The sequence below is a fragment of the Hippopotamus amphibius genome, chromosome 11 (assembly GCF_030028045.1).
Source record: "Hippopotamus amphibius kiboko isolate mHipAmp2 chromosome 11, mHipAmp2.hap2, whole genome shotgun sequence".
In the NCBI taxonomy this organism is placed as follows: Eukaryota; Metazoa; Chordata; class Mammalia; order Artiodactyla; family Hippopotamidae; genus Hippopotamus; species Hippopotamus amphibius.
The window spans coordinates 2,562,834-2,705,972 of record NC_080196.1 but is presented as its reverse complement, the minus strand read 5'-3'; the positions used below and the strand labels follow the sequence as shown (position 1 = coordinate 2,705,972).

The following is a 143,139-nucleotide window of genomic DNA, read 5'->3' as shown; positions in this document are numbered from 1 at the left end:
ATAAATTTTAAAAATAAAAGCTGACCTTTGCAAAGAAAGTGACAACAACCCCGGGCAAGAAGAAGAAACTGCCGAGGGAAGGGCCGGGTTGGTTGGGACCTGCATGGATAACCACAGGGAGCTGGTGGGTACAGACAGCAGCCTGGAGCCCACGCCCGGCCCCCAGGCCCTCTGACCAAGCAGCCTTCTCCCTCCGGGGAGGCGTGGGCCGCCTCAGATAATCACGGCCTTGGCAAGCAGAGGACCAAAGGCAGGGATGTGAGGGAGGGAGGCCCGCCTGTAGGCCCAGCCCAGCAGTCGTGACGCACGGTGCTCCGTGCGGCCCCTCCCTCCCCTGGCAGCCCCTTCCCTCCCCGCCGACCCAGCACCCTCACTTCAGTTCATTCCCAGGGGCTCTTCTCCTCCCTCTGCACCTGCACACCCTCTGCCCTGCAGCAGCCCTAGGGCGACTGCAGGACACGGAGGCCACGGAGGCCTGGGGGAAATTCTGCCCACTTGCAACACATCAAGCTTGACCTAGAGGCCGAGCTCTGTCTGGGTACACGTCCCCAGCTCACTGTGTCCACTAGACCCAGGACAGGCCCTGGCGGGTCCCCTGCATTCCTCCAGAGATCAATTCCCCAGAACGCAATTCACCAAATGACCAAAGTCCCTAGAGGGCTGATTCGTCCAAAGCCAGTCTGCAGAGCTGTTGATGAGAATTATGGTCGAGGGCCCAGCGGCCAGGCCAGGGAGTCACCGGGGGTGAGCGGGCACCGAGCCCGTTTTCCAGGCTCCCCATCTGCGTTCTAGCCGAGGAGACGCTGCAGTAACACTCTCGGCCCCCTGTTCTTGGCAGACACACCGGGGGAGGTGCAGCTGCCGTGGAGCTGGAGGAAAGGCTTATCAGCTGCAGCGGGGGGCTGCCCAGCCGCCTGCCGCCTGTCTGGTCCCCTTCGCGGGAGGTCTCACCCCTACGTGGCTACCACCCTCTAGCCTCTTCTCCATTTCAGAGTCTCAACAAATACACAGGCTGGAGACCAGCCTGTACATAACTCGGATAATAATCCTGAGAGATGCCTTTACTTGCACTGGAATATAGTCCGTAGATTTTCTCACGGCCTGCTTGGAACACTGCCCCTTTCCCTCAGAAGCTAGGAGGGACTTGTCCCCCGGGCCATCACATCCAGGCTTGACAGGGATGGAGCTGGGGCCTCCTGCCGTCTGAGCTGCACTGAGGCCGGTTCACCCGACTCAGATCCAGGGGTGAGGACCAGCTCCCGTTGTCTGCACACCACCCACCCAGTCCCCCCAGGCTTCTGCCAAGACTTCAGACCTGCCGAACCGACCTCTTTCAAGGCCGGTCATTCATCATTCGGCATGTCGCCCGACTTTTTCCCATTTAACCCAGCACCACGCTTTGTAAACTGGAGGGTGGATCCCGTGTGAGACTCTCCTGGGCTGTCTGACTTCCCTCCTGAGCCCCTCGGCCGCTGCCGCCCAGGCACGTCCCCACTCAGCGCCTGGAAGCTGTGACCCCACACGGGACCTCACAGATTTCCCTGGCTCTGAGGCGGGAGATAGATGGGCCCCCAGCTGAGAAGCTGGGGTCTGTCCCCTGTAGACAGATGCTCCAAGATGAAGATAAGAGCAGGAGGGAGGAGAAACTGAGCCCTGCCCTGATAAAAGATGGAGACCACATACTCCTCACTCTCGAGGTCAAGGAGACCTTCCCCACCACACACACGCAGAAAGCCTCCTCGGGGGTCCAAAAGGGAGGGGGTGCCACCCCGTAGTAGGTGATGTCAACCTACGCACAGGCCTCCTCGCTGGAATCCATCCTGGCTGAGAGATGCGTGCGCACAGGTGGCAGGAGCCAGAGATAAACCAAATACTCAGAACCAGATGAAGAAGGATGATTGGCCAGAGGAAACCGGGAAGAAACGCCGCACGTAAGTGATTCAGACCCCCAGCTGAGCCTGCTCGTGTGCATCTATCCACACGTACTCTTATCCACATGTACTCTTATCCACATGTACTCTTTTTCCTCCTAAGGAAAACACGTGACTTGTTTCACTACTTTCCGTCTCTTTTGTGGAGATTCATTTCTACAGAGCCGATGGGCCAGGGCCTTGTCCCTGGCCACTGTGCCTGGTGGTCTGGTGGCCAGGATTCAGGGCTCTCACCGCTGTGGCCTGACATCAGTCTGTGGCCGGGAAACCGAAACCCTGCCTCAAGCCACTGCAGGCCGAGGCCACTGAGATCAGCCCCGCAGCGCCTTACACCTCAGAGAAGGGCAAGCTGACTCTATATCTAAAAGCTGTTTCACTAAAATACCTTGTCTGATCTCTCCTCCAAACGTCCTTCAGCAGGAAGAGAATGAAGCTGGCAATGACCCAGCGTCAGGTAAGCATCCAGCAGCGTGAGGGGGACAGAGGGCAGGCTGCCTGGGTCAAGGTTTGTCATTCCTCAGTTTTCCCATCAAAGTCCTTTCCTCAAAACCTCTCCAGGTGGGCAGAAGCCGCTTTCATGTTTTCCGGAGAGCCTTGGAAGGAACAAGAGAATCTGCGTGGCAGTCTTCTGTCTGGGTCACCCTTGCCCCTTGAAAGCCTGTTCAACTCTGTGCTTTGAGATGAAAGTGTCTCAAAAGACCTGCAGTTTTCCTGACCCATTTGCGCCTCTGAGAGGCTTGTGGGGTCAGGGGGAGGTGCAGAGCAAAGGGCAACGACAGAGCTGACATTGGCATTGAAAACTAGACCAAACTTTGCTCCCAGCACGAGGATGGAAGCCAGGCTTTTGTCGAACTTCTTTGTCAGCAGCTGGGACTCGGGGTGAGCCCCAACTTTGGGCATAGATGCCCATCTAGGGATGCCTGTAAAACCTCAAAACAGGGATGGATATAAGTCTCATTTCCCCTGACCACAGCAGCCTTGGGGCAATCAAGGACTCGGATGACAGCCCACTAGGCTTTGGCCCCCAAAGCTCCCCAGACCCCCCAGTTATCCTCCTCCCCTCTCCTTATGGACCCCAGATGTTTCTCCTTTTAGCTACTTTTGCTAAAAAAATATCTTTGCTTTTCATTTTTCAGAGGTGTCACCATCATCCCTGTGCCCCACTGGGTGCAGCTGTTCCGAAGGCTCGGGAAGGGTTTCCGTAAGTGATTTCAGGTCTTTCGGCCACTGAGTGTCTGGCTGGCCCCTAAGCAGCACCCGCATGGGCTGGGCCCCTGCATGGCTCACGCGTCCCTTTAAGCTTTCAGCTTGGACATAAGGAATCAAAACCGAGACGAGCCTCTAGAGCGTGGTCGCACCCTAGTACGTAAGCCCATCGTCCGAGGCTGTGCTGCCGACAAGCAGGTTGGGGTCCAGGAAGAGTTAGCGGTGAACGACTCTAATCTGGAGGAGGGTGTGATCCTCTGAAGCCAAGGGTGGTCTGAGGTCTGAGGGGACAGGGCTCAAGAAGGGGTGAAGGCGGGAAGGGGGGTTCTACTGGGTGGCCAGGTCTCAGAACGGAGCGTGTGACAGCACCCGCCCCCTTTATGTGCCCTAAGTGATCCAGCCTGCACATCACTACGGCCTCCAGCACGGCTCCAATCGATCAGATTTATAAACCTAGGTGCACTGTTGGTGCGACCGCCCGCGCCGCGCACGTGAAACCACTCCTCCGTAAGGAGGCCAGGTTTCTAATCACGCGCCCTTGTCCTCCTGCTCCCAAGGACTCACGAGTGAGGGTCCCAGCGGTCAGGACACTGCATTCGTCAGAATGCCTTTGATTGTGGGTGACAGAAACCCAACTGAGAATAGCGTAAGCTATTTCCTAGGAATGTAGTGATTCATTATCAATTACTTATTCAATAATTCAGAATTTATTGGACTGCACTAGAATGCCTCGTGGGATCCAGGGAAGGGTCGACCAGCACGCCGTGAGCCACACGGGGAAGACAAGTCAGCATCTGGATGTGCTTGGACCCTCACCTCCGTCCGTGTCTCCCTGCAGGAGCCCCCACGCTCCCTCCTGGCCTCGGAGCTTTCTCCACAGGGCAAGAGCGTGGGCCAGCTCCTGCGTCCCCCTCCAGGAGGAGCCTCTGTGTCCCGGGGCAACTCAAATATTCCAGCCAGGGGAGGACTCTCGGCGTGCCCACCTTGACTTGTGGTCAAGGGGATGGGGGCGTCCCACAGCGCCACGAGCCTGTGGGGTGCAGGGAGAGCACCCCACGAACATGGCAGCGGCCCAGAGAACCCGCGCTGGAGTGCAGGAGCAGCTGTTGCTGGAGGAAGGGAAGGCCCAGCCCCCGCTCGGAAGGCCCTTCGCCCGCCTGACTCCCGCCGTCCCTGGAGGACGCGCCCTCGGACCTCTCCCTTTCTGGACTGAGTGCTGCCTTTGGGCTCCCGGCACCAGCACGTACACCTGTGTCCAGTCTGTGTCTCTGATCAACTGCCCGAGCCCTCCCTGGACCGTGCTCTCCTGAAATACAACCTTGGCCGCATCTTCGCGTTTCTAACACCTAACCCAGGGCCTGGCACGCGACACGCTTTCCACAGAAGACGTGTTGACTAAGGCAGCAGAGAGACACTGACAAACAAGGGCTCGCCCAGCGGCGACGGGAGGGGGCCTCAGACCCCCAGGAGATGCTGAGGGCAGCACCGCGAGCGGGCTCCGGGCAGCGGCGGGCAGGCGCCGCCTCGTCAGGAGACAGCCGAGGCTTGTTCCCTGTACGTTGTTTACGGCAGAGGATTGGTACGTTTTTTTAAGATTTTCAGTAAAAATGGTGAAACTGGCACAACATTGTGACTCAATTATACCCCGATAAAAATGTTAATAAGTAAATAAAGAAATAAAGAAATAAGTAACGGGAGGGAGGGATGTCCCTGGTGGTCCAGTGGTTAAGAATCCGCCTTCCAGTGCAGGGGACGCGGGTTCGATCCCTGGTCAGGGAACTAAGATCCCCCACGCCTCCGGGCAACTGAGCCCGCGTGCCGCAACTACCGAGCCCGCACACTCTGGAGCCCACACGCCGCAGCGAGAGATCCCGCGTGCCGCTTCTAAGACCTGATGCAGCCAAATAGATAAATAATACATTTGTAAAAATAAAAAACAAAAGTCTCCTACTGTTATTAAGAAATAATAATAATACATGTTTTTTTAAGAGACATATAATCCAAATTAATGTATAAATGTGTATAAAATTACATTTTTGTGAGACGTTATTAAAGCTGTTATTCAAATTAAAAACTGGTGAAAAGGTAAGCATCTCGGGCTTCCCTGGTGGCGCAGTGGTTAAGAATCCGCCTGCCAATGCAGAGGGCACGGGTTCGATCCCAGCTCCAGGAAGATCCCACATGCTGCAGAGCAACGAAGCCCGTGTGCCACAAAAAAAAAAAAAAAAAAAGGTAAACATCTCTTTCCTTGACTTCTGTGAACGGTGCTTTCCTGATTTCTTTCTCTGCTTATTTTTTTTTATTTTATTTATTTATTTATTATTTTTTGGGGGGGCACACCAAGTTCAATCATCTGTTTTTATACGCATAGCCCCGTATTTCCTCCCTCCCTCGACGCCCCCCCACCCTCCCTCGAGTCCCCCCCATCCTCCCCCTCCCAGTCCTCTAAGGCATCTTCTCTCTGTTTATTTTTAATGAAGCCAGTGATGAGGCAGAGACGGCGCTGGGGTCAGGGCTACACAGGCGTTCCCGGCCTGCAAGGCCTTTGGGAGCAGGGGACCAGGGTCTCGGTCAGGCTGGGGGTCTGGAAGCTTCCAGGAGCTGCACCGTACAGGGCGAGAGGGAGTTGATTTGGGATTTTTGGTTGCGAGCCCAGAATCTGACTCTGGCCAACTCGAGCAAAACAAGACCCTATTAGAAGGAATCTGAAGACAGACTCAGGAAAGACAGGGCAGAGCAGGTCTGAGGACCCAGGGGTCCAGCCAGCAAGCTCTGACCATCAGTCAGGGCTTCAGAGCTGGGGGAGGAGTTCCTGGCATTTCCTGTCCTTCCCTGTGGCCTGTCTGTCACATTCCAAGTCCCGAGGTGAGGATCCGGGGGCTGCCTGAGTCCCACATGACCCCTGTGGCCAGGGAGGGCAGAGCCTGTCACGGGCAGATCCACACTCCTACACTTCAGGGCGGAGAGAAAATGTCCCCTAAAGAATAAGCAGGAAAAGATGCTGATAACAAAACTCGAGAGACCAGTAAGTAGGACAGAAATTAGCTACACGAGGCGGAAGGCAATTTTATGGAGATACAGTTGCTTGTTTATTGGAGCAAAAGGCCAAGGTTGGGGGTGAGAAGACTGAGAAAGTGGAGTAGCTGACCACGAAGGCCCTCCTGGGTAGGGGGTGAGCCACAGTCTGTGCCCCGTCCCGACAGCCTGGAGAGCCCCTGCACGCTTTGGGCAGGAGGTTGGAGGCTTGATGGGATTTGTGTTTTAAAAAGCTGGAGCTGGCTGGGAGGGGGCACCTGGTGGGAGGCAGACCTATTAGGAAACTCCTGTGGGACCCAGGAAAAGAGTGATGAGGAAATGAGGGCAGTGAGTCGGGGGTCATATCAGGGTTTCTGGCTTGGTGACTAAGTGTGCCTGTGTGTGCATATGCGTGTGTGGCAGGGCGGGGGGAGGGTTAAAATAAGGTAAGTTCAGTTTAGGACATGTTGAGTCTCAGGTTCTCATGAGGTTTCCTGGGATCTCAAAACCCCAAATCAACTCTCCCCCCAAATATAAATACACATCAGCAAAAACGACAACATAATCCTTTCATTCATTTATCCACAAAACATTCACCGACCGTCTACCAAGTGCAGGTGTTGGGAACGTAGCCCTTAGCCCCTTCTCTTTGGGACGCTGTCTGGGAGACTTGCACTAACAAGGAAAACAGCACAGTGAGATAAGGTGCCCGTCACCTGAGGGTAGTGGGACGATGGCAGGACGTTTCCTCACTTACTCTTTGCCCTAATGCCAGATGGAGGTAGAAGAAAGGTTAGAAACGATTTTATTTATTTTTAAAATTTTTATTGGAGTGTAGTTGACTTCCAACGTTGTGTGAGTTTCAGGTGCACAGCAAAGTGAACCAGCTCTGCATGTACATAGAACAGCTCTTAGATTCTTTTCCCATACAGGCCATTACAGAGTACAGAGACAATTTTAAATGACTCCTGCATTTTTCCTGGGATCCCAAACCTGCATATTTTCAACACTCTGAAAGTCTTCAGTTTTCGCACTGTAAAGACATAAAATTATCCAAAAATATTCTTCCTCCATACTTCATTTCAGTTAGTTTCAATAAGTGTACTTATATTCACACATGTGTATATGTCATATTGCTAAACACCCAGCAACTGAAGAGAGTCTGCAAAATAGCTACATAAACAGCACATTGGTGAAAACATAACCTGATAGAAAGCGAGGCTGTTCCAGGAAGCCCAGGCATTCCACGACAGCCAAGCACCCTGACCCAGAGCAGCCTGGGAGCACATCCTGGCAGGAAGTCTGGAAACTCCTGCGGGTCCCCACCTCCTCCCCCTCGCTCCTCTCCAGTCCTGGACCCAGGCGAGAGCATCTCAGGTCTTCATATTCACAAGCACCCTGCAGTCCTGTTTTCATAAAGCAACAGCAGAAACTCATCCTGGGCAATGTATTGTGACAACGTCTCCTACCATAAGGTGCTGTGAAGGGCAGTGGCACAGGTGGGCAGCCCTCCCAGTGCCCTGGATTCAGAGGGCTTCTTGCTCCTGGCCGATGGCCAGCGGCTCCCTAACAGGAGGCCCACAGCTGTCTAACTGGTGACCACTGGACACATCTTCTCGGTGTTTCTTGGTACCAGTTGTGATGGTTAATTGTATGTGTCAAAGTGGCTGGGCCATGGTGCCCAGATATGTGGTCAAACATTACTCTGGATGTTTCTGTGTAGGCGTTTTTCGGATGAAATTAACATTTAAAGCAGTAGACGTTGAGTAAAACAGGTTGCCCTCCATAATGTGGGTGGGCCTTGTCCGATCAAACAAAGGCCTGAACAGAACCCAGACGACCCTCCCCAAAATCAGAAGGAATCCTGCCCACAGACCACCTTCGGGTCAGACTGACACGCTTCCCGAGGCCTCCGGCTTCCAGCTGCCCTGCAGATGTGGGACACACAAAGCCTCTGTGGTCACGTGAGCCAATCCCGTAAACTCCCTCTCTCTGTACATATGCACGTCCTGTTGGTTCTGATTCTCTAGAGAACCCGACACTCTTGTCTTAACTCCGGCAGTGTCACTTCCTGGAGCGGAAGGAGTGGGGAAAGGAGCCAGGCAGCCACAGCCACCCCCCGCCCTGCCCCCAAGGCTCTCTGTGCCCCCCTCTCCCCTCAGTGCCCGCCTTAGCCCACCTCCGAGAGGCGGGGACTTCAACCATGTCACTCGACAGCGTGGCAGGAAGAGACCTATAAAAAGTTGCGATCCAGCCTGGACCGCCTGGAGGGACCCAGCCGCGTGCCTGCCCTTCCACTTTCATCAGCCCCGACTGAGCACCTGCTGCGACCCAGCTGGTGTTGGGGCAATGGACAGAGATTCATAAGGCACAGCTGCCCCCCCAGGGAGTCAGAAGTTCCTGTCCCTTTGCTCTTATTTTTCCTCGTAACTGGAAACATCACCCCAACATCAGAACCACAGCCACTTTTTAAATCCTTTCAGACACCACTTAAAGAGAAAGCTATAGAAGGAAAAGCCATAGACCACCAACTGGGGACCGAATTTGGCAGCCCCCAGCCTTCAGGTGACCATACCCAGGGGTGTAAAGGAATTTAAGTGCTGAAGAACCAGAGGCATGTGTTTTGGATAAATATGGCAGCATTTTTAGAGACGGCTGTGAAAGTCATCTGTCTGCTCCCTGAATTGCTGACCAGACTTTCAGGTTCCTGAAAGCGATGATGAACCCCTTACAGTGCAGATTTTTTTTAAAGATGCATAAGAATTTTTGGAGTTTAAAAAGATGATTTTTAATTTTGGTCAAGATAGAGCATTAGGAAGGGATTAAAGATAAATGCGGTGTAACACTTTTTGTTCCCCGAAGACCCTGTAGCACCGTGTAGCCGTATTTGCGCTGTGGCCAGCAGGCGGCAGCAGAGGGACTTCTGTAACTTCCTTCCACTGGCTTTGGAAGCAAGTCGCTGACCTCCGGTCTCTAGGTGACTGTGCTGCTTTTGCTCTTGGCATCAAATATGTCACACCACGTGGCATCTACTGATGTCAAAAATAAGTACACCACTTGCATAATGATTAAAATTGCAGTGTGCATAACTTCTAACCCACTTCTAGAAATATTTATGATAGAAATAAAAACAGGAATACGTAATAATAAAAAAAAATAAGTACCCCAGAGCGTAGAACTGATTTGAATTCATCATTCTTTTTTTTTTTTAATTTTATTTATTTATTTATTGGCTGCATTGGGTCTTCATTGCTGCACACGGGGTTTCTCTAGTTGCAGTGAGTGGGGGCTACTCTTCATTGCGGTGCACAGGCTCCTCATTGCAGTGGCTTCTCTTGTTGTGGAGCACAGGCCCTAAGCGTGTGGGCTTCGATAGTTGCGGCACATGGGCTCAGTAGTTGTGGCTCACAGGCTCTAGAACACAGGCTTAACAGTTGTGGTGCACGGACTTAGTTGTTCCGTGGCATGTGGAATCTTCCCAGGGCAGGGCTAGAACCCGTGTTCCCTGCATTGGCAGGTGGATTCTTTACCACTGCACCACCTAGGGTGTCCTGAATTCATCATTCTTAATGAAACACCTGGATAGGAGTTCTGAGGGCGGGAGGAGCAGGGGAATTTGTTAGATCCCAAATGTCCTTGGTCCACTTGTGTGGCATTTCCTTGGCATTTCCAAAAGGCAGTGATACCCCCATTTTAGAGCAGCTTGTTCTCTGAGTGTGCATTTTCACTGCCCCGTGGTGCCGGGCACCCTCAGGCCTGGATTTGGGCTCAGGGTACCCACCTCTCTCTTCTCGGACAGCATGTGTACAGCCAAGCACTCGTCCCCAACATCCGGACCTGTGTCCCGAGGAGCCTAAGAGAACAGTTCTGCTTCCTGCACCTGGAGGCAATGGGGTAACTCCCATTACAGATGCTGCAGAGATGATTTCTGGAGCTGGATGGATATTGGGTCAGACGTCACTAACTCCCTTCTGAGTCTAGGATCCGTCACTCATGCAAACACTCAGCAATTACAGCAAACCATGCTCCACACGCCTCTCTGGAGGCGTATCTCGGGGGCAGACCCCTTAGGGGAGGCTCAGTCCAGGTGCCAGCTACAGTCTGTACCGCTAGCCTTGGGCCAGAGTCGCTGCTTCAGGGGGACCTTTCTCTAGTCTCCAGCCCACACCCACACTTCCTCCAGGGCCTTGATCACGCCATGATGGTCTGTTTACTGGTGAGCTTATCTCACTGATGTCCGCCGCCTTCCCTTTCCTGGAAGCTACAAAGGGCTGTGCTCCGCGTCACAGCTCCAGGACTTTGCACCCAATAGGAGCTCAACAGTTGAGTGAATGAGCCCGTGAATGTGCATCTCGGCCCCATCCCTTTTCCAGGGTGAAGCCGTGTGCAGGTCGCGGTGTCCTGCTGCCCGGTTCTCAGTTCAGTTCAGTGAGCTGGTGCCAGGGTCTGCGGCTCTTCTTGGTTCTTACAGGAGAGCTTGGGAGCACTGGAGAGCCACGGGACCTGTTCTTTGAGGAAACATCCTTCCAGCAAATTTACACTTCTGACTTGCAAAAACAAGCTCCCTTGGACCTGTTCCATTGCACTGTGACTGCAGGGCCCCAAGCTGCCACCTGCACTCAGGAGGAGGTTCTTTGTGTCGCAAGAGGCACACAGCCCTCTTCATCTTTGGCCTAATTCTGTAACAGGGAAGAGCCAAATCTGACTCCATCTGGGATCTGTTTCTTTTACTTTAACCTTTGCTTCCTGTTGCTTTTGTTCACTGAAAGGATACTGTCTACACACAATGGCCTGCCTCGAGGAACCCTGCCTCTCTGCCTGAATCTTAAACCAAAGTGCCCTTGTTCAGGGAAGCATCCGGACCCTGTCCACCTGTGGATGGCTGCAAGAAAGAAGAAAGCAACACATCCCCTCTCCGAGGCTGGCCATTCTAGGGACCTTTGCAAAACTTATGGCCTTTTTACTTTACTTCCCCAACTCCTCCCTCTCTCTGTGCTGTGAAAGAAAGTGGCACCCAAACCCCAATAAGATGGTTGCTTTGAGACACTAGTCCGCCATCTTCTTGGCCTGCCGGCTTTTGCAATAAAGTCGCCTTCCTTGCCTCAACAACTCGTCTCCGATTTACTGGCCTGTCATGTGGCCAGCAGAGTGCACTTGGACTGGGTAACAATTCCGCCATGACGCTGCCCGCTCTGTCAGCTTCCAGAGTCCTGAAATGAGTGAGTTTGCCCCAGGGGACCCTTTGTGGCCTCAGAGGGCAGCAGGCCAGAGGGCATAAAACACCGCAGAGGGGACGTCCCTGGTGGCACAGCGGATAGGACTCCACACTCCCAATGCAGGGGGCCCAGGTTCAATCCCTGGTCAGGGAACGAGATCCCACATGCATGCCACAGCTAAGAGTTCTTATGCCACAACTAAAGATCACAAGTGCCGCAACTAAGACCCCACGCAGCCAAATAAATAAATAACACAGAGGGAAGGCGCCAGCCCAGGGTCAGGACTGACCTGACATGACCTTCCTTTGGTTCTTTCTTCACTTGTTGGCTTTAGTTTCCTCTTCAGTAGAAAGAGGAGGTTTGGACAGATACAGTCTCTAGAGTCCTGAAGATCTGTGCCAGGGACACAGGCCCAGAGAGCGGTATCTCAACCGCCAAAGGAAACAGAAAGTGATAGTTTTCACCTAGATTCTTCAACTTCGCCTCAGAATGTCACAGCTGAGTCTCTCTGGACCTGTGCTGCCCAGGGCCCAGCTGAATTACTTCTCAAATGATAATAACGGAGGAAGCTTGTCAGTTTCTTATTTTACATCATTGTGTCGGGTTCTCTCCAAAGGTTACGTGACATGAACACACAATAGGTGATTTTTCTGGGGCCCCATCTGAGTGGCAGATGTTACAGAGGTGCCACTTTGCTTTCCTCTGCTCCCCTTGCCACACTCAGCTCCACTACGAGGGATAAAAAGTTCAGTTCTTTGATGAAAAAGCTCCCCCAAAAGGCCATTGCTTATGCTGGTGACGGAAGTTAGAAAAAAAGGGATATAGGTACAGGAAAAGTAACAATTCTTTTAGCTGGAGGTTTTAGCTGACTACGGCACTGTGTGGCTCTGGTCTCTGATGGGAATGGACCCACTCATGTTCTGCTCGGAGATGTGGCAGTGTGGCCCAGGACACCGCCACAGTGACCTATGCAGCTCATGGAGAGAGGAGAAAAGGGAGAAGGGGGAAAGCTTTGCTGGTTCTATTTGGAGTTGTACTTCACTATATTTTACAGGAGAAATCAAAGTGTGTCACGGAGGTCAAAAGCTTTTTCTGTGAAGGACCAGATGGCAGGTGCTTTAGGCTTTGGGCTGAACTGTGCCCCCAACCAAATTCATTTGTGGAAACCCCCACCCCGTACCCGAGAATGTGACTATTTGGAGAAGGGGTCTTTATAGCAGTAATTAAGGTAAAATGAGGCCATTAGGGTGGGACCTAATCCAATATGGCTGATGTCCTCACAAGAAGAGACAGACACACAGACCAAGGGGCGACCACGTGAGCACACAGGAGCAGACGCCCATCTACAAGCAAGGAGGGAGGCCTCAGAGGATGCCAAGCCTGCTGCCACCTGGCCCGCAGACTTCGGCCTCCAGAACCGTGAGAGGAGGACTCTCTCGCCGAGCCCCCAGCCTGTGGTGCTTGTTACAGCGGCCCCAGCAGATTGAGCACAGTCTCCGCTGCAATTACTCCATTCTGCCTTTGTACAGAGACCACCACAGACACGAGGTAAACGGATGCATGGACCACTCCAGGAAAACGCTATTTACCAGAGTGGGCGGGAGCCAGATCTGACCAGGCCCCAGAGTCTGCCGACCCTGATCTAGCCTAATCCACAGGGTCCCTTCTCAATGTCATTAGTTGGGCAGCATGTAAAACTCCAGGTGAGGACGTCCCTGGTGGCGCAGTGGTTAAAGAATCTGCCTGCCACTTCAGGAGACACGGGTTCGAGCCCTGGTCCGGGAAGTTCCCACATGCTGTAGAGCAACACAAGCCCATGTGCCACAGCTACTGAGACTGTGCTCTAGAGCCCGTGAGCCACAACTATTGAGCCCATGTGCCACAACTACTGAGCCTGTGCTCTAGAGCCTGTGAGCCACTACTATTGAGCCCATGTGCCACAACTACCATAGCCCACACGCCTAGAGCCCGTGCTTCACAAGAGAAGCCACCGCAATGAGAAGCCCACACACCTCAACCAAGAGCAGCCCCCACTTGCCACAACTAAAGAAAGTGCAGCAACAAAGGCCCAACACAGCCAAAAATAAATAAATAAATTTATTATAAAAAAAATACATATAAACCCTTCTTAAGAAGCGTACACAGGACTTCCGTGGCTGTCCAGTGGTTAGGACTCTGCGCTTCCATTGCTAGGGGCACAGGTTCCATCCCCGGTCAGGGAACGAAGATCCCGCATGCAACACGGCTTGGTTAAAAAAAAACCCGCACACAGTGGAAAGGGACAGGGCATGGTTTGCCTGCCAGCACTGCAGGCTGCTGGTTTTCCCCACACGCTCCCATCCCTGCTCTCCCTGCACCAACCTGAGAGCCTGGCTCTGTCTCTGCTCTCCAGCCACAGTTTGATCCGACAGCTGGAACGCAGCCTCTCATTGCTGTGGTTCCATGGGTCCACCTTTGTAACGTTTCTCATTTGAGGGCCTGCTGTCTTAGTCTGCTCCGTCTGCTGTAGCCGAAACACCATCAGCTGGGGGGCTATGCCGTCACACAGTGGGGCTTTTCCACCCAGTTCTGGGGGCTGGGAAGTCCAGCCAAGGCCCAGCAGATCCAGCATCTGGTGAGGACCGGCCTGGCTCACAGGAGGCCATCTTCTCACTTGTGTCCTCACAGGGTGCAGGGCCAGGAGATAGCTCCCTGGAATCCCATTCAAGAAGATCCACCCCCCCTGACCTAATCATCTCCCACGGCCCCACCCCCTAACACCATCAGCTGAGAGGTTAGGAGCTACAGATGTGTTTTTTTTTAATTCCTTCATGACTCAGATTGCACAAGCCATGGCTCATTTTCACACACATAGGAAATGTTTTAATTACTATAGGGTTGGCCTCCATAGTAAGGGTGTTGTGGGAAACGTGTATAGTTTTTCCTTCTCATGTTTTATTTTGAAAACAGGTTGTCTAGAATATACAACCAAACCCACGGTGATGGTGTCATTTCAGTCCTGTTAGTTCATATTTTAAAGACTAATTTCTACACGTCTCCTCCTCTCTCCCTGCTTCCCCATCCCGTCCGAGACACACACACACACACACACACAGATGTTCCCTCTGGTCAGCTGCTCTGAGTTCTTATTTAATTATCAAAGTCATTGGCTGAGCAGTCAGTGTACCTGCACGAGTCCTGCTCCTGCTCCAATCCCGGCAGCCGTGTCCTCGGACGAGCCTCCTCCTCCCTCCTCTGGCTCTGAGCTTCTCATCTACAAAAGGACTGGGAACCTTCAGATTTCTTCTGTCACCACCATGATTTAACCTTCTTCAATGTGTACGTATGATGAACAGAGAACTTATTCAACACAGAAAAATAAGCATTTTGGAAAGGATAGCTCACAGCAACTCAGGCACGTGGGCCATTGTTAACTGTTCCGAACAGGCTGGTCAGTTCACGGTGGAAACCTAACATCAGAGTCCAAAGGCCCACGATGGGGGGCACTGCCCCTACATGATGCTTTGGACTTTCCTACCCAATTATTTATACTATGCGTCTGTCTCTAGAGATAATCTTATGGGTGAAAAGCGAAAAACAAAACTTCCCAAAGCACCTTCCACGCAACCCTAAAGCAACCACTAAGATAAAAAGTTACAGCTGTTAATGGCTAATAAGCCAATAAAAGGGATAAAATGTAATGAAAAGGAGATAAAATAAAATCAATAACCCCAGAAAGGCAGAAAAAAGAGGAAGAAAGAAACAAAAAAAAAAAATGGAAAAAAGGGAAGATGGTGGATTTATACCCAACCATATCAATAATCACACTAAGTGTATATGGTCTAAACACCCAATTGAAAGGCAGAGATTGTTGTATTGAATTAAGAAATAAAAAATGCTCAACTACATGCTGCCTTCAAGAAACCCACCGTAAGTAAAGAGACATAAATAAATTAAACATAAAAGGATGGACAAAGATATATCATGCTGACAGTAATCAAAAGAAAACTGAAGTGCCTATGTTAATATCAGACAAAGTAGGTTTCAGAGCAACAGATTTTATCAGAGATAAAAAGGTTATTCTATAATAATACAGGTGTCAAGATAACGATTAAAAGGCTATAACAATTCTACATGTTTACACATGTAAAAATGAAGTTTCAAAACATAGAAGCAATGGCTGATAGAACTACAAGGATTAAGAGAAAAACTCACAGCCACAGTGAGAGACGTCAGTACCCCTCTCCCAACAAGTGAGAACAAATAAACAGGAAAGCAATGTGGCTATAAAAGACCTGCACAATGCCATCAGCCCAGTCAACCTAATTGACTTCATGTAGAGAATGCTTCATGCAACAATCGTAAAATACACGTGTTTCAGTGCACACAAAACATTTGCCAGACAGACCATATTTTGGGCCGTAAAACAAGTCTCAACATATTTTAAAGGCACAAGTCATACAAAGTGCATTCTCTGAGCACAGTTAATAATCAAGAGTAGGGACTTCCCTGGTGGCACATTGGTTAAGAATCCACCTGCCAGTGCAGGGGACACGGGTTCTATTCCCGCTCCAGGAAGATCCCACATGCCGCTGAGCAACTAAGCCCATGCACCACAACTATTGAGCCTGTGTGCCACAACTACTGAAGCCCACTCGCCTAGAGCCCATGTTTCACAATAAGAGAAGCCACAGCAACGAGGAGCCCACGCATCGCAATGAAGAGTAGCCCCCGCTACCAGCAACTGGAGAAAGCCCACGTGCAGCAACGAAGACACAACACAGCCAATAAATAAATCAATCAATTTTTAAAAATCAATACTAGAAAGATCTCTGAAAAAAGAATCCTCAGGGATTTCCCTGGTGGCACAGTGGTTGAGAATCTGCCTGCCAATGTAGGGGACACAGGTTCGATCCCTGGTCTGGGAGGATCCCACATGCCATGGAGCAACTAAGCCCGTGTGCCACAACTATTGAGCCAATGTGCTGCAACTACTGAAGCCCACGTGCCTGGAGCCCGAGATCTGCAACAAGAGAAGCCATGGCAATGAGGAGCCTGCACACCACAAGGAAGAGTAGCCCCCATTTGCCGCAACTAGACAAAGCCCGTGTGCAGCAACAAAGACCCAACACAGACAATAAATAAATAAATAAATAAGAATCCTCAAATATTTGGAAACTAAATAATATACTTCTAAATAATCCATGGGTCAAAAATAAATCAAAAGGTGCAAACTATTTCATACAGAGTGGATGGACGGCAAGGTCCTACTGTGCAGCACAGGGAACTATAGTCACTGTCCTGGGATGAACCGTAATGGAAGAGAATGTGAAGCATATAAGAAGCATGTCTATGTGTGTAACCAAGTCACTGTGCTGCACACAGAAATTAACACAAAACCATAAATCAACTATACTTCAATTAAAAAATAATAAAAATTAAAAAATAAATCAGAAGGAAAGTGAGAAAGTTTTTTTTTACTTTATTTTTATTTAATGACTACATTGGGTCTTCGTTGTTGCGCGCGGGCTTTCTGTAGTTGCGGAGAGCAGGGGCTACTCTTCGTTGTGGTGCGCAGGCTTCTCATTGCTGTGCTTCTGTTGTTGCAGAGCATGGGCTCTAGGCACACAGGCTTCGGTAGTTGCAGCACGTGGGCTCAGTAGCTGTGACTCATGGGCTCTAAAGCACAGGCTCAGTAGTTGTGGCACTCAGGCTTAGTTGCTCCGAGGCATGTGGGATCTTCCTAGACCCAGGCTTGAACCCGTGCCCCCTGCATTGGCAGGCAGATTCTTAACCACTGCACCACCAGGGAAGCCCCGAGAAAGTATTTTTAACAGAATGAAAATGAAAACACAACCTATGAAAACCTGTGGGATGCAGACGCAGCAGTGGAGACCCTAGCTGGACTTTTCATCCCCTCGGCCCTGCTCAGACCGCACCTCCTCGTGGCTCTGGGCTCACCGGAAAGCTTAGAACCAGAGACACTGCTGAGATGCAGATGAGATCCAAGGCAGCCTGCTGAGGCCAGTGTGAGTGGGTCTGCTGCAGCCCAGCCCTGCAGCCCAGCCCGAGGCCAGCCAGCATCTTCCCAGCCTCCCTCAGAAGGAGGTGCGTACATCCCCAGGAAAATTTCTACAGGCCATGAGGCTCTCAGGGCTGTTTGCTAACAGATAAAATTCCTACAAGTTAACTTTCTCTGTTAACTTGCTTAGTTATCTGAATCCCACAGTACACAGAAAGCTGCTGAGGGTAGAGATGCTGCCTGGTTCACTTTGGTCCCTCTCAGACCCAGGCACAGAGGGTGCTCAGAACTGTGGATGAATTGAAGCATCTTAACTGCACTGAACTCCACCACTTGGAGGTCAAATGTGCATCCCACTCTATTCTAATTGTTATCTAATACGTGGTTCTGATATGCACCTTATGTTAATGTGTGAAGATGAATTTTTCATCCCACTTCACTCCCCTGTCCCTCTCCTAGTCTTCAGTTTTGTCTGAATAGCACCACCATATCTTCAAGCCAAACGCCCAGAAGTTATCCTTAGTTCCTATCCTTCCTTCATGCCCCACAGCCATCCACTCATCCTAAGGCCCTGTAGGCTCTCCCTCCAAAACACACGCCCAGCAGACATCCTGCTCTCCTTCCTCACTGCTCCAATTTGGTCCACATTCATCTCTCACCTGAACTAAACTGATCCCTGACTGCACTTTCCCCACTCCGTCCCTTCCCAAATCTGCCTCCAGATTGGCCTTTTCAAGACATCTTCCTACTTTAAAGTTTCCAATAATTTCTCTTTAATCTCGGGACAAAATCCAAACTCCGAACATAACCTGCAAGGTCCTAAATGATGTGGCCATTCCCTACTCTTCCTCCTCGGCTTTGTCCATCCCCTCCATCCCTTGCTAGACCAAAGCCTCAGCATCTTTCCTCTGTTCCCTGAAGTTCCAGGCTTCTTCCTGCCGCAGGGCATTGGTACCTGTTTCCTCTGCCGGGTACACTCTCCCTTCAGACATTCATGTGTGCAGAAATCTCTTGCATTCCTATACACTAACAACGGAAGAGCAGAAAGAGAAATTAAGGAAACTCTCCCATTCACCATTGCAAGAAAAAGAATAAAATACCTAGGAATAAACCTTCCTAAGGAGGCAAAAGACCTGTATGCAGAAAACTTTAAGACATTGATGAAAGAAATCAAAGACGACACAAACAGATGGAGGGACATACCATGTTCCTGGATTGGAAGAATCAACATCATGAAAATGACTGTACTACCCAAAGCAATTTACAGATTCAATGCAATCCCGATCAAATTACCAATGGCATTTTTCACAGAACTAGAGCAAGAAATCTGACGATTTGTATGGAAACGCAAAAGACCCCGAATAGCCAAAGCAATCTTGAGAAAGAAAAATGGAGTTGGTGGAATCAGGCTTCCTGACTTCAAACTATACTACAAGGCCATAGTGATCAAGACAGTATGGTACTGGCACAAAAATAGAAAGGAAGATCAATGGAATAGAATAGAGAACTCAGAAGTAAGCCCAAACACATATGGGCACCTTATCTTTGACAAAGGAGGCACGAGTATACAATGGAAAAAAGACAGCCTCTTCAATAAGTGGTGCTGGGAAAATTGGTCAGCTACATGTAAAAGAATGAAATTAGAACACTTCCTAACACCATACACAAAAATAAACTCCAAATGGATTAAAGACCTACATGTAAGGCCAGACACTATAAAACTCCTCGAGGAAAACATAGGCAGAACACTCTATGACATACATCAAAGCAAGATCCTTTTGGACCCACCTCCTAGAATCATGGAAATAAAATCGAGAATAAACAAATGGGACCTCATGAAACTTCAAAGCTTCTGCACAGCGAAAGAGACCATAAACAAGACTAAAAGGCAACCCTCAGAATGGGAGAAAATATTTGCAAACGAATCAACGGACAAAGGATTAACCTCCAAAATATACAAGCAGCTCATGAAGCTTAATACCAAAAAAGCAAATAACCCAATCCACAAATGGGCAGAAGACCTAAATAGACATTTCTCCAAAGAAGGCATACAGATGGCCAACAAACACATGAAAAGATGCTCAACATCACTCATCATCAGAGAAATGCAAGTCAAAGCCACAATGAGGTATCACCTCACACCAATCAGAATGGCCATCATCACAAAATCTGGAAACAACAAATGTTGGAGAGGGTGTGGAGAAAAGGGAACTCTCCTGCACTGTTGGTGGGAATGTAAGTGGGTACAGCCACTATGGAAAACAATTTGGAGGTTCCTTAAAAAACTACAAATAGAACTACCATATGATCCAGTCATCCCACTCCTGGGCATATACCCAAAGAAAACCATAATCCCAAAAGAAACTTGTACCATCATGTTTATTGCAGCACTATTTACAATAGCCAGGACATGGAAGCAACCTAAATGCCCATCAACAAATGAATGGATACAGAAGATGTGGCATATATACACAATGGAATATTACTCAGCTATAAAAAGGGATGAGATGGAGCTATATAATGAGGTGGATAGAACTACAATCTGTCATACAGAGTGAAGTAAGTCAGAAAGAGAAGGACAAATATTGTATGCTAACTCACATATACGGAATCTAAAAATGGTACTGATGAACTCAGAGACAAGAACAAGGATGCAGATACAGAGAATGGACTGGAGAACTCGAGGTATGGGAGGGGGCGGGGGGTGAAGGGGAAACTGAGACGAAGCGAGAGAGTAGCACAGACATATATATACTACCAACTGTAAAATAGATAGTCAGTGGGAAGTTGTTGTATAACAAAGGGAGTCCAACTCGAGGATGGAAGATGCCTTAGAGGACTGGGGCAGGGAGGGTGGGGGGGACTCAAGGGGGGGAGTCAAGGAAGGGAGGGAATACGGGGATATGTGTATAAAAACAGATGATTGAACTTGGTGTACCCCCAAAAAAATAAAAAAATAAAATAAAATAAGACATTCATGTGTGCAGTTTCTTGCCTCATCTGGGTTTCAGCTCAAAACTGACCTCCTCTGAGAAGTGCTTCTTGACAAACCTCCAGCCAGTACCTTGAAAAATCAGGACCCTGGTGTATTTTCTACACAATATTTAATACCTGAAATTACTTTATTCATCTGCCTATTATTTTTTGCCTTCCTCCACTAGAATATGAGCTGCACAGAAGCAAGACTCTGGTCGCCACCATCTCCTTGGTGTTTGGGACACACCTGGGAGGCGTAACCACTCACGAGCACCTCCCGAAGACTGACCTGGAATGAACTGCAATTTTCAATATCTGTAATTTATCAGAAAAAGTAAACATTTTCCTGAGGAAAATTTCAATAAAAAGGAACGTAGTTATCCATATTCCGTGTCATCATTTTTTAATGGGCTTGAGGTGTGCAATTAGTACTCAATATGAATTCAAGAAAGTGAAGCAGCAACAGAGAAGTTGATCCTAGCTTCTGAAAATTAATTAAGCCGAATACAAAGTTTAAGAAACCATCCTTAGAAATCTACAATTAAGCAAATTAACCCCACTACATTAGAAAGATTTATGGCCTTCAGTGTGCCTGCCGTCACTTTATTCAAGTTAGGAAGAAACATATTGCTTTAAATACCCAGCATTAGCGACAGAAAAGGTGAAACTGCCCATGGATCATCTCCTGTTTTATCTACTATTTCTCTTTGAGAATATACACTTCTAAGGAGTCCTTATTCCCTTGAATACATTAAACCGTAGAATCCCCTGAAAGACACATCGTTTTAGAGCCCTCACCATCTACTGTGTTCCCAACAAAGATCAATAATGATACTGCTGTGTGCACTCCAGAGCCGTGCCTACTGCGGACCTAAAGGCCTGCTCTCTGGGGGTGGTACGGGCTTTGGCTTATGGCGGGAGGCAGATGCAACGTCTCCCGAAGGTGGAGCATCTTTGCCCACCTGCAGCGTAGCCACGTCTCCATGTTCCCGGGGCCTCCCGGGGCCTCCCCGGCCCGCCCCAGGCCATCTCCACCTCTCCCAAGTCTGCCTGTATGAAGAGTTCCATGCTCTTCACTGAGCCAAACAACCAGGCACTTGGCATCATGAACAAAACACTTATTGTCTCACAATGTACCTGACCTTGGGGCCACCAGAGTGTTGCGAAACGAGCACAGGTGTGCACAGATGTGTCTTACCTCAGGGCACCTGGACGAAGGGACAAACAGTGGGGCTGATGTCAAACCAGCTCAGCCTGCCAAGCCAGGTTCTCGTTGGGCTGCATTTGCCCGGCTGAGGCAGCCTTTCTAATTCAAACACACATGCGCCACGTGGATTAATGCTGGGGGAAAATAAAAAGGTTCCTCAACTCTCCTAAGACCTGCAAAGCAAGAAGGTGGTGTCTCCTCTCAGACCAGTCTGACTCTTTTCACTAAAAAGAAATGGAAACTGCAGGATATCAGAGGTCAGAGACTGGCCCAAAGGGTTTTTATGGTCCCTTCCGTCCCACGTGAAGGCAGCTAATGCCCGCTGCTTCCAGCCCTCTGCCCGGTCTGGACGGCGCTCCGTATTTCATTGAGAGTTGATGACCGAGGCAGCTCTGTTTCCCAGCTGAAGTCTTCACTCTGGAGGGACATCCTCCCAAACAAGGAGGTCCTTGGAGCCTGTGACTTGCTCTGGGGCAGAAATTGTGTGTCCGAGTTAATAGTTATCACAACTCTCTTCACTCAATTGGTTTAATGAAGGACAATTATTTTCTAGTCTTACTTTTCTAGTAGAAAACGGGAAGCTCGTACTGTACATCAACTATACTTCAATAAGAAAAAAGTGGAAAAAAAAGAAAAGAAAATGGAAAGCTAACATACAATTTGTAAACCAAGAGAGGTTGTCCCCCCAGAAAAAAATTGCAGAAATTACCTATTCTCCTTACTTATTACAACAAATAGCTTATCTTCTGAGAAAGAGACTCAGAACTATTTGGAGAACCTTGGTTAAAAATAATCAACAACTGGGCATATACTCAGAAGAACTGAAAGTAGTGCACACCTAAGTTCAAACCACATTATTCACAATAGGCGAAAGGTGGAGGCAGTGTGCACCAGCAGATAGATGGGAAAACAAAATGTGCTCTACACACACACGTGGAGTATCGCTCAGCCTTTAGAGGAAGGAAGTTGCTGCAACGTGGCTGAACACTGAAGATGTCACGATAAGTGAAATGTTTCAGTTGCAAAAGACAAATACTGTATGAGTCTACTCATATGAGGTCCCTAAAGTAGTCAAATTCACAGAGACACAAAGTAGAGTAGTGGTTGGGAGAGGAAAGAATGGGGTTTGCTTAATGGATACAGAGTTTCATTTTTGCTACATGGAAAGAGTATGGTGGTTGGATGCACAACCCTGTGACTGTACTTGAAAAGAATGAATTGTATACTTAAAATGTTTAAGAAGGTTAACTTTAAGTTATGTGTATTTTGCCACAATTTAAAAAAACAATCAGCAATAATTACAATTCATTAATTTCATGTTTCCTTTGATAAATATCTCCACATATTAATGTCAGTTGGTCTTAAACCCTTAAACATATTTTCCTGAGAGTTTTCCATCAAACTGCTCTAATCTGTAATCCTTTTCCATTTATATTAAATTCATTTATCTAAACCCAATTTAACACAGAGTAGACTCACTTGGATTAAAACAATAAGGTGCTTGATTTTTTTGACACAATATTTGTATTTTCTGACTTTAAAAAAAGTATTGCTGGGACTTCCTAGGTGGCGCAGTGGTTAAGAATCCACCTGCCAATGCAGGGGACACGGGTTCGATCCCTGCTCCAGGAAGATCCCACATGCCATGGAGCAGCTAAGCCTGCATGCCACAACTACTGAAGCCTGCATACCTAGAGCCCGTGCTCTGCAGCAAGAGAAGTCACGGCAATGAGGAGCCTGCACACCACAACGAAGAGTAGCCCCCACTCGCTGCAACTAGAGAAAGCCCATGCGCAGCAGCAAAGACCCAACGTAGCCAATAAATAAATAAATAAATTTATTTTTAAAAAATTCTTAAAAAAGAAAAAAGTATTGCTTACCAGAAACTCTGTATGTGCTTTCACCATAATCCATGTCCTTGATTCTCTGATCATGCAGAGAAAACACTGTGGTTCAGAGTTTGAGCTTCCAGATCAGATCAGCCACTTACTAACTGGGAGGCTCTGGGCAAGCTATTTAGGCTCTCTGTGCTTCAATTTATTTATCTGTTAAATAATAAAAATAGGTGTACCAACCTCTATGGTAATGTAGGATAATACACATGGCACATTGCGGCTTTCCCATATTGCTGAACTTGAGTTACTGAACTTGAGAGTTATGGAGAGAACTCCTGTTGATGTTGTTACAGCAAAGATGGGTCCTAAGACCCTCCCTCCCCTGTGGCTTCCTGGAGCGGTTCTACTGGATTCTCACTCTCCCTTCTCTGCCTCAGCAGAAAGAGTGGAGACCTGCCTTCCACAGCTTCTCCCCATCAAACGCGTCACTCCGCGGGGACCCAGGGCTCTGCCTGAAAGCCTCAGCCTCACTCCAGCAGAGTCTTCTGCTGCTGCTGCTGCTGCCTGACATGCAATGAACGATCAAAAAATGTCTGCTGGGACTTCCCTGGGGTCCAGTGGTTAAGACTCCGTGCTCCCACTGCAGGGGCACGGGTTCAAGCCCTGGTCGGGGAACTAAGATCCCGCATGCCCCACAGAGCGGCAAAGAGAAAAAAAAAAAGGTCTGCTGAAGGAGGGAATCAATCAATCAATCAATCAATTTTCCAGCCTTGGTAAATGCTGCCAATAAGTTAATGGAAGCAGGTGACCGTGGCAGACGAAGGGCAGATCCTTCCTTTCAGGTCAATCATGTTAATAAACGCTTTGTCTCAGCTTCCTGTGATTGATGCCAACACTAATGCGTTAATTCCTGGTGGGCTGGGTACCTGTGGAGTCTCTGTAAAGTATAGAATGATATTTACGAGGGCTGCCTGTGATTTTAATTGGGCTGGAAATGCTGGGAGGTATGGAATGTGCACTATGTTTCTTTCCCACGAAATCCCACAGATGCTTAGGAGGAAAAGAGCTATTTGAGATGATAATCGTATTGTAATAGACAAGTATTACATTGGCTGGGTTGGCCTTGTGAATTTTCTACAATGAACCCACTGACTTCAATTTAATTCAAATTGTCCAGCAGGATCAAAGACACTGTTGAAGATGGGATCCAAAAGGAATCCATGGTCCCAATCTGATCAGCAGAGACCTATTGATAACAGCCTCGCTGAGAACCGCAGACGTGGCACCGTCAAGTGCGGCACCGCCAAGTGCAGCACCGCCCAGTGCACGACTGAGCAGGGAGGGCGGGGAGCCCAAGAGACAAGCTGGAGTCCCAAAGCAAGTGCGTCAGAAACAGGAAACCCAAGGGATCGAAGGCAAGAGACCAAACACACAATGCCATGTAAAATAAAGCCACGAGGAGTCCACAGCTTAAAGCAGCCATTGTAACCTTCCTCCATGGGGTAAGTGTGAGCGCTTCTGAAATGAAAATAAACTGTCAGCAGAGAAACTATAGGAAAGAGCCAAATGGAAATCTGAAGACTGAAAAATAGAATGTCTGAAAGAAAAAAGGCACTTGAGAGGCTCAAGAGCAGAACGGAGAAGACAGAAAAACATGCCCTGAACCTGAAGACGGACCCGTAGGAGTGATCTGATCTGAGGAACAGACGGAAGAAGGACGGAAGCTTAAACAGTCACAGGGACCCATGGGACAACACCCGTCACTGGAGTCCCTGAGAAGAGGAGAAAGATGTTGTGACAGTCAAAATATTTGAAGAAATAACGACTAAAAACTCCTCACATTTGGTGAAAGACATAAGTTTATAGATTCAAGAAGTTCGGTGAGCCCCAAACAAAATAAACTCAAAAAAACCAACCCATGCATATACACATCAAAATCAAAATGCTGAAAACCAAAGAAAAAGATAAAGTCTTGAAAGCAGACACAGCAAAGTGATACTTTATGTGTAGGGGACTAATAGTGAAATACCACAAATGCTAGAGAACATGAGGGACTCCTTGTTAGAATTCATCAAAGCAGCGGAGTCAAATCTTAAAGTGCTGAAAGAAATGCCAACTCAGAATTCTATATGCAGGGAAAATATCCTTCAGGGATGAAGGTAAAATAAGGGTATTGCAGGGGAAGGAAAACAAGAGAATTCATCGCTGGAATGTTTGCTCTAAGAGAAACCGCTAAAGGAAGTTGCTGCTGGAGGAAAATGTTCCCAGAGGGAAACCTGGAACTTCAGGAATGAAGGGAAAGCAATAGAAATGATAAACACCTGGCTAAGTGATATTTTGATCTTTTCAAGTTCTCTAAAATATGTATGAAGGATGAAAGCAACAATGTAACATTGTCTGGGAAGCTGTTGGTGTGTGTAAACACAGCACATGTGACACCGTGAGATGGGGGGGAGGGTGAAGAGATCCGTGTGACTGCAGCCTTCTCGGTTTGTCCCGAAGCTGTAAGACACTAACTCTAATTAGACTGTGAAGACTTCGTCATGTGCTTATAATCCCTAGAGCAACCACTGAAAATAACACAGAGGGATATAGCCAAAAAGCTAACTGGTATACTAAAATAGAAAACTGAAAAAATTCTCAAAAGAAGGCAGGAAGGGGGAACAGAAGAAGGAAAAGCGGAGGAAACAAACAGAAAAAATCACTAAATGGTGAGACTAATTCAACCATATCAGTAAACACAGTACATCACACCATCTCAGAAACACAGATAGTGAGACAGGATTTAAACCAAAACAACAACAGCAACAACAAAACCCTGTGTACTCTCTACAAGAGACCTACCCTACATATGATGGTACACACACATTAAAAGGATGGAAACAGATAAACGACATAAACCGCAATAAAAAGAAAGCTGTATTGTCCATACTAATATCAAATACATTAGACTTCACATCAAGGAAATTATTTATTGGAGATAAAAAGGGACAATACCTAAAGAGAGAAACGTGAATTCATCAAGAAGATGTACAATCATCAATTTTTAGTCACCTGATGACGGATCATGAAGCCAAAACCGATAGAACCGAATAGAGAAAGAGGCAAATTCACAGTTCTGCTTGAGGGCATCCACATTCCTGTCTCAGAGATTGACAGAACAAGTGGGCAGAAAGCAGTAAGTGACACGTAGAGAACATCCACCTGGCAGTGGTAGAATGCACGTTCTTTCTAAGGCACCTGGAAATTTCACTACAATAGACCACGGGCTGGGCCAAGAGTCACAATTGAGCAAATTTAAAGGAGCTGAACTCATACCAGGTATGTCCTTGGACCATAATGGACGTAAACTCCAAGGCCCCTGTTCTTCACTGGCTCCCAGAGCTGCCCCGCTGAGCACCAGTTGCCCGCAAAAGTGATGGCTCGACAATCCACCCTTTATCGGCTGCCTCTGCTCTCTGCCTTACTTCCCTACCCCACACTCGCGTTTCCTGCCACCAGTTCCCAAACAAACTCCTTTCTCGGGGTCTGCTTCTGGGAGAATCCAAGCTATGACCACTGCACAGGCAGTTCATTCTTATTATTCATGGACGTTAGACTCTCGAAAGGCAATGCCGTCAGTGAATACTGAGTTCGTGCATGCGGAGCCAGGGCTCCTGGGGAAAAAAACAGGGCCAGGTGCCTCTGAGCCTCTGGTCACAAAATTTTCATCAACTAATCAACACAGGACCTTGTTTGATGAGTAGTTTTGTTTAAAGACATCGTATTTAATATACATTGTTGATGCATTAGGATCAAACTCCTGCCAACAGCACTGTAGCTCACGCCTGAATGAAGCTCACCCGACACACGTGTTTTCCCCATAAGGCAGGTCACAGCCTTCCTGCGCCTGGGGACGCTGGACAGCACTTCAGCGCTAGACCTGGGGGCCCTTTAAACAGCAAAGTCACCACCACCACCACCACCAAAAATACAAAAATGTGGAAAACATTATACTAAGTAGGCCACAAAAAGGACATTTGAAAATAGCTAGCTAGCGGGAAGCTGCTGCCTAGCACAGGGAGATGAACTCCGTGCTTTGTGTTAACCTAGAGGGGTGGGATGGGGAATGTGGGAGGGAGGCTCAGGAGGGAGAGGACGTGGGGATATACGCATACATATAGCTGATTCATTTCTTTGTACAGCAGAAACTAACACCACATTGTAAAGCAATTATACTCCAATAAAGATGTATTAAAAATAAAAAAAGGACATTGGTTTATAGTGTGAGCTGGAATAAGAAGGCACAGGTCTCCCCGATCAGCCTCAGCTGGGAACACGCGTGTAGGGAAAATCAAGTCTGTACGTGTCTGCAAAGAACTGCAGAAGCCTGGGGGTACCGATTTTGAGGTTACAAATAAATTTTCACAAGTTAGGTGAATTCTCAAATATAGAATCTGAGGATAGTGAGGATTGACTGTGTCTTCTGAATCTTTTTTTTAACATCTTAAAGTGGTGATTTATGGACAGAACTTTAAACTTCTTTCTTATACGGAAAGGAGAGTCTGGGTCACTTTGATGGTCACCAAGGATGCCCTCTGTTCCACCAATCAGGAGTGATCTCTTTCAAAGCCCTGGAACCAATCTGTATGTTCTTTCCTATGCATTTGGACAGGTTGCAAGTTAAGCTTTGGTGTAAACAAGAAAAACTGGGATGATTCTGGGAAAAAAACAGCCATTTCCTGCACAATAATATCTATCAGTTCCACTCTTTCTCAGATGCGGATGCCTGAGGGATTTCTTTGCCTGTTGAAAAGTATTCCTTGAGCCCATGGCTGGCTTAACGTTTGCGCAAACACCTGCCATAACGTGGATAAAACAGCCTCCAGTGAATGAACACATCACACAGGTGATGAGAACTGAGAGAACAAAGGCAGGAGTGATGCAGTGAGTCAGATGTTTACTTCTGAAATGTCTTTCTTCTCTAAATTGTGACAACTGGGAATAAGAAAGAACACTCAAAAGCATATAAGATTCCAGAATATTATCATGAATATCTCTGAGGTGAACACAGACCGCTGTGTAGGAGGATAATACAACCCCTAACTAGGCGGGGGGGCGGGGAGGATTCATTTGGAAAAGCAAGCATAATAACAGCACAGGTTTAACTGACCTCAAGCAATGTCACAGCAGGAAACAGTTGTGATACAGAACACAGAACGTGGACTAATCATCCTTAATGCCTAATAGAAGACAATGTATTTCCTCCCAGAAATTTATAGAGTTAATAATACCATAGTTTCCTTGGTACCACTTTTTCCAGTTTGTTTTACTGCAGGAAGCTAACAATAGTCAAATTCTTTCTCCTTGAGCTACCACTCACTGGAAAAGAAATATTTCAAAGCACAAAAACCCTGATGTTAATTCCTTCCGACAACTTAATAAAAAGGTAGCAATTTACTCACAATGTATTATCAAACATGGAGAAATATGGCCTCAATAAGAACCGTGACCACACATTCACAGTGTATTTTGTGTCAAGCAGCGTGTCAGAAGGGCAATGGGGTTTCCTGTAAGGGTGGGAGTCTCCCCAGAGTGTCCCCTGGATGAGTAATGAGACGGCTCACCAGACACATAACATAGCGACAGACACTTTCAGAAAGAGAAGCCCACAGGAGATCACAGGGTCAGAGGAGACTTCCTAGATCAGATAGTATCTGGAGTGAGAGAACGTGGAAATATGCAGATTCAGAGAAACGGAGCAACCCAAGTTTACCGGAAACAAAAAGGTTTGAGCGTGGAGCTGGTGAGAGAGAAACTGGGCAGTAGGCTAGGGCCAAATTTTGAGGACCTTAGAGGTCAGGTTAAGACGTTTGGATCTGTTCGGAAGGCAAAGGGGTCCCACTGTGAGATTTCCAACCATGGGGGGAAGATTGGGGGAGAATGATGAGTATCTCGTCAGGTTTACAAGGTAGGGAGATGGGTCAGGAAGCAGGAAGAGGGGACGGCAGGTGCGGGGCTGAGGTCAGCAAAACCGGTCAGTGGCTGTTGTAGTGACCTGATCATCTAAGCAACAGTAACCCAGACATAATAAGTGTCTGAGGTAAGGCAGTGATAGAGGAAAAAGGGGGGAAAATGAAAAAACAAATATTTAGGAGACAGGATCCCAGGCCCTGGCGACCAACAGAAGTGATGAGTCAGTGAGACGGACTTTGCACGGTAAACTGAACAACGATGCCAGAAGGCCCCTCGTGACTGAGCATGACAGGTTTTTTACACTTTGTAAAAACAGCACCTGATGGCTTAAATATTGGAAATTAAAATAATACTAGGACTGCAGGAGAGTCACACATGGCAGATTCTACTCTGTGATCTAGAAAAGTAAACGTTTAGCCCCCACACTGAGCCTCTAAGACGCGTTAACAGCACGGGACAGCTCCCCCCGGGCACCTGCGCCACGAGGGGTGTCTGGTATTCTCCACGTGCAGAACAGGATCCACTGCCCTCCTAGGCAGACTCCTCCCCTGCAATCAACACTATCAGATCTAACCAGCTGGGACATTCCCCTCCCAAAGCCTTCATAAGCACCGGGGACCTCTCATATAACAGGATGGCTAGAGCTTCAGGTGAGGTCTTGGCTGCGCTTCTGCGTTTCTTCATCTTCTCTAGAAGCATTACACTCCAAGGATGCCGTGGGAGTATACACAGGAGCAAATGACCTCGGTAAGCACTGGACAGCCACACCCACGGTTCCCCTGCAGTGCATCTCCAGGGGCCTCAGCACAGCCTGCAACCTCCTGCCCAGGGATACAGGATGTTCGTGCTCAGGTGAAACATGGAACCAACTTACAACGCCTCCCTTTTGCTGAGAACTGGTCTTCACCCACAAGGCCATGGCAACCACATGTGAACCGCATGGCCTGGACTCCAGGGACAATTTAATAGACCAAAGGTGGACCCAAGATGAATTCTGCCAGGAACATCTGTCTACTCCACCACCTCCTCTCACTCAAGCGCTGGTGCAGAATGGGTCTTCAGTCAGTGACAGCTAGCAGAGATGCAACTTACTGGTCCAATAGAAAAAACCATTTTTGCCCCAGAGGTTAAGGTCTTACTGCTCTGCAGGACAACAACCCATTTTGTATGCAATCTATTCCAGCACTCTTTTTAGGTTTTTTGTTTTGTCTTGTTTTTCTTTTTCTAAGTTTTTAAGTTAATTAATTTTATTTATTGGCTGCGTTGGGTCTTCGTGTTGCTGCACAAGGGCTTTCTCTAATTGTGGTGCTTGGGCTTCTCATTGAGGTGGCTTCTCTTGTTGCGGAGCACAGGCTCGAGGCGCCTGGGCTCAGTAGTTGTGGCACACAGGCTCAGTAGTTATGGCTCGCAGGCTGTAGAGCGCAGGCTCAGTACTTGTGGCGCACGGGCTTAGCTGCTCTGAGGCATGTGGGATCTTCCCGGACCAGGGCTCAAACCCAGGTCCCCTGCATTGGCAGGCAGATTCTTAACCACTGTGCCACCAGGGAAGTCCTGCAGCACTCATTTTTACAACTGAGTCTATAAACCAGTCTTTCAAATTCTTCTTTACCATCCTGCTGGTTCCCTAATTAATGGGTTAGGTAAATTTTTGACATGTGCTCCTATATTTTTTAAATGCTACTTTGACAAAAACAGCTGATTTCCCATACCCCACTTTTCTGTGTAAAATATAGCAGGCATAAGCCTGAGAAGACCTCACTTGTCTTATGAAAAGTCTTACCGTCCAAATATGCTTACTAGTAAGGGATTTTTTTTTAAATTAATATTTCTATGCGTGGTGTTTCACCTTCTGGAGCCCAGTGAGCCTTCCAGCATCTGCAGTTTCTGCCAGTGCATTTCCATTACCTCGGAGGGTTCCTTCCGCCAGCCTGAGAGAGGGTCCAGGTCTTTGAGTGACTCAGCTCAGCCTACCAACCATCCCCTTGTAATATCTGAAAAAAGGTTTCAGAACAACTCCAAATTGTTCTTCCCGGCCTTCAGTCGCCCCCAGCTATGATGAAGCGCAAATAATAAAATTACTTGGGGCTTTGACCACTTGCAAGTCTCAGGTCTTCGGGGAGGTCACCTAGTTAATCTTTGCGGACCTCACATGACACATCAGCAAAACAGGGCAACAGCATTTTCCCCGCAGGGCTGCTCAGAGGATAACAGAGAGCCTGGCTCGCTCTGCCTGGTCCGCAGGTGTCTGCTCCCTTAATCTAAACGTCGGACTTGTTTCCTCCGGGGCCTGGGCGAGGCGAGAAAGGCCCTTCCAACTCCCAGGATTTCTTCCCCACAAAGTTTGCTAAATGCTTTGGCAGAACTCAAACACCCTCCGACGGTGACTGAGCTGAAAGGCTGGGTTTAAACTGTTCGACAGAGCACAGCTGATGCCCCCGAGCTACCGGGTCCGCGAGCCGCCCCGCTTGCGGGGCGAACACGTGCTCTTCCCAGGCCCGCGGCTGCCTCTCCGCCTCCGGCCTCCAAACGCGGCGCGCACTCGGGCTCCCTGCGGCCCAGCAGGGCCCTGGACCAGGGCCGCGCGCCTCCCGCCCCCGGCCCCGCCCCTGACCCGACCCAACCTATCACGTCCCGGCCTCTCCTCCCCGCGGGCCCCGCCCCCGACCCCGCTCCACCCTATCGCTCCCAGGCCCCGCCCCGCCCCGCCGCGCTAGGCCCCGCCCCCGGCCCCGCTCTGACCCGGGTGTCCCCGCCGGGCCCGGGAGCCAGGCCCCGCCCCGCAGCCCCGCCCAGGCCCGGGGAGGCTGGGACGCGATGGCCGGCCTGCTGGCGCGGCGCTGGGGCCCCGCCGTCCTCCGCAGGTGAGGGACGAGCCCGGCCCTAGGTGGCCCGCGGTGTCTGCGCGGGCGCGCTGCCCGTCCTCGCGCGTGGGCAGCCGCGGGGCGGGCGGCAGGCGCCCCTCGCGCGCTCGTCCCCCTGTGGGCCGGGGGGTCAGGGCGGCCGGGCCGGGCCTCCCCGCGCGCGTCCCCGTCGCTCCCGCCGCCGGGCTCGGGGGGCTGTGCCGGAGGTGGGGGTGGGGGTGGGGGTGGGGGGGGGTCGCGCCCCGCGGTCGGCTGGGGGGACCCGTCTGCTTGGCGGGGCGCGTCCCCGAGGGACGGCGGCGGGGCCGTGTGCAGACCGGGCCCGCGGGAAGACCCTGCCACGTGCTGGTGGCCTTCGGGGCGGGGAGTGATTTTCCCGATTCTGTATATAGTCAGCGGTCGTTTTCTGCAATTTTTAAAAAACCCTATTTTAAAAGACGTGTTTGCACCATCTTTTGTGAGAACGTGCACACGTCAGCCTTTATGGACATTTTAAGATTTCCCTTCGTTTTCTGCTTGAAACTTGCCAGGTGCCCCCTTCATGTAGGATGCAGTTTTGCCCTTTTGGGGGGAAAAAACTGATTCAGTTATTTACTATAAAACGTGTAGAAGGCTAATTTTACTGAACGACACATTCAAGCTTTGAACTTCCTGTTTGACAATTACATTTTTGCAGAGGCGGTGATACATGTTAGGTTTGGGCTTTGTCTGTAACTGTATTCTTTTGATCATCTTGGATGCCCTTAGCTTTATTACTCAGGGTGATGGTGACCATCCACTGTTTGTGACCTCACTGCTGTGCACTGACACTTTCCCCTCCCCTCTGCTTACTACCTGAGCTTAAAGAGTGAGTCACCTGGTAGCACTTGCTGTCTCTGCTCTGCACCTGGCTTGTTAGACATCTCTGGGAGAGGACTGCGTGTGTCTGCTCAGGGGCTTCACAGCCTAGCATCCAGGTCAGGTAGGTTTCCCCCAGGTATGCCCTCCATCTCCCTAAGAAAGTTGTGCTCTCTGCCTGGAATGCCAGCGGCTGCTTATTCCTCCTTCTGAACACCTCTTCTGTCTCATTCTCCCCGCCTTTCCCCTGTGTGTCCTGGGACACACGTTTGCTGAGCAAAGAGCAAGGAACTGGCCTGATAAGAGTTTATAGTTTGTTTATCAGTGACTGTGTGACCAAGCAAAGGGCTTGTGTACCCGAGGGGCAGAACACCAAATTCTGACAGCAGGAATTTGCAGCAGAGTAAGGATTTATGGCAGGGTGCCAGGCAAGGGAGTGGGAGGACAAGCCTCAGTTCCACTCTGACTTCATCTTTGAGTTACGAGTTGGGGGGGGGGGGGGGGTGGTTTTAAGGGGAAGAACAGAGAAGCTGAAGTTAATTATCCTCTCATGACATGTATTAGTCACTGCATGTCTCTGGTCAGGTGGTCCGTGGCTCGGGGGTCTGAGAGCGCATCCTGCTCTGGAGAAACAGCCCGCGTTTGTACGTTAACAGTGATGTCTGTAGTAGCAATGTTAGTACAAAGGCGATGTTATCCACGGCAGCAATTTGAGTCATCTGACTCTGATTAGTGCTCAGTTAGCTCAGGATTGAGGTCAGAGGGGACAAGGAAGGGAATAAAGTTTTGGACAGAGGGATGACTCAGACTCAGTAAGGAAACTCTGTTTTAGGGGGACTCAGTTTCAACTGCAAGAGGCTGTTTCTGGACCTTGGGACACAGATGACTGAATTCTTTGTGTGTACTTTATCCCCTTGGTCTCGGTATCCTTATTTTGTTTGGGGGAGGAGGGGTGGGACAGGCATTTTACGCTCAGAGATGGAGATTGTCTTTGTCAGTGTTTTATTTAGCACAGGCTCACTGCGGAAATTATAATTTCACGAGCCAGTAGCATACAGGATGATGCCTCTGAACAAGCCAGTAAGGAGTTCTGATTGCCATGCAAGAGCTGACGTTGAGCTGCCAGCCCCAAGATAAAAGTCCCTTGATGATGGAGCAGTTTGCTGGTGTGGCCGGGCGGGCTGATTCCTTGGTGGCCACTGCATGGCTTTCACCACTGCTGATAAAAGAGTCCCCTTTACCATGGCAGGAGCTAGTGCCCCAAGGTTTGGAGAGCTATTTGGATCGGCAGAGGGGAGCTCTGCCCAGACTGAAACTCTCACACGGTCCTCATAAAGTCTGGGTATTTATAGTCTGAATGTCCCGTCCCCGTAGTTGCTTCATCTGTTCTTATTGCTATGCCCCCAGCAGGGCCTCTCAGACCCTGAGCTCCAAGTGCTTACCCACAAGAAAGACCATGTCACCCTGACACAGCTCACCTCATTCTTATATCAGAACAACTTGACTTCTAAACACTTTTTTGGGTCTTTGCCATCATCAAGTGGAGTCAAGCAAGTTCACTTCACTTGTGCACACGTGGCTTTGCAAGCACCCGAGCCTGCCCAGCATTGCTGCCGCTGCCTCCTCACAGGCGTGTCATTTACTTCTGGCCTGTGGCAAGATTACACGGCTCCTCCTGGGCTTCTGGCTGCTTTTTCTGTGTTTACTTTGAATGACTACATTCCTGCGGTCGGCTGCCGTATTGATTTCTTATCTAGGGACTGTTTTGGAAACCACTAACCTTTCGCAGCCAGGTGGCTGGGGCAAGAATAGGGAAGATATTTCTAGAGAAACGTGGCATTTTGGTGCGTAAGGGTTGGGAACAGTTAAACACCAGCCTGCCCATTTGCAGTCCCCTGCAGGTGACTCGCTTCTCAGCACTTCAGCTGCACGTGTGTGGCCCAGCAATGAGAGCCAGCCAGAAGGATTTTGAAAACGCAGTGAATCAGATGAAACTCTTGAAGAAGGACCCGGGAAATGAAGTGAAGCTACAACTCTACGCACTCTATAAGCAGGTAGATCAATGCCTGAGGTGTGATGACGAGGTGTGTCGGGCCGATGGGTCCTCAGAGAGACGTGCTGCGTGTTGTGCTGAATGCAGCCTGCGTGTCGTTGGCGTCTGTGTTGCTGCCTTTCCTCTGGAGAGCGTGTCCGTGAGAGTTTGTTACCCTAGACTTCAGAATACTATGAAGGCAGAAAGTGACTTCTCAGGATCACTCCCGAGTAGAAAAGACTTAAAAGATATAGCAACCAAATGTGTAGTCCTTATTTGGCTGCTAATTAAATCAGCTGAAAAAGTGGTCTTGGGAAAGTTGGGGGAATTCGAATCGTGATTATTAGATGATACTCAGGAATTATTTTAATGGCATCGTGGTTATATAAGAAAACAATGATTTTTTTAGGAATGCATACTAAGTACATAGGGATAAAATAGTATGGTGTTTGGCATTCTCTAAAATGTAGGAAAAAACGTAAGAAAAGGATGATTGGAGCAAAATATGGCAAAAATGAGTTATTAAATTTGAGTGATGAATATTGGGAGTTTGTGGTAATATTCTGCTTTTGTATATGTCTGAAAATTTTTATAACAAAATTTTAAAACTTCAGTTTTTAAGTTACAATGTCTGAAAACCATTCTGGGAAGTCAGCCCCATGGGCTCCTGTGTCTTCTCCGTGTTCTCTTCGTGTGATCTGTACGAGCCTCTCTTACTTTCACACTGGTGTGTATAGTAAAGAATTTAGCTTTGCCCCAAAAGACCTTTGCCCTTGGCTTCTGGGAGGTAAGTTCTAAGCCCTTGGAATGCCGCGTGTGACAGAAGTGTCTTTGTTTGCCCGGAGCGTCTAAGAGTGGGCTCTGGAGTGGGGCTGCAGTTACCCAGGGACCCATGCGGAGGTGGGGGAGCCCCAGGGACAGCTCTGAACACCGAGGCGTGAATGGGCTTCCCTGGCGGCCCGTACCCTGCGTGTGCTGTCACACATCAGTTCTGGGACTGGAGAGGCCGCTGTCCTGACTCCACAGCGGCTGCTGGCGGGGCGGGGGACACACACACGCCTTCCCCAGACTCCACTCTCTACATCCTCCCTTGCTGATCTTACTCTGTACCCTTTCCCCACAATAACTGGCGGCCACGAGGATAAGCGCTTTCAGCGTGTTCTGTGAGACATTCTAACAGATGATTGAACTGGAGAGTGCTTTCGGGAGTCCCCCAATCTTGCACTTGGTGTCAGGAGTTGGGGAGGGGGGCAGACGGAAGGCCTGCGTTGCCTCTCATCTCTCAGATGGCTAACTCTTGCAAGGGGAGTCTTTTTTTCTTTGGAAATCCTTAGCCTCCTTTGCTGCCTTTGTTTTTTCAAAGCCTCTTTCTTCTTTCCTCTTTTAGCTGGTTATAGTATGACATTAAAAAACGTGCTTATTAAATGGAGTTTTAAATTGGCATTTCTGAAAATAACTGAGTGCATTTTTTTTATCTCAAAACACTCACTGCATCTACCCTCAAACTAGTAACATTTAGTTGCTTTTTGCTTTCTACGCACATGTCCTTCATGACACTTCAGTTAAGTGTCCTAAGAACCAGTGGCTCTGACGGTCCCACCCCTGCCCCCACCCCATCCCCCCCGCAGCTCTGTTGCTCAGTTACCTGACATCCACCACGGAATTGGGTTGGGAGGGGGGATGTGGTACCTTTGCATGGGCTTTCAGAATACACTGTGTTTTGTAAATGTTTGTCGGCTAGTTACCTTTGAAGATTGTTTGCTTGAAGGTTTTGATTTTGTTTGAAGACTGTGACCATCAATATAAAACTAATGAACGATTATGATTTTTTTTAAAACTATTCAATACTTTCCTCAAACCCTAATCCTGCATTATTTTCCTATGCAGGCAGTTATGACTTCTCTTAGCAACTGGTAGCCAATAGCGTATTTTTCCCTCCAGTCTTTTTTCTCTTGTTTGTGCGTTTTTAGCAACAGCATCAAAAGCAGAGGAAAATTCAGATCAATTTATGTACCTTGTGAAACTACTTGGAAGGGGAAGGCGTGTTCAAGCTAGTATGCATTTTATAGCTCTTAACTATTTAAGTCTCCAGTTTGCATAGGCATTTGACCCATAATTGACCCTTTCTTTTTCACAGGCCACTGAAGGACCTTGTAATGTGCCCAAACCAGGCGTGCTTGACTTTGTCAGTGGGGCCAAGTGGGATGCTTGGAGTGCTCTTGGCAGTCTGCCCAAGGTACCTCTACTTATTGCCCTGCTTTTATTTCACTTGCTGTGCTCCTAAAGGAAGGGGGTGCTTCTCATTATTAAGTTATTACAGATGAGCCTTCTCGATCTTGAGGTCCCTCTACCAAACCAGAACCTCTATTCTTTCTTCACTGCCACGTGTACTACTTAGCACAGGAAGTTTCTCAAAATGCTTGTTCATTGACCATGGGCTGAAACCGTCATCTCTCTTCAGGAAACCGCCAGACAGAACTATGTGGACTTGGTATCCAGTCTGAGTGCTTCCTCTGAGTCCTCCAGCCAGGTGACCCCTGGAGTAGACGGGAAGCAACTGGGAAGTGACGCCGTGATGGTGACCTCCAAAGACGGCATCACAACGATCACATTGAACCGGCCCGAGAGAAAAAATGCACTCACCACCCAGGTAACACGTGCAGCCCTGGGAGCCCAGCCTGCTTTTCTTCCCTTCCTCTGTGTGCTTCACTCAGAAACTATAGTGCGTCAGCATCCTTTCTGTTTCTGCGCGAGCTCCTGTTTGATTTGTACAGGAAGATTCGTAACTGTGACTACCTCGTACATCAGAGTTGTATGAATTTGTGAGCTCCAGGTAGGTTCTACATGCCCAGAAGACACTGCAACTTTTCTAATGATGGAAGCACAGATAAGTGATGTTAGTATAAATGAAACACACATCACTGTGAGAGAAGATGCATAGGGCTTCTCTGAGGTTGGCATGGGTGCTCCCTGGAGGTATCTGCATGTCACTTGGACTTAAGCGTGAGTACTGATCTGCTTGCATGGAGCTTTATTTTGTACAAGGAGAAGGATAAAGGAGAGAAGGACTTACACAGATTGTAACCCAGCTCTGCTTGAAATGAGCTGCTTCACGGGGCAGCAGTCATCTTTGAATTGGTCATTGAACTAAAATGATAATAAAAGCAACCACTCCCACAGCCTGAGTGTCCATCGGGGGATGATGGACAGAGAAGACGTGGTGCACGTGTACAGTGGAACACTGTTCAGCTGTAAAGTAGAGTGAAACCCTGCCATTTGTGGCAACACGGGTGGACCTGGAGGGCATTATGCTAAGTGAAATAAGTTAGAGAAAGACAAATACCAGATGATCTCACTTACAAATACAAAGAGCAGCAGGTCTGTGGTTTCCAGAGGTGGGGGGGTGAGGGTAGGCAAAATGGGTGTAGGGGGTCAAAATGTGCAGACTTCCAGTTATAAAATAAGTTAGTCACTGGGATATAATGTGCAGCATGGTGACTATAGTTAATAATACTATTTTCCATATCTGAAAGTTGCTAAGACGATACATCTTAAAATTTCTTATCACAAGAAAAAAATGGTAACTGTATGGTGACAGATGTTGACGTACTGTGATCATTTTACACTGTATACAAATATGAAATAATTGTTACACACCCGAAGCAAACATATGTCAATTATGTCTCATTAAAAAATATATATATCGCAGTTTAAGGAAAAAATAGCCACTTCAGTTCTTTCCCCTTGAAAAAAATTGTAGAGAATTAATTGGGGGCTTGGTGCTGAACTGGGAGTAAAATTCAAAAGGGCTACAACCCTTTCCATTGGGTTTATCGTCTGTGTTGTACTAGAAAAAGCACACTGACTTAAAAGAGTCTTAAGTAAGGATTCCATGAAGTTGGACATGCACTACACAGTTAACAAAGCATTCAGTGCTCAAAACTATTTCTCCTGACTCATTTCTATATAATCACGTAGTAGTAACAGTAGCTGCTCTTTACAGAGCACCTTGTGTGTGTCAGGCTTTCCACCCAGAGGTTTAATTCCCACAAGGAGCCTACCATGATTACTACCTAACAATAAAATAATTAGGCCAGGTACTTATTTGTCCCAATTCACATGACGAATACCCCGGAAAATCTAAGCTGAAACCCTGATCTGTCCAGCTCCTAACCCTGGCTCTTCCCAGTTACCCTGTCAGCTCTGTCCCCATCTCTGCAGTAATAATGGAATTACTTCCTCATCCCCTCCCTCAGTAGAAATGATCTCACCTCCATTCATATGTTATATAAAGTCCATGTGTTTATTTTTTCAATGAAGGACGTGCATCTGTAAATGTCAGCCCTCTTCACCATTTTCTCTCACACTGAAGTCTCATCTAAGGTAGAAACTGCACCTGTTTTAAATGAATTAAAAGCTACGACAGCTACACATCCAAGATTTTCAGAGATGTGGCTGATTTAAAATATTGCCCCCCCCCCAAGAAAAAAAAGGGTGGGGGGAGTGCTTCCCTGGTGGTACAGGGGTTAAGAATCTGACTACCAATGCAGGGAACACGGGTTCGACCCCTGGTCCGGGAAGATCCCACATGCCGCAGAGCAACTAAGCCCATGGGCCACAACTACTGAGCCCGTGTGCTGCAACTACTAAAGCCCGCACACATGGAGCCCATGCTCCACAACAAGAGAAGCCGCCGCACTAAGCCCACGCACCGCAGTGAAGAGTGGCCCCCAGCTCGCTGTAACTAGAGAAGCCCGTGGCAGCAACGAAGACCCAATGCAGCGAAAAAAAACATTGGGCCTACATTCCTGACAGAATCCAGCCTTTCACGCTCAGGAACACTCCCAGACTGCCTGCTCCCCTTGTGCTCTCTCTTGACATCCCAAATGAAAAAATGCTTCCTGGAAATCTTTCTCTGCCCCCCCACCATCCTACCCAGCCTAGAAAAGTACCAGCACCTCCTCTGAGTTTCTGCTGCTTTGCACTTCGACCCATTTTAGAGCTATCCCCTTCTATTAATTCCAAAAGCTCAGGAACTGTGTTTTATTTGTTCATTTGGGGGAAGCAGGTGGATATATTCCCCAGCGTCTACTGTATAGCACTGGGTACGTAATACACACCACGTAGCGTAAAAGGAATGAAAGTCCTTTCAGTTTGGGGGTCTGCCTTTTTGGTTCTGTAAGTACAGCCAACATACGCGTTTGGCACTTTGCAGAGGGAGAGCTTGCAGGCTGGTGTTTCGTGAAGCCACTGGGTAGAGGTGATCGTTTACAGAGTTTTTTCTTTTCCTCACCTTCCCCTTTCTGCACAGATGTACCATGACATCATGCTTGCACTTCAGGCTGCCAGCAAGGATGATTCAACCATAACTGTTTTAACAGGTAAGAGATTTTCTTGGATTTCTTAATTAAATTTCTATTTGGGGGGATTTTCTCCTAGATGGGAAATTGAGTAAATAAGCTCTAAAATCTTTTCTAGCGCTGAGATACTCTAATTTTTAAATACATCAAAAACGGGATAGACACAGGATTGATACCTGTATCGTGTAAAAAGCAGATACAAATTGGTAAGAAAAGTACAAAGACCTGTTGGATAAGTTGGTGAGTCACATGAATAGACAGTTTATGTGAGAAAGTCCAGGCATTAAAGAAACAAGGAGAATGCAACCAGATTAATAAGCACAAACAGAAAGCAAAAGGATGAGATACCATTTTATATTTATCTGAATTAGCAAAATTTCATACTACACCCAACTTTGACAAGGTCATGGTGGAGTAAACACCTCTTGTCCCTTGCTGATAGCAGCGTAAATGGCTGTAAAAAGTGTAAGTAGCTAAGGAGAGAGCATTTGACAATATGCCAAGTGTTCATATGCTTTGACAAAGGAATCCCACTTAAAGGAATTTATTTTAGGGAAATTATCCAAGAAAAGGGAAAGGTCTTGAGCAAGAAAGATAATCTTTGCAGCATTACTTACAATTGTGAAAATGTTAAAACATTCTACATATGCTCCTGTAACAGAGTGGTAACGCACATTGTAGAGCATCCAGTAGACTGTGTACTGCACAAGCGTTCAGAATTATGATTGTAGAGACCAACAGTACAGCAAGTGTTCGAGATGTAATACACAAATTAGCAATTCCATCAGCGCTGTGACAACAAGTGGAAGCTGTGATGGATGAACTTGGAGAATGAGGTTGAACTTGGAAGGGGCACTGAGTGTAGTGGTGAAGGCTGAGGCTCAGGACTCAGGTCACCTTGAGTTCAAACCCTGGCTTCATTCCTTACTGCCTGGGTGGCCTCTGCGTCCTGCACGGAGAGGACAGTATCTCCCTAACCCCGACTCGAGTGGTTGAGACGGCTACATGAGACAATGCAGGGCAGGGCTCGCAGCTGGCACGTGGGAGGCAGGAGCTGTTGGTGTGGATGTGGCGGAAGCAGAAGTGATTTCAGTTTATTTTGTGTTATCTTATTTGTTGATTGATTGGCCACACCACGTGGCTTGTGGGATCTTACTCCCCCAACCAGGGATTGAACCTGCGCCCTCGGCAGTGAAAGCACGGAGTCCTAACCACTGGACAACCAGGGAATTCCCAGGAGTGATTTTATTTTAATTTTCAGTCAAAGTTGTAAAATATATAATATTATATAGAGGTGTCAGAGAGCTTTTATAAAAAAGAGAGGCGGAGAGGAAGAGAAATACCTAAGAGCTGATGAGAGGGGAGAAGAAAGGGGCAGAGGTGAAGATGGCCCTGGCACTTCACGTATTCGCCTAGCAGAACGGAGACAACAGGAACAGTCTGCAGGTGGCACTGGCTTGATACAGGATTAGAATGTTTTCTGTAAACAGGAAAGGAAGCATGTGATACATACATAATATACCCACCTTCCTCTCCCGGCAGCACATCCTGAAAAATCTTCTCTGCCAGCATATACACACCCAGGTTTTTCTCTGCAGGGCTACAGAGTATGAACGTTTCGGGAATTCCCTAATTTATTTCATTATGGCTCCACGGATGAGCAGACAGACTGTACTTAGTCTTTCACTATTCAAATCATGCTGCAGGGAGTATTCTTGGAGGGAAGTCTTTCAGCGAATGTGCAGAAATATCTGTAGGTCCTATTCCTAGAAGTGAAACTACTGAATTTCATAATAATGGTGATAATGGCTGACGTGTGTTCGCCGTCATACTTCGTTTGCTGAGTGCTGGTCTAAGCATTTTAATTCATTTGGTAGCATTTTTGAGTCTTAACTTTTCTAAGCTTTCTTGCAATAACCCTATGAGGTTAGGCCCTATTATTACTTGTATTTTACAGGTGAGAATACTGAAAGATTAAGTTTTGATAAATAGTGCTTTTCCTATAGTTATTTTCTCTAGTCCTTCACTTTTGGTTTCTAGTTCCTTTCTGATCTAAGTGTTGTAATAATTGGTCCTTTAATTTCTAGAAAGGATTTTTTTTGGGGGGGTTTTCCATTTCTGTTACCAATTCCTAGTTTATTGTATCATAATCCGAAATGATTGGTTTTACTAATTTTACTTTTTTTAGACTCTGTTAAAATTTCATTTATACTAGCTATATATTGAAATCTCTACATTGAAGATTAAGAATCCAAAAAATGGCCAATATTTTATATCATCCAGAAACACTTAAAAAGTAAGTTCAGGGACTTCCCTGGTGGTCCAGTGGTTAAGACTCCGTCGGGAGCACAGATTCGATCCCTGGTCAGGGAACTAAGATCTCGCATGCCACATGACGCAGCCAAAAAATAATAATAATAATTTTTTTTTAAATAAAAAAGAAATTTAAGAAAGTTAAAAGTAAGTTCATTCTTGATTTTTATATCAATTAGACTTGCCTTTCTAATTCATGTTATATAGCTTCCCTAAATTGTTTTCTGTTCTAATTTATCTGTCTTGGACTGAAAAAATTAAAGGCGTCTGTTACTGTTGTAATGGTGCTTCTCTCAGCCCATCATATGCCAGGTCGCCCCTCCCCAGAGCCTTTGCACTTGCTGTCACTTCTGGAGAATACTCCCCCCACCCTCTTTCCATCTACCCCTGCCTGTCCTTCAGATCTCAGTCCAGTCATCCCCCAGTTAGCAAAGTCCCCCCACCCCAAACGCCCAGACGAGAGCAGACCCCCATTGCCCACTCTTCTGTCCGTGTGTCCCTTTGTATCATAGCTGCGTTGCCTACATTTATTCGTGTCTTTAAATCAATGTCCAGCTGACTCCCTAGTCTGTCAAGGCAAGAACCTGAGCTGGTCCAATAGTGTCTTTCCAGTGCTGGGCATGGTGCCTGGCACATACGAGATGCCCGGTGACTGCAGGATGAATGAGTGGCGCCTCTGGATTTTGTTTACAGGCAGTGGGGACTATTATTCTAGTGGGAATGACCTGACCAACTTCATGGATACCAGCCCTGGCGACGTGAAGGAGAAAGCCAGAAGCGGGGCCATTTTACTGAGGTGAGAGCACATCTGTTTGATCCCGGCGGTGGGGGGGGGGGAGGGGGGGGGAGGGGGGGAGGGTGGTATCCTTATTCATCAGCGTGATCTCCAGTTGCACAAAAGTAAAATAAATACTTCTTTGGTTCCATGTAATCAGCTGTGACTTTGGACAGGCGTATTTCTCCAAACTGCTATCAGTAGGCGGCTTTCACTCCATCACTGTAACTTCTGTTAGCCGTTCTCCTGGCTGCTCTGCACGAGATTTGATTGGAAAGCATACGTGTTGACTACCGTTGTAAATCAGATTCTCTCATATTGAGTCAAGGAATTTAGCACCTTCTCCTCTGGCTGCAGGAAGGCATGACTATCACATGCTTATAGGAGACTTGAAATGGTCTCGGAAAACACAGAGGGCGTGAAAGCGTCTCCCCCCACCCCCCCCATTCCCTTGGTCCCTGCTGCATCTCTGGTGCCCACCGAGCAGCGATACTGCAGCACGTGCTGGCAGCCACCCTAGCCTCCAAGTCTGCAGCGGGCTTACGGCCCTGTCCGCATGCCCAGCACACAAGATCTGAGCCAAGGCCCACTGGGGGACTCTGCGAGCTTCCCTCAAGTGCCGTGCAGGTGGGGTTCTGGGTGAACCTGACGCGCGAGGCCGGGGAGGCACTGCTGGGCGATGCGGAGACGTACACCGCCCGGCCAGGAGAGCGTGTTCCAGACTCACCCTGTCTTGCCTGTACTTCAGTGATGCTACTTTGGAGCATTGCAACATGCTTTTATACTTCCCTGTCCGTAGGGATTTTGTCGACTGTTTCATAGATTTTCCAAAGCCTCTGGTTGCCGTGATAAACGGTCCAGCTGTAGGAATCTCCGTCACCATTCTCGGGCTGTTCGACATAGTGTATGCGACCGACAGGGTAAGTCACCTCCCAGAAGTGTATGAAGTCGTACAAGTGAAAATGAGATCCTTGCATTCTCCTTTATTGTTGCGGGTAGTAAACAGATTACATGTGGTTTATGGTAGAATGGAATAAATTTAAATTTTTCCCAAAGAATTAATCTGATTTGACACATTTTATTTTTCCTTCACTGTTAAGTTGAATTTTCCTAAACAGGAACATTGTTGTGAATGTAGCCCCAGCTCTCTTGGCTCCATATGCCAGTCCTGTTACACAACAGTGGTTCAGCTCTGCTCCGAGATAGTCAGGAGACCTTCAAAGCTTGTTAACAAGGGGCAGAAAACAGCAGCTTTGGAGGTTATGCAAGTGTTATTTGATCATTTTTTCCTACATAAATGAATCCTGGAATTCAGAAATTTAGAATAAGGAAGGAATTTCAGGCATTATCTACTTTCACTCCCTCCTTTGCAGATAAGAAAACCAAAGCTCAGAGAAGTTACTGGCCTCATGTTCACCGTTGAATTACAGAGATTTTAATTTCTATTCCTGCTACAGTGCTAATATATGTCATAGTAGCAAATAAAGTTGTGGAAAATATGGAAAAGTACAAAGAAAAGAGTTAATTTAAAAATCACTCCTTATGTCACCACTCATAGATAAGTGGTGCTAACCTTTGGGTTAACTTATCTAATTTAACCAGTCCCTGCCACTGGAACCCTAGAATAGTTCCACTTTTTGTCCTTATAAATAAAGATGTAATGAACATTTATCTTAGCCCTTCACCCTAGAAACTTTACTGTAGAACTAATAACCACCTCTTAGGGTCATCAGATTCTTAGAGTGACTTTTGCTTTCGTGGCGGTAATATTTGCTGATGTACATACAGCCTTGCAGGGAACATTTGGTTTTTACCACTGAAGAGATTCCTGGTTTTGTTTGGAGGTATTTTCTCCACTAATAGGGCTGTATATTAGGGTCCTTAACTCTTTGGTCCATCTTTTACTGGACTCGTTTCAATCACATTGGGCATATTGTCAGATCTAATTCTTACTAATAATTTTGCCATAAAAATAACAGATGAAATTCTAGATGCTAGGCTACCTAACCTTTGTAGGTGGAAGTTTCTGCTCAAAGGCAGAAATTAACAGTCTTCAGCACATTCTGTGTGTTAAATGACTAGTTAATTGACTTGCTTTGAGCAGCGTGGGATCGGGAGTCCCTGACCTGAACTTGGAGGTCTCTTCTTCAGTATTTAGAAGCCAAATGCCGTCGTACTTGAATCTTGTCCTGATTCTCCCACTGGGTCCAAAATGATTGTCATGTACCTCATCTTTTTAAAGAATTCCAGGACTCCCATCTTAAGATACAATTTGAATTAAAATTAAAATCAGAGGGAAATGTGTATATATTATATATGCTAAAAGATTGGGCCCCAAGTAAATGATCTGACAAATAGTGACCACTGCTAAGAGTTCACCCAACTGAATTAAACCGAGGTTCAATTTGAAATCAGGGAAAGACACAGAAGAAAGAAGCCGTGGAGAAGCGTTCATTTTACAGGGTTTACCCTTACTGGCTTCATGAGTAAATACCGTATTCAGTGTGGGCTACCATTTAACCCACGTGACCAAATTACTCTTTCTTCTGGGCAGTAGGTAATGCCTGCCTGTTAGTTTCTGTCAGCAAACAGTGCATTTGCTCTCTGAGTTAAAAGGTGGAAGTCGTCACTGTAATAGATGTTCGCGTGCTCTGTGTGCAGTACGCAGTCTGCTGATGCACACTGTGTGTGTTCAGTCAGCGCCCACATGAGCCGCCCTGTGCGGCAGGCGCTCTCACCCCCATTTTACAGATGAGAAAACTGTGGCATAGAGAGGTTAAGGGTCACCAGGCAGCATCTAACCCTTAACTACGTTAGTCTCCTGCTCTTTTTCTGAAAATTAGCTCAGTGTTTGCTTATAGTAATGTTTGTAAGTAAGTTAAATGCTGTTTCCATCTTTTTTATAAGAATGTTTGTAAGTAAGTTAAATGCTGTTTTGCATCAGCTTTCCACGTGCTGTTTCGTGGCTCTCACCAAAGCTGGCTGCTTCTTTCAGTTTTCTGGTTACGTTCCTTAGGCTGTGACTTCTCAGCACATTTCCTCCGATAAGCTTTCTTTTAGGGGGGGAAGAGAGAAGACAGATGGCATTAATAACTGTTTACTTTATATTTTTATTATTTTTATGTGTATGCTCCGCACATTGTATGTTTATATCTTCTAACAATATTCATTAAAAACAAATGCCATACCTGATTATGGGAAATGAAGTCTAAATATGCTATTTACAGAATTGTCAATTATAAGTTAATTTCCTTTCATAAGAACTTTTCATTCATCAAGAAACACACAAAAATATTTCTGACATCTGGAAAAAAAACTACAAATGACTCTATAGTCTAAATAACCAATATTAGAGTAGTTTCTGGTATTTAAAACCAATCAAAACACCTCTGGGGCAAAATTAAGACAAATGGCAAATTGAGGAAACAGTTTTTCAGCTCGCACGATGGAGGCTACGCTTTCGAATGTATTTTTAAAAATACGTCTGTAATGTGATGGATCAACAACTTCATATAAAAATGCATGATGGAGAGGAATACATAGCCCACAGAAAAGAAAGTATAAGTGGCTCTTAAAAACGCACGAGAAAGACACCATTAAGGACTTGTAAATGGAACATGTAAAGGACTCTTACAACCCAATAATAAAAAGACAACCAATTCAACTTAAAACCAGCAGGCAAAGTGTTGCAAAGTTACTTCACCAAAGAAGGGATGCGCATGGCTGGTAAACATATGAGAAGATGCTCCACTTCGTCAGCCATCAGGGAAAAGCAAATTAAAACCACACTGAGACGCCATCGCGGGGGGACACCGCCGCCAGAAGACACTGTGACGAACTGAGGAGAGTGGGTACAGTTGAAAAGCCTAATGATGATGATAAGGTTTAGGGAGGACGCAGAGCAGTTGGGGCTTACACACTGCTGGTGTCTTGGTTAACTGGTGCAGCCCCTCGGACGATAGGCGGGCTGCTTAGGAAGTGAAACCGCACATTTACCACAAAGCCGGCAATTGCACGCCTGGGTATTTACCCAAGAGAGCTGAAAAGGCACGGTCACCATGACCATGTTCATCACATCCAGGATACTGGAAATACCTCAGTGGCTCCAGCTGGCGAGTGGATGAACGAATTATGACGCGTGCATACGGTGGGATACTGCTCAGAAATAAGAGCGCACGCTGACACGTGCAGCCACAACGTGGTGACTCGGGAGCCCTCTGCTAAGCACAGGAGCCCACGAAAGGAGAAAAGGCTACAGAATGCATGATTCCGCGTATGTACATTCTAGAAAAGGCAAAACTGCAGGAACAGAAAACATCAGTGGGTGAGAGGAACAGGTTGACTGCAGAGGGGAAGGAGGAAACTTTGGGCAGGGGCCAGAGTAACATTCTGTATCTTGATCACGGTAGTGGCTACATAACTGTATACATTTGTTTCAAACTCATCACACTGCACACGTTGAGCGTGGATTTTGTGTGTATACAGGCAGACCTCGGAGATATTGCGGGTTGGGTTCCAGACCACCGCAACAAAGCAAGTTCCACAAGAACATGAGCCACAGGAAGTGTTTGGTTTCCCAGTGCCTGGAACGTATGGTTACGTTACACTGTACTCTATTAGGCGTGCAATAGCATTATGTCTAAGAAAACAATCAGATAGACATTTTACAACAGCTTTACTTAAAAAATAACCCTGTTGGGAAAATGGCACCGAAAGACTTGCTGGATGCAGAGGTGCCACAAACCTTCCATTTTGGGGGGTGGGGGAGGGGAATGCAGTATCTGCGAAGCACAGTAAAGCAAAGCACAACGAAACAAGGTCCGCCTGTATAATAATACAATAAGCATAATTTTTTTAAAGTTCTTCAATTAAGTATTGTAAGGAGGATATAAACAAATAGTGATTTTTTGAAATCACATGCAGAAAGATGATTTTCTTTTCTTTCTCTTTTCTCTCCAAAAAGGCAACATTTCATACTCCGTTCAGCAACCTAGGCCAGAGCCCAGAAGGATGCTCCTCTTACACTTTTCCCAAGATAATGGGCCCAAGCAAGGTAATTTCTGGAAGCCTTCAAAATAAATGTTAGTAAGTCCTCTCCATTCCAAAAGTAACCGCATCCTCTCTGTTCTCTCCCTCGAGAATAGAGACGACAGACAGAGAGAAGCGAATTATTTGCTCCCAACTCCAGGAGTTTTCAGTGCAGAGGAGCCTGGCTGTGGGAAATGTCTGGTATGCAGGGAAATTGAGACGCTCTATCTGTAATTCCCTGAACTGGGGGTGACTCTCAGCTAGGTGCCCAGTGCTCCCAGAGCCACTCTTGGCCTCTACAGCCTTTTCTCCAGACTGTTCCTCAGGCCAGTAAGGCTCCCCAGGTGCCCAGTGGCCACTCAGGTCTGTGCCTGCAGTCATGAGACCTAGTGCCCACCCTCTGCAGGAAGGACCCCAAGGGGATCACAGCAAGGCCGAGAGCTGGGCGTAGGGAAAGGCCCAGGAAACATCCTTCGAGATCTGACGGGGGGAGTGGGCATTGAGCCTCTGTTTATTGCTATTAGGTTTTCATTGAAAGAAAATAATGTATACTTTTAAAATCTCTCTGTTTGTTTGTTTTGGCCATGCCGCGTGGCCTGTGGAATCTCAGTTCCCCAACTAGGGTTTGAACCCTGGCCACGGTGTGGAAGCCCAGAATCCTAACCACTAGGCCACCAAGGAATTTCCTTTTTAAATCTCTTTCTTCCGTCACATACCCTGAACTGTTATACAGATTTGAACTTTGAAAAGTTGGACAGACCCAACTCTGAGGCTTAGAGCATTTGGCTCTGCAACAGTCTTTGTTTTTCTGGAAGAGAAATTGCAAACATAGAGAAGGATGTCCCCTTGGTGCCCCCAGTTTTGTTAGAAACTGAACATCAGTCTTCCTCACTTTCCTTCAGTTAAAGAGCGCTCATTGGAGTACCTGGGCAGGTAAAGAAAACTGTCAGAGCCAGACCCCCCTGTGAATTTCCAGGGAAGGGAATTTTGACGGTTGGTGTTTCTAAAGGTTGGCTGGCATTCCCTATGACCATGATTTTTCTTTTTGCTTTTTTGCTTTTTGTCTTGTGATGATTTACAGCGTATAAACCAGGAAAGCAGCGCTGCCGTGTGTCATAGCATCAACACCTGCCTCACGGCGTTTCTGCCCCAGGCTTCCCGCTCTTGCCCCCCACCCCCACTCCCAACACAGACACACAGAGAAACAGCAGCCTCTACAAACCTTCTAGAAAGCCTTACGGTCTCAGCACACGGTCTGCAAGCCACTGCCTGTGGGGCCGAGAGTTTCTCCCTTAATGGAAATACTGGCGACCTCAAAGACCAGAAGGAAATGTCCCTATGTCTACTGAAAGCAGTCCATTCTGAAGTTAACTGAGCCTTGTTTCATCGAGTTAACATCTCCATCTTGCTTTTCATTTCAGGCAACAGAGATGCTCATTTTTGGGAAGAAGTTAACAGCCCAGGAAGCCCGTGCCCAAGGACTTGTTACTGAAGTTTTTCCCGACAGCACTTTTCAGAAAGAAGTTTGGGCCAGGCTGAAAGCATATTCCAAGTTACCCCCAAATGTTAGTATTCATTTTGGGGGGGGTTTTTGGTTTTTGTTTTCTGTTACTTTTAAGAACCATGGAAATCATCTATTTGCCTTAAGAGAATAAGCAGTTAAAAAAAACAAGACGTCATCGCTGGCTCTGAGCACATCTAAATCTGAGATTAAAAGTAACCGTAATAATATTAGAAATACTGATGTTTAGAAAACTTGTCACATAGGCGTTGCACTTGTGTTCTGTGGAGACCGGGGGGCAGTGCTCTCTGTGCACGGCTTTGAGGAGGTGAGTAGGCAACGTTTGCCAGCACTTCTGTCCTCGCGTCCAGGCCGGACAGGTGAACTTTGAGGAGACTCTTACCACGCAGCCCTTTTGTTTTCACATGTGATGGCTGGTGACTGATTCTCTCCAATTCTTACTGCCCAGAGTGTGGTCCTGGAACCAGAAGCTTTAATTCTATCGGCAGCTTCCTCAACATGTGTGACCACAGCCCTGCCCCACGCCTGCTGGGGGGCATGTGCACACACACGAACGTTTGAGAGGCACTGTCTTATCTACGCTTATTTCTTACGGTGTCACAGGATCAAGGGAACAATGGAGAAACCGGCATCAGAATTCTAGAATAAGCCCACTCCTCTGAGAATACCTCTTCACTCACTGTTGGTTTTGTTTTTTCAGGCTGTTAAAATTTCAAAACAGATCATCAGACATCATGAGAAAGAAAAGTTACACGCAATTAATGCCAAGGAAAGCAGCACCCTGCAGGAGAGGTGGCTGTCGGATGAGTGCGTGAATGCCATCGTGGACTTCCTGTCCAAAAGGGCAAAGCTGTGACAAGCGCCACGGCAGAGCCACGCGCTTCCAAGGCAGGGATGGGCTGCTGTTCCTGTTTTCCGATTCCTGAACCAAGTAAACCTCGCTGTGCCTTTCTACAGTGCTGAAATATCAGACAGGAGGATTATACTTCACTAGAGCCCTGATGAAAAACAAATAACGTGAGACGAGCTTTGGGAATTTACTTACGTCTTTGGTAGTGGGGGGTCTTACGTCTTTCGACATGAATGGCTGTTGCCAGGCGCACTGAAACATTGTTCCAGGCATCCTGCTCCGAAAAGCATTCACAGCATGGCAAGCGGAGACCATGTGTTCAAAAACCACGACTGCACTTTGCCGTCCACACAGGGTCACTGACTTGATCGGCCCAAACACCGACAGCCTCTGGATGACGGAGTCAAGATCTTCGGTGGGTCGCATGTTCTTTTTCAGCCATCTGGCAGGGGGAGCACACAGACAGGGCAGTATTTTAGAGGATAAATTAGAATCTTAGTTTCATTCCCCCCGACCCTGCCCATAATCTGATACAAAGGGATGAAGGGAGAATTGGATTGTTTTGTTGGAAAGCAATGTCCTGTGTCAGTGATCGTGTCCTCATTTATCACATAGCCTTCGTTCTCATTTAATGTGGTACTTTATAAAAAGCACACCTGAAAGCTGCCCTGACTGTCCTCGCAACTTTCTGTTTCGATGGCCGCCATGGGCGTCACTTGACGAGAGTTTAATTCCAGTGGCTATAGGATTGGCACGGAATGGTTTGCTCTTCCAGATGTCCTCCTTCCTCTTTAACCTCCTTCAAGCATCAGCACCCAGGCCGCCAAGCCACCGAGCCTCTAACCTCTTAGTTCTTAATTTTTTTATTCCAGTAATCCTAATCCAAAGTGTTCAGTCCTATAGGAAATATATTAACAGTGATAACCCACTCATGTTCATTGAGCACTCACTATTGTTTCTAGTGCTTAACGCCCATAAGCACATTTTGTCCTCAAAAAACTATGCCAAAAATTAAAAATGAGGTAGGTACTGTTGCTGCTCCCCTTTTACAAGTGAGGAGTCCTAGGCATGGAGATGCAGGTAGCTTTTCCAGCGTCAGCGCCCCAGTAAAGGTCAGAGAGTCCCAGCCCCTCTGTGTCCCTGTGAGCCAGCAGCTGCCCATCCCTCCCGCGGACTTCAGGCAACATCTCTGACAAAGGTGAAAAACAGCTGTGAGGAGCAGAAATTAAACAGAGGGAGGTGGGCTGGGGCAGGGCCTCCACGTGCAGAAGCGTGTCCACCCATGCGCTTCTCCGATTGTGGCAGACTAGGAGACAGTTGCTGGGATCTCTCTTCTGAGCACGTGACGTGTGCCCCGAAGGCAGACCCCACTGTGGAGCGGTGCAGTGGTGGCCATGGTGTGACTGGCAAAACAAAATTTGAGGCCAAGGAAAACATCTCTCTCACCGGGAAAAGGACCCCCTGGGGGCTGGAGCGGCGAATCCCAGAGCAGAGGAGGAGTGGGACGCTCCCTGATCCTGTGTATGAAGCCACACAGCGTAGGTTCACGAGCAGGTTGGGCGGAAACCAGTGTGCTCAAGGCCTTGGGGTTTTAAGTGTCACACAAAATCAAGACAGCTTGTAGTCTGAACCTAAGCGGGTTGATTACTTGCTAAAACAGAAAGATCAACATCCTCCAGATAATTTCAACAAAATGCAGGGTCCATGCCACATAATATGCACATGTGGTTCACATATATTCAACATAATATTCAGTGTCCATGATACAATCCAAAATTATTTGACATACAAAAGACCATGAAAATGTGAACACGCTCAGGTGAAAAAAGACAACACGTCTCAATCCTGAAGTGACCTAGATGTTGGAATTGCCACACAAAGACTTTAAAGCAGTTCTCAAAACTGTGCTCATAACTGTGCAAGGTAAAGAAAAACACACTTGAAATGATTAAAAATACATGAATTCCCAGCAGAGAGGCAAACTACAAAAAAAGAACCAAATAAAAAATTTAGAACAGAAAACCTGAAATTTAAAAATAATTCTCTGGGGAATTCCCTGGTGGTCCCGTGGTTAGAACGCGGCACCTTCATGGCCATGGCCAGGGTTCAGTCCCTGCTCGAGGAACTAAGATCCCGCTAGCCTCATGGCACAGCCAAACAAGAAAAAAAAAGTATCTGGAGGGACTCACTAGCAGACTCTAGACGACAAAGGAGTCAAAGAACCTAGAAGATAAATCAATAGAAACGAAGTAACGTGAAGTGCGAGAGAAGAAAATACTAGGAAAGATGAATAAGCAGAGTGCCACCTGCTACACGCTGGAAGTTTCAGGTCCTCATTGCCCCATAGAGCCCCATAGAAACATCAAGTAATCAAGTACAGAAACCAGTCAAACATCTACAGCAAACAAGTGAATGTCCAATCAAGAAAAAAATTACATTAAAAAAGACGGGACATTTTGTGGCATTTTTACTCACTCTTGCCCCACCCACTCCCCTGCATGATGTGGTTGGAAGGAATTAGCCTAACTCCCACCTCCTTCCCTCCGGCTGGAAGGAGCAGACTGGAACTTGTTTGCAACATTGTGACCTTGTCTGGCTGCCTGAGGGATTCATGGCTGTCTTGCTTGATTCCAAGTTCGGATGGAAATACTGGCACAGTTTGGGTCTCAGGCTAGAAGCCACAGGAGGCAGTGGCAGGCAGTGACACATGAAAATACAAACTAATTGTACACCCATGGATGCAAAGAAAGAGATTCCCAGTGGAGGAATACGATAGAACATTTAAGACCCTGAGGAGAAGCCGGAGTGAGATTCTTTGGGAAATTAAGACATTTAACGGGGGGGGGATTAAAAAAAAAAAATTGAACCTACGCACGGGCCCAGACAGGAAGCATTCCCAGAAGAACCTGAAAAGGCCTGGGCTGATCTCAGGACTCGCAGGCCCACCACTTCAAGGTCTTGCACAGCAGTGTGCGAGCGCTGGGAGAGGTGGCTGCTTTTTTCAGATGCACAATTTTCAGGAAAAGGTCATAAGGCGTGCAGAGAAACAGGGAAAGGTGACCCACTCAGAGGAACAAAATCTCCACAAATAGCCTGAAGAAACACAGGCATGAAACTTACTAGACAAAGACTTTAAAACAACCGTCAAATATGCTCAAAGGAGCTAAAGGAAAACATGGGCAAAGAACTAAAGGAAATCAGGAAAACACCTTATGAACTAAAGAAGAATATTAACAGAGATGGAAATTATTTTTTTAATTAATTCTGGAGATGAGAATTACAATAACTGAATTGAAAAATTTGCTAGAGGGGTTTGACGGCAGATTCATAAACAGGTAGAAGAAAGATTCAGCAAACTTAAGAAGTGATCGTTTGAAATGATTGAGTTTGAGAAGCAAAAAGAAGAAAGAACAAAAGTAAACAAAGACTAAGGGACCTGTGGGGCAGTATACACACAATGGGAGTCACGGGAGCAGGAGGGACAGCGGGACAGAGGGCTTCTTTGAAGAAATGATGGCTAAAAACAACGCAATTTGAGCAAAGACATGAGATGTGATGCAGAAAAGCTCAGTGAACTATAAGTAGGATAAAAACAAAGAGACCTACCCTGAGACAGGTTATAATCCAACCTGTCAAAGACAGTGTGAATCTTGAAAACAGAAAGAGAAGAGCAACTCATTATATACAAGGGATTCCCAATAAGACTATGAGCAGATCTCTCAGTAGAAACTTTGCAGGCAGAAGGCGATGGGATGATATACTGGAAGTGCTGAAAGAACAGCAACAACAAAGAAATTGTCAGCTGCTAACTCAACATCCGGCGAAAACTGTTCTTCAAAAATGAGGGAGAAATTTAAGACATTCCTATATACGATCTGGAGGAGTTCATTACCACAAGATGTGCCCTCCAAGAAATGCTAAAGGGAGTCCAAGTTGAAATGAAAAGATGCTAGATAGTAATTCAAAGCCACGTGAAACTATAAGTTCTCTAGCAAAGGTAAATACATGCACACAAATATAAGAATAATATTATTGTAATTTTGCTTTGTAACCTCACTTTTTATTTTCTACCGGATTTAAAAGACAAATGCATAAGATATAATTATAAATCTATGTTAATTGTATACAATATATAAAGATGTAATCTGTGACATAAATAACATAAATGGAGAGGCAGAGCTGTAAATCAGTAGTTTCGTGTGCAGTTAAGTTGGTAACAACTGACAGGTCATCATGGTTTTAGGATGTCGTATGTAACCCCCATGGTAACCACAAAAAAAATAGCCATAGAAAATACCCGGAAAGAAATGAGAGGGAAATCAAAATGTGTCAACACAAAAAATCAACTAAACACAAAGGAAAGCAGTAATGGGGGAGAGGAGGGACAAAAAATGGTATGACATATGTGAAACAAAATGGCAAAAGTAAGTGCTTCCCTATCAATAATTACTTTTAATGTAAATGTACTAAACTCCCCAATCAAAAAGCACAGGTTGACAGAAAGGATTAAAAAAAAAAAATCAAGGTTCAACTATATGCTTCCTGAAAAAGCCTCACTTTAGATCCAGCGACTTGCATAAGTTAAAAGCGAGAGGATGCAAAAAAGATATTCCAGCCAAATAGTAACCAAAAGAGAGGATGGCTCTTATTTTAGACAAAATTAGACTCAAAAACTGTTATGAGAAAAGGACATAATGATAAAAGTGTCAAAATAGCAAAAAGATATAACAATATAAACACTTTACACTAAGTATTAGAACTCCAATATACATAAGCAAACATTGGCAGAATTGAGGGGAGAAACAGCTCTACAATAACAGGGGGAGACTTCAGTACAGCACTTTCAATAGTGGATAGACAACCAGACAGAAAATCAATAAGGCAATAGAGAACTTGGACAACACTATAGACCAAATGACCTAACAGATGTGTACAGAACTCTCCAGCCAACTACAACAGAATACACATTTTTCTCAAGTGCATATGATACATTATCCAGGAAAGATCACATGTTTGGCCCCAGAACAAGTGTTAATAAATTTTAAAAGATTAAAATCATATAAAATATCTTTTCTAATTACAATGGAATTAAGCTACAAATCAACAGCAGAAGGAAAACTGGAAAATCCACAAATATATGGCAATTAAACAACACATCTTTAAACAACCAATGAGTCAAAGGGGAAATGATATCTTGAAATAGAAGAAATAAAAACACAGCGTAACAAAACCTATGGGATAAAGTAAAATCAGTGCTAAGAAGAAAATTTAGAGTTGTACATGCTTACAAAAAAGGAAAATATCTGGTAGACTAGGTATAAAGCCAAGGTTCTACCACTCATATGATTGAATCCTAAGGCCCCTGGGGTGGGCTGGAGCTTCCTGACTCATGCAGCATGGAAGTCCTACAGCTCAGCGGCTGGGTCCCCAAGAATCCCACTCCAGCCCTGCTGGGTCTCTGCGCACTGACCTGGAATGTGATGGCCCATGGGGGACCCACACACCTGCGCCCATCTCCACGAGTTTTCTCCCAGTGAGAGCTCCTGCAGACACTGGCGGGGGTGCAGGGGGTGTGAAAATGGGGCTCATGTGCTTTTATACAGAGCAGTGCTTGTTTTCACACTCCCCGTATATGCCAGAGGCAGCATTAAGTCATTTTGTAGCTAAGGCATAAAGAGGGTTTGTGGCCATCCTATACATCGCCAAATATGCCTGCAAAGGACAAAAGGTAGACACCTACCTGACAACTATGGTTGACATTGGAGGCTCCTTCGTGTTTTTCTTCCACACGTGGCATTTCTTCCATCCCTGATTTGCGTTGTTATTGACTTTTCTTCTCCACAGGGGCATACTGCTTGGTTTTGGGGTCAGATTAATCTCTTTGGGAAACTGATGTCTTTCTAAGATCCTTTCTAAGCCAGAGAATTCAGAATTCTCACCTAGTAATAGAATAAGCATTTGTGCGATTCATTATTCATTTCCATCTTTGCATAGCAAGAGTAACATGGCATTAATTTAAGAAAGACTATTCATGCCACTTAATTGCTATTTAGCTCCGCCATCTCTTCATTCCAAAAATATCAGTGAGCCACATTTAGACCTTAGGCTGGTCCTAGACATCTAATAGACGCACAGCAAGAAATGAGTGAGTGAACGAACAAAGCAGATGTGCTGGTACCTCCACAGGTACTGAAGGTCATTGGTGTGATCTCTGTGTGATTCACCAATGAATGATAAGTAACTGGACTACTATTTTATCATCAGCGATATTAACCAGACTCTGCCTTGACATCACATCCATTAACCTCAATCGGCCCCTAACCAAATTGCCCATCTGCAGGGAGACAAAGAGCTTGTGCCAGAATGTACTCCAGTACAGTTTCCTTCCTTCATCAAAACCATCTTCTCCAAAAAGAAGGAAGGGGGAAGGAGAGGCAGAGGGAGGGAGGGAGACAGTTGAACTGTGCAGGGTGTTTTGTGACATAGCTGAGTCATCTTGTAGTGTAAGCTTCTTATCTCTCTGCCAACTGGTAACAATTTGAGAAGCAAAAGCCAGTTTGCAGGCTGTTGTATGACCATCTCTTCAGTGCATCTGGGTGCATAGGAAATAAGAGAGCTGTCACACACCTACTGCAGGAAGAGAAGCTGAGCCTCAGAGATTCAGGGTGGCCCTGCATTGGTTTAGGAATTAGATCAGAGCCCATCCAGCCCCCATTATTTCTCAGGCTGAAGCCCTGAAGGTCCCTCCCAAGCAGAGTAATTGGCAGAGACCAGAGGAACAAGGAACTGGCTCAAGGGACCATAGCTTGGCATTCAGACAAAATGGACTGAATGCTATACTGATGAATAGATTGATCCTTGGAGGCCAGAAAACCACTCCAAGTGAGTCAAGAGCAGGCCTAGAATATGGGGCTCCTGCCTAGTGGGCGAAGGCCAGGGCTCTTAGCAGCAGTTTATTAGCTCTGTAGCCACGCAGCTGGGCCACCCAGAAGCTCCGCAGGGTCACCGGAAGAGTAGGAAGAGGGTAGTTTGCTTTGGTTGTCAGAATTTCAAATCTAATTGCATGGACAGCAGTCTATGTGGCAGCAACACTGCCAGTTGCTAACGGTGTATCAGTATCTGTTTGTGTCTACGTGGGGAGGCTAGGACAACAAGCTCTAAATCAACATATAAAAAAAACACACACAAACCATGTAACTGGAATATCACTGGGAAATCAAAAACCACTTCTCCAGCCTCACAGAAACACTCACTGCGTTTTCAATTTTAAAGCTGCATTTTAATTACAAAAATTAAAGATACATGAAAAGTTTTCCATTAGAATAAATGAGATCAAACAACTTAAAGAAATATACGTAGTGTAAAAAATTAATGCGCAGAAACCTCCGTTACAAAGAGCCGGGAGACCAGCGGGCGGAGCTCTCGCCCCTGCGTCCAGAGCTGAGCCCAAACAGAAAGCGGAAAGACGCCCCTTCTTTCCTGGCAGGACTCAGCCAGACTCTTTGTTCACTATTTTTGTTGCCCTCCCAGCTTCCTTTCTACAAAAGTGTTCTTTCCTTGCCACGTGGAGACTAGCCCGTGGTTCGCCAAGTTTGCAGACCCAGAATTGCAATCCTTTCCTGATCCTGAATAAACGTGTCTTTGCTGGAGAAACACTTGGCCGTCCTTTCGGTTCAACAACAAAGGGAAACGTCTTTCTCCCATCTCTATCCTTCCTCCAGAGGTAGCCACCATCCTGAATTGGCTGTGTCTCCTTCTGGAACTCTTTTCTATGCATTTACATACATATTTGCATCTACAAATACACAGTCTTCTTTTGGCAAAAATGGGATCATTGTTTCTTATTTTGCAGCTTGTTTATTAAAACTCTGCAGTGTGTTTCATAGACATTTTAATGTCAACTTTCTTTTTACCAGTATTCCACAGTATGGATGTATCTGTTTAGTTAACCATTCTTCTGTTGAATGGCACTGGGCTGTTTACAGTTTTTCACCATTATAAACAGTGCTTGAACACACAGCTTTGTTCCTGCATCCGTGCGCACAGGTGCCGGTATTTCTCAGGAGTGGAAGTGGAATTGCTGAGTTGAAGGACATGCGTATACAGCAGGATGTTAAAATGTGAATTTTCCTGTTGTCTCGGTTTTGTCCTAACGCCGCACAGTCTGAAGAAAAATCCAGCGGCACCAGGTACCCAGCTGCGAACAACAAAGTTGTCTATATTTTTAAAAGGCTAAACATTCTTTAAGGCACATGAAGACTTCCTTAGGCAGAGCCGTCGTAGCGCTGGGTACGCTCGCATCTCCCCGCCCCCTGGCAGATGAAGTCACTTTAAGAGAACTCCCTGAGCCGGGCTGCACCTCCTAACACCTGATGCATCAGTGTCCCGGGGCTGACATAACTCGGTACCACAAACTGGGGGGCTTGAAGCAGCAAATGTACTGTCTCACAGCCTGGAGGCTACAGGTCCGAGAGCCAAGGTGTCATCAGGGCTGTGCTCCCCCTGAAACCTCGAGGAGAGAATTCTTCCTCGCCTCTTCCCAGTTTCTCGAGTTTGCGGGCGATCCCGCTGCATCACTCCAGTCTCTGCCACTGTTGTCATGTGGCCGTCTTCTCCCTGTGGGTCTGTCTTCTTGTAAGGACCAGTCATATTATAGGATTAAGGACCCGCCCTGCTCCAGTGTGACCTTATCTGAATTACATCTACACCTATTTCCAAATGCGGTCACATCCCGGGACACTGGGGGTTAGAATTTAGACATATCTTTTGGTGGGGGGTGGGGGACACAGTTCACCCCTAACACCTGGAAAGGTCTCATGGTAAGTGGCTGGGACCACAGCTGCCTGTGGCCACAGAGAAAAGAGGTCAGGGCAGGATGCCAGCTGTACCTTCACCAACTGGGTGAAAGTCAGAGGACAGGGGTCAGATTTCCTCTGAGCTGTATGTGAGCCCTGCCCCCACCCAGAGGATTCAGCTTTGAGTCATCTTGAATAGGATCTCAAGAGGACTCTGTTCAAGGGTGAGGCCGTCGGGGTTGAAGTAGGACAGAAGTGTGCCATACAAAGGCTGGGGCGGAGTGGGGGGGACGTGGAGAGTTCAGCTGGAGGTTGTAGGGGTGAGATCCCCAGCAATGGAAGCCCCCCAAGAACCCACACAAGTGCCCCGGAGAGAAAAGTTCAGCTTTTGAAGGCTGCCGCCCTCCAGAGAGCACCCATGACAGATAACAAGGTGATGTTTCACCAACCAAGGGGACGCTTTCCTGGTCCTCCCACCCGCACCCCTGTCAACCTAAGAGTAGCCACCGAGGGAGAGGGCAGAGCAAGAAGCAGCCCCGGTTCGCGCACGCCTGCTGCCCGTTTCTGAGTCTAAATCAGGCCGGTGAGGTGGGCAGCAGAGAGCCTTGAACTGCACGCGGACTGAGAGCTGGGGTAGCAGGGAGGACTTTCGTCCCTGAGCGCGCGCGGGAGGGCTGCAAGGTCTGCGTGTCATTTCCCCGCCGCAGGTGAAGAGCAAGACCAACAGAGCAGGCAAAGGCGGCCGCTGGGAGAAGGGAGAAGACGGCGTTCTGCCTGCTCTCTACCTCGCTCGGTAAGCCAGCAGCACGCATTTAGAACGTTGACAAGACTTTCAAATTATCCTCGAAAAAGCCCGAATCAGCGAACATGCCATCAGTTGTGAGGATATTAATTTCCCATGTTTATCATTATTGATCTTATTAAATTTGACCACTGTGATGGCCTAAAAGGATCTCCTTGATTTATCTTCTACTTCCTTGATTACCAGAGTGCTTGAACATCTTTCATGCCTATTTTTTAAAATATTTATTTATTTATTTGGCTGCATTGGGTCTTAGTTGCAGCAAGTGGGATTGCGGGCTCTTCATTGCGGCACACAGGCTTCTCTCTGGGGCCCCGCAGCATATGGGATCTTCATTCCCCAACCAGGGATTGAACCACCATCCCCTGCATTGCAAGATGGATTCTTCACCGTGGGACCACCAGGGAAGTCCCTCTTTCAAGCCTACTGATGGTTTCTGTTTCATCTTGTGAATTGCCTGTCTGTAACATTTATCTATTCTATTGGGTTGCTTACATTTTTCTTGATGATTTTTATGTAATCTTTAGTGTAATCTGGATCTTGGGGTTGATTCACAATACTGTGGATTCAAGGATTAAGGATTAATCAGAACACAAATGGCCAAATTGGCCGTCATGTTTTAAAATCATTACCCCAATAGCTACCTTCCCACCCAGGACTTGTGCCTTAATCACGTGGCAGCTGCTACTTTGCTACCTAAGTTCCTGGGGCACGTGGCTGCCATCTGCCTCTGCCCTTCACTTGAGCTTGAACAACCCGGGAGGCAGGCTCCACCCAGCTCTGCGAGTCAGTCCAGTTCTCACCGGGGAGGGGGAGGCCACTCCACACCGCGAAAGGCTGCCTAGGTTCCCCCGGGGGAAATGGCCAGCGTTTCCCCGGGGAGATACAATCCTGGAGACAGAAAGGAGGCGGAGTGGGAAATCGAGCCAAGGAACCAGCTTCAAATCCTGCCCTTCAACCGGGAAGTCCGCTCGCCAATCTTAAAGTCCGATCTAAAGCTGAGCTTGTACATTTGCTCGTATTTTGTCACTTAGTCCCTTTCCCATCTTTCCACAGGCACGCCCCTTCTGAAGAAGAGTGACAGAACTCTCTCGGTTCGTAAAGGACCAACTTAAACAAAGGGAACGTGCGGAGGTGTCGGGGAAGTCAAGTCAGTGTGCGGCTCTGAGCAGGTGGCCCCCAGCACGATCCGGATGGGCCAAGGGTCTCGCAGACGGACCACGCCTGCTCTCTGAGACTAAATTCTCACTCGTGACTAAAGAAGGGGCGTGGGTACCGCAACGAAGTGTGCGCTTCCTGAAAGGAGTCGCGCGCCCCCCCACCGCCCACCCTCGCTGGCCCGCGCACGAACATTGTTCCTTGTCCTCCTCACTCTTGTAGGAACGTAGCAGCTGCATCATACGATTCGGAAGCAGCTTGTGAAGGTTAGACAGAGTCTCGAAGGTGCGACGCAGAACCTCAGGGTGGCTGTAGTTTTTCGGGGCCTTAGGTGTTTCAAGGAGTGGGAGTTTCCGTTGAACTTGATTGTTCCTGGCTGTTCCCATGATGACCCGTGAAGTTACGGAGAAGAACACGCAGGCTTCATCTCCGGGAGGGTAGCGTGGAATCTGCTTTCCGGGCTCTGACCGCTGAGCGTTCTGCGCGTCACAATGGCTCAGAGCTCAGCCTGGAACCCTGCGGGCTCGCCCCGCATCTTCCAGCCGGAGGAAATCAGCCCTTCAAAAATACCCCACGTCTGACGGGGATTTTCGGCAGAAACCCCCGTTTCCTGCCTGGACGTGGACAGTACCTGAGGGAGGCAGCGACCCGCGTGCACGCATCAGTGTGATTGTCCCCTCGGGCCCCAGCAGAGGCCGGGCATCCTGTGTGAACATAATTAAGACTCCAGTCCCGAGGGAGTGTGGTTACAGCAGCGCGGTTCTCGAGCAGAACTGGGGAAAGAGCGGAGGAAATGTCCAGGTGAACACAGGTAAGACGCTCACCTGCTTCTTATTCTCTTATCCAAACGAACACCGAGCAAACAAAAGTAAACAAACAAAAATGCTCAGCTCTGGCTTTACCGGAGAAGCCAGTCTTCATTGTGGACCAAAAGCAGAGGACAGACGAAACAGGTAAACAAGATTCTACTGTACAGCGCAGGGAGTTATACTCAGTATCGTGTCATAACCTATCATAGAGGAGAATCTGAAAAGAATATATGTGTGTGTGTATATATAAGTATAACTCAATTACTTTGATGTACACTTGAAACTAACACAACATTGTAAACTAACTATACTTCAATTTTAAAAACCATATAAATTTAAGAAATTAAAAAAACCAAAAAGAAACAAACAAAAGCAGAGGACAGTAGATGTATTAAATAATCTTAAACCACCACACTTGATGGCACAGCCCCCAAGAAAGACAGAAGGTTCGGAGAACTACTCCCAGATTTGGGGCAAAAATGCAAGTAACGAGGTCTATTACAGCTACGCCTTAATTTCAGCGCATTCTGACAGAACCAGGCTCACCACAACTGCTCTGTTCCCTGAACCGGCTGGACAATCGCACTGCAAAATGGTCAGAAATGGGGAGAGCCGGTGAGCCAGGCATGCCGCAGCAAAGGCTGAGAGTGTTTGCCAACTTTTTACCAAACTTAAGACTCATATGTTTTTTTAATTCATTTTATTGAAGTATAGTTGGTTTACAATGTTGTGTTAATTACTGCTGTATGGCAAAGTGATTCAGTTATACATATATACACATTCTTTTCCATATTCTTTTCCATTATGGTTTCTTATAGGATATTGACTATAGCTCCCTGTGCTCTATAGTAGGACCTCATTGTTTACCCATCCTATACGTACTAGTTTGCTTCTGCTAATCCCAGACTCTCAGTCCAGCCCTCCCCTTACTCCCCCCTCCCTTGGCAACCACAAGTCAGTTCTCTACTTGACCCATAAGTTCTTAATCGTTGCTCTAAATAACAAGCGTTGGAATCTTTCTAACGATCTGAAGTTTATTGACCTTGGCTGAAACCAGGAGGCCACCACGATTATATTTTATTTTTAAATAAACTATCCGAGGGATAAGTGTTTTCTGCCATGGATACGTCTTCCTCAAGGAGTGGAATCTCATTCCTTTTCTCTGATTACGGTGCGGTGGCAAGAACACTGTTGGGGATGGGAGTTAACAGTCTTAACCGAGAGCAGAGGCTGCCGGCCCAGCTGCTGACGAGCTGTGCGATCTTCACTGCAGCCAAGCAGGTCTCTGCGGTGGTGCTGATGCTGGGGGAAAGCCCTTCCATTGTGCGTCTTGTTTCCTTCTCCTTTTATTTACAATTCTGCTCTTCAATGATCGGTATATTTACCTTTCAAACTGAATTTGTGATCAAGTACTACTTTCTCCTGTGAAAAGATCAGAAAGATTCCTCCCCAGCCGCGCCCCTCTTCTCACTGTGGTGATGCTGGGCTGCTCTGAAGGCAGACCCCGCAGGTGCTGTGTGTTATTAACTCGGTCCCCCCGCAGAGCAGCTGCAGGACTCTGGGCTGTTTTTCTAGGTAGGCTGATCTCTTACTCACGACTTTTAGGTAAACGGCAATTCCTTTTTTTTTTTGTCCCAAAGAGGGCTGTGGTGTCTCCGGAACTCCTTCCCCTCCCCCTCTGCCATGGTGGATGTGACAAGATCAACTGGCTTCCAGAAGGCAAGGTATTCAGTAACGTCCAAAGAGAAAAGATCATCTCCAAGTTTCTGAAAGAAAGCGTCCTAAAGAGAGTGTTCCGTTCCAAGCAACTGAGGTGGGAAGGTTCAGGCTACCAGAAAGAGGATCCAAGCTACAGCTTTCCTGGCACCAGAAAGTAAGTTCTGATCCTGGAACCCAAACCAAAATTCAAAATGAGGAGCATCTCTGGTGGTGCAGTGGTTAAGACTCCACACTCCAATGCAGGGGGTCGGGGTTTGATCCCTGGTCAGTGAACTAGATTCCACATGCCACAACTAAGAGTTTACATGCCATAACTAAAGATCCCGCATACCACAGCTAAAGATCCCACATGTTGCAACTAAGACCCAATGCAGCCTAAATAAATAAATAAATAATAAATAAATAAATAATTCAAAGTAAATTCGTGATATCAGGCTAAGAAAACACAGCTACACCAAACAGGCATCCAAAAGACAGATGTATAAAGCAACTCAAACTGCAGATATCAAATCTTGCAGAAAAGAATCTAAATAAAGGTGGAAATATATGATTGAGAACTGATTCAAAAGTATGAGCTGTCACAGATGCAGGTGTAGAATGTACTGATGCCTGTGTTTCTCTTACATTTGGAAACATATTCATGTATATCACTATCACATGCCTTCTAGGAATACATAGATTTTAAACAAGATCTCTTATACAAAGCGGTGGCTTCCCAAATAAGGTAGAAAAGTGTTAAAGGTTAATTTTTAAAACAAAAACACAACTTCTAACTAAAAATATTTCCATGTATATTTCCTAGAGCAGAATTATACACGTACAAGAAAGTTAGGCTATTTAAGGTAAATGCTTACAGAAATGGAGTCCTAAACTGGGAACAAATATAATTGGCCATGACTGAGAGGCAAAAGAAGCTGGAAAAAGTCAGGGACGGGGGAGGGAAAGACTAGTTATCTAAATATACTAAATACAAATTGCCCATAACTAAATTGGAATGTTTCCCACTGACTTAGCATCTCATTTGAGAACAAAAATGCATGTTATTAATTAGAAAAGATTGTCCTGACTTTCTGAAAACATGTACATCATTACGCTGCACAAGATTCTACTGTAGAACATGACCAGCCATGACCTTGGCAGTACTGCTGGGAAAATCAAGGGAGACGGAGGCAAATGCATAGAATTGTAAACCATGAAAGGTATTGACAGAGGGAGGCTGACACAGAGACCTTTTCCCTCCAGAATAACTAGAAAGCAAGCACTCTTGTTACTGACATGTTGCATAAACCTGGACAATGAAAAGGAATGTATATCAAAGTGCTTTCCAAGATAGTTATCTGTGGTCAGTGTTGTCACCTTTGTCACAGCAGGAGAAACCGAGGTGGACAGCAAGGCATCTTACCTACCAGGTGCTCTTCCACCCACTCAGACCACCTCCGTTGTAACTGACGGAAGAGTTTGCTTGTTAAATGCCACGAAACAGAGCATCAACCTGGCCCTCCTTCACTGGGTTAATAAAGAGGTACAGGTTGACAGCAGGACAGGCTGAGGCTACGACTCAAAACTGAATCCTGGCAGGGGCCGTGGGATGGTGGAGAAAGAGGGTGCACCCGGGCTGAGGACCTGAGCTGCTATGGAAAACAGCCCAGGGCCAACTCATGCCTTGACGTGCAAGGCTGGTCTAGAGGCAAACCAGACTGGAACCAGCCTCAACCCAGGCATCCTAGTTGTTTCCCTGCGTTCCTCCATATCCACGACATTTCACACCTGGCCCCTCCACTTAGATGGGGCGCCCCCTGTGAATACCGTGCAGGGACTGTGCTGTCACCGTAGTGTTAAGCACGTGACACTAAAGATTTTACCAATTCAACAAGTGGTGGGGGGAGGGAGGCAGGATTTTCATGCTGATGCCAAGCGTTCAGAAGGTCTCCAGAGGAAGGAAGAATCATCACGCAGGGTGATGACAGGAAAGGGTTCTATGAAGGAAAAAAGAGGATCTTGGGGGATGTGCTCCTTGGTGACACATCGCAGAGGGACTCGAAGGGCTCAGAGATCAGCTCAAGTTCTGAAACAAAAGGAAGAAGCCACAGCAGAGAGCAAGGAAGCTACACATGTGACATGTGCACACACACACGTATACATACACACATCATTTCTGCCTCCCAGCCAGAGAACAGAAACCCCTTTCCCACCTAGATATATTTGTAGGAAGTGTTAGCTGGGAATCCGTGGACCCACACTTACCCAATTCACCATTTTTCAAGTAATTGTAAGTTGGGAAAGTTACTTAATATATTTAAGACCCGGGTTACTCATTTATAAAATAGGAATAACCAGGGGTACCAGCCTCACTGCGGTGTTGACTGTTACATTGGATAATCTCTATGAAATGTTCAGCAGTAGGCATGACATAGTAACCACACCACACCGTCTAGAAAATGTTATTTTGGGGGTAATTAAATTAATTCAAACATTTATTGAGTGCCTACTCGATGCCAGGCAGTCCACTAGATAGAAGAAGGCCGGGTCTCACCTTCAAGGGGTTGAAAAGGTAGTGAGTGAGATCCTGTAAATAAATGAATAATTGTAACGGTGAATAAGGAATTGTAAGCAAATCATTATAACAGAACCCAAAAGCGGTTTATTCTTTTTGAGGGGTCAGGGGAGATGGTTTAGGAAGAAGGGGATAAAAAGGAGCTATTCTCGGAAAAGGAAAAGTGGTGTATGTTCTGGAGGAAAGAGAGTATTTAGGAAAACTGAACAAGGTCTGACGTATCTGACGTGCAGCAGGCGTGGGGAAGGTGGTGCGCAGACACGGACAGCCTGGCCGCAGGATCTGGACCCTGTGCTTTAGGCATGGGGCGGGGACTCGGGCAGGTGTGTGTTTCAGCTCAGCGCTGCGGGAATCCGCCCGAAGGAGGACCGCGCGGGGGCGGGAGACCCCAAGGAGGCCTGGGTTCGTCGTCTCTCCTCCCCTGTGTTCCCGGGGCTTGCCTCAGTGCCCAGCACAGGTTTAAAGCGACGGGGCTGCAGCACTGGAAGGCCGGGGCCCCCCCTCACCGAGCGGTATATCCCGCCGGGAAGGGACAGATCGCGAAGGAGCAAATGGGACGGCGAGGAGCCCGGGGAGGGAGAACGAGGGGTGTCTGAAACAGCAAGGTGGGTGGGAAGGGCTTCTTTATGTTTATTGTTGTGTGTGTTTCCCCACATCATTTTATCTCAAATGTTTATAATTTCGAAGAGCCCCGCTTAAGGGCTTCTTTGAAGTGGAGCCAGGGAAGGCTTCCCTGAGAGGAAGATGGGGACGCGGGAGACGCTCCGCGGCTGGGGTGGAGGTGGGCATCGGGTTGCTGAGAAGCCCGTGACACTGCGGCAGCTTCTGGTGCGTCTGCCCTGTTGTGGGGAGACCCTCCGGGGGGCCCAGGACGTGAAGAGCCCCGCGTGTGGGTGCGCAGCCGGGCTTCGGGGGGGGCGGGGAGCGGGGAGCTGGGCGCGGCAGCACCGCCCGCTTTTCTGCCCCAAGCGGCCGTGCGCGGTGCTACGCGCGAGTCTGGACTCGCGAGGACCTGCCCGGGGCGGGCTTGTGCGCCGCGGGGACACCGTCCTTCCGCCCCGTCAGTTCTGTGCACACGCACGTTGGAAGCGTGGACAGAGCCGCACGCGCAGCCCGGCCTGGAGGCGCGGGCGGGGGCGGAGTCGGGGCGGGGTCTGGGCGGGCCCGGGGCGGAGCGGGGCGGGGTCTGGGCGGGGTCGGGTCGGGGAGGGGGCGGGGTCCGGAGCGGCGCCCGGGGTAGAGGAGGGGTCGGGGGTTGGGGGCGAGGTTGCGCTCAAGGTCGGAGACGGGGCCGGAGTCTGGGGTCGGGGTCCGGCGCTCGGACGGTGTCGGGGCAGGGGCGGGGCCAGAGTCAAGGTCGGAGTCGGGGGTCAGGGGTCAGGGTCCGGCGAGGGGGCGGGCCGGGAGCCGGGGGCGGGGTCAAGGTCGGGTCGCGGCCCCGCGGCGGGGGAGCGCCGCGCGCTCCCCTCTGTCCTCCCCGCAGGCCGGCCGAGCCGAGGCGGTGCGCGCGGAGTGGCCGGGGCCTCGGGGCGGCAGCGCCCTGGGAGACGGCGCCGGGGACGAGAGGTAAGAGGCGGCCGGGCCCCGCCCCCGCGCCCCCTGCCCCCGCCCCCGGGACCCCCGCCCCCGCGGCCCCTACCCCCGCCCCCGGACCGCGCCCCCCGTCGCCGGGCCCCCTGCCTCCGGCCGGGCGCGGGCGGCGCGTCCCTCGCCGCGTCCGCTGCGGCCCCGGGGCCAGCTCTGCCCGCGGGGCGGTGTGGGGCGGGTCGCCGGGCGCTCCCCGGGGCCTCCTCCGCGCGGGCCGCGCCCCAGGCCGCCTCGCTCGCTCCCTTAGACGGCAGTCCTCGGCGTCCGGGGCCTTAGGCGGGACCGGGCTGCGTGCCGGGATGGCTCGGGGCGGGCACGGCGGGCCTCGTGGTGTCTCCGAGGCCGGGAGCCGGTGGCGGGGGGGGGGGCCTGCCCTGCCCGCGAGTGAGGTTAATCCCGCTGCAAACCCAGCGCCTGGCTGAGGCGATGGCCCGCTTTTAAATTCCAGAGAACTCGACGTGTTCTTCCGAGTTTGTGCTGTATCCTCCTAGCGGATACCCTCTCGTTTCTCGCTCCAGGCCTGCCTTTGCTCGCCTTCCGTCCCTGCGATCTTGCGCTCGCCCGTGGCCGGCCCGCCTTTTCTGTCGCGCTCGCCCGCGGGTTCCAGGTGGCTTCCCGGTGGCTTCCCGTGCCCACCCCGCGCGCCGCACAGCCCCCCTCCCGCTTTCCTAGTATGCGGCTCACCGCCGGGAGATGGGCAGCCGAGGTCCGCGCCTTCTCTGAAAGCAGCCCCGCCCTTAGGCTCAGCGCGCCTTGCCCCACCCCCGAGCGGGCCTTGAGGAGACGGGGGAGCACGATGGGGAGGCGGGGTGCGGAGAGCAGCGGCCCCCGCCTGCGCGCGCCCGTGCGGCCGGAGCTACGGCACCCGCGGGCCCGGCGTGCGGGGCGCGCGGCCCCCGAGGTCCAGGCCTCGCCCGGCGGAAGCGCCCTGCCGCGTCCCCTGCTGCTTTCTCCCTGGGAGCAGTGGGTACGTCTACCTCTTGGTGCCTTTGGGATACCAGGTGGAAACGTTCTTTTTAATGTTTGTTTTTCATGGAAGCATACTTGGTTAACCGTGTTGTGTTAGTTTCAGGTGTACGGCAGAGGGATGCGGTTATACGCATACACGTATCTGTTCTTTTTCAGGTTCTTTTCCCATTTAGGTTACTACTGAGTATTGAGCAGGGTTCCCTGAAAATTTTTATGTCTTTTAACAAAGGAAAAGCGAACCAGCTTCTCAGCAAATCTCCAAACATTTCTGATTGCAGTTGGATTTCGTGCAACATGCCACCTTGATCCATCAGGCAGGGCGCAGCTTTTTAATTTGCTCACTCGTGTTTGGTGAAAAATACTGGTAAGGCAGGTGGATATCAAATAGTACAGGCAGTGGCCGCCCTGTAGGGGAGTGTGCAGTCTGGCTGACTTCATGGGCGGCTGACAGCCTTCCTCGCTGGCTGGTGAGTTGGGCTACTTTTATTCTATGACCCCGAAGGCGCAGTTTTCATCAGCTCCCCTTTATCATGTTAATGTAAGGCTGTTTCTCTCACAGGTTACTTTGTACCTTAGGGAACCGGGATTACAGAGCTGAGAGAAGCTTGAGAATCTGTCAGGAGGCTTTAAAAATACAAACACCTGCCCTCATCGTACTGACTCGGAATCTGTGCTATTTTTTGCAGCTCTCCTTTTTAAAGAGCTCTGCTGGTGATTCTCATGCAGACACTAGGTCCAATGCACGTTATCTCAGAGATCAGAGAATTTTTTTCATTTTATTTTTCATAAAAACCTCCAGAGAAAGATAGTCTGCAGCCCGCATCCCAGCATTCAACTCTCCGTCCTGTCAAGAGATAACTTCCTTGTGTATCAGTTACACCCTCAACCTCTATTTAAGCTTGTTTGTCCCTGTTTCTCCGTAGTGCAGACATGACACCTAATACTACCTAACATTTCATGGGTATAGTGCTTAGAGTTTAGTTTACAAAGGATTTTCTCATTTGAGATTAAAAAACGACCGAGTTCATCCCTCCAACATCACTTTTTAAAATAAACTGCTCACCCCTTCAGGTTCCCTTTTCCAGGGTAAATTATTTCAGCCTCTCCTGCACACACCCTTCCGGGATAAATTATTACAACCCTCTCCTGCACACACCCACCCTTCTTGCCCATAGCTGTCAGCACAGTGTCTGAAACATAAATCCTCAGGAGACATTGTACCTTCATGTTTTGCCTTAAAAAAATGTTTCCTGAGTGTTTCTCAACATCTGGAGTCCAGAGTGAGAGGTGGGCTGGTCAGTGTTGAATATGTGAGAATTGGGGTTGATGGAAAGACTCTTCTAGGCTTTCAGATCTGGTATTCAGATACATAAACTCTGGTGGAGGTGCCATTCTGAACTGGACATTTTGTCATATTTTTAAAATCAGGTTCGAAAACTTGCATGCCATCATTTTTAACAAAATGTGAATGAAGTCATACATTCTTGTAAAAGCCCTTCCATTTCCTAGGAGGTGCTGTCCCGCTGGTGACAGTTCCATGAGAACACTGCCCACTCCTCATGAGTGTCCTTATGGGGGGGGGTCGTGGAACTTTGTGCCTTTTGTCATATTTTAACCAAGGGACATGTAAAATTATGTACTTGAGCTTTTAAAATTTCCTCACATTGGTTATCCTAAAACAAATATTGTTTTAGAACTTATCTCACTGGAGTTTGGATACAGAAGTACCAGTTCCCGAAAATAAAAACCTCCCACCTGGAGGGGATGGTGCCGCAGGTGGTAAGAAATCCTCGATGTGTCTATTTTTATACTAATATTTATAAATATGTGAAAATTTATATTCCTATTTATAATATGAATGACCACTCATATTAAAGGGGGCTTGTTTTGAATATCACCAGTTTTATGTAACTATTAATTGTCATTTTCTTCATATGCATTCTTTCAGGCAAAATTAACAAGGTAAGGATAAACGTTTGGTTTTAGATAATTCACAGAACATTTTAACATTGTATGTATGTTCCTTAATGGAGATTTCTTTCCTCAAAGTTAAACTTTAAAATTTTATTTCTATAGAGCTCTTCAAACAGGTCAAAGCCTTTATGTACTCTCTTACAAGGCTGCAAATTGGCCATAAATATTTTACTATATTACTTTTTTTCAACATAACAATATTATAAATGGAAATTAACACTGCAGTGAAGATAATGTTTTCTGGTCACTGCCAAAAGGGAAGTGGTGTCAACTCTTAAGATATCTTGAAGCAGTTGAAATGGTTATATTTTGTTTTCAAGTAGTGAAAAAATTTAATCTTTCATTTACTTTTTTTGATCAAAATATAAGTTAACTATTAATAAAATAAAGACAATCTTAATGATATCCAAGGCTCATTAGTTAACACTGTTTAGTGATATTTGTAAACAGATTATACTAATTCCGACTGAGGTCAGTAAAAACCGATACCTGTATATATCTGATGGAGTATTACAGGACTTTACTATGTATTGCTTGGTTAGAACAAGAATTATACATTCTTAGAACGAGAGTTGGGAACAGAGATGCGGTGTGTTTAAAAGTCTTCTGCTGCTTTATAGAACCATTTGGAAATCCCAGTAGAGCAACTCATGCTGGAACTGGCTTTGTCAGAACCTGCTCCCAAAAGAACACAGATGGGGTTTGTTCATCACACTCGGAAAGTATTATTTTTTTAAAAAGGCGTGCAGGTACTGAGTAAAATGCCGTCTGTGGCTTTTCTGTTCTTAGAATAGTAAACAAGGGGCGTTCCAGTTATGGAGATATCCTCTCAACGAGGGCAGTGCCACAGAGAACAGGTGAGAGAATATTTATGTTTGTAAACCCCTAAATTACTGAAATCAGTCTAAATATAGATGAGTTAACTACTCAGTTGAAGTACGAGGCCAGAAAAAACAACCAGAAGAAAAGAATCTTGTGTGCAGAGAGCGGGAAATGATAGAGATGCGCCCTGCATGGGACGTGGCTGGCAGATGGCCCAGCGTGGGGTGGGGAGGAGGCCTGGGCCCTGGCGAGGTCTAGACAGAGCGAGTGCGGGCTTCTTGCCCGAATGAGAAGGAACCATGGTAGGAAAGGAACGATTTCCGTTCCTTACACGTAGTAACTCATTTCACCCTCAGGATGGCCCTGTAAGGGGGGCACCATTGTCATCGCCCCTGTGTTATGGATGAGGACATGGAGGCAGGTGACAAGTGAGGATGGGTGAACTGGGATGTGAAAGCTCGGTTCACGCTCTCAGACCCCCTTTCTTGCTTCACACGCTTCCTGGGGTTTGAAATCTTACTTCTTGGTTATTAAATCTTAGAGTGTGTGAGAACCAACTAGAAGCCTTCTTCAAAACGCATGGTACTGTTATTGGGAAATTAACACGTACTGAGCACTGCCGTGCAGAATTTAATGGGGGTGCTGAGTTGCGTTCCTCTCTCTTGTCCCCAGTCTTGGCAGGCGGGTGGTTCCCTGAGCAGCCGCTGTCTCCGCGGCTGAGGATTCCTGCTCCGTGCTCTCGGGACAGAGCTAAGGCTGAGGGGAGAAGCAGGAGGTGCCCGGGGATGGCAGTGACTCCTGTGCTGGGGGCGTTGGCTGACGGGGGAGGAAAAGCTGCTTGAGGAGAAGGAACTCGAAGGAAGAGGTCAGGTGAAGTGAGCTGATGTGCACTGAGTCAGCAGAGCACAGGGGCTGGGGACCGTGGGCCCCGACACCTGGTTTCATCCCAGCTCCACCACCTGCGAGATGTGGGACCTCAGCCAGCCTGGGCCTCAGTTCCCTCATCCGTCAGAGGTAGAAAGGAAACTGCCGATCTCGTGGGGCAGTTGTGAGGACTAAACAGAGTCACGCGTGATTGACGCTGGGGAGGCCTAGTGATAGTGCAGAGCTGGAAACTTGGGGTCCGTGAGCATTTTACTCTGAGATGTTTCTCCTCAGTATGCCATCAACAAGGAAAGAGAATAAAGGTCATGATGGCTTTCGTTTAGTGTTTAACAGTTTGCAGAGTATGTTCATAAAATTGTCTGCTTCTCAGACCACCTCCAGGGTAGGTATTATAATCTCCATTTCACTCACTGGTGGCAAAGGGGTTCAAGCCTAAGTCTTCCACATCCAGATTCCATGCCTTTTTTTTTTTTTTTTTTTTTTTTTTATAACTACACTCCATGGATTGTGTCTGTTATCAATTAGAGATTTAAGGTGATTTTCCTGTGTTTTTTCAGAGGTAAGTTAGTAAACCTAGTATTTAGCTAAATGAATACATTTTTACCATTTCGTCTATTTTTCAAAATCCTTCAAGAATGCTTTGCTGTCTTTAGTGTAAATTGGCTTTAAAAGAAGCAAGAAGATAATGAGACTCTATACATGTCAGTTATTGTATTAAATCTTTCCATGGCAGTATTTCTAGTAAGCTTTAAAAAAAAATACTAACTGCAAACCCAGTATTCTATGCCCTGGCTTTTTTGCAGTTTTCATTTGAATATAATACCTAGGAGTATTACCCCTAAAATGAAAGAGTACCACCAGATCAAAATTACTGTAGACTATGTCTGGGGTAATTTTTGTTTGATAGACATTGTTTTGCTTCCTTTTTTATTAGAATAATTTTTAAAAACCACAGTGGCTAAAGTAGAAGCCTTTCTTAAGTAACAACTACATTCTTTGAGAGGTTCCCTTTCATCTAATTCTGGGTCAATAAACATTTCACTATAATTTCAGTTTGAGTTGGATAGCCTCCTTTCAGACATCATAGTTGCACATGCAATATATTCATAGACAAATAGCTACAATCAGCCACTTTTAGCCTAGTGGCCATTCATAGCCAGTTAGCCTTTTTTAGGTATAATGATCTAGTCACCTGTGCATGTACAAAAGGGATGCCCAGTTACTATTTTAATCTATATGTTTAAAAAAAAAAGGATATAGTTATAGATAATTAGAGCGTCTTTGAAAGTTAACATGTTTCTGTTACAGGTAGATGCACATTTGTCATTGGGAACTCAACATTAGGTAGTCTGATAAATTCTAGTAGCATTTCAGTTCTAGGCAACCAACCATTTATTAAATAACTCATTTTTTAAGGGATTTCAAAAAATCTTCAATGGAAATTGGCTGTAATGTGACCACTAATCCCGTAAGACTCTTCGGTGTGAACCACTCACCAGCAAGTGCTTCAGTGGACAAGCCAGTTGCCTCCTGCCCTGCCCTGCAGACGTCGTTAAGTCTCTGCTGGCCGTGTGCAGATGGAGACTTTTTTAAGGACAGAAATGAGCCTCACATTAATTTATGCTCAACTCTAGAAAACAACAGTGGTGCAATTTTAGATGCTCCAAATTGCAATCTGAAGTATGGAAACAGCAGTGTGGAAGAAAATGCAACAGATGAAAGTGATTTATCAGAAAATGAAAAAGCAAATGATACTTTACTCAGCTATTTTAAAAAGATGGACCTGAACTTAAAGCCAGAAACAATAGAAAATGTTGAAGACTTTTTCACGGAAGAACTGAGTGAAGTGTTTCCATACCCTGATTTTCTGCCCCCTCCTTTCAATACCCTGGACTTGCACAGATTAGCCCTCTCAAAATCTGAAAGTTGGAAAATGACGATGGAGCCTCCAGACAGCTCTCTGGAGCATTTGATAACTCGTTTACTGGACATGGAAAGATTGCAGCACGTGACTATTCAAAGAGAAAGGCCGAGACTGCAGACGTCCTTCTGTGCTCCCTTAGTCACCGAACGACCCTCTTCCTCCAAAGCTATACCCAAAATGAGACAGCCCAAACCTTCTGACTCTGTGGGTCTTCAGACAACTTGTGTAGAGAAAAGTCATGAGAAAAGGAAAAACAGTTCTGGTTCTTACAAGCCTCAGTACAGTGCTCCCAGGTGGAGCTGGAGCCGTGCTGGCAAGTGCAGGTGGGATTCTAGGGCAGCTCCGAGAACCTCACCCGCTCCAAAGCAGGTGGCTGCAGCCTGTGACGACATTCAGAATCCCAGAGTCTCCACTGTAAACCCATGCCAAGCATTCCCAGCCAAGCCTGCTCCTGCCCAGATGACCCAATTGCTGGTTAAAATGGTCTCAACCAGATGTCTGCCACCAAAGTCTCCTACACCAGTTTCACCTGTTCCTCTGCCTTTCCCCGAAAACCAGAGGGAAGAAATTAAGGCACCACCAAGGACCAAAAAGAAACTTTACCGAAAAGACATGGTCCTGAACAGACCATTCTGTATTCAGAAGCTAACCTGTTTATCGCCTTTGTTGATAGCTAAGGATAAGTGCTCACCCACTGACCAAAAATAACTCTTTTCTTTCCTGCATTTCAACGTTAGCGAATCTATTCCAAGAAGCCCGGCTAAAACATGATTCCTTGTTCCGAGATACAGGTATTACACACACACACACACACACACACACACACACACACACACACACACACACACACACACACACAGATTCCTGGGTGTACTGTGGAATGGAACTTGTGAGAGTCCCAGCTGAGATATCTGCACATAAACCAAGGGCTTCCCTGGTGACATATTTGAGTCTCTTACATGTTATGTCTCAAAGGAATGTTTCACTTAGAAAACTATTCAAGATGGTTCTTTTGTTGTGATTCTTTTCCAGTGTAATTCCACCATCAATAAATGGTATAATAGACTTATTGGTGGTACAGTTATTCTTTTATACTGTTCTATTATAAAGTCATAAGTCAGTGATCTTTTTTCCCCTTTTAAATTGAAGTATAGTTGATTTACAGTGTTGTGTTAGTTTCAGTTATACATATATGTGTATATATTCTTTTCAGATCCTTTTTCATTATAGGTTATTCCAGGATATTGAATATAGTTGCCGTGCTGCAGAGTTAGGTCCTTGTTGGTTATCTATTTTATACACAGTAGTGGGTATCTGTTAATCCCAGACTGCGACTTTATCCCTCCCCTTCTTTCCCCTTAAACAGAAGTCTGTTTCTCTGTCGGAGTCTGTTTCTGTTTTGTGAATAAGGTCATTTGCATCATTGTTGGGGATTCCGCGTGTGAGTTACAGTAGGTAGTATTTGTCTTTCTCAGTGACGCCACCCACCTGGGATGGACCCTCTCCCTCCCCATCTCCACAAATCTGCTTGGTCTGTCATTTTGACCTACACTTTGGGTATTCATTTGCTTGGCCGTTAAAAGCTAAAGGAGTGGCTATTTTGTTACATTACCATACAAGATCCTCCCGAGTCCTTAGAAACTCTCCCTTCCCAGGCACTGCTCCGCCACACACCACACGCCACACATGGGAGCAAGGTCCTCTCTGGGCCTCACTACAGCCTGGGCTTGAAGCAGCCCTCTTCCCTCAGATCCAGCAGCTTAGGATGTTGAAGGAAAATGGGAAAAGGTCACTGTCCACAAAGCAGCACACATCTCGTTAATGGAATCTTCCCCCAAGGCTCTTTATTGCTGGAAGTCTTAAACCCTGGTTAGTTGAAACTCAAACAGCTAAAGCTTAACTCATTAACTGGTTAAGAGGGAAACTATGTAATTGACGTGCTTTACTGCACCGAAGAACCAGGGACGCAAGAAAGTAGAGTCCTGGTTTCTCCTGGAGGCTTACAGAAACGGAATCTTTGGGAGTGCGGCCCAGGGATCCACTTGGTAAAAAAGAGCGTCCCAGGTGATTTAATGCAGGTGGTTTTTGGAAAGCACTTGGAAAACACTGTAAAGGGGAAAACCTGATGTAACATGAGTAGATCAGTTTGGGTATTTTGGGGGTAGTGGGCTTTAGTTTTGGTAGATGCTTAGTTCAAATTAGTTTTTCTTAAACATTAAAAAATAGCACACATGATGAAAACTTCAAACGTTACCCAAAGGAAAAATGGAAAGGAAAAGGCTTCTTCCCAGCCCTGACCCACCCCACCCCTTGAAAGGCAGTCAGTATGAAGTTGTGTATCATCCTCCCAAGTAAAATGGAATATCTGAGTTCAGGATGGGTGAGATAGAATTAAAGGACAATTGAAATAAATGTTGAAGAGGCAACTGTGGCTTGTTCTATGGTTAGCAGAACAAGGCTCACATAGTTTTTAGAGGCAAGGGTCAGAGTATGCTTAGTTTTTAGGTTAATTTCAAAGAATGTCCTGGAACGTTATCAACAGCAATAAAAGATAAACTGTTCAAGATCCCTTATTATGATAGACTTTTACCTAAATCCCACTCAATTAATGTCATTAGCCAAATGGTACAGCGTCCCTTTCACAAATACAGAAATGGACTTGCACTTGCAGTTAGTTCCAACCCGCAACGACCTTGTTTCCCCCGCCAACTCTTTCCTCTTTCCTGCCATTCTGAGTCCTGAACCTCAGGTACCAGCCCTTTGTGTTCATTCCACCATCTTTACCTGTGTCGATTTCAGCCCCTCACCTTTAGAGCTGTGATCTACCTGTAAACCCTGCAGGAGGGACATGGGTTTTGGTCACTGCTGTCTCCCTGTCATTGCCTGGCACGTGTGGACACACTTCAAGGCGTGACTGGAGGGGACGTCACCCATCACGGAGGGTTGTGACGTCTGCACAGCAGCTACGCGCACTGGCTCCGTGGCCAGCTGTCTGCATTTGCACCCAGGCTCTGCCACTAAGAGCTCTAACTCCTCAGGCAGGTTGCTTAACCCCTCTGTTCTTCACGTACCTGAATTTGTAAAGCGAGTAGGATACCCTTGATCTCCTGCAATCACGTGAGGATTAAGGGAATGAGGTGCCTGGCAAGTTCAGAAAATGTATCAGGGAGAGTAGCACGAGCAGAGTGGATGCAGTGGGCGCCTCAGCCCTGGATTAAGGGGCGCTCCTGACAGACCACCACCGTCCCACTTGTGGGGGTGCAAGTGCCAGGCACCAGGGACATGGGGTGGAGTAAGGGAAGCACACCCCGGCTTCGGGGGCACTGGGAGTGGGAGCGGGAAGCGGGAGCGGTATCTGCCCAGGGCTGCAAGAGAAGGACCGCACACTGAAGGATCGCACTGTCTCTCGGATTCGGGGGGTGGGGTGGGGGGTGGCTTTAATGTCTTAGAGGTAGGTAACAGCACATATCTTATTGGAAACATAACCAGGCTATTTTATTTAGGATGGCATTAGACCTAAAAAAAAAAAAAAAAAAAAAAAATCAACCGAAACACCTACTAGTTTTCAGTTGAGTCCCAAATTGCTCTAAGTGTAGTTATGTAAAAACTGTTAGCACTGGTGACTTCTGTGAGGAAAAGGGACTAGTAATTTTAACACGTTATCACTTGGTAAAAATATAGTTGCCAGGATTCTCTTTTCTGTGTTAAACTGAGTCCCTAGAATGAGGCCAAAGGTGGTGCGTACGTACGAGGCATCTCAAGTTCATCTTACAGAACGGGGGTAAAACAGGAAACATGTACCCAGAGGTAAAAAAGGCAAGACGTACCAACTGGTGAGAAGAAAAGATTCTGCTATTTTCCAGACCTGTCGGAAGCCAATTTCTACCACCATTTTTGAAGAAACATTTGGCAAAGTTTCTAACAGACACAAAGTAGCTCTGTTCTGGAAACTTTAGTGAAAGGTGGCCTCTCTGCTTGCTCACGGGCCCAAGGTTCGCTCTCCACCACAGACGCTTTCCCTTGGCTCCCCTCGGGATCTGATACACCCTACCTTCCACTTCCGCTGGTAAAACAGGACCTCATGCCCCTGCCAGTCACTCTGGATAGATGACTGTGCAGCCCTTAATCCTGTACCAGGCTGAACAGGAAACTACACCTGGGGCTTTTACAAGGAGGCTCTCCAGAACCACTACAAACCCACCCGGAGCCCACCACTCCTACAACCACGGCCTGACCAGATGACCTTCCCTGGCACTGGGTGGCAGGGGCTCCAGCTGGGCAGGACGTGCTCTATAGAGCCACCCTGGGCCTCCGCCCTCCACTGCTGCTTTGCACGTGCTGAAGATTCACACAACCTCCCGGTCCCTCTCTTGTTGTTTCCAAAGCTGAAATTCCTTAGAAGAAAATACCTGTCAGGCTTCCCTGTCTACAATGAACCAATTTATTTACGTCATCACAGAAAGCGGGGTTACCCCGTTACTGTGTTTCTATCACTAGAGAAACGAAATCAAGTGTGTGTAGCAGGAACAAGAACACAACACCCTGCGGCGTGTGTTCCGCACTTAGCTGCCTGCACGCTGCAGGTTCTGAGGGGCAGAGTCCGCTGGCTCAGCGGAACCCCTTCCCCACCCTCCCCTGCACGAGACAAAACACGGCGGACGTCTTCCGAGAACTCTGCCTAGCCTAGCAGTTCCCAATCATACCTGAGCACAAAACACTTTCAAACAACATCTATGAAGATCCGTGAAAGAGACATCAAGTAAGAAATGGTGTTTTCAACGTAAAACTAAATGTGAGATACCAAACTCAAGCAATGAAAACTCAGGAAGGCAGTATGGTAACAAGAGGAATATTTTATTACATTTTCCGAGTAAGTCAATTGGGAACATTGCTGCTGAAATGCAAGTTACAATTCAAATGACACCGGGAATCATTAGTATACAGAGTATTTTCAGAGATCAGCTTCCATATCTTGATCACTAAATGGAAAGATTCTTCAGAAGAACAGTCCCTTACCCTACACACAGAAGGAGAAGAAAAATTAAAGATGCCATGATGGTATCTATCCAAATAACTGGAAAGCATTTTAGAAGTTAATTTTGTGTACATTAATTGACATGTAAAAAACAAATGAATCTGTAGTGAACATTTTCATAAGGAGGACATTTTGTCTCAGAAAAGAATGATAAAATTCACGTTAAATATATGCTTGAACTAGGATTCTATGAAAAAAAAATTTATGAAACCCAATTTTTAATGATAACCAACATAAAGTAACTGCACATTTGATACCTGGCATCTTTCCTGTCTCGGTATTTAAAAGGGAATTCCTTAACTGCCTGCCTGGCCTACATCTGAAGATGTGTGATTCCCGTTTCACGTCAGAGATTCTGTTTCTGCCCAGCCAGCTAGAGCTCCGCTGCTGAACCATGAGAAAGCACAGGTGAAGCAGAGGAGGGATGCAGACAAGGAACCCATCTGAGGACAGCACACGTCACCGCCTCTGCCACATACCAGACACATTGTGCAATTTTTTGTATTGTAAAAATGTCCCGAGTATTTGTTTTAGTTAGGAAAAGAAAGTGGTGATTACAACGGGAAGTATACATATATTTTAAAACACGAAATTATTCTGAGAAAAAGCAGCAGTGTGGAATACAGAAACAGGACACTATTACGAAGGACTTGAGGGTGAGGGTGATACGAATGCTAGGAGGGTCTTGAGATTTATGACGAGACGCTCCCTTCAAAACCTTGACCTTCCAGCCTAACTTCTGATAACCCCTGAGAATAGGTCTACCCAGAGAATGATGTCCAAGCTGTGTAAGCTCAACTACTCCCCAACTACAGAGAGAACTACACCATCTTTGTGGGCTATGTCCTGGGACTTATGGACCCTGAAGTCTCATAGTCACTTGGTACCATTTTTGCCATAGAGTGAAATAAAGCAAAACCTTCGTGAAGAGCTACACGTGACTGACACACGCACGCGTGTCTGCTGAGGGCTGCTTGCGACCTGGCCCCACCTGGCAGAGGCCTCGCAGAGCTCCAGGTCTCTGTCTGAGAACGTTACAGATTCCAACACAATTACATGTGTGTGCATAAGACTGCCTACAGAACTCCTTTTAGGTAAACAAATGCAGGAATGCTGAGTTTGGAATGTCAAAGATCTACAGAATGTCCCCTCTCATTTCCTGTAAGAAGGAACACTGGCAGTGCTCTGGATATCTGGTCTATTTCAAGGCTGTCACTGGAGCACTGGCTGAACATCGGCACTGGGGGGGGGGGGGAGGCGCTGGAGAAGAGCCCCCGGGAGCTGAGCGGTGCTCTCAGGGCTCCTTTCTATCCTTGTGCATCAGCCAGCAGACGTGCCACCGGACGCGGAAGACTACCTTCAGACGGATGCTCCTTTGGTGGCTGCTGTGTCTCTAACAACCCTTAGGGACCACGTGTGTGCGGAACCTCCCCATCCACGTGGCTAACATCCCCTCAATCTCACCACGGTTCCTATGCTGGGGGAGGGGAGCGGGGAGGGCAGGAAGCATGATAAAGTGGGCGCTTTACAATGAACCCAGAAGCACCACTAAGTGCCAGACAGTAATGCACCCCAAATCACAAGGCTGAAAACTAAAATGCCAGACAAAAATTAAATGGAGGATTCTTTTTTTTTTTTTTAATCTTTTATAGGACAGAAACCTTAGCTCATGTCTTCTGGTGTCATCATCTTCCACTGAGCTGCACCTAAAACACAAAGAACAAGTAACAAGCAACTTTGTTTTTTAAAGAACATGTAACAGTTTTGAAGGCATAAGATGAACTGTCTCTAGTGGAAGTTAGCTTACTTAAATAAGTATATAACATGAAGTCATGAAAATCACCAGAAACACACAAACGTTGACTATTTTGAGTGAAAGTAACTACCAAAGACTTGACTATGCAGCCTATGATCACCAAAGGCGTAATGGTGGGGAAATCACTACCCGTGTGGTTCAGGTAGGAAAGCGGCACCTGTGACGCCTTGTTTACAAGGCCTCACGGCCTGCGGAGGGGCAGCACTGGCGTTACGTTAGTTTACGTCTAACCACGAGGAGATGGGGTACAGCGTCAAGGCTGGCCTATCGCATCATCTACCACCTTCCTGGCTGTAGTTCATTTCATGCCTTTACATGGAGCAGAACCCACCAGAAGAGTGCTGCTACTCTCACTTCCATTCTTGAATGCACCAAAATGTGCATGCTTGTTGTAATTGGGTGCCTGGGTGAATAAAAAAGTCCCATTTACAATTTAAAAATATTACTTAAACCCCTAAAATCTGATTTTTTTCCACATTTCTCAGGGAGACAAGCATAAATTTTACCACCCAAACAGAAAAGATTATACATACATTTCTGAAAATTCTCTACCATGTTAAAAAGTACTAATTCCTTTGTGTTGCAAAACCAAACTGATTTACACGATTTTGTTTTAAATTGTTGCTAAATGTTTATCTACACATGCTGTCAGAAATAACCTTGTTAAGAAGGTGAAGCTGGTGTCTCAGCAAATCAGACCCTTGGAGAAGGCGGTGAGTGGCCTGTGCCCCGTTTTCCTTTTTCTCTTTCCGCACCATCAGAAGGAAAAGTGAGAAAATAGCAGAAACATTAGTTAAATCCTGAATTATACCCCATAACCTACAGGAATTATCTCACTACACTGAAAGCTGACAATACTGGTAGAATTTTTTGATGAAACAATTAAGATCCTAGTGACTAATAAAATGATAAACTTCTGGCTAGGCTTACATCTTTAACAAATAATTCTTTCAGTTAAAGACTTACAGGAAGAAACGCAAGGTTGCTTTAACTCTATAGGGTTTACCTGACTTACCAGCACTGAAGACAAAAACTTTTAAAAATGGCTACAAATGCCTTGTTCACAAAAGACTTTATTCTCTAGTGATGCATACTGAGAACATACAGAAGCCTGCATGGCCCACGCCACATGCAGCAGAACAATCTTCACTGTACAGTAAGTGAGTGTCAACTGTTTTATGCAATAGACAACACTTTAAAGTCACATCCTTAAAGAAAAGTTTCATTTACAAAAGAAATAAAAGGTAAAGAAGCAATTACCGCTTTTAAAAAGCAGCTGCTTTGTTCAAGAGTGGAAGGTTTATGCCTGTATTGAAAGACAACATGATCACAAATAATGAAACAGTGAACAAATGAAAAACACTCTGACCATAAAGCAGTACATTTTCAAAATGACATACAAATAGTTAAAAATTTCATTGAGTTGTCTATCTAACTTTTAAATATGAGGACTTCCAGAATTAGGCCTCAACATTTGTTATTAGTAAATGAAAACTACGCATTGTTTCTATGTCACTAGGAACTGTATTTAACAAAATGTATATAAAGTCTATAGCAAGTTGATTTAAAAAAATTAAAGTTAATAAGAAACAGTACACTGAAGGCGCTCTATCCATCAAGCGCTTACTCTGCAAATTTTAAATGTGATGAACAGAACAGAAATTGTAACTATGCCACAGCTGCAATGCCAAAAAATAAAACAAGATCAGTTATCACACATGCAGGGAATTCTGCCACAAAGCTAATATCCCTCATTTGTCAATTGTTCCAATAAAATAACATCTTAAAACACCGGTGATGTTGATGGTTTAGCTTACCTTCAGTGTACTGAATGTTGTACACAACCTGCTTTAAAAGAGGAGACCGTCCCTGCAGGCAGGCTCAAGAAGGAACAGACCCCTGTCGGCACTGACTACACCCAGGGCATGCTGCTGTGGCCTGCACACACGCACCTAGGAGAATGTGAATATAAACAGCATTTATGCTGGCCATGTCACCTGAAGACCAAAATGAAGCCAAGTTTGCTAAAATAAATCAACCACCCAGTATCACTACTCGTTTTATAACAGATGCTTTTGTCTTTTACGTGAACTGCAACCAGGTACATTCGCATGGTAACTCTGTGCAGTCTCGGCAATTAAACCAGCTCTACAGTGAAATTTCACATAAGACACAAAACAGATTAACTAACATTTCTAAAAGAAATATCACCCTTGGTGTTAACTCCAATATATCATGCTTCCTCAAATTTGCTGGAGAAATATTTATAAGTTTATATACATTAATAAACTGCTGTGAAATTTCTTCAGTCTTTGTATTTAATTACTCAAACCCTTGGAGCTTCTTCATCTCGTTTAAATCTTCTCCTGGATGAAGGCATGCTGCAGGGCCTGGTTGATGCTAATCCGTTTAGCTGGGTCCAACATGAGGATCTGGTCCAGCAAGTCCTTCAGCTGGTGCACCTTTTTGCGCTGGTCTTCAGGAAGCCGCTGGCAGCCGATCAAGTCGGCCAACAGGTCCTTAGTGGGGTTGATGGTGCTCATGACAGTAACTTTCTCCTACAAATAATTTTTAAATGTGCATCTCTAAATAAAGTACTAAACACATGTAACCTAAGAAACTTCAATGAAAAAGGTCAACCCCAAGTTAGCCATGACAGTTTTTTTAAAACACCATTCTATGAGAATTCAGAACCATAGTTAAGAAGCTCAGGTGGTGTGTGAATACAGGCAAGGAGGTCTGGAACAGCGGCGTGCCTGAGGGCCTCCTGCCCGTGCAGAACGACAGGGCCCACGGAGTTGTGAGGAGGGGGAAACGCTGAGGACGGCAGGCTCTCTGAAGAGTTAATACATTATCTTATAGGTAAGAGGGTGCCAAAGAAGTTTTAAGCAGGGAGAGTGACATGGTCCGATCTGTTTTCAAAAAGATCACTCTGGCAGCAGTATGGAAGCTGGATGGGAAACCAGACCAAGACAGTGACCCATGGAGAGAGAAAAGGGCCAAAATACGATAAAAATACACTCATTATACCAGGCAAACGTGTGTAAATCTCTTCTTTTCCATAACCTGATGTGTCTTATTCAGGAACTGGCCAAGAGCAACAGGAATTATTTTTAGTGTTTTAAAATATTCTTAGCTCCTAGAACCATCCAGCGCTCAATCCATTAGCAATAAGATAAGAATTTAATGTAGCACACCTAAAAGACACTTACCCTCTCTGTTACTTTATCAACTTCTATGTACATGAAGTTGAGGTTTTGATCAAAATGCTGGTCTTTAAATACGCCTTTCCGAATCATCTGGCAATAAGATGAAACAAAAGTTGGATTTTGAACTCCTAGAAAACAGTCTGGTTTACCGATAACCTAATACACAACAAGTCACACAAATATTACTGTTTAGTCTCTCTGGATTTGTTTCCTTATTTGAAAATGATCTCAGATTCCTTGCTCTCTACAGGGTAACATCTTTGGAAAAGCTAATACAAATGAATGCTGTACCTAAAACTAGTTAATAACATGAAATTATATTTTCCCAGGCAGTGACTTAAGCCAATTACAATATCAAGTTGTGCTTTCACTATTCAAAATTGAAGACTAAACAAAGACTTAAATCCGTTACTCTTCGATAGGGAAAATATTACACAACTGGGGCCTTTTCTCTTGGCAGTTAAGAAACCTAAGGACATTTTAAAAAGTATGTTCTAGCAGCCCTCAAGTGATAACAGGTCAGACCTCATTAAAAGAAATACCAACACAGCTAATTTCTGTGTATCTTAGTCTAAACAAGTACAACGTAACAGAATTTGGACAGAACTTAAAAAACATAATGGCTTCTGACCTACAGGGAGAAAAATCTGTAAATCTCTCAGAAATTCGGCACGTAAGCTGAAATCGTAAAAGCCTAAGATATGGTCTTTGGACATTTTAACAAATGCCTATGAAGTTCTTGATTTGTGTTAATCAAACAATCTAATATTATAGCTCAAGCGTTAAGTGTGATATTCAGGTTAAAAAGATGTCACCTTATGTGAGTTTTCACAGTACCTTCTTCCTTTCCCAACAGCTTCCGACCTTTAAGAAACCGACTCCAGTCAAGTCCCCCATGCATTCTCTGTGACCGAGTCCTACCTAACGTGACCTGCATCTTTCACTGCAGCTGTTACCAATAAAGGCGTGCTCCCAGGAACCCTGCTGCTTCTCCGCGCAGCACTGAATGGCAATCCGTGGAACAAGCGGAGGACGGAGATGTGAAAGCAGTCACATGCATCTACTCTCTCCCTCAATTCCAATTCTCCCCTAAACTAGAGACCCCACACTTCTGCTTAACTCAAGAGGGCAAAGAAAAGCACCAAACCAGATTTTGGACAGGAAAAAGAAAACGGGATTCTCTCTTGACAGCTCCTGGCTGATGTGAACCACCAGTGTGAACAGCAGAAAAGAGAAGGAGCTCAGGGATCAGAGAAGCCATGCACCTGTCTCTCGGAAACTGTGTCGTAACCACGAGTCATGACAGTCGGCACCCACGGACCCACAGGGAGGTGCCGCTAAGACCTTGGAAACAAGCCCACGCCAGCATCCTACCTTATTTGGCATCTTTCCTTTGAGGTCCATGGCGAGCTTCAACATGTGGTTATTGGTTTTGCCGGGAAATAAAATCTTTCCAGTATAGAGCTCATATAAGGTACAACCTACGGACCACATATCTATACCATAGTCGTAGCTTTTACCTATAACTGAAAACACAACACAGGCTTTAACTTGTGACGATAAAACAACCAGCTCCCACTTATTCCCATTAACAGGGGGCTCACGTAGCTCGTCCACGTAACCACAATCCTGATACCTCACTTCGGCATCCGTTTCATGTTCTCTCCCACTAATTCCTAACAGGGACTCTCAAGAGGAGGAAAGCACAGGCCCCAGACCCGGAGGAGGCGAGAGCAGGCGTCCACAGCCGCGGCCCTCCCCACCTGTTTGCTACTCCCGCCACGCGACCGTCTTTCCTCCCGAGGAGGATGGACTGGCTACGTTCCCTTCCTCACGAATGACTCGAGCAGCTGCTGAAGTGCGACAGAAAACAGTGCTTCGACGGTAAACAGGCTGCTTCCACCGCACAGGACGGCCCAGGTCAGAGAGCACTGGCAGACACTTACTGATTTCAGGAGCGCGATAAAATCTACTGACAAGGTAGGGTGTTATGTCATTGTCCGCAACGTGTGAAGCTGACCCAAAGTCGCAGAGCTTTAAAATAGTTTTTGATTCATTAACCTGCAAAACATTTTATTATGGACGTTTAACTCATGCCAGGAATAATTAAGACACACTATCAGATTAAAAATAATTGGCTTTCCGAAGTTATTTCCAATACTGAGAACAAAGTCACTCATTTTAAAATTCCTTTTCTAATTATTTCATAATTCAATTTCCTAATTATGAATAACTAAGAGCTATCAAGTATTTGACTATAATTAGAAAAGAACTTTCTTCAGTGAGGAAATAAGGGATAATACCAAGTAAATTTAACCAATGCTATTTAGAAAAGAGTAGAATAGTAAGAGAAAGCACTGCATCAAAGTATCTTCTAAACCCCCCCGCAAAAAACCTGAACAAAGTCAAGTTACTACTTAACAGAACATGAAGACGGTCATTGAAAAGAGACCAGACTTAATCTAACTTACAACTGATTTAACTTTCGTTTGCCAGAAAATTACAACGGCAATGAAAGCAGAAAGATGATTCAGATTAAATTTGGACAGAAACAGAATAAAAACATTTTTCATCCAAAGCAGCTAGACCATCCCAAATTTAGCACTCACTTCAAGTCTAAAAAATATTAAATCCCTTAAATATGAAGAAAGTATTAGTTGAGAAAATGTTAAATACACTTGGCAGAACTGACACACATGAAGACTGTATTAGTCACTGGTCTGTGTTTCCCTTGGTAAATACTTCCACATACACAGTAACAGGGACATCTGCCGAGAGGCTGGAGGTGCTCCCATGGCTGCCGCCACCACGGCTCAGAAGCATGTTCGGGATTAACAAGTGAAGATAATTCACACTCCAGAGTCCCTGCCCCCCTTCAAAAGAGACACACACAAATTCCGAGTTGGGACTTGAACTTGGCCTACTGTTCCCACCCCAAAGAAACATAACCCTTTAAATACACAGCCCGGGCAGTCTCTCCTGGGATGTCATAAAGCCTGGTCGGCGTTACACACTGGTCCACGGCAGATGACATCCACAGAACTAAGACAGTAACAGGAAAAGCACTTTTCAAGTTTTTCAATATGAACTGCATTCAGCTACTGAAGGATGCAGTTTCAATAAGCAGAGAAAACCCCGGGACCACTTTAAAATCAGAACCTATCAGGGGAGCGCAGGGCTAGATGACAGGCCCTCAACCTGCACACTTTCCTTCCACTCGCCCAGGGAAAGTGGTGCTTCTGCCACGTTGACGGCTTGAAATCCTGGGCTAAGAGCTCTGGATTTTCATTAACAAACAGCTCCATGTGGTCTCTGATGCCTATTCTTTCCTTTCTCAGGAAGAAGGGCAAACTGTCTGAAATCCATGTGAAAACCTATACTAGTTTAGCTCAAAGAAAAAAGAAGTTTTAAAAACAAGAGCTTCTAAGATACCAGCAAATGTCTTCTTATTTAACCTCCATGGTGGTTACACATATGTTCACTGCATAATTACCTTTAACGTGCACAGTTTATACACTCTTGACACGGATGGTGTATTTCACAATTCAAAAAAGAGAAAGAAAAAACCGAGGTAAAAATCAGCTGTGAAGTTGAAGGGGCAAGCCTACAGTTCACACTATGCCTACCATTTCACTGAAATTACTCAGCATCTCTAACCCCAAGCTACACTAGAGACGCAACACCTTTCACACTCAGACCAAATATAACAAAATGGAACGCCTCATTAATGTGGTGGTCTGGAAGGAACCATTCCAAGATACTAAAAAAGAAGAAAAAGGGAAATCTGAACTAAGTTACTGATAAGGAGTGTGAAACAGATTCTAATGGGACCATATCTTTCTTTACATGTGTGGAGCATGTCAGAGGAGCTAGAATTCCGCAGTCCCTGACTCCGACAGCACGACGAGGGCAGAGAGGGGGCCCGGGAGGGACGGGGTGCGCACCCACCCATCACTCCACTGTGATGAGATGTGTTTCTAAGTTTCAAAAACGTAAACACTGGGAAACCTGCAACGACCACACCGGAAGCCATGAGCTAGGAGAGGTCAAGACGGAGAAAGGCACGCCTTCCTACAAGGCCCAACCATAGGCCTTCCTGGTGTGGACCCCAGAAGCCACAGCTTCTAAAGCGTAAAGGAGAAAGAATTACTCCTGGGCACCCCAAACTCAACCCCATACGTCTACTTTGGAGACGGTCACTCCCTTTAACACCCCTCACCCTGTCCGTCTATAAAACTAGAGAACAAAAGGACTTTGAACATTCCTTATTTCAAACCAGTAGCACTGCAGCATTTCTCAGACACCAGAGGAAGTCTGTCATCACTATACCAAAGCACTCCTGAGGTCTGTGTGTACTCTAACTCCATCCACCAAAAGGAAGAAACTGGGACAGCAGCCTGCCTCCCCTCTCGCTATACTTCCCTACAACATTTCACAGCCCAATCTCCGGAAGAGTAAAAACTGGTGAAGTCATTTGTAACGGGCAATTAATACACTGAATTATTCTTTGAAGATGTCATTTCTAGAACACAGCGGTCATCACACTATAGGAGACGCTATATGGATATACGAGGCCACCTGATCATTTGACTTACCAAGATATTGTCGGGCTTGATATCTGCATGGAGAATATTGCATCTTTTAAGGAGTTTCAGTGCCAAGAACAACTGCTGACTATAGGATCGTACAGCCTTAATGTGAAGGCCAACATCCTTACCATATTTTTTTAACACCTCTCGTAAATTCATACTTTTAAGAAAGAAAAAAACAAAATTCGGAGTTAAAGTGAAAAATAGAAATTAAAAAAGGCAGAACATTTTCAAGCATAAAGTAAAATCAAGTTCAAAGTACGAATTAAATGAAAACATCCTGTTCAACTCCCCTCCCACTGCCCAAACACCTGAAAAATTATTCTATACTGAAATGAGAGCATATGAAACCATGCGTACACAACACAATTTTCAAAATGAAGACAAGGGAAGATATGCAGTGGTAAAACGCCAGCTGACTTGGGACGGGCTCACATGTGAAAGGATAAACCTGCAGCCACAGTTCTGAAGCTCGAAACCATATTCCTACTCCACTTCTCCCATTTCCTTCCATCCTGGCTTCATTCTTCTGTGAAATATTTACTTTTCAGAGAACTCTCTGCAGAGCTGAAGGCCACACGAGGTGAGCGTGGGGCACACGGTACACAGCCAATCACTGTCTACGCGTGAATGACTGTCAAGAAGCTGGCTCTTCACAAACAGTTAAAAAACAAAACCCAGAGCCAACTGGGAAAAACACATCAAATAGCCAGAAAATTTATCACGGTGTGTATCTGAACTGAGGCTGGCAGAGGGGAAGAAGCCTGAGGTTTCAGGGTGACATGCAGTTTCAGACACTGTACCTTAGAGGCTCGAACACGAGGCAGAGGTGCTGTTTGTGGTAAAAGTGTCTGAAGAGTCGTAGGCAATGAAACTTGTCATCAGGATCAGCATCATTAAGTTTCTTCAAGAATTCTAATTCTTTTAAACCAGTTTTCTGCCTGAAATGAAAAAGAAAATTAGGTCAAAATTGAATACATCAAGAATTTAGGAAAATAATCTGTTGAGGAATGACAAGTCTCTGTATCATTCACACAATACTTACACTTGGCCAAATATTGTTTTCATGGAGTTAATTTCTAAAACAATGAACAGAACAGAAACACTGAGGAACAAACCTGCCCTGCTTGAAGGGAATCAACCTTGCACATTTTATCTCAAGGCGTCTTGATGTCAGTATTATCCTCTGAAATTCTGGTTATATGATCTGTCCATAGGCTACATTTTAAAGTTAGTGTCTGTAGTACAGAAGCTGAGGACTTCCATCAAACGAACCTTCCAAGCCTAGGGCAGCCTAAGACTTCAGGATAAATCCCAACACCTCCTTCTAGTATTTCCAAAACAACGCTACTTTGGCGTTAACGCCAGCGCAGGGCGCAGCATGGGTTATGTGTTAAAGCACGTGGTATGGCAATACCTCCTTGCTCATAAAGAGAAAAGGCAACAGATAAAAGATGCAAATAATTCCCAGAGCTTTCTGAAACCTTTTGCAGGCCACCATATGCTCAGCGACAGCTGATCGATATGACCCTTTAATTTCTCACCTCTGGTCTTGAGTTTTAGCTATTCACAGCAAAGAACGGCTGTAAGACAAGCCGTAGAAGGAAGGCGTCTGAGCTGACATTAGCACACACAGTATGTACTGAAATACGGTTCCAGTGCGTCACACACAGGCACACGTGACTGCGAATCAACCACCCAGTCAAGCAGAGCTGCTCCGTCATTTTGCGAACCCAGCCCTCATCCTGTACCAATTGTGGTCACTATTCAAAACCAGGCCTATCTGGGAGCGCCTGTGCCTACAAAGGTTCCATCTGGCTCCGGAACTCACATGAGCTCGTTGTTTCTGATGATCTTCACGGCCACCTCCTGGCTGGCCCTCGCGTTATCCCTGGCTCGGACCACGTTGCTGAACACGCCTTGACCCGTGTAGCCGTACACATTGTAACGCTTATCCAGGACTTCACCTATGTTCACACCTAAAAAGGTACAGCAAAAATTCAGAATTCTCACCTTAACAGATTACGGAACAAAACTATGAGATACACAAAAATCGAAAAGTAGGAAACAGTGCAGTCACTCGAACTGTGCCAAATCTCTACTGTGTGCCTGGCTTCCTGGACACCATGGAGACTCAAGGCCTTGTCTCCATCATGACTCTCCTGCACACGGTGGTTAAAGCTGCCGGCTTCCAACCATTACGGGACCAGTTTCCGACCTCCTAGTGACGGCCGATGCCCTAACACTGAGGAGGGGAGAACTGTGCTTGCTGCAGTCTGCGTGACTGGCCCCCTTTCCCTCTGGAGGATTATGTCATGGCTGAAAATAACTTTAAATAGATTTAAGTTGCACATCAAGTCTCCACCTCATTTCTTTCTTCCTTTTTAAAAAAAAATTATTTTTTTATTGGCTGCACTGAGTCTTCATTGCTGCGCGTGGGCTTCTCTAGTTGCGGCGACTGGAGGCTACTCTTTGCTGTGGCTGCGCGGGCTTCTCACTGTGGTGGCTTCTCTTGGTGCAGAGCATGGGCTCTAGGTGCGCAGGCTCAGCAGCTGCAGTGCGTGGGCTCAGCTGCTCCTCGGCATGTGGGATCTTCCTGGAGCAGGGATCGAACCCGTGTCCCCTGCACTGGCAGGCAGGTTCCTAATCACTGCGCCACCAGGGACGTCCCCACCTCATTTCAATCTATGATGCTTCTGGGCTGCAACACAGGTTCATGCAGCTGCTAGATGTGCCACACTTCTGAAGGGACGGCACTGTGACGTGACTTCAGAGTCCTCCCAGGTGTGAAGGCAACAAGCCGCATAATTTTACAAGATGTTACAACGACTCTAAAAGTATAAGAACTGTGAACTTACGATAATAGCCTTCTGCATCAGTCCAGTTATCCCTGAGGTTGGGATTCTCTTTGAAATCTTTTCCAATGCCAGCAGCCCGCAGACGCGCACTCTGAAATTAAGACAGCACCATGAGCTATTTACCCACCAATAAGGCAGACATTTAAAGCACTCCCTTTAAAAGAAAACCAAGCAAAACCAGATAAAATCTGATCACATTTTAAGCCAACTGAAACTCTATGACTTACATAAATGCAATACAGCAGAAACATGATCATCCAAGTCTCTCATATCACAAGAGAGACTTGGGAAAAAAAATCAACAAATTATCTTTGCATTTCTTTTACTGCCCTATTCATGTAACAGCCCCTGTCCTTTCCCACCTATGGATGAAATGTCAGTGGCCACACTAAAGATGAGTTTGAGTTTAAGAATATCTGGTACTTCTGAAGAGTCTCCACTACACATTACTCTCCATGACACCCAGAAACCCTTCGCTACCACCCAGGCAGATGAAGGCCGCCAATACTGCACCTGGCTCAAAACCATCCTCTCTCAGCCCATCTCTTCTGTGTGTTCCAGTGGTGGCACACCACATACAGGACACACTACTTAAGCCAATCACCAGTGTCTGCAGGGTCCTGCATACTATAGCTTATCCTATTCCATTTTTAATCTCCCTGTTATATGTTGATCTCCCCACCTCCCTTCACCAAAGCCTCCGTATGTCTCATGTTCTTTTAAATTTATGATGGAAGTGATCTGCTACTTTTGAGACAGCTTTTCAAGAAGACTGTTTCAAGAAAAACCATGGATAAAATGGCTAAAGGAATAAAATTTCTTAACTTACTCCTTATTCTATTTCCAGCTCTTTAATGAATTCTATTAGGCTCCAACTCCTTAAGTTCCCAATCACCTACAGCACAGAATACAACACAGAAGCCCAAAGTGGACTCTAGGCCTGAAAATTATTGACACCACCTGGTCTCCTGTAACTACAACACACACATACACACGTTTGTAAATCCAAGAAAAAAAGTTGTTTAAAAAGAAAATAACTACACATTTAAGTCATTTGGTATCTAACTTTATGAAACCCTCAGATTGTTCTGCTACACTTGTTTTAAAATTTGACTTAATTTCAGACTTAGAGAAAAGTTGCCAAACTAGTATAAACAGATTCCAGATACACGTCACCCAGACTGTCCAAATGTTAGCATTAATTTACTTTATCCTTCTCACTATAGATACCACTCAAATACGTACTTGTTATATATACTTTTTTGTTTAACTGCTCTGTTTTTACGACTTAAAATTACTTACATCAAAATATGCAGCAAACATATCATCAGATTCTGTAAACATATCAGGTGCCAACAGCTTCTTCTGAGATGAACCTTAATGGAAATCAGCATTAAGATGTGAACGACGAAGAGATACAAACTGAACAACAAATAATAAATCAGTGGACAATGGCTAACAGCAATGAAAGCTTTTTCCCTCTCGCACATCAGGTTTTCATTAACACAACTCAAAGTCACTTTATAACACTAAGGCATATAAAGCTATCCACTTTTTACTGAGAATGCATTTCAGAAAGTGAAAAGACCTAATATTGATACTATCACTAAGCCCTGAATTAATATGCTAATAACTAAGCAACAATCATGTATTAAAATGAAAGCGCCTCTTTAAACTGCAACTTTTGCCTCAAAAGGTTAATATCCCCACTATGAATACAGATTTATGTATCTCTCTCCTAAAAGGTCTAATAACCCCATTAAAAACCTGGGCAAAAAGTATAAGGAGTTCCTAGAAAACAAAGAATGTACTGGCTTTAATCATGAACATATGCCCAATCTCAAAGCAAGGGAAACACAAATTAAAAATCACAATGAAACACCATCTCTCTAAGACTGGCTAAAACCCTAAAAGAATGACAACACTGTGTGAAGAAGGCCCTGGATAAAGAGCATGCAGACACTGCAGAGGGGCCTTTGGAAGCATACAGCTAAATGACATACTCATTCAGACCCAGCAATCCCACTCCTTAGAAACCATCACAGAGACACAGTAACAAGGAGAAAACAACAACTGAACGCACACCGGTACTACCATCAACGCCCCGAGCAACGGCCAGACACCTGCCATCAGAGGACTGACGGAATGAGCGATGGCACAGGCGTCACCCTGGAGCAACACGCAGCTGCGTAAAGGAACAAAGGTCTTTCACACAGATGAGTGTGTATATTTTTTGTGTGCATGTGTAGACAGAATAGAAACACACACACGTATGAAAGATGTTTTAATAATTTTTTAAAAACCCAAAATATTCCTATAAATCAAAAGCAAATGAAAATAAGCCTACACCAAACCAAACTGGTGGTATAACCATACAGAGGAGAACATTTTCCAAAAAACTTAAAACACAGGTTTGTTGGCTATATGTCTTGAAATATATCCTGGGGACAAACAGAACCGTTGCATTTTCAAACTGTATTCAGTGCATTTAACACTGATATCACAGTGACAACTCTGCGCAGGAACATTTCAAAATAGCCTACATGGCTGTGTGTATTAGCGACCAAGATCTTCCACTGTAAGAGACACAGAAATGCAAAGTCAAGAAAATCAGTAAAAACCCTATCATCTCAAATCTGAATTGGCAAATCAGTATGAACGCCTCCCTTCCAAAAATGTATTTCCAGGGCTTTCCTGGTGGCGCAGTGGTTAAGAATCGGCCTGCCAATGCAGGGGACACGGGTTTGAGCCCTGCTCCAGGAAGATCCCACATGCTGCGGAGCAACTGGGCCCATGCGCCACAACTACTGAGCCCACGCTTTAGAGCCCATGAGCCACAACTAATGAGCCCATGTGCCGCAATTACTGAAGCCCACGTGCCTAGAGCCCATGCTCTGCAACAAGAGAAGCCATGGCAACGAGGAGCCTGCGCACCACAAAACAGAGCAGCCCCCGCTTGCCACAACTAGAGAAAGCCCGTGTGCAGCAACAAAAACCCAACACTGCCAATCAATTAATTAATGAAAACAAACAAACAAACAAAACAACGTATTTCCTGCTTTGGTCCACTGAAGAGGCCCAGGAGTGACAGGCCTTCCAAAGTGCCCTGTAGTCTCCAAGTGCCATTTCCTACTGATGGAAGCAGGGTGCCTTGGAACAACAGCTGATTCTGTTCTGGGGCAAGATATGCACACAGGGAGCCTCTGCTCTCCTACTGCAGTGGAACAGGCGTCAGCAAACTACAGACTGGGCCAAAGTTGGCCCCTTGCTTGTTTCTGTGTGACCGTGACACGCAGAAGCCAATTTAAAAGGGGCTCCCTCCCCACCTTGGGTGAGGAGAGAACACACAAGGACATAATGACACCAAATAATAACCACCCAATGAAACCACCAGCTCTCACCGGCCACGTCCGGAGGTCGCCAGGGCACCAACTCCAGTCCAGGCTACAAACTGGCCAGTAAGCAACAACAGCCAAGCATTCCCCTGAACTTCCTGTACGAACTACATTTCAGGGCAACAAAGAATGGAAACCTCTTCCTTTATAGAATTAGAGCTAATCATTCAGAAGGAATGAAAGAAATTTTAAAAATCACCACTTTGGAAACTGCCCCATCATGAAATAATGGACGTAAGTAACAACCCTCAGTGACTGCTAAAAAGTGAGGTGAAGAGCTGAAGGGGGACTTCAGTGGGTTCTCTTATCTAAACACACGATCTCAGTGCCAACAGAAACAGGACCATGATGACCACACGCTACACGCCGCTTGATGTGACACAGAAGTACGTACGCCACTTATGAAGTGTTCTTGCCAAAAAACTAAGCCGAAATCTATTAAAGTCTCTAACACTACTATCACGGTCTTTAAGAAATATGGAGGAGAGAGGAAACAAGTGACACACAAATGTGGCCAGACAAGATCAGAGCAGAAAAGCTTACAGGACACAAGGCCCCAGCACCTTCACAAGCAGAGGGGGGAGTGGGGGTGGGGGGGCCAGACACCACCACCATGCCATAACTATTAAAAGAGACTTAAGAGATGTATACCCCGAATACAATGTGGATCCTGTTTGGATTTTGATTCAAACCAACTTTAGACATTAGATATTTAAAAATTATCTATTTTATCAAGTATAAGTAACAAAACTGAAGTATTTCCAGACGAAATCAAATCATGGCTGGGATTTGCTTTAAAATATTCTAGCAAGTAAAAAGAAAGGTGGTGAGCACGTATGTGGGGATTCAGTGGGACACTCAGGGCACACTCACAGGGCACAGTCACTGGGGTACACTGAACACCGCCTTCCTCGACAGTTCGCAGGAGCTACATTCCGAGCCCCCTTCCCTCTCCCCGTCCCCAAGTAAGCTCTCTCATTATGAAGTAACAGAGCTACAAACTCAGAAAAACACACGGTCAAGACAAAAATCTAACGTATTCACCATTATTCTGCTCAACTGTCATTAGATTATGCTTGGCTTTGACCGAGGCCTCAAACGTGTCCACGTTCTCTCGCTCGTACTCCTTGACGTCAGCAGCTACCCTCTCCAGGATGTCCTCAGGAGAAGGAGAGCGGGTGCGCGTGCTGCTCTGGGGGCTGCTGGGCTCCGACGGCACCGACATGTTGCTGTCCTCGGCAAGGTACTTGTACTTCTATAATAACCACACAGAGTATCACTGCCACAAAGTCTGGTGCTATCTGAATACACTAAGAGGCGCTGCACTGAAAACTTAAGTGTCAAATAATGTTAAAAAAAAATTTAAAGGTATTGATGTCTAAACAGAATTAGATCCACAATCCCTTATATATAACTCCAAATCCACAAACGCTGAGAGTTTTTCTCTGTTTGGTGCACATTCATGAGGTGACAAAATCTGCCCTGCCCAGAGATGTGAGGCTTCCCTAGCGTGGACAGGCCTCTGCCTCACTGCAAACCTCTCCAGGCGTCAGATAACGGGGTGCTGTGCGAGACCCCACTGACGGGCTAAGGAACATATATATATGCACCAGATTACCTTTCTAAAATTCACATATTTCTGAGTTCTGAAGCACATCTGGCCCCAAAGGTTGGAGATAAGGGATTGTGGACCTGGGTAAGAACAAAAGAAGATTCAACCAAGTCTTTAGGGATATTCGTTTAATAACAGTTTCAGCAGCACCCCACAAAGGTAAGTTTCCTCTGGAATTCCTTACGCCCTACGTACTCTGCTGATTCAAGTTCCTTCCCTCCCCCTGAGGTGCTGTGGCTGCTCTACACGTTCACACAGGCTGCTACGACCGTCCTTGTCTGCTGTCCTCCTTACAGCACCCCAGCCTGCGTGCTGTCTTCCAGAATTCCTCCTCTCAACTCCGTCACTCACCCTCCATCACCCGATGGTGAGAGAAGGCGCTTTACAGGGACTGCCATCCTCAAAGGACGGAGTGGCCAGGCCTCACCTCAGGATGGCAGGGAGACCTGGCGGCTCCCATTACCATCAGGCCTACACATGACACCCTTTCCCACCCGATCCCTTCATCACTTGGCTCTTAAGGGGTCTTAAAATTATTGAGATGTTCCATTCAAACATTCACATCTGCATTAGAAAATCTGCCATTTCATTAGGCAGTAAAAAGTCTTTCCCACATTATCATCAGACTATATATAGTTCGTGCTAAAGGAAATTCCTCCAATTTATTCTCATTTATGAGAATTTTCTTGTTCATCAACTTAAAAAAAAAAAGCAAACTCCAAATCTTGTCTTATAAAAGAGGTTTATATCAGAATCCTATGTATAACAAAAGAAAACTATTTAAATTTTATTAAGAAACTCTTTCAAGACCTATCCAATTGCTACCATCGGTTCGTTGTTAAAGTAAAAATCCTTAAATTTGTTAGAACGGTGGTTATTTAAGGAGTGTTGATCAAAATGTTACTAAAATCACGTACCTGAACAATGGCCTGCCTTTGTATCCTTCTCTGTTCTATCAAGGCTTCTTCATCTTCCTCCTCAACATCAAAGTCTTCAAGGCTTCGGAAAAATTACACGTATATACATGCAATTAACTTCAAAAATCCTCAGAGACTCCGAAACCACACAACTTTTATACATTTACAAAAAATAAAAGCTGGAAAATGTAGGTCATCAGTAAGTTTGAGCAAAATTCTTAAGCCATCTTACTCTATCCTTGTTGTTAAACTGCCCTGGTTTGGAATCCTGGCAAGTAATTTAACCTTCTATGTCTCATTTTTCTCCTCACCTGTTTCACACACAAAGACCAGAGAAAAATCCTTAAAAAGTTTAAAGTCGTCACTAGCCGTGCCGCATAGTAAAGTCATGTCATCTCTCCAGCCCTCATTTTCACACTTATACAACAAGACGGCTGGGACAGGTAAGTAAACTGCTACCTTTTCTGGGTAACAGAAGCCTTCTATCCTTTCCCCATCAAAAAAGCACACGTAGGCATTTGCATACAGTCTTGAAGGGAAAGTGGCTCTACCCCAAACACTGCCCCGACCAGCTCAGATGTGTGACCTGCTGGATGCTCACTGCAGAGGCAGAAGCAACCCGCACCCTGAGGCTACCAGGTCTACGTGTGACACTTTCCGTCCTCTCCACTTTCTAATTCCCAGCTCCAATCAGGGCTCCTCCCCTCCGCGTTACTGACATTTGGACTGTTCTGCGCTGGGGGGTGGGGGTGCCCTACACACTGGAAAATACAGAACAGTATCCCTGGCCTCCCGCCCCTAGGTGACAGCTAAACAGGTCCCCAGACGTTGCCAAAATGTCCCTGGGAGGCAAATCACCGCCAGTTGAGAACCCTGCTCTAAGTCAGTCTTATTTATTTTTGAGATGTTCCATTTAGACAACTGTTTCATTTAAAAAAAAATTTCCCCACTATTTTATTAGAGTTTCTGCATGTTTTCACACTGTAACAGGCATACCTACCACCAGTTGACCTCAACTGCAAAGTATATAGCATTTTACACAAAATGAAAAGTGTAAAAATCCCCCCCCCCCCCCCCCCCCACCAAAATTGGGAACTGACATTGCCAGGACCACCTGACACATCTGCGGTTTCTAAGGAAAACAAGGAAGGAAAGGCTCAAGATAAAGTGACAGCCCATTCACCCCAGCTACTCAGGCAGCCATGACCCCTGTCGCACAACCCAGGAAACACGCACAGAAGATTAACTTAAACTCAGGATCAAATTAAAGGATTTGCTTAAAATGTTCAGACGGAAATTAAAGATTTCCAAGTCAGTGTTTCCCTGTTTTGGAAAAAGGAAGTTAGAGGAAAGGTCCACTCTTACTTATCATCAGATGAAGATTCCTGTTCAACTTTCATTCCTTCAGAAAGACTTCCTTTAAATTTATCTTCTTTTACTTTGCTTCTGCTCCTTCGTCTACGACCACCCCGTGATCGAGACCGCCTTCTCAGGCGTGACCTGCTCCTCCGACCCCTGTCCCTATTTAAGGAGGAAACAGATATATGTATTTTAAAGGTCACAAAGTTTGGGAGGCCGTGAGTGTGTTGGGGGTAGGGGTATTACAGGAATTCTTGGTACTTTTCTAAAGCTCAATTTTGTTGTGAATCCAAATCTGTTCTAAAAATAAAGTCTTTTAAAAAAGTTAAAATTTTAAAATAAAATTAACATAGCATCAGTAAGATCTGGATAATCAGCTTAATTGCAGACAACTAAAACACAGCTACTTTTCTTACCAACTACAAAGGGGCACAAGAGAATTTCTGGGACAATGGAAACATTCTATATCTTGATTGTGGTGATTATATGACTATACACATCTGTCAAAATTCACAACTTTACACCCAAAAGGATGAATTTTACTTTATGTAAATAATGTCTCAATAAACTTAATTTTTTAAAAGATCACGGCTGAATAGAGTATGGGAAAGACAAAGGTGACAAAAATTCCAAGTCTAATTAATGTGACCCTCAGACATTGTTACAAATGCCTAAAGGTCTTGGCCCCTGTTAATCAAACAGAAACTGACATCAGAGTTCAAGCCTGAAGGTGGAAGTTTATGCTAGAAAGTGCTGTGGGACTCCAAACGGAGAAGGCTGTGAGTCTACAGAGGCCTGGCCAACTCTGTTAATGACACAACTGAACATGTTTATCTCAGATTTCTTCTGAAACCTTAAAACAGCATTAAAAGGAACAATGAAAAAGTAAAACCCTCAAAGACAATGTGAAGAGATGTGACAACAGAGATGAACAATAAAATCATGAAACAAACTGCAAATTGGATAGAAAAGTAGTAGTAGATCAAATTTAAATCTTAGCCCAACAGAGACAGACAAGGTAAATAAGAAGTCAGTGCCTGCCACACAGCCCAGAAAGTCTCAAGATCTGGAGACACCGTGCCCTCTGAAGGATGGCATGCGAGCGAAAAGCTAAAAGGAAACTGGTTGAACTCCTACAGGAACGGCCTGATTTGGTACATCCCCCTCTGTGACACACCTGCCCACCCTCCCCATGCAACGGCAGGATCTTCACGTTCACTTTCCAGAGAGGTGGTGGTGGTTGTGAACTGGCCCACGGTACCAGGGGCCCTGTACTGGGAAGAGGAGGACTGGGGGGCGTCCACTTTATGAAGGACCAGAACTCTACTGGCAGCCATGTCTTACTCTCCAGCAGATAGGAGGATTCTGAAAAACTCACCAGCCCAAAAGAAAAAATCCACGATCATTGATATGCTAACCCACCACCAAAGCACAAGTTCCAGGTTGTCAGAATGGAAGAAAGCTTCTGTTTAGCTTTCTAAATCAGAATAGGAAAATAGGTAAATAAGTAAATAAATAGTCACGTGGGACTTCCCCGGTGGTCCAGTGGTTAGGACTCCGCGCTTCCACTGCAAGGGGCCTGGGTTGGAACCCTGGTCGGGAACTAAGATCCTGCAAGCCCTGCGGCACGGCCACATAAAGGGAAAAAAAATCACAACAGGCAGCAAGGAAGGATCCAGCCGACTGAAGAAAGTCCTCAAATGAAAAGGTAAACGAGTAGCAAAAGGGATCTGGGAAAAAACAATGTACAGGTGAGAGAAGAAATCTATACACAACAAAAGCTCCACAACACGAAGTCCTTGTCATCTTTGACATAAATAAAAGATGCTATTTCCACAAAATGAGAGAAAATGTCATTAAAAAATAAACAGCCAACAAGGTCTTGGAAATTTAAAAAATTATGAGTGCAGAGGGGGTAAAATATCAATAGAAGAGTAAGAAGGTAGAATGAGAAAACTTCTCAAGACTGAAAGTAGAACAAAAGGACAAACATAAAAGATAGTGAGGGGAAAAAAAAAAAGATAGTGAGGGAAAAGTCAGTGTAACAATACAGAAAGTTGAACTGGAAAACAAAACAAAACAGAAAATACTAGGGGAGAAAGCAAACAAAAGCAACAAAAACCAGAGAGAGAGAATTTCCCAGGACAGGCAGCCATAGCCTTCTTGCTTTAAAGGGCCTATCTGGTGCCCACCAAAATAAATGGAAAAAAAGAGCCACACACCTAGCACATGACAGCCAAATTTCAGAACACAGGACATTTCTTACAAAAAGAGAGAGAAAAAAGCAAGTCCTATAAAGAATGTCTACTTATGAGAGGAGTACTTCCCAACAGCAATAAGGAAAGCTAGAAATCAGTGGCGTAAGTATTTAAAAATTCTTCAGAAAAAATGATTTCAAACTAGAACTCTATTCCTTGATAAATCAGCAATGAGAATAACAGGCATTTTTTTAGAGACACAGGTCCCCGAAAATATCCTTTCCATTCACTTTCCTCAAGAAGCTGTTGGAGATGCATCACCAAACAAGGAGGAAGAGTGTGAAGCTGGAGACAGGAGACAGAATCGCAACCCTGAAGAAGAACAGGGGCTCTGGGAGAGGGAGAGCCAATTCCCGTCCTCCCTTCCCCTCCCACCCACTGCTCACTCAGCAGTGAACCATCTGTATACCATCCTAACAAGTTACATTAACTGCAACCCTACACATCTGCAAGAAATGTGATGAAATCAGGCAGAAGAGAAACGCGTGAAGAGCGGTATTAAAAAAAACCTAGCTGTCCAACGTAGAAAACCAATACATATGGCAATAACTTAAAAAAATGTAAACAAACACACTGTCAAGGCCTTTCTTTCCACTTCTGAGAATCCAGCATACAACAATATTCAAAGATACGTAAAGACTGGTCTCTACTGCTGTGAGTTCAATAGGCCTTCACCCAAAGGGTCTTTCTGCCTACTGAGGACATCATCTGCAGGCTGTGTTCTTAGGAGAACCAAATATAAGTTCACAGAAAAATAAATACAGAGCTGCAATTATGAAATGACAGAACACTTATTTATTACTCTGTGATCTTTCCTGCTAGCTAAAAGGAAAATCCTAAGCCTAGCTCATTTAGTATTTATCTCTCTTAAAAACAGAGAAAAAAAAGTCCTACTTAAAAAAAAGACTGAGTTTATAATGAACACAGATTTATTTAAATCTGAAGAAAAACTCTATTAAAGAAAAATCAGTGTGTGTGAAATAGCCCACGTTGGCAACAGGAAACTATATGGAGTCACAGCTACAATTTTTCAGAGAAAACATGGTCATTAAGAAAACCTACCAACTGAACTTCATGAAAAAACATTCAGAGTCTGATGAATCAAACAGGTATCTTTACCTTCTCCGAGGAGACCTGCTTCTCCTTCTGGGAGACCGGCTCCGTCTGAGGGGGGAACGAGACCTCCTCCTAATAGGAGATCTACTGGCTCTTCTTCGGGCTGGAGACCACCTGCTGATCGGGCTGGCATCTTTTGACCTTTCCCGCCTACCGAGGATGTCATCTCGAGGTCGTGTTCTTAAGGGGGCCAAATATAAGTTCAAAGAAGAATAAATCAAATCAGAATAAATGAATTTTTTCTACACGTAAAGAACACTTTAAACACAGATTAAGATGTTTTGTAACAAAAATTCAGATGATCATGACATTTTGGTGTTATGGTAGACACACAATAGGTCTATTTCCTCTGGTCTCACAATGTGAAGAATTAAAGGTTATTCATCTTCTTAAAGCCACTGATTCTAATTTCAAATAAACAAATAAAACTTGCCCAAGTGAGTAATACTATTCCATTCCCTTGGTTTGAAGACTGTTTTCTTTCTAAATTGTTGACATCTTTGCAATTAAGAGCCTTACTTTTAATCCATCAATTAAGAATAAAAACCCCTTACAATCAACATTAACCTCAGAAGAGAGGAAATATAGGTAAGTAAGAGTTTAGGGAAAAGGACAGTCCATTTAGTTATGGAAGTAAATGTTGGTGTAACTTATCTGGAAGGAAAACGTGGCAGTAACTTTCTAAAATGTAAATGTACACAATCTCAGACTTTGCAATTCCATTTCTATGAATCTATTCTAAAAGAAACTTTAAATAGAATCAATGGATATCTTTGCACACAATCATGAAAACCTGGAACCAACCTCAATTTTCATCAGTTTCAACAAGGGAATGGTTGAATATATTATGGTACATCTACACTGTGAAATACCATGTTGCTATTACATAAAGAATTAAAAATGATCCTCATGTATTGTCACGGAAGTGTTTCATGAAAAAAGAAAATCACTGTTAACATAAAAAGTATGAATCCTATTTTTAAGAAAAAAACATACACAAACAATTGGATGCGCATAGAAAAGGGGTTAGAAAGAGACATCTTAGGAGTGGCAGCAGAGGGATGGGAAGAGTGAATTTACAGGCTTCCAGAAGGATTTAAACTTCTCTTCAATTAGCATGTATCTCTTCTGTAACTAAAAATAAAAATTTGTTTCAAATATTCAACTCCAGTCCTTAATGAACTCCTCAGAATTTCCTTTTCAAACTGAAAGCAACTGAAAGAGAATAAGATCCTTACCAAAGACGTCAGTAACACTGTCTCCACACAAAGAGCTACAGGCAGGGGGCCTTTTCACTACATCATTTAGAAGTAAAGAATCAACAGTATATCTCTTAAGAGAGAGTGCTTTGAAAATAGCATTCTTGAAGCTTCTCAAAACAAAGGATGATTTAAACGGCAAGGGCAGTTCATATTTATAGCCATACACAGTAAACATTAACATGCAATGGCAGATGCCTAGGAATTCATAGTACCTTTACGTGGTATAAGTGAAAGTTGGTCATTTCGCATGCCTAATTACTGAATATAAAGATATTAAAAAAGTCGGTTTCTAAAGTAGCTTGGACTCGTCTAAGCAACACTCTCCCCTCCCCACCAAAATCCTTTCTGTGCCTCTACTCACTAGTTCTACGATCTTAGGTAAGTGAGATCATCTCCCGATCTATTTTCTCATTTACAAATTAGGTTACGAGAATCACTCCACTTCACGAGAGAATCATGAGAATTTACAAAAGAAGAACGGATGGACCAAATGTATTACATAAATATGAATTATTTTCATTATTATTGATAAAAAATAAAATCATTTCTTACATTGTTGTTCCTAAACCTGAGGTACTATTTTTCTTTCAACAATGAGATTATAAGTATATGAATTAGTAACAGAAAAAAATTTCCACTTTCAATTTAATTATATTTTGGGGACCAAAAAACAAACAAATGATTATAGTTCCAACTATACTGTTAGAATTCAAAATCATGCTGATTCAAAAGAATGGCTCACAACCTTTACACTGGTGCCTCCATTTTAAAATTTCAGCCCGTACTGTTCAAAGAACCATCCCTGCTCTGGAAACTGCCCCCCTTTCCCATAAAACGGGTATACAGAGACTTCTCAGCCAAACTACTTAGATTGAAAGGGAGTGATTCTACACATCAGATACTAAATTAAGAACTTAAAAAAATGTCAATACGCTCAATATTTTAAAATCACCTATAGTTAAGATACTCACTGACAAAAGTGCAAACAATATAGTTAGTGGACAGGATTATACCTAAGACTGTAAAACACATTACCATCTCATTTATATTGTCCACAAGTTCTAGTTTCTCCTCTGAAATCTGCTGCACTACGGCTTTGCAATCAAGTTACCTTGGAGAAGAAAGGCGTCTCCGTTCAGGCTCCCTGCGTTTTCTTTCCAAGGACCGGCTCTTGGCTCTCCTACCAGGAGAAAGAGTTCGAGAGGGTGACTTGCTCTGCTTAGACCTTCTATCGTTTAAGAGTGGAGATCGACTTCTTCTAGATTTATCACGTTGTTTTGGAGACAAACTTCTTCTCTTGGGACTACGACCAGGTCTTCTACTGGGTGACCTATTTTCTTTCCCAGAGGAAGCATCTTTAGAGGGAGATTTAATTGGCTTCTTCTCTTTATCAGTTTCAGACCGTTTCGATTTTCTCTCTTTGGACCTTGACCTTCTGTCTTTGGATTTACCTCTCAAGTCAACTGGGGATCTAGATTTTTTGCTGCGATCACGACTCCTACTTTCATTTATAATTGGGGATTTTTTCCTCTCTTTTGACTTACTTTTATCTTCAATTTTAACCTTGTCATCAGCAGGAGATCTGGCCTTCCCAATTTTCTCTTGAGAGCGCCTTCTAAGGGTAGGGGACTTTGACTTCCTTGCTTGATCTTGAGACTTACTTCTTTTGGAGGGGCTTTTGGACTTCTTCCTTTCCTTCGACTTGCTCCTCGTTGTCTTCTCTTTAACTATTTCAACACCCCCCTTACTTTTCTTTTTATCAGACCTATGTCTAGTCCGTTCTTTGGATCTGCTTTTACTTCGCTTTTTTGTACTATTTTTATTGTCCATAAGTTCAAGTTTCCCCTTTGTACTTGAAGATCTAGTACTAGACCTATTTCCATTTCTTGCCTTTTCATGAATCTCCCCCTCTTCTTCAGAGCCAGACTCATAACCTTGTAATATGAGCCCCATCCCAGACTGGACCTTTCCTTCCATTAATTCATTATCAAGTTCAGCTTTAATCAAGGCCCTCTGTTTCTCCAAGTCTTCCAGCAAAGCTAAATCATCAAGTTTAGTTCTTTTGGCTGGAGACATACCTTCTTTGTCAGAAGCATCAATAACCTCTTTTCGTTTGTGTTTCTTATGTTTATGCTTATGTTTATGTTTTTTATCCTTGTCTTCTTCTGAAGAATGTTTATGTTTCTTATGCTTACTTCTGTGTTTATGCTTCTTTTTTTTGTGACGACTGTGCTTATTTTGAGATTGGTCCTCTGATACTTCTCCATTTTCTTCATTTACACTCTTTTCAGAATTATCAGCATCTTCCATCCTATAAACGCACCAAACACATTTAAAAGTCACATCATTTACCAAATATTCAGCGTCCTAACAAAATAACAACAATGATAAAATTCATCTCAATGTGATACATGAAGTTAGTCACTGAAATATTTTATTTCAAAGGTATATGGCAAGAACTGAGTTGAACAGTGATTTAACTTTGTTTCTAATGATTGAACTCAAACACCGAGAAAATATTACAGGAAATACATAATGGGGGAGGTTAACATAATTACACTTAATAGAATAAGGGAATCCAAACCAGGTAAACACATCCCCAGGGTTAAAATTTCATGGGTCATGGTTGCCACACAGCAACCATGTGGTACAGCAGTGCCCCATGCTGCTCTGGGTAGGGTGGCGAAGTCTTTGCACCATGCTGCCTGGCATCTCGTCTGCTCCTCACATCTAACCACCCACATCCTCACGGCTGAGAATCCAGGGTCACTGGAAGCAGACGATCCTCCTCCTGACCATATGTCAGAAGGTCAATAGCAGCCTACTGCGGCTATGTCACGGTGGCTGCGTCATTCACCTCCCTTCATCTCATCACAGACACTTTATCATCTCACAGCATCACGAGAAGAAGAGCGAGTAGCGAGTACAGTACCATATGTTGCGAGAGACACCCCATTCATGTAACTTTTATCACAGTATGTTGTTACAATTATTCTGTTTATTATCAGTTACTGTTGTTAATCTCTTACTGTGAATAATTTATTTTTGAATTAAACTTTTTCATAAGTATGTGCATACAGAAAAAAATAGCACAGATAAGTTCTGGTACTATCGCTGGTTCCAGGCATCCCCTGGGGGTCCTGGAACATATCCTCCTCGGATAAGGGGGGACCACTGCACTAGCCTGAAACATATCAAAAGGTCTTTTGCAGGCCAACAACAGTCCACTATCAGCAATTTCATAGAGTTCAACCAAATATTTGTTCAGCAGGCTATTTAGTCTAAGGTGGGTGGCTTTTGTGCTTAAATGTTTGGGCTGAGTTAAGAGTTTATGATTCCAAATTATTTTGGTAAATCTTTGCTGTTTAGTAATCCTAGGTTAAACACAGGCTACAACAGCATTACTTAACTTTCTCCGTTAAAGTCACTTCATACTAAACCATCATGTTCTAGAGTTTGAGACCAAACCCAGACTTTAAATTATCTAGATTCAGGTCATCACACTATTTTTGGAAGAAGAGACGGATTATTTTAAGTCCTCCAAATTATACACTCCTGTACTTTTAGTAAGCTTAGTATTTGTGCCATATACTGCAAGTAGCTCCTTGCAAGTTAAGAATTTTAGACCAATATTTGCCTCTCTCAAGGAAATTTCCAGTGGAAAAGAAAGTCACATGAAACACTAGAGAAACGCAATAATAAAGACCTGAGTAAGGGCATTATGGGATCACTGAAGGATCACTTCAAATCATTTTGAAACAGTCAAGGAAGGTATCTTGTAGATTACAGAAAAATCCAAGCTATTTGTTCAGCAAGAACTATGGGGGGAAGTTTACTGACAAGATACTGGATTAAAAAAATAGGATGAGTGAATGAGTAAGAAATTAACCAGAGGCTTAAGAGGTATTTTAGATACAGGAAAAAGGATCAATGTTGCCAATGTGTCAAATTTGTGAAAGAGACTGGTCTAATGGAGGTTAAGATCTCAAGTGGACCAATTTCAGGACATGAAAAGCTATAGCGCAGCGTTCTGGGAGCACAGTCAAGATAGTCAGAGGCCCAGGAACTGCAAGGTTAGGCTGCTGGATGGATGGTCTGTAATGACACTGCCATTGTGGTCCTCCAGCCAGGTCTCAGGCTGCAATACACTTGGGGGGACAGGGAGGCACAACACAGTGGATGTGCCTGAAAAGTTACTAGCTCACAACAATGGGGGGTGTGGAGAACATACAACTACCACATGGCAAGAACTTTGAAATCTGGGACGTCAGACTGCCAATGTCCATTTCTGGCACCATGGACTGTGGGAAAACAAAAAACATTAACAAGTCCTGCAGAGGAAGCTGTGTCTTCAGCTGAGTTAGGTTTTAGTTTGGCCTGACTTCTCTCTAAGAGGGTACAAGAAGACACAGGATAAATAAAGGAGAGTTCTGGGATCATCAAATTTTCTCCAAGACTTGGAAAAAGAAAAGTGTAATATCTTTGTATTTAAAAAAGAAAAAACCAACATGACTCTATTAAAGAGGGGGAAGATCACAGATTTAAGGTGAAGACACAACGACACTTCGGCTCTGTTCTCTGTATAGGCTACAACCCCATACAGGTGACCACCTCCTTTGCCTAGAATCTCCCATCCCACAATCCAGAAAGTGGGGTATATGTTGATTTCTCTGAACCTTGACTTACAGGGGGAAAAGAAAACTAGGCTAATTCTAGTTACACAGATAAATATGGAGAACCTTTTTAAAGGTAGGGAATGATGTTCAGGTATATAAAGTCTAAGTGCCCAAAGTACAAAATTCTAGTCAATAAGCTAAAATTCAAACAAACTAGGGAATTCCCTGGAGGTGCAGTGGTTAGGACTCCATGCTCTTACTGCTGAGGGCCTGGGTTCAATCCCTGGTCAAAAACAAAACAAAAAACCCAAACAATCTAAAGACCCTCTAAGTATCCTTAAGGAAAAGGATAGTTGGGTGGGAAAATCTTCAGAGCGAGACTACCTGGGCACAACTCCTGATCCCACTACCTAGTTGTGTGGCTTTAGGTGAGTTTAAGCTTAATGGAGCAAATAACAGTATCTACCTCAAGGCACACAGTGAGAGCTGCACAGGTTAGCAGACAACGTTAAAGCTTGTAAGGTCTAGCACAAAACTAGTGCCCCCAAGTTAAGTTGTTCTTACTGTGCAGACGCTGGATAAGTTTACTCCCGCTGTGGACACTGTGGAGCTGCGGAGACACTGAGAACATTCCTTTAAGGACTACTGTCAGGAGCAAGGACCCTCGAGTCAACCTGCCTCCTTCAATGCAGCTGCAATGCGACACCTCAAGGGTGACCTTAGACAAGCTACTGCCCTGTGCCTCAGCTTCCTCTACTGTAAAAACTGGGGAAACAACAGTACTGACAGATCACATAAAAGGCTGTCAGGCAAAGGACTGCCTCTGCCTATGTCCCCAGGACAGATTAGACTTCATGTTCAAGGAGGTGGATGGGACTCACCTAAGGGCATGCGTACATCAAGCTGATGAGAAGGCTAGTATTACATTCAAAATCAGAGTTCTTGCATGTGCTCAAAGATGCTCTTAAAATGTCAGGTCACATCACCACTGAGTGAAAACTGGTTACTGTTTCCTACCTCATTCAGAGTAAAAACTTAAACCCTTTACAAGGCCTATAATACCAGCCCAATCTCCCCACCACCCTGAACCCGCTCCTTCCTTCCCAGCCGGACTCTCCTCCTACAGCAGGGCTCTCCCATCAAAGGGCCTGGTCCCCTTGCCTACCTTTCCTGCCTCAGGCCTCTGCTCAAATTACACTTTCTCAGTCAAGTTTTCCTGGCCAGTTCATTTTAATTGCAACCCCCACCCTACCACACACATACTCACTTTCTCAGCTTTAATGTCCTCCACCTAATCGAATTCTTGTTCGTCTCTCCGTGTTATAACAAAAGCTGTGTGAGAGCAGGACCTTAATCTGTTTAGCTCACTGCTCTACCCCAGAGGCCCAGAAGACATCTAAGGCAGAGTAGATACTCAGTATCTGTTGTATCAGAGAACTGATTTACACACAGTAACATATAAAAACAATGTCACTGACTGTAGGCAGTTGATACTGTCTGTGCACATGCTCGGCTCTTGATAGTGAACACTTTGTTTCTTGACTGCAACACCCTCAAATGATTTAAATTCAATCACCTCCCCACAGAAAAATCTTTTTACCCTTTTCCAATGCTTCCTGTAATTTACAAGTCTTTCAAGGAGTTTCAAAGCAAAATTCTTAAGAGTTTACCAACAGAGGAAGTAATTTCCTTCAAAAGAAAATCTAGCTCCTAAAGCTTCTGAGAATCAGGATGGAGAGCATGGTACCCAATGTTACTAAAGAGTCATTCCCATGAGTGACCCCAGTTTTCACTGTAACAATGTTAACTCAAGAAATAATGATTAGGTTACTAATAAAAGGCTACCAGCTCCGTTAACCTTAATAACCTCAGAGTTCTCCTTCACTGGGGTCAGGCAGACAGCAGAACGCTTTGATCTCTCCAGGCAAATTTCAAAGAAAATAATAACTGATACCTGGCTAGGTAAATCAGGAAAACTTGAACTCAGTGAGTCAATGACACCCATAACAGACCACACAGAATGCACAAGCTTGTGCTGGGTCAGTTAACTCAGGTTCATTATCAACAGCTTTCTTCTAAAGATCTAGAAAAAGGTTTCTTGTAAAGAAACCAGATGGTCTTCTTGGATAGTTCATATTAACAATAAACACAAGTATATAAATCCCATATACATAAACTTATACTTTAACATTTACATTTTGCAATCTAGCACTACACATTTAGCAGATATGTGTCTATACCAAACTGGCCTACAACAAGTGTGTCATAAACCAGTACTTATTGAGATCTGACTAACATCCTTCAAATTTCATTTGGAAACAAAGCTGAATTCGAAGTACAGGCAGCATGGGAGTGTCAAACAGTATTTATTCATGTGTTTGGTTAAACACTATGTACAAGCTTCACCCTTCAAACAACCCAGGGTCTTCAGGCTTCTGGCACAATGAAAACAGCCCTGGAACAACTTTAAAATAAAGTGACCAATTACCAACCACCAGTGTTATTTTAACTTCCTCTTTCACATCTTTTTTTCAAAGAATTTTCTTAATAACACCTTATTCGGAAGGTATTTGATTCATACTTCGGAGTCGGGGAGAATGAGGAGCAAAACAAATGCCACTGCTCTTGACAAGGAAATTAAGCCTGTTTCTCCGATAAGTTAAACTACTTTAGTACAAAATTAATGTAGATGTAAACATAAGAATGGATTCAAAAGACCAACTAGTCTTAAAAAGAACCCTTCCACCCCCACCTTTTCCAAATGGGATATTTAGTTTCAGAGTTAGAACTGTCATATTATAAAAATGGACCTTTCTGGGACACTGGAAATAAATAAAAATGATTTCAAATGTTGAAGGCTATTTTTAAAAGGAGCCACAAGGTATATAGCGAGAGAGCAGACAGTACAGTAGTTAGGAGCAGGGTTCTAGAGCTAGACTGCCTGGGTTTACATCCTGCACGTGTCCCTCAGTGTGACCTCAGGCAACTAACTTAATTTCCCTGCATCTCCTTTCATCATCTGTAAGATGTGGGAAACAACAGTATCCACCTCCATAGGGTTGTTACAAGAACTGAATGAGGTAATATCTGTTCAGTACCTGGTCTTGCTAAGTACAAATAAATCAATGTATATAAAAATTTAAATGCTTAAAACCATCAAAAAAGGCTGAACTAAAGAGACTAACAAATGCAAAAGCCACTAAAAAGCGTGCAGGGAGCTTAAACACTATTTTACACAGTTACCTTTTCTAAATTTTCCACTTGGAATAGATTCCACATAACTGTGAACTCCTCAGTGTGTCCTCAAAAAAGCTATTTAGACACTACATTCCAGCCTTCACGGTGGGCAGCCAACACGGTACCTGCCTTCTTAGCAAAGTGTCATTTTCTAAGTCAAAATACTTTCAAATAAGTGAAAGTGGGACACATATAGACCAAATATTCCATGCATACCAAGTGTCGAGGAGGGGGAAGGTGGAATTACAGACTATCACTCTGTCATTCATACTGCAGGGGCCTAAATAAATACTATTAAATCTAGTGTTATTCGAATATGTAAATAAATACGGCTGAAGCACTCCACAAAAGGAATCTGAACCATCCCTGAAATCAAATAAATGGGCATAATACTATAAAACTTTAAATAGATTACTAGAAAAATCAGCTGCATAACCTAAGATTTGTACCATCTTGCCATAAAGACCGGAACAGGGACTCACTGTGAAACAAAAAGAGGCCAAGTCTACTTAAGATTTCAGAATCCATTTGCTCTAAGTCAAACTGTGAAGATAATAAAAAATAATGAAAAACTTCCCATAAAATGAGAACGGCTGTAAAGCACAGGGAACTCTACTCAATGCTCTCTGGTGACCTAAATGGGAAGGAAGTCCAAAAAAGTGGGGATATATATATACTTATAGCTGGCGCTTTGCTGTACAGCAGAAACTAACACAACACTGTAAAGCAACTATACCCCAATAAAACAAATAAAAGAATAAATAAAAGCAGAATAATTTAGAAAAGACAACCTTTGTAAATATCTCTGTCTAGCTGAGTAAAGCAAATGACTGAGCAGTCCAGAACTGGACGCACAGCAATGAAGTGATGGGTTGGCTGGTGGCAAAGATGTCTCCTCTCTCAGTCCAAAGTTGCTGGGAGACTGTATCTACCTCTTTCCTAAGATGGCTGGAAACAAATCAGATAACGCGAATGCAAAAAAAAAAAAGGTCTTTATAAGAATATTGTTCTAAAATCCATTTAATCTCTTTTAGGTTCTTGAGCTTTCCTAGAAAATACACGAAAACAAAATACTGCTTTTAGTTAAGCGACGGTTACCCTTGCAGCGTACACAAGCATGCTTTCACTCGGCCGCATCGATCGTTTCATTAGCTTAATTGCAGACACGAAGCGCTCGGGCTAGTAAGTAGCTAACAATTTCCACTACTTCTTCCACTCGAAGCGCTATAAACTCAGGCCCAAAACGCTAGGCCTCGAAACCGAGGACTTGATCTCACTTCGCCTCAAGTTTGCAAGTTAGCGAATAAGCGACACTAGGCAGGGGAGGAAGATACCGGGTGGATGCTGGAGTGAAGCGTCCGGGGGGAGGAGGAAGCATCCCGCCAGCCAGGCTACAGCTCCGGGGCGGTCAAGGAGGGCGGCCCCGGCGCCCTTTCTCCTCCCCGCCGGCAGCTCCTCGGACTGACGCCGGCAGCGGGACCGCCGGGGGGACCGCCTGCGGACACTCGGTCTCAGGGCTCGCCCGCGGCCGCGCTGCCGCTCGGGGCCCCGCACCGAGGCCGCCGGGCTGCGGCCGGGAGCCCCCCTCGTCCCCGTGGAAGACAGGAGGGCCGGCGCGCCCGCGCTGGGGCCTCGCGCCCGGGACCTGCAGAGGCCGCACGCGCCCACGCCTCCCCGGGCAACGACGCGGCGGGCCCGGCCGCCCCCGACCCGACCGCCGCGGCCTCCCGGCGAGCGGAGCGCGCAGGCCGCCCGCCCGCGCCCCACGATGCCGCGCGGGAGGCAAAGTTTGGCCGCGGCCGCTGGGCCGGAACTTTCCCTCCCGCCCGCCCGGGCGGCTCTCCGCCCGTTCCCCCGCGGCCGGTCCCGGGCGCCGGCCTTCCGCGCCGCCAGGCTACTTACTCTGGCTGTTCCCTCAGCGACTGGGCCTCCGCGGCGGCCATCTTGAACTTCCTGACTCCTTGGCGGCGGTGGCGGCGGCGGCGGCCCGGACGGGGGAAGCCACTGGAGGCGGAGGAAGCGAGAGCGGGGCCGTCGCGCATGTGCCGACGGCGTCGGAAACCGCGGGGCTCCGCGGCGCTCGAAGAATCCGGATATAAAAGTGCGTCCGGGGACAAGGCGCGTGAGCGTCATGACGCACTTCCGGGGCGGGGCGGGGCCGCGGCGGCGGTGCTTGCCCGGGCTTTAAAGGCGCGAGTTGCCGGGGTTAGGAGCGATGTCGAGTTCTAGGAACCGGATGCGGGGGGGGCCGGAGGGGGGGGGGCCTCTGCGTCGCGGGCGCGGTCCCGAGACCCGCTCTCACAGTGGGGCCCGGAGTTGGGCTAAGATTCTCAAACCGGTGCAGGCAAGGTGACTTTGCTTTTAAATGCCTTTTGACTGCCTGGGAAACTCAATGGGAAGCGGCGTTATGGGATAGTGTGTAGAAAGGCATCTTGAGAATACTGGAAAGGTATGGCTCTACCTAGAACACAGGGAACTATTACTGATAACATTTATTTGAAAGCTTTGAACTTGGTTACAGCTTCTGCTGAGTCCAGGGGTAACGACTCAGGAGTCCGTTAGTGCTGTTTGAGTTGGCCGGTTCTATAATGGAATTTTTAAGTAGTGGTTTTGGTCCGAGTAACTTTGTAACTTTTTTTATAGTAATGTAACCTACAGTAATGAGGTTAATTGAAATATTGTATGAGAAAACTTTTACTGTGTCTTGGAGAGCTTTCAATACCATGTAGGTTTTTACATTCTCTGTCTCTCAAAAGATTATTTTTCTCCAGACTCTGGCACCTGAAAGCAGGGTGACTTTACTCTTGCAAGCGACTGAGTTTGGGTTTGACCTAGAAATATGAGTTCGGAATATCTGAGCTTTTTACCTATCTCTTGATTTTCAGAGGGGAAGAGTTACAAGTATTCTTACAAATAACTCCCTGGTTGGCTGAATACCAAACGTGTTAAAATGTTAAGCGTTTTCCCCTCATGGACTTTATTAATATGGAACACTAAATCAATCCTTGGATAGGTACTGATTTTTGTGGGTTCCTCCACCTCGACCCACCACCCATTGTTTCATTTCTTTATATGGTCCTTAATTATATTGTTTTCTTTATGATTTCTTTCTCAATAAACAAATTCAGGTATAATAACTTGGAAGGCTTCTTTCAGAGGAAATAGTTTGCAGATATATGTTAAGAATAGTTTATATTTTCAACCATATATTTATTTATGTACTGATAGTGTGTAGGTTGGGGTTTCAGAGTTCTACCAGTTGTTCCCACCTCTAGATTCTCATCCCTGTGTATGTTTTCAAACGTATTATGTATACAGCAGCCTTGTGTTTATTATATTCTCTGTCCCACGAAGGCAAGGCCACGTGTCACTGTGTTAAGAATAACTCAAACATGTTATTAAAATAACAGAAAATTAGTACGTTATTTAAAAATAATTTTAAAACGAAAATAAACGAACATAGTGTATGTAATACAAACTTATTACAGACCTCTTCTTGGAAGCGAGTGCCAGCCTGTACGAGATCTCACCTTGGACAAAAAGTAGACTAATATACTTCTGAAGGCAAAAGAAGCCTAGCAAACTGGCACTCGGAAGTAAGGTGGCTTGCTTGTGATGCCTCAGGGCCTCGGTGCCACGCCGCCGGTTGAACCGAAAGTGGTCAAGTGTGTGCTCTTCCTTCCCGCTGTGCTGCTTCCCACAGAAATGCCACTGGTTTAGCATCTGCTTATTGCGCATCCACCCACACAGCGCTTTGGTCTGCACGCGCTTTTTGGATAAAGGGAACGGAAAGCGCAGTGGATCGGCACCCAGACATCCCTTATTTTCGCTGGGTGCAGAAGCTGTCGTCTCCTCCTCGTTGCGGGTTCGTGGCGCGCTCAGAAACTCGTCTCGGCTTCCTCGGCAGGCACGCGAGCTCCCCGGCCCGCCCGCCTGCGCTCCGCGGCGTCTTTAACGCGGCTCAGCGAGCACGGACCCGCGGGAAGCGCAGGCACAGAGGCTCAGGCCTGGAGCCCGCCCGCGACGGGCTCAAGTGCAGACTCGGGCACACCCTTCAAGCTCTGGCAGAAGAGCGCGGGAAGACGCCAGTTTCAGGAAAGGCTGCTGCGCGCGGTGCCGCGCCCCGAGAGCGCTCCAGGGCGGGGTGCGCCACGCGCCGGGCCCGGCCGCGCGGCCGTCGGGGCCCTGGGAACAGCGGGGCAAACGCGCGCGCACCGCTTGAGTCGCTCGGCAGACGCTTAGTGAGCGGCGCACGTAAGCCCGACCTTCTGTTTTCACACCTGAAGCCCATCGTCCCACCCTCGCTGCTTTTTCCCGCCCGAGTTCCGGAACCCCCGCACCGGAACAGCGAGCCGCGGTCGGGCCGGCGCCGGGGGGGCGCTCCGAGGCCGACCCCGCCCACCGGAAGTCCTTGCGAGGGCGGGGCGTAGGCCTGCGCAAGCGTCTCGGCCGCGGAGGCGTGCGCGCGCGCGCGCGCGCCTGGGGGTGGGCGGGGCTAAGGAGAGCGGCGGCCCCGCCCCCCGGCCGCGCCGCCCCGCCCCGGGCGCTGGAGCCGCGGCAGCCTGGCGCCCGCGAGTGGGACCCGAAGGGCCTTTTGGTGCTGCCGACCGACCCCACCGCGGGGTCGCGGCGCGCGGGCGCCGGGCACGGTCTCTGGCCCGGGACGCGGTTTGGGGGCCAGCACGCGTGTTTGCGCCCGCACGTCTCCCTCCCATCCTCTCGGGGTGCGTGGCTCCCTGCGAGGCGCGGCCTCGGGACGCGGCGCGGGGGCGCCTTGGGGCGAGGCCCCCGGGGGGCGAGCGGCCTTGCTGGGCTCCAGGCCCGCCCTCCCGATGCCCGCGGCGCAGCCGGCCCGCGCAGGCCCCGCGCGTCCGATGAAGAACGCCCGCCGCCTTCTAGGGAGCTCCGGAGGTTTGGTGTCGCCTGGCTCTGCACTCGGGATTCGCCGCTGCGTGGGAGGACCCTGGGTTGAGGGTTTCCTTTACCACGAGACAGAAACTTTTCCCTCTGTTCCATGAAGAGTAGGTTTTTGTTCTTCGTTTTAAAGCCGTTCTAATGCAGTCACGAAAGTCTGGGAAATACAACAAAACAAAAGAAAGCGACGTGAACCACCCCCCCCCCCCGCCCCGAGTTCCATTATCCAAACAAGCAACACAAACGTGTGGGCTTACTTTGGCCTATTTCCTTTTGAAATGTCAAATGTTCTTGTACCCCTGTATGGAATGTGATAGTTTGCTCTTCCACATGACATCCCATCAACTTTTACATAATGCTAGCTTTAGTAACTGTCTTCGTAAGCGCGCGATGGCCCTTTCCTTTGTTACTGGGTGTCCAGCAGGGTCCGTGCTGCTGTGTGGTGTGTGACCCTGATGGGGCGGTGTCTCGGTGCTGCTCGGGACGGGACCACTCAGGTCCGGAAGACCTGGGCTTCCCCGCTCGCTGGGCCGCTTCGGACCACGTATTTAACCTCTGGAGCCTCGCTGTACCCATCAGTGACGTGAGGACAGCACTTCTCATCATGTGGGATTATTACAAGAATTAAGTGAAATAAGGAATGCAAGTCCTTGCAGCACGTATTGATAAGTACTAGCTAGAATTAGCTCCAAATTTGTACTAACTTAATTCCAATGAGATTAAAAAACCTTACTCCTATATAGTTTTGTTCTATTTCCCTGGTTTTTGTGGTATAATTGCTGTGTGTGTGTGTATATATATATATAGTATATATACATATATATATTGTATCTATAAATGTTGCAAACCCAACAGTACATTGTTACGTTTATATCTTTTAAAGAAACTGAAACTGAAAGAAGGAAGGAAAGCAAACACGTATTTACACTCGACCTTGAACAACACTGTGGACCCACTGATACATGGATTTTTTTCAATAAATACTACAGTACGACGTGATCTGTGGCTGGTTGAATTCACGGATGCAGAACCTTGGTTATGAAGGGCCAACCGTAAAGTTATAACATTTTGCAACTGTGTTGGGGTCAGCGCCCTTAACACCCACATTGCTCAAGGGTCAACTGTATAGCTTTAATTATGTATGGCCTTCTTATTTATCACTTCTGGTTCTATTTATTTCTTGTTTTTGTGGATCCAAGTTACCATCTGGAGTAAGTTCTTTAGCTCAATACAGCCTTCTACTACCCACCTTCTTTGTACTGCTCTTAGCCAATATGTTACATTTCTACTCTGTAGGTTATAGACCCAACAATGCATTTTATTATTATTTATATAAATAAGATGTATTGTTTTATACAATTGCTTTTTTTCACGTGTGCATTTTTAAAACAACTTTATTGAGGTATAATTTGCATATCATAAAATCACCCATTTTAAGTGCACACTCCAGTGATTCTTAGCAAATTTACATAATTGGGAACCAACACCATCATCCAGTTTCAGAGCATTTTCATCTCCCCAGTGATGTTTCCTTAGACCCACCAGCAGTCACTCACCGTTCCCACCCCTGCTCCCAGGCAACCACTATATACTTTCTTTCTCTCTAGATTTGTGTTTTGTTGGCAATCATGGTATTTTTCTCTTTTAAGTTTATTTTCAGGACACACACAACTTTGTACAACTACTAACTCTATCTAGCCCTAAATATTTTCATCACTCCAGAATAAAACCTATACCCAATAAGCTGTTTGTCCACATTTCCCTATCCCCCCAGCGCCTGGCAACCACCTATCAGTATCCTGTCTCTACGGATTCACCTATTTTGAATATTTTATCTAAATGGGATAATCATTATGTAAGCATTCATGTCAGTCTTCTTTTACTTGTTTCAGGGGTTGATTCACATTGTAGTAAGTATCAGTACTTCATTCCTTTTTTATGGAGGGATAATATTCCATTGTATGTATATATACAACTGTCTTAAATCTCTTAAGGGAAGAAAGAAAAATGCATTTTATGCTGGCTTTTGTATTTACCTAATTACAAAAGGTGCTGTTTGTTTTTATGTTTTGATTCAAATTACTGTCTGAGGTCACTTTCTTTTAGCCTAAAGAACTTCCCTTAGTGTTTCTTGTAGGGTGGGTCTGCTAGCAGCAAATTCTCAGTCCTTGTTTACCTGGAAGTAGATCTCCGCAATGCCAGTTAAATGTCTAATTGTAGACGTTAAGTAGGCAGTGGATAGACAAGTCTGGAGTTCAGAGGTGAGAGGAGAGCTGGAGACAGACGTTTTGGAGACATGGTGTGTGTGTGCAATTTAAGAATGAGATTCACTGAGCTCGCTTAGGCTCTGGGCGGGAGGGTAGATAGAGAAGGGAAGAGTGTAGGCAAGGTTTAAAGGCCATGCTTATTTTAGGGTGATTGATTGACAATAAGCATTATCACTTATGTGCCATCAGAGAAAAACCATTAAGTCCACATAAAGAGTTAGGAGACACTTAACAATTTCCTTAACTGCTCTGCAGCTAAATAATAGCGTGTGACCTTGAGTGAGCTGTATCATCTCAGTTTCCTCAACTAAAACGAAGGAGTGGAGCTGGGTGACAACGAAGGAGTGGAGCTGGGTGACGACCAAGGCCTCTTTGTGCCTTCCAACCCCTACCTGTGATTCTTTAAAATCGGATAACTACACATTTTTGCTTTCTCTGATTCCGGTACTTATATAAATTCCTGTACTCGGCTCTGGCAAGAGTCTGGTGAAACGAGCTTGCTTATTTGTCCATTGCTGGTAGGGCTGAATTTGGTAGTGTGCTTCAAGAGCTTCACAGATGTCAATGCCATTTGACCCAGTAATTCCTCTTTCAAGAATCTCCCTCAGCTTTACATTTTGCTACAGAGTTCTGTACCAGATATACTCCAGAGTTTTCAGTATTCACTGTAGATCTTTGCATGACCAATCAAACTAGACTTTTGATGAATATGTCATTTCTCAGTGACTTTAGAATCTTTTTGAACTTTAGGGAAAGATGATTTAATTTTTCAGGTAAAATTACCTTCTAGGTAAGATCTGCCTAGAAGTCAAAGCATTTTGTATTAAAAACAAAAACTTTTTTGTTTAAATTGTAGTTGCAAACAGCGATTTGTGAAGTAGATCTCTGCATGCTATGTTCTTCAGTAGGCGAATGGATAAACAAACTGTGGTACGTCAGTACAATAGAATTCAATTCCGTGATAGCGAGAATGAACTATCAGGCCACGAATAGACATGGAGGAATCTTAGATGCATGTTGCTAACTGAAAGAAGAAGGAAAAGGCTGAGCACGGTGTGATTCCAACTATGTGACATTCTGTAAAAGGCACAACTATGGAGGCAGCAGTTGCCAGGGGCCCAAGGGGAGGCAGAGGAGAGTAGGCTGAACACAGAGGGTTTTTAGGACAGTGATACTATAATGGTGGATACACATCATTCTGCATCTGTCCAAACCCATAGAACGGACAACACCAAGGCAAACCCTAATGTAAACTCTGGACGTCAGTCAATAATAACGTATCAACATTGGTCCATTAATGGTAATAAATGTACCACACCTATTAACATCCTTATTAATGGCAGGGGAAACTGAGGCTGGGGTGAGAGGGAGTGTAAGATAACATTCTCTGCATTCTGCTCAGTGGTATGTGAGCCTTAAACTCTAATAAATAAAATCTATCTTTTAAAAAGCTCAGCTATCAAATTTGTGAGGCAGACCTCTGTATGTTGTGAGTGTATGGGGGGAGTGTCTTTGTACACTGGGTGGAGTCACAGATAACTAGATGTTATTTCAACATTTTCCCCTCCACATTTACAATAGATTGTTTTTAAAATTGTGTGCCTTGTAGTGAGAATTTAATACCCAATTGTATGTCAATCATATGTCAATAAAACTGGGAAAAAAAGGATTTAGCACCAGCCTTTTAAAATGCCTTTTTATACATTCTTTTCTCTTTCTTTTTCTGTTTCAGGTTTGCATTGTTAAATTAATGAATTTGAATGTAAACTCCAGTACATTTCCTGTGATCCTGACATTTACCAGAAGAAAGCATAATATCCAGTCCTTTTTCTTTCCTAGGGGAAGACTTTGAAGCTCAAGTTGCAAGCTTGGGAGAAATACGTGCCTTAGGGACGTGTGAGTACAAGCTTTGCCAGGTCACCAGCAGCACAGCGTAACCTCAGGGACCGTGTTTTAATTTCCTGTTGGAGGACAGGTGTCATTCAGTTTTGAACCAGAAATGAAAACCAACTCAGACAAAAACATCAAGTTTTAGGATGCAGACTAGTCAGAAAACAAAGAAAATCTGGAAATGATGCCTTTTCTGTTACCAATGTACTGAGTGCTCCCAGACCCAACTTCTGTGTCAGATCCTAACCCTGGGGGGGTCACAGTGACAGTCCTCGTGGGCCCGTGAAGCAAGCACATTGGAGAAGCTGGACAGTTTCTGCTAACGGGCCCTTCTCTCCTGTGGCTAATGTCCCCTGAGCTAAAATCAGGTAGGAAAGAGAGAAAGACCCAGGCTGCGCTCTTTATAGCTGTTAGTTTATGCTGAATTTCTACTATACAATCTCAGAACCTTGGGAGAATTCAGTGTCCAAAGTAGTTTTGAAATAGAGAACTGATAAAAGTCAGAAAAGAAGGAAGAAATGACAGAGTTCATCTCTTAAAATGTCGTGATGAAAGAAGCCTTCTATGCAGCCTGCTATTTTATTTATTTTTTTATAAATTTATTTATTTATTTACTTATTTTATTGGCTGTGTTGGGTCTTCGTTGCTGCACATGGGCTTTCTCTAGTTGCGGCGAGTGGGGGCTACTCTTCTTATGGTGCACGGGCTTCTCATTGAGGTGGCCTCTCTTGTTGCAGAGCACGGGCTCCAGGCACGGGGGCTTCAGTAGTTGCGGCACATGGGCTCAATAGTTGTGGCTCATGGGCTCTAGAGCGCAGGCTCAATAGTTGTGGCGCACGGGCTTAGTTGCTCCGCGGCATGTGGTATCCTCCTGGGGCAGGGATCGAACCCGTGTCCCCTGCATTGGCAGGCAGATTCTTACCCACTGCGCCACCTAGGAAGTCCTAGCCTGCTATTTTAGACCAAAGTTGTGCTAAATTACGTTGTCAGTGTCAATAGAGACGTTTTGGATTTACGTGTTTCTGTTGTCACTGAGATGTGATTATGTAGAACTTAAAGGGAGACAATTTTTCACATGCTAGGAAAAGTAATCGTCAGTGCTTGATAGGGAAAAAGCTTTCTTAACACAAAATAATTGGGGAAACATAAGAATCAGTTATCAAGGAAAGGAGTCGGTCACCACAGTGTTTTTTTAAATTGTCCAGTGTTTGGCTTTCTGTGAAGCTGAACATGTAAGAAATCTCAGGAGACTTCTCATTAGGATAACTTAAGTCTTTGAACAGTAATTGTATTTTGTATTTATTTTTAATTTTATTTTTAAAAATTTATTTATTTATGTATGTATTGGCTGTGTTGGGTCTTTGTTGCCGTGTGCAGGCTTTCTCTAGTTGAGGCGAGCGGGGGCCACTCTTCGTTGGGGTGCACCGGCTTCTCATTGTGGTGGCTTCTCTTATTGTGGAGCACGGGCTCTAGGTGTTCAGGCTTCAGTAATTGTGGCTCGTGGGGCTTAGTTGCTCCGCGGCACATGGGATCTTCCCGGACCAGGGATCAAACCCGTGTCCCCTGCATTGGCAGGCAGATTCTTAACCACTGCGCCACCAGGGGAGTAATTTTACTGGAAAGTTTAGAGCACTTTTTTTGTGTTTGCTCTTCTTATTCACGCATCTTAAATGAAACAGCGAGTTGTGTTTTGGATGTGAGCAGCCGCGGCACCTGTACTTCTTGGTGCAGCTGGTTACGGTTAGCCCTTTGTAGCGTGCACAATTTCAGGCGGTTTGATATAATTCAGTACGATCGAAGAGTGTGGGAATGGGAAACGATTGTGTAGTATATGCATTATATTGTCTCCTTTTCATGTTTGCTTGAATATATGTCCGTAATTTCGAAGAGTTAAGAGCTTTTCTGCACAGCTTGACAAGCCTGGAGTCTGTTTGCCTTGTGCGCACCGTGGTGGGGAATACAGTCTGGTGCCACTGCCTTGATGGGTGCTAAGGTGCCAGCAGTTTTACCACCTTTGATTTTGCACCGTCAGTACAACAACAGCATCTCAGTGTTGTTAGGAAAGTAGTTTTGACGCTGCAGACCCCATGAAAGGCTTCTGAGGACCACACTTGGAGAACCGCGACGGTGGTTAGAAGAGTTACTCAGACAGAAGAGGGAGGGTTACACGTGCGTGGCAGACACTGCCGGGGAGGGTCCCAGCTCGTGGGGACAGCAGGGCTCATCGCTGGTGTCTGAGTCGCCACGGGAAACACAACATGGTCTAGCACTGGGTGGAACAACGCTTTTACTCTCATGGAGAAGAGACGCAGCAGGATCAGCTCCAAGAAACAGTGTGTCAGTCTCCCACGGCCAGCAGGTCCCCCCCACCAGCCGATGCGGGACAGACGGCCTGCACACACTCGGCCTGTGCTGCAGCAGAGGCCCCGGCCCGGCCCGGCCCCGGGAGTCTGAAATCCTGAAAGCTGCGGGCGAGTTGGGGGCCGTGAGGACGCCCACCCGCGCAGAGCAGAAGAGCCCGCGGCGCGCCCCGAACAGGGAAGTCCGTTCCCACGCGAGGCCACAAAGGCCCAGGCTGTGTGGGCTCTTCCCCTCGGTGAGGAGGTCTCCGGGGCCACGGCTGTGCCTGTGTGCGGCCCAGCGGGGTCGAAGGACCGTGGGCAGGAGACTGCCTTCCCAGCAATTTTATGTGACCTGTCCCACGACCAACTCACCCGCTACTTCTCTTTAACCTCATCTAGCTGCTTTCCTTCTTCTGGCACGTTATTTTACCTTACTGTATTCTGTAATGTTTTCTCATTGAAAATGATTATAAAATTTAACCACATAGATGTTTGCTTTTAAAAATTAATAGTGGAGGGAATTAGGCATCCTTTAAACATTATAACCAAATAGTTGTGAATCCAAACTAGTAAAAAGTACTGGATAGCTACCTATCACAGGTGTCCTCAGGACCGAAGAAAGGATGAAGTCAGAGGTTCCAGGACCCGTGCCGTTTGCACGCCTGGGGAGGCAAGCCGTCAGGTTCCGTCATCGCCTCCTCCTCTTACTTTCTGCCTACTTAGAGCCGTTTGGCGCTTTCACAAACTATCTGGAGTACATAACGCTGGGTCCTGACTACTGTGGGTGCTTATTTAAACTGGAGGCGGACTTCTTGTCCATAGAATTATCAATAGAGAATGTAGGAGGCAGAGAGATGGGCTACAGAATCAGATTATTTCTCCACTCTTCCTCCCTGGGGCGTATTCCTGTGTTTTTCTCCTTCTTGAAAGAGATAATGAATGGCTTCTGGACTCGCCCTTTCCACTCCCGTGGAGGGACGTTCTCGCCTCCCTTGGAGGGACAGTCTCGCCTCCCTTGAGGGCAGCTTCGGCGTTCCTGCTAGGAGGAAGGCATCCGTTTCCTGCGCTTGGAGGGCACTGCCTCAGGATTTAAGTCACACCTCTGCAGGACGCGGGTGTTGAGCGTTTCATTCTTCTTTGAGATCTCTGTAAGATGTTGCTCGGATGGACTAGCCTGCTGTTCATATGTTCATGTAACAGCTCCGATGACTAAGTGTAAATTTAGGGGGTATGACGCTCTCCAGCCTTCCTCCTGTTTGGGTCTTTGGGGCGCTTCCTCTTTACCCATCCCCCCCACCATGGCTTAGTCTTGAGTCTCTTTTCTTCTCACTTTACCGCCTCTTTAAGTGATCTCATCTGTTTCCATTATTTGTCATTTAAGAACTGGCTACTGGACAGATTTACTTGGGTCTCTCACAGAAATCTATCCCCCACTAAACTGACTCCTTGGTCTTCCTTACGTCAGTGTGTGAGATACCTCCATTCAAACCAGTCTACATCCAGTCCATCATCAGGTTCTATTAATCTTACCTTTCAAACATCTACAGCATTCTCTATTTTCTTTCTAATTCTGTTGTCACCACCTTAGTCCAAGCCTCCATCCCGTTGGAGCTCCTACAGTTGCCTCCTTTATTTCTCTGTGATTTCTCCACTCCTGCCTTCACTGTGCTCCAAACCATCTTCTACCCAGAAACGGGAGTGAGCTTTTAAAGGCGTGGCTTAGGTCTCCTTGCTTTCCTGCTTCAAACCGTTCCAGGGTACTGTGGTTCTCTGAATGAAATCCAGCTCCTTCACGTGGCCTGTAAATCCAGTCTCACCTCAGCCTCTCTGGCCTTCAGTTAATCCAAAACACGCCACGCTCTTTCTTACCTTGAGGCTTAGGGGTTTTGCTGTTTCTTAAACCTGGATTTCTCTTTTCTCACTCTTCACCTAGACGGCAAGGACAACTTATTCTTCAGGTGTTGGCTTAAATGTCAGTTCCACAGACGCTCTTCTCCAAATGACATTAAAGTGGTGCAGCCATTCTGGAAAACAGTATGGAGTTTCCTCAAAAAACTAAAAATAGAACCACCGTGATTCAGCAGTTTCACTCCCAGAAATTTATCTGAAGAAAGCAGAAATACTAATTCGAAAAGATACATGCACCCCCATGTTCGCAGCAGGATTAAGTACAGTTGCAGAGAGATGGAAGCAACCTAAGTGCCCATTAACAAACAAGTGGATAAGGAGGATGTGGTGTGTAATATCTAATGGAGTACTACTCAGCCATAAAAAAGAATGAAATTCTGTCATTTGCAGCAACATGGATGGACCTAGAGAGTGTGGCACGTAGTGGAATAAGTCAGACGAAGACAGGTATTCTGTATTATCACTTATACGTGGAATCTAAAAAATAAAACAAACAAATGCATAAAACAAAAACAGAAACAGACTCGCAGTACAGAGAACAAACTAGTGTTTGCCAGTGGGGAGAGGAAAGGGGGAGGGGCAAGATAGGGCTGTGGGGTGAAGAGGACAAACTACTATGTATAACATAGACGAGCAACAAGTATTTATTGTACAGGACAGGAAATATAGCCATTGTTCTGTAATAACTTTAAAATGGGTATAATCTATAAAAGTACTGAATCACTATATTCTACAACTGAAACTAAATATTGTAAATCAACTATACTTCAATTTTAAGAAAAGAAGTGAAGGTGTTTGAAACAATTGATTAAAGTGAAATTTTTAGATTATGATTTTTATTTATTTTGTAAATTTTATGATTTTATGTAGTTATTGTGAATAAACTGGCTACATGATGCAATTTTATAATTTTAAATAAACATAATATATACCAGTCTGTATACCATAAAGATTATATTGGAAGGTGTTTAGTCATTTAACTAAACAAATAATTTATCATAGGATTCTTATAAAGTCAAACTGGTGCATATCAGAGATTTCAGTGGATAAAACTTTCAGTTCAGTTCCACACATATTCATCGCATACCTCTTACTAGTTGTGTTGTTCTAGAAACTCATCTTTCACTTAAAACTAGGTACACCTGAACTAATTTAGTTACGACAAAGTGACACTGCAGTGATTGGCTGGGGATTTTTGTGTCTGTGGACATCTTCCATAAGAGGGCAGCAAAGGACCATCCTGATTTTGAGATTGGCTCACATTGCAAACTTAAATATTAGGACTCTTTCAAGGGTAAGGAAAACAGAGGGCATGATTATAGCTTCACTTTGTTATCTTCTATCTGGTCTAATGTGGTGTTTATACCCCAGAGTGGATTCTCACTCACGGACCGTGGTTTCAGTGACAGCCTTGTAATTGAATGCTGGCCATGGGGTCAGCCCTTGGGGGTTTGAGTGCTGGAAGCATGACTTACCAGATGCGTAACCTGGAAAGACTGCTTAACCTTTCTGAGGCTGTTTCCCCATTTAATAAAAATGCGGGGGAGGGGGTAGAACAGCAATTCCTCCTTCACATGGTTTTAATAAACGCAAGAGAATTTCTATGTCCTGGAGAGGCTGAGCACAATTAAAAGATGGATCTAGAAAAGACTCGCCTGATCGGCTGCACTCTTGGCACTACTCAACCAAAGAAAATCCTGTTGAGGGTCTGAAAAAGGAAAGTATAGGCCATTACAGAGGTAGCTACTTTTATGTTTTTATTTTTTATTTTTTTTAATTTTTTATATTTTTAAATTAATGAACATAATATTTATGTACTGACCGGTAATCATTTATTCATGTAACTTCTAAAGCCAGTTAAAATGCATGTGAATGGAATGTTAAAATCTTCAGTGTCTCAAATGGTCTTCTTTTTTTTTGCTGCACTGCTTGGCTCGCGGGATCTTAGTTCTCCGACCAGGGATCGAACCTGGTCAGAGAAAGCGCTGAGTCCTAAACACCGGACTGCCAGGGGATTTCTCAAATGGCCTATCTTAATTTGGTCACTCCAGATTTTTTATTTTCTAAGTAAGTAAATAAAACAAGAAGATTTGAGGCGCTGAGTTTGATTCAACCAGCTCCGGCTGTGTGTTCACCAGCACATTAAACATACCAGAAATTGTCAAGCTCCACTGTCTCAAACTCATGTTAAATTTGGCTGTCAATTTGAAATTTAGAGACGGAACTTTTCATTAGATTACTCTTAATGCTGTGATCCATGCTAATTGGATCTAGTATATTTTTCTTTGCCTGCACATTTTCCAAAGGGGATGAGTCCACGGAAAAGTCATTGCCTGTCGTAGATGCATTGTCACTTCAGTTATGACGGTTGTTTTAAAACATTTGTTTATTTTATATTTGTAAGATGGCGAAATCAGTTGATTCAACCAGCTCTCTCAAGAACAGGAAATAATAGAATAATGAGATGCTTTTCTTCTGGTCACTTTTGTGTTCTTTGTGGCTCATGGAATAGATCTGCTGCCTTCCTTTGTATCTGCCTTGCGCGCTGGCCAAGAAAGAAAAAAAGTGTGGGGTGGGGAGGAAGAAATTAACTCTGCATTTTCTGCACTTTTCTGAACAGCTTCCTTTGTTTTTATTTGTGTAACTGTGGATCTCAGAGTTGCCATCCCCCCACTTACCCCCACCCCTCTACAAGGAAGTTCTGAAACAGATTTGAAGCTCATCTCCAAATGTATTGGCTATAAATAGTTACTTATTTCCTTTTGCTTTTCAAAAATGTGAGTCAGCATTGGATAAGCAGGAAAACTACCTTCCTCTCATTGGAAAGAGAAGATCTGTGTGGTCAGTATCAGTTTCTTCAGAGGGGGAAAAGGTCTGAATCAATAATAGTGGTTACTGAATCCTAGGCACTGTTCAAAGTAATTTACATACATGTAGTCATTTAGTCCTCAAAACCATCCTATGAAGTGGGTACTATTACTCCCTCATTTTATGGTTGAGAGCTGAGTGAGGCCCCCGGCCACATAGCTGGTGAACAGCAGAGCTGCAAGTTTCATGCTCTGATCCAACGTGCTCTCATCAAATCCACCAACTAAGGTTAACACACAAAACGCAGATCATGAGATAGGCTCAGAGCTTCCCAGACATCAAATAAAACAGGAAGCCATGTTATTTGCAAGACTTCAGAATATGCGTAATAAAAGCAAAGCAATTGCTCAGAGGAAGTGCAGCTTTCCCAGGTAGGGGGACCTGGGACAGATTTCTTCTTTAGATATTTATGAAATTGATGCCATACGATGTTGTGAACAAGATTCTTCATCACAATCGTACAGTAATAGTGCGAAGATTTTGTTTTACATGACAAATCAAGCAGGGCCCACCGTCTTATGATTCTGATGTGTGACTCTCCGGTCACACACTGAGAAGGTGAACAGGCGGATCCCATGTCTTCTGAGCAACCTCCGTGAACGTGTGTTTCGAAACTAAACTTTTGATAAACACAGACTAGCAAAGAATTTGATTTTATGCTTTCTGTCAGGAACCTAGAGTGGATATATTATGTAGTCAAGGCACATCCTTGAATTTTAACCAACCCAGCAGAGAGTATCAACACAGAGGATGTAATCTTCTAAGGATCCTTCTTGCTATAAAATCCCATGAATCTATGGAAGTGAAATAAAGCTTCAGGTATATAGCATTCCAGTTTTCAGATTCTATAGTCTTAATCAATTGATTTAAGTGTACAGTGCTATATTTCTAATACAGTATTATTCTTTTTTTTTTTTTAAATTGAAGTAGAGTTGATTTACAATGTTGTGTTAGTTTCAGGTGTGTAGCAAAGTGATTCAGTTATTTATATGTATATATTCTTTTTCAGATTCTTTTCCATTATAGGTTATTACAAGGTATTGACTATAGTTCTCTCTGATATACAGTAGGTCCTAGTTGTTTATCTCTTTTATGTATAAGACAGTGTCATTCTTGGTACTGGAAAAAAGAAAGAAATGGGGAACAATTGTGGACTGCAGCTTTCTTTGATTGGATTGGAGCTTCTTCACTCATATATACGCCTCCTTTCCATTTTCTTTACCAATTATTATAATGATGAAAGTAATGTAATTCTATATTCTAAGCATACTATTTTAACTTGTATTTATTTTTATCATAGGACATTTACAAAATATAAATAGGCATTAAGAAAAAAATCTCTCACAATCATACTAGAGGCTGTAAATCTCCTCGGTCCTGCCTGCCCTTCCCCGCAGGCACCTGCCCACATACATGAAGGGTCAGAACACGCTCACTGTGTGTAACCTACCTTATTCATGTAACAAGGTATCATGGTGTGGCTCTCGATGTCGTGAAATATTGACGCGTGTAGGGGCTGCAGAGGACTGTGTTGTGCAGACTGCTCAGGAGTGATGCTCTACGGGTACCTTCCTCACTGCGGGGACAGCCATAGTGGTGGTTAACGTTTGAAGAGGCTTCCTTACCGGTGGGTGCGTGGTGCTGCCCTGAGTCCCCATGTGCTTCCCCCTGCACCTTCCCAGCAGCGAGGGGGTGAAGGCTGGCCCGGCAGGGGCCTCCTGGGTCCTGCTTGGTGCTTGGCCAGCCTGATACCCGAGTGGTCCGTGCCCACACCAGTGGTTTTGGGTATCAACCTTGAATGTATCATGATGTACCGTATTGTTAGTAACATTTAATCTGTTTTTAAGAAAGTATTTTTCCCTTAAATATATATTTTTAAAGTCTTCTGACAGATTTCATTGAAATGTTATGATATCTTGAGGTATCCATGGGTTTTCATTGGAAACTAGTCTCTGAAGTTATCACCACAATTAATGTAATAATACAAAACTGATTGGAACAGTGGTTTGGGCATATAAAAATCCAACTTACACACAGAGTGTACCTGAGCCGAGACTTTATTTCCTTCTCTGTAGAGCAGAAACCACAGCATCTGAGTGGAATTCATTGTTTTTCTGTTACTTTAAATTCACACATTCAGCACACTTCTCTTGAGTGTGATTTTTTTTACTGTAATAGTATATTACACTTCAGCATCCTCCAATACTGTTCTAGCTTATTCTTCTTTATTTTCTTTCTTACTTATCCATTCTTAACACACTCATACATATTTTTTCAGATACCTTTTACATTTTCCTGGTCTTGATTAGCATTTCACATTTCATATTATTTGGTTGATTTTTTCTCACCTGACCTCTGCGTTTGTCCTCATACTACTTACCAGCTTTTATCTGTTTTAAATAAGCAACTTTGTTATCAGGCTTATTTTTATAAAGAAAGAAACTTGCAAATTTTTATTTACCCAAATCTTCAGAATGTGTTTTTGATGTTTTTGTTTGTTTTTAAGCCATTTATGAAATGACTATGATTTTTTATGGCAAATTTCCAAGTTGTCTCTTTTTGGCCCCAGGAGGAGAATTTGTCTTTAATTCTCAGGTGATGAGGTCTGCTGCCTGCGGAGTTTGAGGTCAGCCCATGCCTGCCCCTGCAGTGACGTTCTTTTCCTCGATTCATTAATTTAGGGGAGGGGAAGGCAAGTGCCTGCCTGGTGACTTGACCGTAAAAGATGTGGTAAGATTCTGTCTTCTTTTCATTTCCACTTCTGTCACCCTCATCTAAGCACCCAAATGTCTCAGCTGGCCTCTCTGCTTCTATTCTTTCTTCCCTAAAGCAGCAGAGTGACGTTTCAGAACATTAATCAGAGCAAAAATCCATCAGTGTTTTCTCCTTGTGCATCAAATAAGATCCAAACTGCTTACTATGGTCTATAAGCCCGTCTATGTTCGGCCCTCCCTAAATTTCCTCTTGAGCTCTTTAAGCTCCAGGCACTCCCTCTTTTCCTCTATTTTAATTCTCCAAGCTTTTTCCGGTCTCAGAATCATTCTGGGTATTGTCCCTCTGCTGAGACCTCTCTTCCTCTCCGTCCGGATGTGTTCACTCTTCCCGGCTTTCCGGTCTCGGCTGAAAGGTCACGTCTTCAATACGTCTCAGCCTCAAGTAGCCTCTCACCCTAACTTACCAGTCACCTTCCTCATATCGCCCTGTATTATTTCCGTCTCGTGACTTAAGACTATATACCATTGTCCCTTCTACTTTATTCAATAATTGTTCACTGAGATGTAAGTTCTATAAAATTGGGGGGCCTGTCTATTTGGTTGGCAGCTGTTTGCCTGGCACAGACAGTGTTTACCGTGCAATAGACATGTGACAGCTGTTTGTTGATAATCTAGACGCCAGCCTTTTTGGCAAAAGAGGGTTTACTGGGCTTGCCTGGTGGCGAAGTGGTTAAGAATCAACCTGTCAGCGCAGGGGACATGGGTTCGAGCCCTGGGCTAGGAAGATCCCACAGGCTGTGGAGCAACTAAGCCCGTGCACCACAACTACTGAGCCCATGTGCCACAACTACTGAAGCCCGAGCACCTAGAGCCTGTGCTCTGCAACAAGAGAAGCCACTGCAATGAGAAGCCTGCACACCGCAATGAAGAGTAGCCCTTGCTCGCCGCAACTAGAGAAAGCCTGTGCGCAGCAATGAAGACCCAACAGCCAATAAATAAATAAACAAATAAATAAATAAATTTATTTTTAAAAAAGAGGGTTTACTGTCTTTATGTGAATTTGTCCGAGGTTTAGTTGTTTCCAGTTAAGTTTGTACCAAGAGGGACCCATGTTCCCCGAAGCACTACCTCATTTCAGCCACTACGTGAGGACTGTCCAGCCTGCTTTAGGTTCTAAATGCCACACCACAGTTTTCTATAGAAAGTGGCTGAATCTAGCTACTGAACAATAGTCCTTCTTAGGAAAAATTTTAGACACGTACTTTATTTCTGTAGTTGCTGACAAGTGTTTTATTTTACGGGATAAAAGGCATCTTGCCTGGGGTAAAAGCAGAGGGCCCGTCTTTATAGGGCTTTCCTTTCTGTTGTGGAAGGGATTTCTTTAGCTGCTCTGTGTCATGGTAATGCTGAATTCTCTGTTGGCAGGCTGGGGCTTTTGGTTTCCTTGATGTTCATAGGCTTTGGGGTTTTGTTTAAGATTTGTGTTTTAGGATAGAACATTTCCATGGTTACACCCGTTCCTTTACCATCCCTGGAAAAAACCGATGACAAGTAGAGTTATCTGATTCCTAGATCACTACACAGATGTCTTTTGTATCTGCCTACATATGAAACTCTTGGGCAACTTCCATTTCCGTGCATTTATTCCCCTGAATGCTTTTTTTAAAATGGAGCATGTTTTAAGACTAGGAATAAATGACTTGGATTGGCAAATTAAACAGGGATGGCCTATGTTATGTTAATGGTCTCAACTCAATGTAAGATGAATGTAGAGGAAAGTATATGAAGGAAGAGGTTGTTTCAGAGGCAAAACTAAAGAGCGGCGTCAGGCAGTAATCACACACGTGTGAAGAGTCAATACTGCATTCAGAAAGGCTGTGTTCAGAAAGAGTGTTCGGTTTTTTGAACATAATGTTTCATGTCAAAATACTTCAGTAGACACATGCGCTTGTACTGACACGCAGCAGTAAAACCCGCCTCTCCTCGGGACAGTCTGTGAGTGTTGGCTGTCACTCAGTCTAGCCTGGCCCAGATGCACACCACTCAGCGCTTTTCCGAGCACTGAAAGCGTTTGCACAGATGTGTTTGCTTCCACACTCATGAGATAATTGCAAGTGAGGTGAGGGAGCAAGGGAAAGACCTCCTCAGAATTAATGCAAAATCTAAATTATGGAAAAGTAGTGCGGCTTTTTTTAGTGTTAAAGTAGTATGTCTCAATGAGTCGATGAGAAATATTAATTTGAATATTAACTGTTGTGTGCAGACAGCTTGGCTGGTGGTTTATTATGAAATATTTAGTGACTTTTACCATCAGGTGTCACCCCCACTTTACCTGAGCCTTAGAGCCTATCTTTTCCTCCTGAGAGATCTCCTCTTATACTGTGGTATCTCCTCTCCTCCCCAACCTATTTCAATTATAAATTATCACTAATATATAATTATTATTAATTTATAAGTGCTTGTGTTTTAAACATAAACATAACACTAAAAGGGAAAACTCTATAATCGTAACCTCTAGAGATATTTTATGGGTATATTAACATATGTTATAATTCCTTTTTTTCTTACTAAGTGGTGATCATGCTATATAAATTATTGTACAATTTTTTGTCTACATCTTGAATTTACACGATAGTATTTATAGATATTCTTTATTATTTATAGTTTTGGTTTTATTTGTAGTTGTTTTTGTAGATAATGTATGTTTTGCTTCCTTGAGTAAGTGTTTCAATAGATAAATTCCTGAAAGTAGAACTCAGAGGGCCAACAGGTGTGAATATTTAATAAACACCAACAAATTACCTTTAAAAGTACACAAATTTATACCCCCAATAAAATGTAAGAGAGTGATTTTTTTTTACTGCATTCTTACTAGCTCAAGGCATTATCTTTTTAAAAAAAATCTTTGCTGGTCTGATATGTGCTGATGGGGTTCAGGACATACTACCCCAAGGCATGGCATCTTGGCATATTGAATATTTTAAGCTGAAGGAGTTTGAGAAAATGACAGACCTTTTGTCCCAACACCTTTTTAAAAAATTTTTTGTGGACGTGTCGTTGATTTACAATGCTGTGTTAATGTCTGCTGTACAACGAGGTGACTCAGTTATACACATGTATACATTCTTTTCCATATTCTTTTCCATTGTGGTTCATCCCAGCATGTTGAATACAGTTCCCTGTGCTCTGCACGAGGACCTTGTTGTGTATCCACCCCATATGTAATAGTTTCAATCTGCTGACCCCAAACTCCCAGCCCATCCCCCCCCCCCCCACCCCTTGGCGACCACAGGTCTGTCCTCTATGTCTGTGAGTCTGTTTCTGTTTCGTAGATACGTTCATCTGTGTCGTATTTTAGATTCCACATATAAGTGATGTCAAATGGTATCTGTCTTTCCTAACATATTTGTTGAATAACGTCTCCCCCGTGATTTGAGTCTCCGCTTTTATCATATACAACATGGCCTATGTATTTGAGTCTATATCTGGACTCTCTCTTCTGGTATAAAGAAGTGCAGTCGACTTTTGTATAAAAATTGTACACCTGTCCACTTCATTAAACTCTCTTACTGTTTCTAACATTGTGTCTGTCAGTTCTCTGTGATTTTCTGTTAAAATTAAGAATTGTAATTCTTAATTCATTCTCTACTTAAGATCATCTTCAGTCCTTTTCAATCTTTTTTATCCTTTTGATTCAATTTATCTTTCTTATGTGCTGTTAGGTCCTTCAAGTCAATGTTGTTGGTTTTTTTTCATTTAAAAACAATTTTAAAAACACACACAAAATAAATATAAAAACACACAAAACCAAAAAAAAAAATCCTCTTTTATATTTTAGCCCTATGGCTAAAGTAGCTGAAAACTAAACTCAAAATTTGAAATTTAGGGTTGCTGAATTACTCTATCAGTTAAAGTCACCATTCATATAAGTAAAATTAGAACCCCGAATTAGAGAAAATCAGGACTCCGTGAATTGCAACGGGGACACTTGAGAGGGTTTGGAGAATTCCATAGAGAACTCACACAGCTCACTAACAATAACAATAGACACTCGATTAAAAGATGGGCAGAAGAACTAAGCAGACATTTTTCCAAAGAACAAATTTCACTTCATCTGAATCAAATCAGCGAAGGAAAACATGGCTTCTTCTCATAGAGACACCAGTGATAAATGTATTGGCTAAAGGAAGGCATCGTCAGCTTCTCACTTGCAGACAGTCTCTGGGTTAGATCATTGGTACGTTAGGAAAAATTACCGGTGTATAACATGCTCTCATTTTTATGTTGATGTTCTAGCTAGTATGTATAATCCCTTTGATGAAGTTATTAAATAATGTAGGTTGCTAAGCTGGATGCAGCTAAAACACATTTGCTTCATGCCCAACTTCTGTGTCCATGGACATTATCCAGTGAGTGAACAACAAAGCCCTTCTTTTGTGTTCCTGCTTCCTCTTCTCCCGTTCTTCTGTCCTGGTATTTTGTTCTCATAGAGCTGCCTTCTTTTACACTCAGGAAAGAACCTCTATGCAGGGCTTAACCCAATAAAGCAGGGCACCAGCAGGGCTGGCACAAAGTCAAGGGGAAGTTTGGGAAAGGGAACTGCCTGGATTAACTGTTCCGTGCTCTCCACACTGACTGCACTTGGGTTGTGCAGAGTGGGACGAGGCTGTGGACCACGTGCCCCATCCACTCCTGGGCAATTTCCTTGCTACACGAGCTGAAGGCTACGTCCATCCTCATGCTGGCTTCACTGGAGAACCACTACGGGAAGGACGTGTGCCCTTTCAATTTACTTGTAGTCACATTTTATACAATTATCAGTCATTAATTATCAGTTAATTTTCAGCCTAATTATCAGTCTAATTAATTATCAGTCTCATTATCAGTGTAATTTTTAAATGACTGTAATAACATTTATATACCTGGAATGAGCCGGAGACACTGGCCAACTCAAAAAACACCAACTGAAAATTAACCTTTTTAAAAACAATTCCGAAGTTTCTGAAACATTGAGTGGTTCTTTTTAGGAATTGCCTTCAGAAGTTTAAGCATATTTTTATAAATATTGTCAATGGTGATAGACCTTCATCCACCAACACTGGATTTGATTATAGTGAATAGTCAAAACGTCAGTCAGAGTTAATGTGATGTATAATGCAAGTGGTTAAGCTAGGTAATGCCAAATTTTTATTTTTAAGAAAAAGATGTGGCCGTAACATAAGTGACTAGATTTTGGTTTGTGGTGGATAAATCCACTTGTAATCCGCTCCAGTGAATTACTTTACATAGAAGCACTATCAGCATAAGGATTATTGAACAATGAATGTAAAATGTGTGTTTATAAATATTTTTGAAAAAAATTTTTTTAAAGTCTTTATTGAATTTGCTACAATATTGCTTATGTTTTTTTAAAATTTTTATTTATTTATTTATTGGATTTATTTATTTATTTATTTGTTAAGCTCTTTATTGGAATATAATTGCTTTACACTTTTGTACCAGCTTTTGAGGTACACCAAAGTGAATCAGCTGTATTTATACACATATCCCCATATCCCCTCCCTCCCACGACGCCCTCCCACCCTCCCTGTCCTGGCCCTCTAAGGCATCACCCAGCATCGAGTTGCTCTCCCTTTGTTATACAGCAACTTCCCACTAGCTATCTATCTTACAGTTGGTAGTGTAAATATGTCTGTGCTACTCTCTCACTTCGTCCCAGCTTCCCCTTTGCCCCCCACCCCCCAACCCCGTGTCCTCCAGTCCATTCTCTGCATCTGCATCCTTATTCTTGCCCTGTCACTGGGTTCATCAGTACCATTTTTTTAGATTCCGTGTATATGAGTTAGCATACAGTATTTGCTTTTCTTTCTGGCTTACTTCACTCTGTATGACAGTCTTTAGCTCTGTCCACCTCATTACATATAGCTCCATTTCATTCATTTTTATGGCTGAGTAATATTCCATTGTATATATGTGCCACATCTTCTTTATCCATTCATCTGTTGATGGGCATTTAGGTTGCTTCCATGTCCTGGCTATTGTAAAAACTGCTGCAATAAACATTATGGTACGTGTTTCTTTTGGATTATGGTTTTCTCTGGGTATATGCCCAGGAGTGGGATTGCTGGGTCATATGGTAGTTCTGTTTTTAGTTTTTTAAGGAACCTCCAAACTGTTTTCCATAGTAGCTGAACCAACTTACATTCCCACCTACAGCGCAGGAGAGTTCCCTTTTCTCCACACCCTCTCCAACATTTATTGTTCCTAGATGTTTTGATGGTGGCCATTCTGACTGGTGTGAGGTGGTACCTCATTGTGGCTTTGACTTGTATTTCTCTAATGATTAGTGATGTTGAGCATCTTTTCTTGTGTTTGTTGGCCATCTGTATGTCTTCTTTGGAGAAATGTTTATTTAGGTCTTCCGCGCATTTGTGGATTGGGTTATTTGCTTTTTTGGTATTAGCTGCATGAGCTGCTTGTATGTTTCGGAGCTTAATCCTTTGTCAGTTGCTTCATTGGCAAGTCTTTTCTCCCATTTTGAGGGTTGTCTTCTAGTCTTGTTTATGGTTTCTTTTGCTGTGCAAAAGCTTTTAAGTTTCATTAGATCCCATTTGTTTATTGATTTTATTTCCATTATTCTAGGAGGTGGGTCAAAAAGGATCTTGCTTTGATGTATGTCATAGAGTGTTCTGTCTAAGTTTTCCTCTAGGAGTTTTATAGTGTCTGGCCTTACATGTAGGTCTTTAATCCATTTGGAGTTTATTTTTGTGTATGGTGTTAGGAAGTGTTCTAATTTCATTCTTTTACATGTTGCTGTCCAATTTTCCCAGCACCACTTATTGAAGAGGTTGTCTTTTTTCCATTGTATATTCGTGCCTCCTTGGTCAAAGATAAGGTGCCCATGTGTGCTTGGGTTTACCTCTGGGTTCTCTATTCTGTTCCATTGATCTTCCTTTCTATTTTTGTGCCAGTACCATACTGTCTTGATCACTGTGGCCTTGTAGTATAGTTTGAAGTCAGGAAGCCTAATTCCACCAACTCCGTCTTTCCTTCTCAAGATTGCTTTGGCTATTCGGGGTCTTTTGCATTTCCATACAAATCGTAAGATTTCTTGTTCTAGTTCTGTGAAAAATGCCATTGGTAATTTGATAGGGATTGCGTTGAATCTGTAAATTGCTTTGGGTAGGATAGTCATTTTCACAATGTTGATTATTCCAATCCAAGAACATGGTATGTCTCTCCATCTGTTTGTGTCGTCTTTGATTTCTTTCATCAGTGTCTTATAGTTTTCTGCATACAGGTCTTTTGCCTCCTTAGGCAGGTTTATTCCTAGGTATTTTATTCTTTTTGTTGCAATGGTAAATGGGAGAGTTTCCTTAATTTCTCTTTCTGCTTTTTCGTTGTTAGTGTATAGGAATGCAAGAGATTTCTGTGCATTAATTTTGTATCCTGCTACTTTATGAAATTCATCAATTAGTGCTAGCAGTTTTCTGGTGGAGTCTTTAGGGTTTTCTATGTATGATATCATGTCATCTGCAAAGAGTGACAATTTTTGCTTCTTCTTTTCCAGTTTGGATTCCTTTTACTTCATTTTCTTCTCTGATTGCTGTGGCTAGAACTTCCAAAACTATGTTGAATAATAATGGTGAGAGTGGACACCCTTGTCTTGTCCCTGTTCTTAGAGGGAATGCTTTCAGTTTTTCACCATTTAGAATGATGTTGGCTGTGGGTTTATCATATATGGGGAAGTTTTCCACTATAACCTCTTGAAATATTTTCTCAGACCCCTTCCTTTCTTCTTCTTCTTCTGGGACACCTGTGATTTGAATGTTGGTGTGCTTAATGCTGTCACCAAGGTCTCTGAGACTGTCTTCCATTCTTTTTATTCTTTTTTCTCTTTCCTGCTATGTGGCAGTTATTTCCCCCATTCTATCTTCCAACTCACTTATTCGTTCTTCTGCCTCAGTTATTCTGCTGTTTATACCATCTAGAGTATTTTTAATTTTGATTATTTTGTTGTCCATTGCTGTTTGTTTGCTCTTTAGTTCTTCTGAGTCCTTATTAACTGTTTCTTGTATTTTCTCTATTTTGTTATCGAGATTTTGGATCATCTTTACTATCATTACTCTGAATTCTTTTTCAGGCAATTTTCCTGTTTCCTCTTCATTTATTTGGTCTTGTGGGGTTTTTTTTCCTGCTCCTTTGCCTGCATGGTGTGTGTTTTCTCATTTTGTCTAATTGATAGGATTTGCTGTCTCCTTTCCCTATGCTGTCGAGTAGTAATTCCTCTTGTTTCTGCCCTTGGCCCCCTGTGGTGGGGTTTGTCCAGTGTCTTGAGTAGGATTCCTGGTGGGGGGGTCTAGTGTCTGCTTTCCGGTGTGTGGCTCTGTGTCTTTTCTCTCTGATGAGCAGGGCTGTGTCAGGTGGTGTGTTTTAGGGTATCTGTGAGGTTAATATGGCTTTAGGTATTGTGTGTACGGATGGGTGGGTTTGTTTTCCTGTCTTGTTTGTAGTTTGGTGTGAGGTTTCCAGCACTGGTAGTTGCAGACAGTCGGACGAAGCCAAGTCTTAAATTCTGATATAGGGCTCTGTGAGAGTTCTCTGCAGTTAATTTTCCCTGTGTCTGAGGACTCCCTAGTCGTCTAGCCTCCTGGATTCAGTGCTCTCTCTGCAGAGCCTCCTACTTGACTTCTGATGGAGTCATCCAGACTTCAGAAGTTGCTTGTCCCGGCAATAAAGGGATTTAAAGAAGACTGTCCAGGCCCCAGACTAATGGCAGAGTGTTGAGTCAAACAAGTACTAAGTCGAGGAAACACATACATGTTATAAGACACACAAATACGGAATCCAATAAAACATAAGGCACTAAGATTGAGGAACAAACAAACAAAATGAATCTAATATAATTCTTAGCCCTTGAGGAATGGAGAAGGCGTTCCAGAGCTTCTGCCCAAAAAGGTTCCAAACAGTGTTTCAGCCCCCAGACCACAGCCTGGTGCTCAAGCTCCAGCTTAGTTTTCTTTCTGCAAGTGACCAAGAGGCCGCTACTTTTGAGAGGTAGCAAATTAAGCACCAGAGCCAGAGAGTCAGCAGGGAATTGCAACACCGAGAAATGAAATAAAGAGAATCAATAGGAAGCTATAGGACTTCCCTGGTGGCGAAGTGGTTAAGAATCCACCTGCCAATGCAGGGAACATGAGTTTGATCCCTGCCCCAGGAAGATTCCACATGCTGCAAAGCAGCTAAGCCCGTGCATCACACATACTAAGCCTGTGCATCACAAGTACTGAGCCCGTGCACCACAACTACTGAGCCCATGCGCCTAGAGCCTGTGCTCCACAGCAAGAGAAGGCACTGCACTGAGAAGCCCAAGCACCGCAACAAAGAGTATCCCCCAGTTGCTGCAACTAGAGAAAACCCATGCACAGCAACGAAGACTAAACGCAGCCAAAAAAAGAAAAGGGTGTGATGGGAAAGACTTTTTAAAAGTTGGTGTAAGGTGTGAGTCTGTCAAGGGGACTTGAGTTAAGAGAAATTAAGGCCTGGAGCAAGACAGAGACCTATTTGCCAGACTGGAGTTTAAAAAAGAGTTGACTGAGTGACAGAAAGCAGGTCAGTGATTGGCTGAAGAGAGGGCAGTGGGAGGATTACAAAGGGGCGTGAGGAACCGTGTGGAGCTGATGGCCGTGTTCACTATCTTGATTGTTGCAATGAGGTCACGGCTTCATGACAACTTCACCTATCAAAACATCTTATATGATTTACATATATTCCATGTGTTGTGTGTCCATTAAACCTCAATGTGTAAAACTGTTTAATGAAGAAGAGGAGAAGTTCGAGGGGGAGGGAGGAGGAGGCAGGGAAGGAGATGTACAAACCATCAACTTAAAAAAATGCACAACTTAAAAAAATTAAAAAAAATAGATAAATAAATAAATAAGGGAATTCCCTGAGGGTCCAGTAGTTAAGACTCTGCGCTTCCGCTGCTGGGGGCCTGGGTTCGATTCCTGGTTGGGGAACTAAGATCCTGCAAGCCGGCGGTGTGGCAAAAATAAATAAATTAATTAATAAATAAATAAAATTTTTAAGAAGGATTTGTTCGAGGAGACCATTCTGTCTTTCAAAGTGGCTATCTGGAGCTTATCAGGGACATGAAATTTCTATTGAATGCTTTTTTCAAGAGCCACATTTATTTAACCATTCACCTGCTGAAGACAGATCTTTCGTTGTTTCTAAGTTTGGGCAGTTATGAATAAAGCTGTTATAAATGTACATGCATAGTTTTTGTGTAGTTTTCAACTACTTTGGGTAAATCCAAGGGACATAATTAGTGGATTGTATGGTAAGAGTATGTTTAGTTTTGTAAGAAACCACCAAACTGTCTTCCGAAGTGGCTGTACCCTTTTGTGTTCGCACCTGCAATGAGTGAGAATTCCTATTGTTCCACATGCTTGCTGGCATTGGCGTTTGGGATTTGGGCCACTCTGATAGAAGTGTACTTGTGTCTCGTTGTTTTAATTTGCATTTCCCTGGTGGCATATGAAGTGGTGCATCTTTTCATGTGCTTATTTGCCATCTGTATATCTTCTTCAGTGACGTGTCTGTTAAGATTTTGGCCCATTTTTTAATCAGGCTGTTTGTTTTCTTTTGTCGAGTTTTAAGACCTCTTTGTATATTTTGGATAACAGTCCTTTATTAGGTATGTGTTTGGCAAATGTTTCCTCCCAGTCTGTGGTTCTGTCTTCTCATCCTCTTGACAGTGTCTCTTGCAGAGCAGACATTTTTAATTTTAATTAAGTCCAACGTAGCAATTTTTTCTTTCATGGCTCATGCCTTTGGTGTTGAAGGTAAAAAGTCATCATCGTACAAAAGGTCACCTAGACTTTCTCCTATCTTATCTTATTTATTTATTTGGCTGTGTTGGGTCTTCGTTGCTGCTCGCAAGCTTTCTCTAGTTGTGGCGAACAGGGGCTACTCTTCATCTCAGGGTGCAAACTTCCTCAGTGTGGGGGCCTCTCTTGTTGCAGAGCAGGGGCTCTAGGTGCATGGGCTTCAGTAGTTGTGGCACATGGGCTCAGTTGCTCCACGGCATGGGATCTTCCTAGATCAGGGATCGAACCCAGGCCCCCTGCATTGGCAGGTGGATTCTTAACCACTACTCCACCAGGGAAGTCCCTCTCCTATATTATCTTTTAGGAGTTTCATTATTTTGTGTTTTACATGTTGGTCCACGATCTTTTTTGAATTAACTTTTGTGAAGGATGTGTGGTCTGTCTAGATTCATTTCTTTGCCTGTGAATGTTCAGTTGTTGCAGCACCATTTGTTAAAAGAGCGATCTTCGTTCCGTTGCATTACCTTTGCTCCTTTGTCAAAGGTCAGTTGACCATATGTATGGGGTGCATTTCTGGGTTCTCTGTTCTGTTCCATTGATCTATTTGTCTAGTCTTTCACCAGCATCACACTATCTCGGTTGCGGTAGCGTTATAGTAAGTCTTGAAGTCAGGCAGCCTCAGTCCTCTGACTTAGTTCTTCTTCAATATTGTGTTGGCTATTCTAGGTCTTTTGCCTGTCACATAAACTTTAGAATCAGTTTTATGGGATTTTGATTAGGGTTGTATTGAATTTGTAGACTATGTTGGGAAGAACTGATATCCTGACAGTACTGAAGCTTGCTGTTCATCAACAAAGAATACCTCTCCACTTATTTAGTTCTTCGATTTCATTCATCAGAGTTTTGTAGTTTTCTTCATGTAGATCTTGTACATATTTTGTTAAATTTATACCTAGGTATTTCATTTTGGGGGTGCTAATGTAAGTGATATTGTGCTTTTAATTTCAAACTCCACTTGTTCATTGTTAGTATAAAGGAAAGCAATGCACTTCTGTATATTAATAAAATATATCCTGCAGTCTTACTATAATCAATTAGCTCCAGGAGGTTTTTTTGTCAATTGTTTCAGGTTTTCTACATAGTCGATCATATCACCTCTCGACAGAGACAGGTTTATGTCTTCCTTCCCAATCTATATACCTTTTAT

The 143,139-nt window shown here is 45.2% G+C and overlaps 3 protein-coding genes and 2 long non-coding RNA genes across 19 annotated transcripts in view; 3 read left to right on the top strand and 2 right to left on the bottom strand.

Annotated features, from left to right (window-relative positions):
• The window catches only part of LOC130832065 (uncharacterized), a 9,891-nt gene extending 7,244 nt beyond the window's left edge, over positions 1-2,647 (bottom strand). Inside the window, exon 1 of the long non-coding RNA XR_009048177.1 lies at positions 2,317-2,647. This is a non-coding gene — a long non-coding RNA (uncharacterized LOC130832065). The remainder of the gene's footprint in view (positions 1-2,316) is intronic.
• Positions 2,648-32,144: 29,497 nt separating this feature from the next.
• Positions 32,145-52,148, top strand: ECI2 (enoyl-CoA delta isomerase 2). Its single transcript, XM_057700333.1, has 10 exons — positions 32,145-32,203; positions 34,932-35,094; positions 37,210-37,308; positions 37,534-37,722; positions 40,384-40,453; positions 43,439-43,541; positions 44,320-44,440; positions 48,484-48,573; positions 49,970-50,113; positions 50,771-52,148. Exons 1-10 carry the CDS (start codon positions 32,157-32,159, stop codon positions 50,924-50,926), a joined length of 1,182 nt encoding a protein of 393 aa, XP_057556316.1. The 5' UTR covers positions 32,145-32,156; the 3' UTR covers positions 50,927-52,148.
• Positions 52,149-68,279: 16,131 nt separating this feature from the next.
• FAM217A (family with sequence similarity 217 member A) lies at positions 68,280-75,976 on the top strand. Of its 5 annotated transcripts, XM_057700695.1 has the most exons (6): positions 68,734-69,311; positions 71,008-71,092; positions 71,262-71,275; positions 71,908-71,987; positions 72,082-72,144; positions 74,411-75,976. In XM_057700695.1, the coding sequence occupies exons 1-6, from the start codon at positions 69,018-69,020 to the stop codon at positions 75,624-75,626; spliced, it is 1,752 nt and encodes a 583-aa protein (XP_057556678.1). In that variant the 5' UTR covers positions 68,734-69,017; the 3' UTR covers positions 75,627-75,976. The 5 variants fall into 5 exon arrangements, with proteins under 5 accessions (XP_057556677.1, XP_057556678.1, XP_057556674.1 ...); XM_057700694.1 differs by lacking the exons at positions 68,734-69,311; positions 71,262-71,275; positions 71,908-71,987 and adding an exon at positions 68,280-68,323 and having other exon boundaries at positions 72,077-72,144; XM_057700691.1 differs by having other exon boundaries at positions 68,735-69,311; positions 69,470-71,987; positions 72,077-72,144.
• Positions 75,977-81,576: 5,600 nt separating this feature from the next.
• Positions 81,577-114,297, bottom strand: PRPF4B (pre-mRNA processing factor 4B). Of its 11 annotated transcripts, none has more exons than XR_009047986.1 (18): positions 114,100-114,296; positions 105,456-106,655; positions 103,086-103,262; positions 99,715-99,870; positions 98,350-98,431; positions 96,865-97,075; positions 93,728-93,801; positions 92,426-92,516; positions 91,399-91,546; positions 90,371-90,508; positions 89,574-89,727; positions 86,925-87,039; positions 86,353-86,504; positions 84,982-85,068; positions 83,587-84,327; positions 83,030-83,075; positions 82,429-82,514; positions 81,577-82,172 (listed from the first exon to the last, which is right to left on the bottom strand). XR_009047986.1 is itself a non-coding variant. In XM_057698944.1 (15 exons), the coding sequence occupies exons 1-15, from the start codon at positions 114,237-114,239 to the stop codon at positions 84,124-84,126; spliced, it is 3,129 nt and encodes a 1,042-aa protein (XP_057554927.1). In that variant the 5' UTR covers positions 114,240-114,296; the 3' UTR covers positions 81,577-84,123. The 11 variants fall into 11 exon arrangements, 3 of the variants coding, with proteins under 3 accessions (XP_057554927.1, XP_057554929.1, XP_057554928.1); XR_009047983.1 differs by having other exon boundaries at positions 81,577-81,659; XR_009047987.1 differs by having other exon boundaries at positions 81,577-81,659; positions 82,101-82,172; positions 82,429-84,327.
• A 173-nt stretch (positions 114,298-114,470) lies between these two features.
• On the top strand, positions 114,471-124,995 carry LOC130831828 (uncharacterized). Its single transcript, XR_009048121.1, has 4 exons — positions 114,471-114,646; positions 115,686-117,218; positions 117,995-120,308; positions 121,218-124,995. It is a non-coding gene; the product is annotated as an uncharacterized LOC130831828 (long non-coding RNA).
• The last annotated feature ends 18,144 nt before the right edge of the window (positions 124,996-143,139 follow it).

Excerpts from the sequence above, each read along its gene's own strand:
- ECI2 (XM_057700333.1), top strand. The coding sequence starts at position 32,157 with ATGGCCGGCCTGCTGGCGCGGCGCTGGGGCCCCGCCGTCCTCCGCAG. Across the intron at positions 35,095-37,209 it reads TCTACGCACTCTATAAGCAG|GCCACTGAAGGACCTTGTAA; the intron begins GTAGATCAATGC and ends TCTTTTTCACAG. Across the intron at positions 48,574-49,969 it reads AGATAATGGGCCCAAGCAAG|GCAACAGAGATGCTCATTTT; the intron begins GTAATTTCTGGA and ends TTTTCATTTCAG.
- FAM217A (XM_057700695.1), top strand. The coding sequence starts at position 69,018 with ATGCGGCTCACCGCCGGGAGATGGGCAGCCGAGGTCCGCGCCTTCTCT. Across the intron at positions 69,312-71,007 it reads TTTCTCCCTGGGAGCAGTGG|AACTTATCTCACTGGAGTTT; the intron begins GTACGTCTACCT and ends ATATTGTTTTAG. Across the intron at positions 72,145-74,410 it reads GGCAGTGCCACAGAGAACAG|GGATTTCAAAAAATCTTCAA; the intron begins GTGAGAGAATAT and ends TCATTTTTTAAG.
- PRPF4B (XM_057698944.1), bottom strand. The coding sequence starts at position 114,239 with ATGCGCGACGGCCCCGCTCTCGCTTCCTCCGCCTCCAGTGGCTTCCCC. Across the intron at positions 92,517-93,727 it reads TGTTTGCTGCATATTTTGAT|AGTGCGCGTCTGCGGGCTGC; the intron begins GTAAGTAATTTT and ends TCTTAATTTCAG. Across the intron at positions 90,509-91,398 it reads ATCAGAAACAACGAGCTCAT|GCAGAAAACTGGTTTAAAAG; the intron begins GTGAGTTCCGGA and ends TTTTCATTTCAG.